The sequence below is a fragment of the Heterodontus francisci genome, chromosome 21 (assembly GCF_036365525.1).
Source record: "Heterodontus francisci isolate sHetFra1 chromosome 21, sHetFra1.hap1, whole genome shotgun sequence".
In the NCBI taxonomy this organism is placed as follows: domain Eukaryota; kingdom Metazoa; phylum Chordata; class Chondrichthyes; order Heterodontiformes; family Heterodontidae; genus Heterodontus; species Heterodontus francisci.
Genome location: NC_090391.1, coordinates 35,225,989 through 35,367,101, shown reverse-complemented (window position 1 = coordinate 35,367,101; position 141,113 = coordinate 35,225,989).

Here is a 141,113-nt window from a genome sequence, read left to right as displayed (position 1 = left end):
AAAGTGGATGGAGCTACCTCTCTATGTGTCATTTGGAGGGAGCTCCCTCTCTATGTACGAAGTGGACGGAGCACCCTCTCTATGTACAAAGTGGACGGAGCTCCCTTTCTATGTACAAAGTGGAGGGAGCTCCCTCTCTATGTGTAAGGTGGAGTGCGCTCCGTCTCTATTTCCAAAGTGGACGGAACTCCCTCTCTATGTATAAAGTGGAGTGAGCTACCTCTCTCTGTGGAAAGTGGAGGGAGCTCCCTCTCGAGATATAAAGTGGAGTGAGCTCCCCGTCTATGAATAAAGTGGAGGGAGCTTCCTCTCTATGTATAAAGTGGACGGAGCTCCCTCTCGATGTATAAAGTGGACGGAGCTCCCTCTCTATATATAAAGTGGAGGGAGCTCCCTCTCTATGTCAAAGCGGACGGAGCTCCCTCTCTATGTATAAAGTGGACGGAGCTACCTCCCTATGTATAAAGAGGACCTAGCTCACTCTCTATGTATAAAGTGGAGGGAGCTCCCTCTCTGTGTAAAAAGTGGAGGGAGCTCTCGCTCTATGTATAATTTGGAGGGAGCTCCCTCTCTATCTATAATTTGCAGGGAGCTCCCTCTCTATTTATAAAGTGGACGGAGCTCCCTCTCTATGGACAATGAGGACAGAGCTCCCTCTCTATGTATAAAGCGGAGGGAGCTCCCTCTCTATGTCCAAAGTGTTCGGAGCTCCCTCTCTATGTGTAAAGTGGAGGGAGCTCCCTCTCTATATATAAAGTGAGGGAGCTCCCTCTCTACTTACAAAGTGGACGGAGCTCCCTCTCTATGTATAAGGTGGAGTGAGCTCCCTGTCTATGAATAAAGTGGATGGAGCTCCCTCTCTATGTATAAAGTGGAGGGAGCTCCATCTCTATGCATAATTTGGAGGAAGCTCCCTCTCGATGCATAAAGTGGACGGAGCTCCCTCTCGATGTCCAAAGTGGAGGGAGCTCCCTCTCTATATAGAAAGTGGAGGGAGCTCGCTCTCAATGTCCAAAGAGGAGTGAGCTCCCTCTCTATGTATAAAGTGGAGTGAGCTCCCTCTCGATCTATAAAGTGGAGTGAGCTCCCTCTCTATTTACAAAGTGGACGGAGATCCCTCTCTATGTGCAAAGTGGAGGGAGCTCCCTCTCTATGTATAAAGCGGAGGGAGCTCCCTCTCTATGTATAAAGTGGATGGAGCTCCCTCTCTAAGTATAAAGTGGACTGAGCTCCCTCTCTATGTATAAAGTGGAGGGTGCTCCCTCTCTATGCATAAAGTGGACGGAGCTCACTCTCTATGTATAAAGTGGAGGGAGCTCCCTCTCAATGTATAAAGTGGAGGGAGCTCCCGCTCTATGTATAATTTGGAGGGAGCTCTATCTCTATCTATAATTTGCAGGGAGCTCCCTCTCTTTGTATAAAGTGGACGGAGCTCCCTCTCTGTGGACAAAGTGGACGGAGCTCCCTCTCTATGTATAAAGCGGTGCGAGCTCCCTCTCTATGTCCAAATTGGACGGAGCTCCCTCTCTATGTATAAAGTGGAGAGAGCTCCCACTCTATATATAAGGTGGAGGGAGCTCCCTCTCCATGGACAAAGTGGACGGAGCTCCCTCTCTATGTACAAAGTGGAGGGAGCTCCCTCTTGATGTATAAAGTGGAGTGAGCACCCTCTCTATGTACAAAGTGGATGGAGCTCCCTCTCTATGTATAAAGTGGACGGACCTCCCTCCCTATGTATAAAGTGGAGGCAGCTCCCTCTCCATGTACAAAGTGGAGGGAGCTCCCTCTCTATGTATAAAGTGGAGTGAGCTCCCTCTCTCTGTAGAAAGTGGAGGAAGCTCCCTCTCTGTGCAGAAAGTGGAGGGAGCTCCCTCTATATCTATAAAGTGGAGGGAACTGCCTATCTATGTATCAAGTGGAGGGAGCTCCCTCTCTATGAATAAAGTGGATGGAGCTCCCTCTCTATGTATAAAGTGGAGGGAGCACCCGCTCCATGTATAACGTGGACGGAGCTCCCTCTCTATGTATAAAGTGGAGGGAGCTCCCTCTCTATGTATAAACAGGAGGGACCTCCCTCTCTATGAATAATTTGGAGGGAACTCCCTTTCTATGTATAAAGTTGACGGAGCTCCCTCTCTATGTACAAAGTGGATGGAGCTCCCTCTCTATGTATAATGTGGACGGAGCTCCCTCTCTCTGTATAAAGTGGAGCGAGCTCCCTCTCTATAAAAAAGTGGAGCGAGCTCCCTCTCCATGTATAAAGTGGAGGGAGCTCGCTCTCCATGTACAAAGTGGAGGGAGCTCCCTCTTCATGTATAAAGTGGAGGGAGCTCCCTCTCGATGTATAAAGTGGAGTGAGCTCCCTCTCTATTTACAAAGTGGTCGGATCTCCCTCTCTATGTACAAAGTGGAGGGAGCTCCCTCTCTATGTATAAAGTGGAGGGATCTCCCTCTCTATGCATAAAGTGGATGGAGCACCCTCTCTATGTATAAAGTGGACTGAGCTCCCTCTCTATGTATAAAGTGGAGGGAGCTGACTCTCTACATATAAGTTGGAGGGAGCTCCCTCTCTGTGTCAAAGCCAACGGAGCTCCCTCTCTATGTACAAAGTGGAGGGAGCTCCCTCTCTATGTATAAAGTGGAGTGAGCTCTCTCTCTCTGTGGAAAGTGGAGGGAGCTCCCTCTCTATGTATACAGTGGAGGGAGCTCCTTCACTATGTTTAAATAGGAGAGAGCTCCCTCTCTATGTATAATTTGGAGGGAGCTCCCTCTCTTTGTATAAAGTGGACGGAGCTCCCTCTCTCTGTACAAAGTGGACGGAGCTCCCTCTCCATGTACAACGTGGAGGGAGCTCCCTCTCTATGTATAAAGTGGAGGAAGCTCCCTCTATATACATGAAGTGGAGGGAGCTCCCTCTCTATGTACAAAGTGGAGGGAGCTCCCTCTCTATGTACAAAGTGGATGGTGCTCCCTCTCGATGTCCAAAGTGGAGGGAGCTCCCCCTCTATGTATAAAGTGGAGGGAGCTCCCTCTCTATGTATCAAGTGGAGGGAGCTCCCTCTCTATGAACAAAGTGGATGGAGCTTCCTCTCTATGTATAAAGTGGACGGAACTCCCTCCCTATGTATAAAGTGGAGGGAGCTCCCTCTCTCTGTATGAAGTGGAGTGAGCTCCCTCTCAATGTATAAAGTGCAGGGAGCTCCCTCTCTATGTCAAAGCGGACGGAGCTCCCTCTCTATGTATAAAGTGGACGGAGCTACCTCCCTATGTATAAAGAGGACCTAGCTCACTCTCTATGTATAAAGTGGAGGGAGCTCCCTCTCTGTGTAAAAAGTGGAGGGAGCTCTCGCTCTATGTATAATTTGGAGGGAGCTCCCTCTCTATCTATAATTTGCAGGGAGCTCCCTCTCTATTTATAAAGTGGACGGAGCTCCCTCTCTATGGACAATGAGGACAGAGCTCCCTCTCTATGTATAAAGCGGAGGGAGCTCCCTCTCTATGTCCAAAGTGTTCGGAGCTCCCTCTCTATGTGTAAAGTGGAGGGAGTTCCCTCTCTATATATAAAGTGAGGGAGCTCCCTCTCTACTTACAAAGTGGACGGAGCTCCCTCTCTATGTATAAGGTGGAGTGAGCTCCCTGTCTATGAATAAAGTGGATGGAGCTCCCTCTCTATGTATAAAGTGGAGGGAGCTCCATCTCTATGCATAATTTGGAGGAAGCTCCCTCTCGATGCATAAAGTGGACGGAGCTCCCTCTCGATGTCCAAAGTGGAGGGAGCTCCCTCTCCATGTATAAAGTGGAGGGAGCTCCCTCTCTATATAGAAAGTGGAGGGAGCTCGCTCTCAATGTCCAAAGAGGAGTGAGCTCCCTCTCTATGTATAAAGTGGAGTGAGCTCCCTCTCGATCTATAAAGTGGAGTGAGCTCCCTCTCTATTTACAAAGTGGACGGAGATCCCTCTCTATGTGCAAAGTGGAGGGAGCTCCCTCTCTATGTATAAAGCGGAGGGAGCTCCCTCTCTATGTATAAAGTGGATGGAGCTCCCTCTCTAAGTATAAAGTGGACTGAGCTCCCTCTCTATGTATAAAGTGGAGGGTGCTCCCTCTCTATGCATAAAGTGGACGGAGCTCACTCTCTATGTATAAAGTGGAGGGAGCTCCCTCTCAATGTATAAAGTGGAGGGAGCTCCCGCTCTATGTATAATTTGGAGGGAGCTCTATCTCTATCTATAATTTGCAGGGAGCTCCCTCTCTTTGTATAAAGTGGACGGAGCTCCCTCTCTGTGGACAAAGTGGACGGAGCTCCCTCTCTATGTATAAAGCGGTGCGAGCTCCCTCTCTATGTCCAAATTGGACGGAGCTCCCTCTCTATGTATAAAGTGGAGAGAGCTCCCACTCTATATATAAGGTGGAGGGAGCTCCCTCTCCATGGACAAAGTGGACGGAGCTCCCTCTCTATGTACAAAGTGGAGGGAGCTCCCTCTTGATGTATAAAGTGGAGTGAGCTCCCTCTCTATGTACAAAGTGGATGGAGCTCCCTCTCTATGTATAAAGTGGACGGACCTCCCTCCCTATGTATAAAGTGGAGGCAGCTCACTCTCCATGTACAAAGTGGAGGGAGCTCCCTCTCTATGTATAAAGTGGAGTGAGCTCCCTCTCTCTGTAGAAAGTGGAGGAAGCTCCCTCTCTGTGCAGAAAGTGGAGGGAGCTCCCTCTATATCTATAAAGTGGAGGGAACTGCCTATCTATGTATCAAGTGGAGGGAGCTCCCTCTCTATGAATAAAGTGGATGGAGCTCCCTCTCTATGTATAAAGTGGAGGGAGCACCCGCTCCATGTATAACGTGGACGGAGCTCCCTCTCTATGTATAAAGTGGAGGGAGCTCCCTCTCTATGTATAAACAGGAGGGACCTCCCTCTCTATGAATAATTTGGAGGGAACTCCCTTTCTATGTATAAAGTTGACGGAGCTCCCTCTCTATGTACAAAGTGGATGGAGCTCCCTCTCTATGTATAAAGTGGAGGGTGCTCCCTCTCTATGCATAAAGTGGACGGAGCTCACTCTCTATGTATAAAGTGGAGGGAGCTCCCTCTCAATGTATAAAGTGGAGGGAGCTCCCTCTCTATGTATAAAGTGGATGGAGCTACCTCTCTATGTGTCATTTGGAGGGAGCTCCCTCTCTATGTACGAAGTGGACGGAGCACCCTCTCTATGTACAAAGTGGACGGAGCTCCCTTTCTATGTACAAAGTGGAGGGAGCTCCCTCTCTATGTGTAAGGTGGAGTGCGCTCCGTCTCTATTTCCAAAGTGGACGGAACTCCCTCTCTATGTATAAAGTGGAGTGAGCTACCTCTCTCTGTGGAAAGTGGAGGGAGCTCCCTCTCGAGATATAAAGTGGAGTGAGCTCCCCGTCTATGAATAAAGTGGAGGGAGCTTCCTCTCTATGTATAAAGTGGACGGAGCTCCCTCTCGATGTATAAAGTGGACGGAGCTCCCTCTCTATATATAAAGTGGAGGGAGCTCCCTCTCTATGTCAAAGCGGACGGAGCTCCCTCTCTATGTATAAAGTGGACGGAGCTACCTCCCTATGTATAAAGAGGACCTAGCTCACTCTCTATGTATAAAGTGGAGGGAGCTCCCTCTCTGTGTAAAAAGTGGAGGGAGCTCTCGCTCTATGTATAATTTGGAGGGAGCTCCCTCTCTATCTATAATTTGCAGGGAGCTCCCTCTCTATTTATAAAGTGGACGGAGCTCCCTCTCTATGGACAATGAGGACAGAGCTCCCTCTCTATGTATAAAGCGGAGGGAGCTCCCTCTCTATGTCCAAAGTGTTCGGAGCTCCCTCTCTATGTGTAAAGTGGAGGGAGCTCCCTCTCTATATATAAAGTGAGGGAGCTCCCTCTCTACTTACAAAGTGGACGGAGCTCCCTCTCTATGTATAAGGTGGAGTGAGCTCCCTGTCTATGAATAAAGTGGATGGAGCTCCCTCTCTATGTATAAAGTGGAGGGAGCTCCATCTCTATGCATAATTTGGAGGAAGCTCCCTCTCGATGCATAAAGTGGACGGAGCTCCCTCTCGATGTCCAAAGTGGAGGGAGCTCCCTCTCCATGTATAAAGTGGAGGGAGCTCCCTCTCTATATAGAAAGTGGAGGGAGCTCGCTCTCAATGTCCAAAGAGGAGTGAGCTCCCTCTCTATGTATAAAGTGGAGTGAGCTCCCTCTCGATCTATAAAGTGGAGTGAGCTCCCTCTCTATTTACAAAGTGGACGGAGATCCCTCTCTATGTGCAAAGTGGAGGGAGCTCCCTCTCTATGTATAAAGCGGAGGGAGCTCCCTCTCTATGTATAAAGTGGATGGAGCTCCCTCTCTAAGTATAAAGTGGACTGAGCTCCCTCTCTATGTATAAAGTGGAGGGTGCTCCCTCTCTATGCATAAAGTGGACGGAGCTCACTCTCTATGTATAAAGTGGAGGGAGCTCCCTCTCAATGTATAAAGTGGAGGGAGCTCCCGCTCTATGTATAATTTGGAGGGAGCTCTATCTCTATCTATAATTTGCAGGGAGCTCCCTCTCTTTGTATAAAGTGGACGGAGCTCCCTCTCTGTGGACAAAGTGGACGGAGCTCCCTCTCTATGTATAAAGCGGTGCGAGCTCCCTCTCTATGTCCAAATTGGACGGAGCTCCCTCTCTATGTATAAAGTGGAGAGAGCTCCCACTCTATATATAAGGTGGAGGGAGCTCCCTCTCCATGGACAAAGTGGACGGAGCTCCCTCTCTATGTACAAAGTGGAGGGAGCTCCCTCTTGATGTATAAAGTGGAGTGAGCTCCCTCTCTATGTACAAAGTGGATGGAGCTCCCTCTCTATGTATAAAGTGGACGGACCTCCCTCCCTATGTATAAAGTGGAGGCAGCTCCCTCTCCATGTACAAAGTGGAGGGAGCTCCCTCTCTATGTATAAAGTGGAGTGAGCTCCCTCTCTCTGTAGAAAGTGGAGGAAGCTCCCTCTCTGTGCAGAAAGTGGAGGGAGCTCCCTCTATATCTATAAAGTGGAGGGAACTGCCTATCTATGTATCAAGTGGAGGGAGCTCCCTCTCTATGAATAAAGTGGATGGAGCTCCCTCTCTATGTATAAAGTGGAGGGAGCACCCGCTCCATGTATAACGTGGACGGAGCTCCCTCTCTATGTATAAAGTGGAGGGAGCTCCCTCTCTATGTATAAACAGGAGGGACCTCCCTCTCTATGAATAATTTGGAGGGAACTCCCTTTCTATGTATAAAGTTGACGGAGCTCCCTCTCTATGTACAAAGTGGATGGAGCTCCCTCTCTATGTATAATGTGGACGGAGCTCCCTCTCTCTGTATAAAGTGGAGCGAGCTCCCTCTCTATAAAAAAGTGGAGCGAGCTCCCTCTCCATGTATAAAGTGGAGGGAGCTCGCTCTCCATGTACAAAGTGGAGGGAGCTCCCTCTTCATGTATAAAGTGGAGGGAGCTCCCTCTCGATGTATAAAGTGGAGTGAGCTCCCTCTCTATTTACAAAGTGGTCGGATCTCCCTCTCTATGTACAAAGTGGAGGGAGCTCCCTCTCTATGTATAAAGTGGAGGGATCTCCCTCTCTATGCATAAAGTGGATGGAGCACCCTCTCTATGTATAAAGTGGACTGAGCTCCCTCTCTATGTATAAAGTGGAGGGAGCTGACTCTCTACATATAAGGTGGAGGGAGCTCCCTCTCTGTGTCAAAGCCAACGGAGCTCCCTCTCTATGTACAAAGTGGAGGGAGCTCCCTCTCTATGTATAAAGTGGAGTGAGCTCTCTCTCTCTGTGGAAAGTGGAGGGAGCTCCCTCTCTATGTATACAGTGGAGGGAGCTCCTTCACTATGTTTAAATAGGAGAGAGCTCCCTCTCTATGTATAATTTGGAGGGAGCTCCCTCTCTTTGTATAAAGTGGACGGAGCTCCCTCTCTCTGTACAAAGTGGACGGAGCTCCCTCTCCATGTACAACGTGGAGGGAGCTCCCTCTCTATGTATAAAGTGGAGGAAGCTCCCTCTATATACATGAAGTGGAGGGAGCTCCCTCTCTATGTACAAAGTGGAGGGAGCTCCCTCTCTATGTACAAAGTGGATGGTGCTCCCTCTCGATGTCCAAAGTGGAGGGAGCTCCCCCTCTATGTATAAAGTGGAGGGAGCTCCCTCTCTATGTATCAAGTGGAGGGAGCTCCCTCTCTATGAACAAAGTGGATGGAGCTTCCTCTCTATGTATAAAGTGGACGGAACTCCCTCCCTATGTATAAAGTGGAGGGAGCTCCCTCTCTCTGTATGAAGTGGAGTGAGCTCCCTCTCAATGTATAAAGTGCAGGGAGCTCCCTCTCTATGTCAAAGCGGACGGAGCTCCCTCTCTATGTATAAAGTGGACGGAGCTACCTCCCTATGTATAAAGAGGACCTAGCTCACTCTCTATGTATAAAGTGGAGGGAGCTCCCTCTCTGTGTAAAAAGTGGAGGGAGCTCTCGCTCTATGTATAATTTGGAGGGAGCTCCCTCTCTATCTATAATTTGCAGGGAGCTCCCTCTCTATTTATAAAGTGGACGGAGCTCCCTCTCTATGGACAATGAGGACAGAGCTCCCTCTCTATGTATAAAGCGGAGGGAGCTCCCTCTCTATGTCCAAAGTGTTCGGAGCTCCCTCTCTATGTGTAAAGTGGAGGGAGCTCCCTCTCTATATATAAAGTGAGGGAGCTCCCTCTCTACTTACAAAGTGGACGGAGCTCCCTCTCTATGTATAAGGTGGAGTGAGCTCCCTGTCTATGAATAAAGTGGATGGAGCTCCCTCTCTATGTATAAAGTGGAGGGAGCTCCATCTCTATGCATAATTTGGAGGAAGCTCCCTCTCGATGCATAAAGTGGACGGAGCTCCCTCTCGATGTCCAAAGTGGAGGGAGCTCCCTCTCCATGTATAAAGTGGAGGGAGCTCCCTCTCTATATAGAAAGTGGAGGGAGCTCGCTCTCAATGTCCAAAGAGGAGTGAGCTCCCTCTCTATGTATAAAGTGGAGTGAGCTCCCTCTCGATCTATAAAGTGGAGTGAGCTCCCTCTCTATTTACAAAGTGGACGGAGATCCCTCTCTATGTGCAAAGTGGAGGGAGCTCCCTCTCTATGTATAAAGCGGAGGGAGCTCCCTCTCTATGTATAAAGTGGATGGAGCTCCCTCTCTAAGTATAAAGTGGACTGAGCTCCCTCTCTATGTATAAAGTGGAGGGTGCTCCCTCTCTATGCATAAAGTGGACGGAGCTCACTCTCTATGTATAAAGTGGAGGGAGCTCCCTCTCAATGTATAAAGTGGAGGGAGCTCCCGCTCTATGTATAATTTGGAGGGAGCTCTATCTCTATCTATAATTTGCAGGGAGCTCCCTCTCTTTGTATAAAGTGGACGGAGCTCCCTCTCTGTGGACAAAGTGGACGGAGCTCCCTCTCTATGTATAAAGCGGTGCGAGCTCCCTCTCTATGTCCAAATTGGACGGAGCTCCCTCTCTATGTATAAAGTGGAGAGAGCTCCCACTCTATATATAAGGTGGAGGGAGCTCCCTCTCCATGGACAAAGTGGACGGAGCTCCCTCTCTATGTACAAAGTGGAGGGAGCTCCCTCTTGATGTATAAAGTGGAGTGAGCTCCCTCTCTATGTACAAAGTGGATGGAGCTCCCTCTCTATGTATAAAGTGGACGGACCTCCCTCCCTATGTATAAAGTGGAGGCAGCTCACTCTCCATGTACAAAGTGGAGGGAGCTCCCTCTCTATGTATAAAGTGGAGTGAGCTCCCTCTCTCTGTAGAAAGTGGAGGAAGCTCCCTCTCTGTGCAGAAAGTGGAGGGAGCTCCCTCTATATCTATAAAGTGGAGGGAACTGCCTATCTATGTATCAAGTGGAGGGAGCTCCCTCTCTATGAATAAAGTGGATGGAGCTCCCTCTCTATGTATAAAGTGGAGGGAGCACCCGCTCCATGTATAACGTGGACGGAGCTCCCTCTCTATGTATAAAGTGGAGGGAGCTCCCTCTCTATGTATAAACAGGAGGGACCTCCCTCTCTATGAATAATTTGGAGGGAACTCCCTTTCTATGTATAAAGTTGACGGAGCTCCCTCTCTATGTACAAAGTGGATGGAGCTCCCTCTCTATGTATAATGTGGACGGAGCTCCCTCTCTCTGTATAAAGTGGAGCGAGCTCCCTCTCTATAAAAAAGTGGAGCGAGCTCCCTCTCCATGTATAAAGTGGAGGGAGCTCGCTCTCCATGTACAAAGTGGAGGGAGCTCCCTCTTCATGTATAAAGTGGAGGGAGCTCCCTCTCGATGTATAAAGTGGAGTGAGCTCCCTCTCTATTTACAAAGTGGTCGGATCTCCCTCTCTATGTACAAAGTGGAGGGAGCTCCCTCTCTATGTATAAAGTGGAGGGATCTCCCTCTCTATGCATAAAGTGGATGGAGCACCCTCTCTATGTATAAAGTGGACTGAGCTCCCTCTCTATGTATAAAGTGGAGGGAGCTGACTCTCTACATATAAGGTGGAGGGAGCTCCCTCTCTGTGTCAAAGCCAACGGAGCTCCCTCTCTATGTACAAAGTGGAGGGAGCTCCCTCTCTATGTATAAAGTGGAGTGAGCTCTCTCTCTCTGTGGAAAGTGGAGGGAGCTCCCTCTCTATGTATACAGTGGAGGGAGCTCCTTCACTATGTCTAAATAGGAGAGAGCTCCCTCTCTATGTATAATTTGGAGGGAGCTCCCTCTCTTTGTATAAAGTGGACGGAGCTCCCTCTCTCTGTACAAAGTGGACGGAGCTCCCTCTCCATGTACAACGTGGAGGGAGCTCCCTCTCTATGTATAAAGTGGAGGAAGCTCCCTCTCTATACATGAAGTGGAGGGAGCTCCCTCTCTATGTACAAAGTGGAGGGAGCTCCCTCTCTATGTACAAAGTGGATGGTGCTCCCTCTCGATGTCCAAAGTGGAGGGAGCTCCCTCTCTATGTATAAAGTGGAGGGAGCTCCCTCTCTATGTATCAAGTGGAGGGAGCTCCCTCTCTATGAACAAAGTGGATGGAGCTTCCTCTCTATGTATAAAGTGGACGGAACTCCCTCCCTATGTATAAAGTGGAGGGAGCTCCCTCTCTCTGTATGAAGTGGAGTGAGCTCCCTCTCAATGTATAAAGTGCAGGGAGCTCCATCTCTATGTACAAAGTGGAGGGAGCTCCCTCTCTATGTATAATGTGGAGTGATCTCCCTCTCTCTGCAGAAAGTGGAGGGAGCTCCCTCTCCATGTATAAAGTGGAGGGAGCTCCCTCTCTATGTATAAAGTGGAGGATGCTCCCTCTCTGTGCAGAAAGTGGAGGGATCTCCCTCTCCATGTATGAAGTGGAGGGAGCTCCCTCTCTATGTATGAAGTGGAGGGGGCTCCCACTCTATGTATAAAGTGGATGGAGCTCCCTCTCTGTGTATAAAGTGGAGGGAGCTCCCGCTCTATGCATAAAGAGGACGGAACTCCCTCTCTATGTATAAAGTGGAGGGAGCTCCCTCTCTATGAACAAACAGGAGGGAGCAAACTCTCCATGTAAAATTTGGAGGGAGCTCGGTCTCTATGTTTCAAGTGGACGGAGCTCCCTCTGCATGTATAAAGTGGACGGAGCTCCATCTCCATGTTCAAAGTGGACGGAGCTCCCCCTCCATCTATAAAGTGAAGGGAGCTACCTCTCTATATATAAAGTGGAAGGAGCTCTCTCTCTGTACAAAGTGGACGGAGCTCCCTCTCTATTTATAAAGTGGAGGGAGCTCCCTCTCTATGAATAAAGTGGAGGGAGCTCCCTCTCTATGTATAAAGTGGAGGAAGCTCCCTCTCTGTGTAGAAAGTGGAGGGAGCACCATCTCCATGTATAAAGTGGACGGAGCTCCATCTCTATGTCCAAAGTGGACGGAGCTCCCTCTCCATCTATAAAGCGAACGGAGCTCCCTCTCTATGTACAAAGTGGATGGAGCTCCCTCTCCATGAACAAAGTGGAGTGAGCTCCCTCTCTACGTACAAAGTGGACGGAGCTCCCTCTGTATTTATAAAGTGGTGGGAGCTCCCTCTCTATGTGCAAAGTGGATGGAGCTCCCTCTCTGTGTATAAAGTGGAGGGAGCTCCCACTCTCTGTATAAAGTGGACGGAGCTCCCTCTCTATGTATAAAGTGGAGGGAGCTCCCTCTCTATGCATAAAGTGGACGGAGCTCCCTCTCTATGTATAAAGTGGAGTGAGCTCCCTCTCTCTGCAGAAAGTGGAGGGAGCTCCCTCTCCATGTCTAAAGTGGAGGGAGCTCCCTCTCTATGTATAAAGTGGAGGATGCTCCCTCTCTGTGTAGAAAGTGGAGGGATCTCCCTCTCCATGTATGAAGTGGAGGGAGCTCCCTCTCTATGTATGAAGTGGAGGGGGCTCCCTCTCTATGTATAAAGTGGATGGAGCTCCCTCTCTGTGTATAAAGTGGAGGGAGCTCCCGCCCGATGTAGAAAGAGGACGGAACTCCCTCTCTATGTTTAAAGTGGAGGGAGCTCCCTCTCCATGAACAAACAGGAGGGAGCTAACTCTCTATGTAAAATTTGGAGGGAGCTCGGTCTCTATGTATAAAGTGGACGGAGCTCCCTCTCTCAGTACAAAGTGGACGGAGCTCCCTCTGCATGTATAAAGTGGACGGAGCTCCATCTCCATGTCCAAAGTGGACGGAGCTCCCCCTCCATCTATAAAGTGAAGGGAGCTCCCTCTCTATATATAAAGTGGAAGGAGCTCTCTCTCTGTACAAAGTGAACGGAGCTCCCTCTCTATGTACAAAGTGGATGGAGCTCCCTCTCTATGGATAAAGTGGAGTGAGCTCCCTCTCTACGTACAAAGTGGACGGAGCTCCCTCTCTATTTATAAAGTGGAGGGAGCTCCCTCTCTATGAATAAAGTGGAGGGAGCTCCCTCTCTATGTATAAAGTGGAGGGAGCTCCCTCTCTATATATAAAGTGGAGGAAGCTCCCTCTCTGTGTAGAAAGTGGAGGGAGCACCATCTCCATGTATAAAGTGGACGGAGCTCCATCTCTTTGTCCAAAGTGGACGGAGCTCCCTCTCCATCTATAAAGTGAACGGAGCTCCCTCTCTATGTACAAAGTGGATGGAGCTCCCTCTCCATGAACAAAGTGGAGTGAGCTCCCTCTCTACGTACAAAGTGGACGGAGCTCCCTCTGTATTTATAAAGTGGTGGGAGCTCCCTCTCTATGTGCAAAGTGGATGGAGCTCCCTCTCTGTGTATAAAGTGGAGGGAGCTCCCACTCTCTGTATAAAGTGGACGGAGCTCCCTCTCTATGTATAAAGTGGAGGGAGCTCCCCCTCTATGCATAAAGTGGACGGAGCTCCCTCTCTATGTATGAAGTGGAGGGAGCTCCCTCTCTATGTACAAAGTGGACGGAGCTCCCTCTCGATGTATAAAGTGGAGGGAGCTCCCTCTCTATGTCCAAAGTGGACGGAGCTCCCTCTCGATGTATAAAGTGGAGGGAGCTCCCTCTCTATGTACAAAGTGGACGGAGCTCATTCTCCATGTATAAAGTGAAGTGAGCTCCCTCTCTTTGTGCAAAGTGGACGGAGCTCCCTCTCTATGTACAAAGTGGATGGAGCTCCCTCTCTCTGGATAAAGTGGAGGGAGCTTCCTCTCTATGTATAAAGTAGACGCAGCTCCCTCTCGATGTATAAAATGGAGGGAGCTCCCTATATATGTATAAAGTGGAGTGAGCTCCCTCTCTATGAACAAAGTGGATGGAGCTTCCTCTCTATGTATAAAGTGGACGGAACTCCCTCTCTATGTACAAAGTGGAGGGAGCTCCCTCTCTATGTATAAAGTGGAGTGAGCTCCTTCTCTATGTATAAAGTGGAGGGAGCTCCTTCTCTATGCACAAAGTGGAGGGAGCTCCCTCTCTATGTATAAAGTGGGGTGAGCCCCCTCTCTATATATAAAGTGGAGGGAGCTCCCTCTCCAAATATAAAGTGGAGGGAGCTCGCACTCTATGTACAAAGTGGAGGGAGCTCCCTCTCCATGTATAAAGTGGAGGGAGCTCCCTCTCTATTTACAAAGTGGAAGGAGATCCCTCTCTATGCACAAAGGGGAGGTAGCTCCCTCTCTATGTGTAAACTGGATGGAGCTCCCTCTCTATGTATAAAGTGGACGGAGCTCCCTCTCTATGTATAAAGTGGAGGGAGCTGCCTCTCTAAATATAAAGTGGAGGGAGCTCCCTCTCTATGTATAAAGTGGAGGGAGCTCCCTCTCTATGTATAAAGTGGAGTGAGCTCCCTCTCTCTGTAGAAAGTGGAGGGAGCTCACTCTCTATGGATAAAGTGGAGGGAACTCCCTCTCTATGTATCAAGTGGCGGGAGCTCCCTCTCTATGTATAAAGTGGAGGGAGCTCCCGCTCGATGTATAAAGTGGAGTCAGCTCCCTCTCCATGTACAAAGTGGACGGAGCACCCTCTCTATGTACAAAGTGCAGGGAGCTCCCCCTCTATGTACAAAGTGGACGGAGCACCCTCTCTATGTACAAAGTGCAGGGAGCTCCCCCTCTATGTATAAAGTGGACGGAGCTCCCTCTCTATGCATTAAGTGGAGGGAGCCCCCTCTCTAAGTACAAAGTTGAGCGAGCTCCCTCTCTATGAACAAAGTCGTGGGAGCTCCCTCTCCATGTATAAAGTGGAGGGACCTCCCTCTCGATATATAAAGTGGAGTGAGCTCCCTCTCTATTTACAAAGTGGACGGAGCTCTGTCTCCATGTACAAAGGGGAGGGAGCTCCCTCTCTATGTCTAAAGTGGAGGGAGCTCCCTCTCTATGTATAAAGTGGATGGAGCTCCCTCTCTATGTATAAAGTGGACGGAGCTCCCTCTCTATGTATAAAGTGGAGGGAGCTGCCTCTCTACATATAAAGTGGAGGGAGCTGCCTCCCTATGTCAATGCGAACGGAGCTCCCTCTCTGTGTCTAAAGTGGTGGGAGCTCCCTCTCTATGTATAAAGTTGGCGGAGCTCACTCTCTATGTATAAAGTGGAGGGAGCTGCCTCTCAATGAAGAAAGTGGAGGGAGCTCCCGCTCTATGTATAATTTGGAGGGAGCTCCCTTTCTATCAATAATTTGCAGGGAGCTTCCTCTCTATGTATAAAGTGGACGGAGCTCCCTCTCTATGTCGAAAGTGGACGGAGCTCCCTCTCTATGGACAAAGTGGACGGAGCTCCCTCTCTATGTATAAAGCGGAGGGAGCTCCCTCTCTATGTCCAAAGTGGACGGAGCTCCCTCTCTATGTATTAAGTGGAGGGAGCTCCCTCTCCATATATAAAGTGGAGGCAGCTCCCTCTCCGCATATAAAGTGGAGGGAACTCGCTCTCTATGGACAAAGTGGTGGGAGCTCCCTCTCCATGTATAAAGTGGAGGGACCTCCCTCTCGATGAATAAAGTGGAGTGAGCTCCCTCTCTATGTACAAAGTGGATGGAGCTCCCTCTCTATGGATAAAGTGGACGGAGCTCCCTCTCTATGTATAAAGTGGACGGAGCTCACTCTCTATGTATAAAGTGGAGGGAGCTCCCTCTCAATGTATAAAGTGGAGGGAGCTCCCGCTCTATGTATAATTTGGAGGGAGCTCCCTTTCTATCAAAAATTTGCAGGGAGCTTCCTCTCTATGTATAAAGTGGACGGAGCTCCCTCTCTATGGACAAAGTGGACGGAGCTCCCTCACGATGTATAAAGTGGAGGGAGCTACCTCTCCATGTCCAAAGTGGACGGAGCTCCCTCTCTATGAAAAAAGTGGAGGGAGCTCCCTCTCTATATATAAAGTGGAGGGAGCTCCCTCTCTATGTACAAAGTGGATGGAGCTCCCTCTCTATGTATAAAGTGGAGGGAGCTCCCTCTCTATGTATAAAGTGGACAGAGCTCCCTCTCTATGTATAAAGTGGAGGGAGCTGCCTCTCTACATATAAAGTGGAGGGAGCTCCCACTCTATGTCAAAGCGGACGGAGCTCCCTCTCTATGAATAAAGTGGAGGGAGCTCCCTCTCTATGTATCAAGTGGACGGAGCTCCCTCTCTATCTATAATTTGCAGGGAGCTCCCTCTCTATGTATAAAGTGGACGGAGCTCCCTCTCTATGGACAAAGTGAACGGATCTCCCTCTCTATGTATAAAGCGGAGGGAGCTCCCTCTCTATGTACAAAGTGGACGGAGCTCCGTCTCTATGTATTAAGTGGAGGGAGCTCCCTCTGTATATATAAAGTGGAGGGAGCTCCCTCTCCATATATAAAGTGGAGGGAGCTCCCTCTCCATATATAAAGTGGAGGGAGCTCGCTCTCTATGTACAAAGTGGAGGGAGCTCCCTCTCCATGTATAAAGTGGAGGGAGCTCCGTCTCGATGTGTAAAGTGGAGTGAGCTCCCTCTCTATTTGCAAAGTGGACGGAGCTCCCTCTCTATGTACAAAGTGGAGGGAGCTCCCTCCCTATGTATAAAGTGGAGGGAGCTCCCTCTCTATGTATAAAGTGGATGGAGATCCCTCTCTCTGTATAAAGTGGACGGAGCTCCCTCTCTATCTATAAAGTGGAGGGAGCTGCCTCTCTACATCTAAAGTGGAGGGAGCTCCCTCTCTATGTCAAAGCGAACGGAGCTCCCTCTCTATGTCTAAAGTGGAGGGAGTTCCCTCTCTATGAATAAAGTGGACGGAGCTCACTCTCTTTGTATAAAGTGGAGGGAGCTCCCTCTCAATGTATAAATTGGAGGGAGCGCCCGCTCTACATCTAAAGTGGAGGGAGCTCCCTCTCTGTGAATAAAGTGGACGGAGCTCACTCTCTATGTATAATTTGGAGGGAGCTCCCTCTCTATCTGTAATTTGCAGGGAGCTCCCTCTCTATGTACAAAGTGCACGCAGCTCCCTCTCTATGGACAACGTGGACGGAGCTCCCTCTCTATGTATAAAGCGGAGGGAGCTCCCTCTCTATGTCCAAAGTGGACGGAGCTCCCTCTCTATGTATAAAGTGGAGGGAGCTCCCTCTCTAAATATAAAGTGGATGGAGCTCCCTCTCTATGTATATTGTGGACGGAGCTCCCTCCCTACGGATAAAGTGGAGGGAGCTCCCTCTCTATGTATAAAGTGGAGTGAGCTCCCTCTCTCTGCAGAAAGTGCAGGGAGCTCCCACTCTATGTATAAAGTGGAGGGAACAGCCTCTCCATTTATCAAGTGGAGGGAGCTCCCTCTCTATGAATAAAGTGGATGGAGCTGCATCTCCATGTATAAAGTGGAGGGAGCTCCCGCTCGATGTATAAAGTGGATGGAGCTCCCTCTCTATGTATAAAGTGGAGGGAGTTCCCTCTCTATGAATAAACAGGAGGGAGCTCCCTCTCTATGTATAATTTGGAGGGAGCTCCCTCTCTATGTATAAAGTGGACGGAGCTCCCTCTCTGAGTATAAAGTGGAGGAAGCTCCCTCTCTATGTACAAAGTGGAGGGAGTTCCCTCGCTATGTATAAAGTGGAGGGAGCTCCCTCTCGATGTATTAAGTGGAGTGAGCTCCCTCTCCATGTACAAAGTGGACGGAGCTCCCTCTCTATGTATGAAGTGGAGGGAGCTCCCTCTCTATGTATAAAGTGGATGGAGCTCCCTCTCTATGAATAAAGTGGAGGGAGCTCCCTCTCTATGTATAAAGTGGAGGGAGCTCCCTCTCTATGTATAATTTGGAGGGAGCTCCCTCTCCATCTTTAATTTGCAGTGAGCTCCCTCTCTATGTATAAAGTGGACGGAGCTCCCTCTCTGTGAATAAAGTGGAGGGAGCTCCCTCTCTATGTATAAAGTGGCCGGAGCTCCCTCTCTATGTATAAATTGGAGTGAGCTCCCTCTCTCTGTCGAAAGTGGAGGGAGCTCCCTCTCTATGTACAAAGTGGACGGAGCTCCCTCTCTATGGGGAGCTCCCTCTCTATGTACAAAGTGGAGGGAGTTTCGTGAGCACTTTGGCGATAGTGATCACAATTCGGTTAGGTTTACCTTAGCGATGGGCAGGGACAGGTATATACCGCAGGGCAAGAATTATAGCTGGGGGAAAGGAAATTATGACGCGATTAGGCAACATTTAGGATGTGTAGGATGGGGAAGGAAACTGCAGGGGATGGGCACAAACGAAATGTGGAGCTTATTCAAGGAGCAGCTAATGCGTGTCCTTGATAAGTATGTACCTGTCAGGCAGGGAGGACGTTGTCGAGCGAGGGAGCCGTGGTTTACTCAAGAAGTTGAAGCGCTTGTCAAGAGGAAGAGGGCGGCTTATGTTAGGATGAGACGTGAAGGCTCAGTTAGGGCTCTTGAGAGTTACAAGCTAGCCAGGAAGAATCTAAAGGGAGTGCTAAGAAGAGCAAGGAGAGGACACGAGAAGTCATTGGCGGACTGGATCAAAGAAAACCCTAAGGCTTTCTATAGGTATATGAGGAATAAAAGAATGATAAGAGTTAGAACAGGGCCAATCAAGGATAGTGGTGGGAAGTTGTGTGCAGAATCAGAGGAGATAGGGGAAGCGTTAAATGAATATTTTTCGTCAGTATTTACAGTAGAAAAAGAAAATGTTGCCGAGGAGATTACTGAGTAACAGCCGACTAGGCTCGATGGGATTGAGATTCACAAGGAGGAGGTGTTAGCAATTTTGGAAAGAGTGAAAATAGATAAGTCCCCTGGGCCAGATGGGATTTATCCTAGGATTCTCTGGGAAGCCAGGGAGGAGATTGCAGAGCCGTTGTTGTTGATCTTTATGTCGTCAGTGTCGACAGGAGTAGTGCCGGAGGACTGGAGGATAGCAAATGTTGTCCCCTTGTTCAAGAAGGGGAGCAGAGACAGCCCTGGTAATTATAGACCTGTGAGCCTGACTTCGGTTGTGGGTAAAATGTTGGAAAAGGTTATAAGAAACAGGATTTATAATCATCTTGAAAAGAATAAGATCATTTGCGATAGTCAGCACGGTTTTGTGAAAGGTAGGTCGTGCCTCACAAACCTTATTGAGTTTTTCGAGAAGGTGACCAAACAGGTGGATGAGGGTAAAGCCGTGGATGTGGTGTACATGGATTTCAGTAAGGCGTTTGATAAGGTTCCCCATGGTAGGCTATTGCAGAAAATACGGAAGTATGGGGTTGAAGGTGATTTAGAGCTTTGGATCAGAAATTGGCTAGCTGAAAGAAGACAGAGGGTGGTGGTTGATGGCAAATGTTCATCCTGGAGTTTAGTTACTAGTGGTGTACCGCAAGGTTCTGTTTTGGGGCCACTGCTGTTTGACATTTTTATAAACGACCTGGATGAGGGTGCAGAAGGGTGGGTTAGTAAATTTGCGGATGACACGAAGGTCGGTGGAGTTGTGGATAGTGTCGAAGGGCGTTGTAGGGTACAGAGGGACATAGATAGGCTGCAGAGCTGGGCTGAGAGATGGCAAATGGAGTTTAATGCGGAGAAGTGTGAGGTGATTCACTTTGGAAGGAGTAACAGCAATGCAGAGTACTGGGCTAATGGGAAGATTCTTGGTAGTGTAGATGAGCAGCGAGATCTTGGTGTCCAGGTACATAAATCCCTGAAAGTTGCTACCCAGGTTAATTGGGCTGTTAAGAAGGCATGTGGTGTGTTAGCTTTTATTAGTAGGGGGATCGAGTTTCAGAGCCACGAGGTCATGATGCAGCTGTACAAAACTCTGGTGAGGCCGCACCTTGAGTATTGCGTGCAGTTCTGGTCACCGCATTATAGGAAGGATGTGGAAGCTTTGGAAAGGGTGCAGAGGAGATTTACTAGGATGTTGCCTGGTATGGAAGGAAGGTCTTACGAGGAAAGGCTGAGGGACTTGGGGTTGTTTTCGTTAGAGAGAAGGAGGAGGAGAGGTGACTTAATAGAGACATACAAGATAATCAGAGGGTTAGATAGGGTGGATAGTGAGAGTCTTTTTCCTCGGATGATGATGGCAAACACGAGGGGACATAGCTTTAAGTTGAGGGGTGAAAGATATAGGACAGATGTCAGAAGTAGTTTCTTTACGCAGAGAGTAGTAGGGGCGTGGAACGCCCCGCCTGCAACAGTAGTAGACTCGCCAACATTAAGGGCATTTAAGTGGTCATTGGATAGACATATGGATGAAAGTGGAATAGTGTAGGTCAGATGATCGGCGCAACATCGAGGGCCGACGGGCCTGTACTGCGCTGCAAAGTTCTAAAAAAAAAAGTGGAGGGAGCTCCCTCTCCTTGTATAAAGTGGACGGAGATCCCTCTCTCTGGACAAAGTGGACGGAGCACCCTCTCTATGTATTAAGTGGAGGGAGCTCCCTCTTTATATATAAAGTGGAGGGAGCTCCCTCTCAATATATAAAGTGGAGGGAGCTCGCTCTCTATGTACAAAGTGGTGGGAGCTCCCTCTCCAAGTATAAAGTGGAGGGAGCTCCCTCTTGATGTATAAAGTGGAGTGAGCTCCCTCTCTATTTACAAAGTGGACGGAGCTCCCTCTCTATGTACAAAGGGGAGGGAGCACCCTCTCTATGTATAAAGTGGAGGGAGCTCCCTCTCTATGTATAAAGTGGATAGAGCTCCCTCTCTATGTATCAAGTGGAGGGAGCTGCCTCTCTACATATAAAGTGGAGGGAGCTCCCTCTCTATGTGAAAGCGAACGGAGCTCCCTCTCTGTGTCTAAAGTGGAGGGAGCTCCCTCTCTATGTATAAAGTGGACGGAGCTCACTCTCTATGTATAATGTGGAGGGAGCTCCCTCTCAATGTATAAAGTGGAGGGAGCTCCCGCTCTGTGTATAATTTGGAGGGAGCTCCCTCTCTATCTATAATTTGCAGGGAGCTCCCTCTCTCTGTATAAAGTGGAGTGAGCTCCCTCTCTATGTATAAAGTGGAGTGAGCTCCCTCTCGATGTATAAAGTGGAGGGAGCTCCCTCTCTATGTGCAAAGTCGAGGGAGCTCCCTCTCGATGTACAAAGTGGACGGAACTCCCTCTCCATGTATAAAGTGGAGGGAGCTCCCTCTCTATGTACAAAGTGGAGTGAGCTCCCTCTCTATGTACAAAGTGGAGGGAACTCCCTCTCTATGTATCAAGTTGAGGGAGCTCCCTCTCTATGAATAATGTGGATGGAGCTCCCTCTTTTTGTATAAAGTGGACGGAGCTCCATCTCTATGTATAAAGTGGAGGGAGCTCCCTCTCTATGTAAAAACAGGATGGAGCTCCCTCTCTATGTATAATTTGGAGGGAGCTCCCTCTCTATGTATAAAGTGGAGGGAGCTCCCTCTCGATGTATAAAGTGGAGTGAGCTCCCACTCCATGTACAAAGTGGACGGAGCTCCCTCTCCATGTACAAATTGGACGGAGCTCCCTCTCTCTGTACAAAGTGGACGGAGCTCCCTCTCTATGTACAAAGTGCAGGGAGCTCCCCCTCTATGTCTAAAGTGGACGGAGCTCCCTCTCTATATCTAAAGTGGAGGGAGCTCCCTCTCTACGTACAAAGTGGAGGGAGCTCCCTCTCTATGTATAAAGTGGAGGGAGCTCCCTCTCGATGCATAAAGTGGAGTGAGCTCCCTCTCTATGTACAAAGTGGCCGGTGCTCCCTCTCTATGTACAAAGTGGACGGAGCTCCCTCTCCATGTATAAAGTGGAAGGAGCTCCCTCTCTATGTATAATGTGGAGTGAGGTCCCTCTCTCTGTAGAAAGTGGAGGGAGCTCCCTCTCCATGTATAAAGTGGAGGGAGCTCCCTCTCGATGTATAAAGTGGAGTGAGCTCCCTCTCGATTTAGAAAGTGGACGGAGCTCCCTCTCAATGTACAAAGGGGAGGGAGCTCCCTCTCGATGTATAAAGTGGAGGGAGCTCCCTCTCTATGTATAAAGTGGATGGAGCTCCCTCTCTATGTATCAAGTGGATGGATCTTCCTCTCAATGTATAAAGTGGAGGGAGCTCCCTCTCTACATATAAAGTGGAGGGAGCTCCCTCTCTATTTATAAAGTGGACGGAGCTCACTATCTATGTATAATGTCAAGGGAGCTCCCTCTCAATGTATAAAGTGGAGGGAGCTCCCTCTCTACGTACAAAGTGGAGGGAGCTCCCTCTCTATGTATAAAGTGGAGGGAGCTCCCTCTCGATGCATAAAGTGGAGTGAGCTCCCTCTCTATGTACAAAGTGGACGGAGCTCCCTCTCCATGTATAAAGTGGAGGGAGCTCCCTCTCTATGTATAATGTGGAGTGAGGTCCCTCTCTCTGTCGAAAGTGGAGGGAGCTCCCTCTCTATGTATAAAGTGGAGGGAGCTCCCTCTCTATGTATAAAGTGGACGGAGCTCCCTCTCTGTTGACAAAGTGGGCGGAGCTCCCTCTCTATGTATAAAGCGGAGGGAGCTCCCTCTCTTTGTCCAAAGTGGACGGTGCACCCTCTCTATGTATTGAGTGGAGGGAGCTCCCTCTCTATATATAAAGTGGAGGGAGCTCCCTCTCCATATATAAAGTGGAGGGAGCTCGTTCTCTATGCACAAAGTGGTGGGAGCTCCCTCTCCAAGTATAAAGTGGAGGGAGCTCCCTCTCGATGTATAAAGTGGAGGGAGCTCCCTCTCTCTTTACAAAGTGGACGGAGCTCCCTCTCAATGTACAAAGGGGAGGGAGCTCCCTCTCTATGGATAAAGTGGAGGGAGCTCCCTCTCTATGTATAAAGTGGATGGAGCTCCATCTCTTTGGATAAAGTGGATGGAGCTTCCTCTCAATGTATAAAGTGGAGGGAGCTCCCTCTCTACATATAAAGTGGAGGGAGCTCACTATCTATGTATAATGTCAAGGGAGCTCCCTCTCAATGTATAAAGTGGAGGGAGCTCCTGCTCTATGTATAATTTGGAGGGAGCTCCCTCTCTCTCAAGAATTTGCAGGGAGCTCCCTCTCTATGTATAAAGTGGAAGGAGCTCCCTCTCTATGGACAAAGTGGACGGAGCTCCCTCTCTATGTATAAAGTGGAGGGAGTTCCCTCTCTATGTCCAAAGAGGACGGAGCTCCCTCTCTATGTATAAAGTGGAGTGAGCTCGCTCTCTACATATGAATTGGAGGGAGCTCCCTCTCTATGTACAAAGTGGACGGAGCTCCCTCTCTATGTACAAAGTGGAGTGAGCTCCATCTCCATGTACAAAGTGGAGGGAGCTCCCTCTTTATGTATAAAGTGGTGTGAGCTCCCTCTCTATGTACAAAATGAATGGAGCTCCCTCTCTATGTATAAAGAGGACGGAGCTCCCTCCCTATGTCTAAAGTGGAGGGAGCTCCCTCTCCATGTACAAAGTCGAGGGAGCTCCCTCTCGATGTATCAAGCGGAGAGAGATATCCATCTCTCTGTTGAAAGTGGAGGGAGCTCCCTCTCTATGTGTCAAGTGGAGGGAGCTCCCTCTCTATGAATAAAGTGGATGGAGCTCCCTCTCTATGTATAAAGTGGAGGGAGCTCCCGCTCGATGTATAAACTGGACGGAGCTCCCTCTCCATGTATAAAGTGGAGGGAGTTCCCTCTCTATGTATAAACAGGAGGGAGCTCCCACTCCATGTATAATTTGGAGGGAGCTCCCTCTCTATGTATAAAGTGGAGGGAGATCCCTCTCGATGTATAAAGTGGAGTGAGCTCCCTCTCCATGTACAATGAGGACGGACCTCCCTCTCCATGTACAAAGTGCAGGGAGCTCCCCCTCCATGTATAAAGTGGAGGGAGCTCCCTCTCTATTTACAAAGTGGACGGAGCTCCCTCTCTATGCTCAAATGGGAGGGAGCTCCCTCTCTATGTATAAAGTGGAGGGAGCTCCCACTCTATGTACAAAGTGGATGGAGCTACTTCTCTATGTATAAAGTGGAGTGAGCTCCCTATCTCAGTAGAAAGTGGAGGGAGCTCCCTCTCTATGTATAAAGTGGAGTGAGCTCCCTATCTCAGTAGAAAGTGGAGGGAGCTCCCTCTCTATGTATAAAGTGGAGGGAACTCCCTCTCTATGTATCATGTGGAGGGAGCTCCCTCTCTATGAATAAAGTGGATGGCGCTCCCTCTCTATGTATCAAGTGGAGGGAGCTCCCTCTCGATGTATAAAGTGGAGTGAGCTCCCTCTCCATGTACAAAGTGGACGGAGCTCCCCCTCTATGTACAAAGTGGACGGAGCTCCCTCTCTATGTATAAATTGGAGGGAGCTCCCTCTCTATGTATAATTTGGAGGGAGCTCCCTCTCTATGTATAAAGTGGACGGAGCTCCCTCTCTCTGTACAAAGTGGACGGAGCTCCCTTTCTATGTACAAAGTGCAGGGAGCTCCCCCTCTATGTATAAAGCGGAGGGAGCTCCCTCTCGATGTATAAAGTGGAGTGAGCTCCGCCTCTATGTGCAAAGTGGACGGTGCTCCCTCTCTATGTACAAAGTGGAGGGAGCTCCCTCTCGATGTATAAAGTGGAGTGAGCTCCCTCTCTATTTAGAAAGTGGACGGAGCTCCCTCTCAATGTACAAAGGGGAGGGAGCACCCTCTCGATGCATAAAGTGGAGGGAGCTCCCTCTCTATGTATAAAGTGGATGGAGCTCCCTCTCTATGTATCAAGTGGATGGATCTTCCTCTCAATGTATAAAGTGGAGGGAGCTCCCTCTCTACATATAAAGTGGAGGGAGCTCCCTCTCTATTTATAAAGTGGACGGAGCTCACTATCTATGTATAATGTCAAGGGAGCTCCCTCTCAATGTATAAAGTGGAGGGAGCTCCCTCTCTACGTACCAAGTGGAGGGAGCTCCCTCTCTATGTATAAAGTGTAGGGAGCTCCCTCTCGATGCATAAAGTGGAGTGAGCTCCCTCTCTATGTACAAAGTGGACGGTGCTCCCTCTCGATGTACAAAGTGGACGGAGCTCCCTCTCCATGTATAAAGTGGAGGGAGCTCCCTCTCTATGTATAATGTGGAGTGAGGTCCCTCTCTCTGTCGAAAGTGGAGGGAGCTCCCTCTCTATGTATAAAGTGGAGGGAGCTCCCTCTCTATGTATAAAGTGGACGGAGCTCCCTCTCTATTGACAAAGTGGGCGGAGCTCCCTCTCTATGTATAAAGCGGAGGGAGCTCCCTCTCTTTGTCCAAAGTGGACGGTGCACCCTCTCTATGTATTGAGTGGAGGGAGCTCCCCCTCTATATATAAAGTGGAGGGAGCTCCCTCTCCATATATAAAGTGGAGGGAGCTCGTTCTCTATGCACAAAGTGGTGGGAGCTCCCTCTCCATGTATAAAGTGGAGGGAGCTCCCTCTCGATGTATAAAGTGGAGTGAGCTCCCTCTCTATTTACAAAGTGGACGGAGCTCCCTCTCAATGTACAAAGGGGAGGGAGCTCCCTCTCTATGGATAAAGTGGAGGGAGCTCCCTCTCTATGTATAAAGTGGATGGAGCTCCATCTCTTTGGATAAAGTGGATGGAGCTTCCTCTCAATGTATAAAGTGGAGGGAGCTCCCTCTCTACATATAAAGTGGAGGGAGCTCACTATCTATGTATAATGTCAAGGGAGCTCCCTCTCAATGCATAAAGTGGAGGGAGCTCCTGCTCCATGTATAATTTGGAGGGAGCTCCCTCTCTCTCAAGAATTTGCAGGGAGCTCCCTCTCTATGTATAAAGTGGAAGGAGCTCCCTCTCTATGGACAAAGTGGACGGAGCTCCCTCTCTATGTATAAAGTGGAGGGAGTTCCCTCTCTATGTCCAAAGAGGACGGAGCTCCCTCTCTATGTATAAAGTGGAGTGAGCTCGCTCTCTACATATGAATTGGAGGGAGCTCCCTCTCTATGTACAAAGTGGACGGAGCTCCCTCTCTATGTACAAAGTGGAGTGAGCTCCATCTCCATGTACAAAGTGGAGGGAGCTCCCTCTTTATGTATAAAGTGGTGTGAGCTCCCTCTCTATGTACAAAATGAATGGAGCTCCCTCTCTATGTATAAAGAGGACGGAGCTCCCTCCCTATGTCTAAAGTGGAGGGAGCTCCCTCTCCATGTACAAAGTCGAGGGAGCTCCCTCTCGATGTATCAAGCGGAGAGAGATATCCATCTCTCTGTTGAAAGTGGAGGGAGCTCCCTCTCTATGTGTCAAGTGGAGGGAGCTCCCTCTCTATGAATAAAGTGGATGGAGCTCCCTCTCTATGTATAAAGTGGAGGGAGCTCCCGCTCGATGTATAAACTGGACGGAGCTCCCTCTCCATGTATAAAGTGGAGGGAGTTCCCTCTCTATGTATAAACAGGAGGGAGCTCCCACTCCATGTATAATTTGGAGGGAGCTCCCTCTCTATGTATAAAGTGGAGGGAGATCCCTCTCGATGTATAAAGTGGAGTGAGCTCCCTCTCCATGTACAAAGAGGACGGAGCTCCCTCTCCATGTACAAAGTGCAGGGAGCTCCCCCTCCATGTATAAAGTGGAGGGAGCTCCCTCTCTATTTACAAAGTGGACGGAGCTCCCTCTCTATGCTCAAATGGGAGGGAGCTCCCTCTCTATGTATAAAGTGGAGGGAGCTCCCACTCTATGTACAAAGTGGATGGAGCTACTTCTCTATGTATAAAGTGGAGTGAGCTCCCTATCTCAGTAGAAAGTGGAGGGAGCTCCCTCTCTATGTATAAAGTGGAGGGAACTCCCTCTCTATGTATCATGTGGAGGGAGCTCCCTCTCTATGAATAAAGTGGATGGCGCTCCCTCTCTATGTATCAAGTGGAGGGAGCTCCCTCTCGATGTATAAAGTGGAGTGAGCTCCCTCTCCATGTACAAAGTGGACGGAGCTCCCCCTCTATGTACAAAGTGGACGGAGCTCCCTCTCTATGTATAAATTGGAGGGAGCTCCCTCTCTATGTATAATTTGGAGGGAGCTCCCTCTCTATGTATAAAGTGGACGGAGCTCCCTCTCTCTGTACAAAGTGGACGGAGCTCCCTTTCTATGTACAAAGTGCAGGGAGCTCCCCCTCTATGTATAAAGCGGAGGGAGCTCCCTCTCGATGTATAAAGTGGAGTGAGCTCCGCCTCTATGTACAAAGTGGACGGTGCTCCCTCTCTATGTACAAAGTGGACGGAGCTCCCTCTCCATGTATAAAGTGGAAGGAGCTCCCTCTCTATGTATAATGTGGAGTGTGGTCCCTCTCTCTGTAGAAAGTTGAGGGAGCTCCCTCTCCATGAATAAAGTGGAGGGAGCTCCCTCTCGATGTGTAAAGTGGAGTGAGCTCCCTCTCTATTTAGAAAGTGAACGGAGCTCCCTTTCAATGTACAAAAGGGAGGGAGCTCCCTCTCTATGTATAAAGTGGAGGGAGCTCCCTCTCTATGTATAAAGTGGATGGAGCTCCCTCTCTATGTATCAAGTGGATGGAGCTTCCTCTCAATGTATAAAGTGGAGGGAGTTCCCTCTCTACATATAAAGTGGAGGGAGCTCCCTCTCTATTTATAAAGTGGACGGAGCTCACTATCTATGTATAATGTCAAGGGAGCTCCCTCTCTATGTATAAAGTGGAGGGAGCTCCCTCTCGATGCATAAAGTGGAGTGAGCTCCCTCTCTCTGTACAAAGTGGACGGTGCTCCCTCTCGATGTACAAAGTGGACGGAGCTCCCTCTCCATGTATAAAGTGGAGGGAGCTCCCTCTCTATGTATAATGTGGAGTGAGGTCCCTCTCTCTGTAGAAAGTGGAGGGAGCTCCCTCTCTATGTATAAAGTGGAGGGAGCTCCCTCTCGATGTATAAAGTGGACGGAGCTCCCTCTCAATTGACAAAGTGGGCGGAGCTCCCTCTCTATGTATAAAGCGGAGGGAGCTCCCTCTCTTTGTCCAAAGTGGACGGAGCACCCTCTCTATGTATTGAGTGGAGGGAGCTCCCTCTCTATATATAAAGTGGAGGGAGCTCCCTCTCCATATATAAAGTGGAGGGAGCTCGTTCTCTATGTACAAAGTGGTGGTAGCTCCCTCTCCATGTATAAAGTGGAGGGAGCTCCCTCTCGATGTATAAAGTGGAGTGAGCTCCCTCTCTATTTACAAAGTGGACGGAGCTCCCTCTCTATGTACAAAGTGGAGTGAGCTCCATCTCTATGTACAAAGTGGAGGGAGCTCCCTCTCGATGTATAAAGTGGAGTGAGCTCCCTCTCTATTTACAAAGTGGACGGAGCTCCCTCTCAATGTACAAAGGGGAGGGAGCTCCCTCTCTATGGATAAAGTGGAGGGGGCTCCCTCTCTATGTATAAAGTGGATGGAGCTCCATCTCTATGGATAAAGTGGATGGAGCTTCCTCTCAATGTATAAAGACGAGGGAGCTCCCTCTCAACATATAAAGTGGAGGGAGCTCCCTATCTATTTATAAAGTGGACGGAGCTCACTATCTATGTATAATGTCAAGGGAGCTCCCTCTCAATGTATAAAGTGGAGGGAGCTCCCGCTCTATGTATAATTTGGAGGGAGCTCCCTCTCTCTCAAGAATTTGCAGGGAGCTCCCTCTCTATGTATAAAGTGGAAGGAGCTCCCTCTCTATGGACAAAGTGGACGGAGCTCCCTCTCTGTGTATAAAGTGGAGGGAGTTCCCTCTCTATGTCCAAAGAGGACGGAGCTCCCTCTCTATGTATAAAGTGGAGTGAGCTCGCTCTCTACATGTGAATTGGAGGGAGCTCCCTCTCTATGTACAAAGTGGACGGAGCTCCCTCTCTATGTACAAAGTGGAGTGAGCTCCATCTCTATGTACAAAGTGGAGGGAGCTCCCTCTTTATGTCTGAAGTGGTGTGAGCTCCCTCTCTATGTACAAAATGGATGGAGCTCCCTCTCTATGTATAAAGAGGACGGAGCTCCCTCCCTATGTCTAAAGTGGAGGGAGCTCCCTCTCCATGTACAAAGTCGAGGGAGCTCCCTCTCTATGTATCAAGTGGAGAGAGATATCCATCTCTCTGTTGAAAGTGGAGGGAGCTCCCTCTCTATGTGTCAAGTGGAGGGAGCTCCCTCTCTATGAATAAAGTGGATGGAGCTCCCTCTCTATGTATAAAGTGGAGGGAGCTCCCGCTCGATGTATAAACTGGACGGAGCTCCCTCTCCATGTATAAAGTGGAGGGAGTTCCCTCTCTATGTATAAACAGGAGGGAGCTCCCTCTCCATGTATAATTTGGAGGGAGCTCGCTCTCTATGTATAAAGTGGAGGGAGATCCCTCTCGATGTATAAAGTGGAGTGAGCTCCCTCTCCATGTACAAAGTGGACGCAGCTCCCTCTCCCTGTACAAAGTGCAGGGAGCTCCCTCTCCATGCACAAATGGGAGGGAAGTCCCTCTCTATTTACAAATTGGACGGAGCTCCCTCTCCATGTACAACGTGGAGGGAGCTCTCTCTCTATGTATAAAGTGGAGGGAGCTGCCTCTCCACATATAAAGTGGAGGGAGCTCCCTCTCTATGTCAAAGCGAACGGAGCTCCCTCTCTGTGTCTAAAGTGAAGGGAGCTTCCTCTCTATGTATAAAGTGGACGGAGCTCCCTCACTATCTATAATTTGCAGGAAGCTCCCTCTCGATGTATAAAGTGGACGGAGCTCCCTCTCCATGGACAAAGTGGACGGAGCTCCCTCTCTATGTATAAAGTGGAGAGAGCTCCCTCTCTGTGTCCAAATTGGACGGAGTTCCCTCTCTATGTATAAAGTGGAGGGAGCTCCCTCTCTATGTACAAAGTGGAGTGAGCTCCATCTCTATGTACAAAGTGGAGGGAGCCCCCTCTTTATGTATAAAGTGGAGTGAGCTCCCTGCCTATGTACAAAATGGATGGAGCTCCCTCTCTATGTATGAAGTGGACGGAGCTCCCTCCCTATGTATAAAGTGGAGGGAGCTCCCTCTCTATGTATCAAGTGGACGGAGCTCCCTCCCTATGTATAAAGTGGAGGGAGCTCCCTCTCTATGTATACAGTGGAGTGAGCTCCCTCTCTATGTATAAAGTGGAGGGAGCTCCCTCTCTATGTACAAAGTGGATGGAGCTACTTCTCTATGTATAAAGTGGAGTGAGCTCCCTATCTCAGTAGAAAGTGGAGGGAGCTCCCTCTCCATGTATAAAGTGGAGGCAACTCCCTCTCTATGTATCATGTGGAGGGAGCTCCCTCTCTTTGAATAAAGTGGATGGCGCTCCCTCTCCATGTATCAAGTGGAGGGAGCTCCCTCTCGATGGATAAAGTGGAGTGAGCTCCCTCTCCATGTACAAAGTGGACGGAGCTCCCCCTCTATGTACAAAGTGGACGGAGCTCCCTCTCTATGTATGAAGTGGAGGGAGCTCCCTCTCTATGTATAATTTGGAGGGAGCTCCCTCTCTATGTATAAAGTGGACGGAGCTCCCTCTCTCTGTACAAAGTGGACGGAGCTGCCTTTCTATGTACAAAGTGCAGGGAGCTCCCCCTCTATGTATAAAGCGGAGGGAGCTCCCTCTCGATGTATAAAGTGGAGTGAGCTCCCTCTCTATGTAGAAAGTGGAGGGAGCTCCCTCTCTATGTATAAAGTGGACGGAGCTCCCTCTCTATGGACAAAGTGGACGGAGCTCCCTCTCTATGTATAAAGTGGAGGGAGCTCCCGCTCGATGTATAAATTGGACGGAGCTCCCTCTTTATGTATAAAGTGGAGGGAGTTTCCTCTCTATGTATAAACAGGAGGGAGCTCCCTCTCTATGTATAATTTGGAGGGAGCTCCCTCTCTATGTATAAAGTGGAGGGAGCTCCCTCTCGATGTATAAAGTGGAGTGAGCTCCCTCTCCATGTACAAAGTGGACGGAGCTCCCTCTCTATGTACAAATTGCAGGGAGCTCCCCCTCCATGTATAAAGTGGAGGGAGCTCCCACTCTATTTACAAAGTGGACGGAGCTCCCTCTCTATGCACAAAGGGGAGGGAGCTCCCTCTCTATTGACAAAGTGGAGGGAGCTCCCTCTCCATGTACAACGTGGAGGGAGCTCTCTCTCTATGTATAAAGTGGAGGGAGCTGCCTCTCTGCATATAAAGTGGAGGGAGCTCCCTCTCTATGTCAAAGCGAAAAGAGCTCCCTCTCTGTGTCTAAAGTGAAGGGAGCTCCCTCTCTATGTATCAAGTGGACGGAGTTCCCTCTCTATCCATAATTTGCAGGGAGCTCCCTCTCGAAGTATAAAGTGGACGGAGCTCCCTCTCTATGGACAAAGTGGACGGAGCTTTCTCTCTATGTATAAAGTGGAGGGAGCTCCCTCTCTATGTCCAAAGTGGACGGAGCTCCCTCTCCATGTATAAAGTGGAGGGGGCTCCCTCTCTATGTCCAAAGTGGACGGAGCACCCTCTCTATGTATTGAGTGGAGGGAGCTCCCTCTCCATATATAAAGTGGAGTGCGCTCCCTCTCTATATATGAAGTGGAGGGAGCTCCCTCTCTATGTACAAAGTGGAGTGAGCTCCATCTCTATGTACAAAGTGGAGGGAGCTCCCTCTTTATGTATAATGTGGAGTTAGCTCCCTCTCTATGTACAAAATGGATGGAGCTCCCTCTCTATGTTTAAAGTGGAGGGAGTTCCCTCTCTATGTATAAAGTGGAGTGAGCTCCCTCTTTATGTATAAAGTTGAGGGAGCTCCCTCTCTGTGTACAAAGTGGAAAGAGCTCCCTCTCTCTGAAGAAAGTGGAGTGAGCTCCCTCTCTATGTATAAAGTGGAGGGAACTCCCTCTCTATGTATCAAGTGGAGGGAGCTCACTCTCTATGAATAAAGTGGATGGAGCTCCCTCTCTATGTATAAAGTGGAGGGTGCTCCCGCTCGATGTATAAAGTGGACGGAGCTCCCTCACTATTTATGTCGTGGAGGGAGCTCCATCTCTATGTACAAACAGGAGGGAACTCCCTCTCTCTGTATAATTTGGAGGGAGCTCCCTCTCTATGTATAAAGTGGAGGGAGCTCCCTCTCGATGTAGAAAGTGGAGTGAGCTCCCTCTCCATGTACAAAGTGGACGGAGCTCTCTCTCTATGTACAAAGTGCAGGGAGCTCCCCCTCTATGTATAAAGTGGAGGCAGCTCCCTCTCTATTTACAAAGTGGACGGAGCTCCCTCTCTATGTATAAAGTGGAGGGAGCTGCCTCTCTACATATAAAGTGGAGGGAGCACCCTCTCTATGTCAAAGAGAACGGAGCTCCCTTTCTGTGTCCAAAGTGGAGGGAGCTCCCTCTCTATGAATAAAGTGGACGGAGCTCCCTCTCTATGCATAAAGTGGAGGGAGCTCCCTCACTATGTACAAAGTGGAGTGAGCTCCCTCTCTATGTACAAAGTGTAGGGAGCTCCCTCTTTATGTCTAAAGTAGAGTGAGCTCCCTCTCTATGTACAAAGTGGATGGAGCTCCCTCTCTATGTATAAAGTGGAGGGAGCTCCCTCTCTATGTATAATTTGGAGGGAGCTCCCGCTCTCTGTACAAAGTGGTGGGAGCTCCCTCTCCATGTATAAAGTGGTGTGAGCTCCCTCTCTATGTGTAAAGTGGACGGAGCTCCCTCTCCATGCATAAAGTGGAGGGAGCTGCCTCTCTACATATGAAGTGGAGGGAGCTCCCTCTCTATGTCAAAGCGGACGGAGCTCCCTCTCTATGAATAAAGTGGAGGGAGCTCCCTCTCTATGTAGCAAGTGGACGGAGCTCCCTCTCTATCTATAATTTGCAGGGAGCTCCCTCATTATGTATAAAGTGGACGGAGCTCCCTCTCTATGGACAAACTGGACGGAGCTCCCTCTCTATGTATGAAGCGGAGGAAGCTCCCTCTCTCTGTCCAAAGTGGACGGAGCTCCCTCTCTATGTATTAAGTGGAGGGAGCTCCCTCTCCATATATAAAGTGGAGGAAGCTCGCTCTCTATGTACAAAGTGGTGGGAGCTCCCTCTCCATGTATAAAGTGAAGGGAGCTCCCTCTCGATGTATAAAGTGGAGTAAGCTCCCTCTCTATTTACAAAGTGGACGGAGCTCCCTCTCTATGTACAAAGGGGAGTGAGCTCCCTCTCTATGTATAAAGTGGAGGGAGCTCCCTCTCCATATATAAAGTGGAGGGATCTCGCTCTCTATGTACAAAGTGGTGGGAGCTCCCTCTCCATGTATAAAGTGGAGGGAGCTCCCTCTCGATGTATAAAGTGGAGTGAGCTCCCTCTTTATTTACAAAGTGGACGGAGCTCCCTCTCTATGTGCAAAGGGGAGGGAGCTCCCTCTCTATGTATAAAGTGGAGGGAGCTCCCTCTCTATGGATAAAGTGGATGGAGCTCCCTATCTATGTCCAAAGTGGAAGGAGTTCCCTCTCTCTGTATAAAGTGGAGGGAGGTCATGCTCGATGTCTAAAGTGAACGGAGCTCCCTCACTATGCATATAGTGGAGGGAGCTCCCTCTCTCCGTACAAAGTGGGGGGAGCTCCCTCTCTATGTATAAAGTGGAGGGAGCTCCCTCTCGATGTATAAAGTGGAGTGAGCTCCCTCTCCATGTACAAAGTGGACGGAGCTCCCTCTCTATGTACAAAGTGCAGGGAGCTCCCCCTCTATGGATAAAGTGGAGGCAGCTCCCTCTCTATTTACAAAGTGGACGGAGCTCCCTCTCCATGTACAAAGGGGAGGGAGCTCCCTCTCTATTTACAAAGTGGACGGAGCTCCCTCTCCATGTACAACGTGGAGGGAGCTCCCACTCTTTGTATAAAGTGGAGGGAGCTGCCTCTCTACAGATAAAGTGGAGGGAGCTCCCTCTCTATGTCAAAGCGAACGGAGCTCCCTCTCTGTGTCCAAAGTGGAGGGAGCTCCTCTCTATGTATAAAGTGGACGGAGCTCCCTCTCTATGCATAAAGTGGAGGGAGCTCCCTCACTATGTACAAGGTGGAGTGAGCTCCCTCTCTATGTACAAAGTGTAGGGAGCTCCCTCTTTATGTATAAAGTGGAGTGAGCTCCCTCTCTATGTACAAAGTCGATGGAGCTCCCTCTCTATGTATAAAGTGGAAGGAGCTCCCTCTCTATGTATAATTTGGAGGGAGCTCCCGCTCCATGTATAAAGTGGACGGAGCTCCCTCTCTCTGGACAAAGTGGACGGAGCTCCCTCTCTGTGTACAAAGTGCAGGGAGCTCCCTCTCTATGTGTAAAGTGGACGGAGCTCCCTCTCTATGCATAAAGTGGGTGGAGCTCCCTCTCTATGTATAAAGTGGAGGGAGCTCCCGCTCGATGTATAAAGTGGACGGAGCTCCCTCTCTATGTATAAAGTGGAGGGAGCTCCCTCTCTATGTATAATTAAGAGGGAGCTCCCTCTCTATGTATAAAGTGACGGAGCTCCCTCTCTCTGTACAAATTGGCGGAGTTCGCTCTCTATGTACAAAATGGATGGAGCTCCCTCTCTATGTATAAAGTGAACGGAGCTCCCTCCCTATGAAAAAGTGGAGGGAGCTCCCTCTCCATGTATAAAGTGGAGTGAGCTCCCTCTCTATGTATAAAGTGGAGGGAGCTCCCTCTCCATATATAAAGTGGAGGGAGCTCGCACTCTATGTACAAAGTGGTGGGAGCTCCCTCTCCATGTATAAAGTGGAGGGAGCTCCCTCTCGATGTCTAAAGTGGAGGGAGCTCCCTCTTTATTTACAAAGTGGACGGAGCTCCCTCTCTATGTACAAAGGGGAAGGAGCTCCCTCTCTATGTATAAAGTGGAGGGAGCTCCCTCTCTATTGATAAAGTGGATGGAGCTCCCTATCTATGTCCAAAGTGGACGGAGCTCCCTCTCTATGTAGAAAGTGGAGGGAGCTCCCGCTCGATGTATAAAGTGGACGGAGCTCCCTCTCTATGTATAAAGTGGAGGGAGATCCCTCTCGATGTATAAAGTGGAGTGAGTTACCTCTCCATGTACAAAGTGGACGGAGCTCCCTCTCTATGCACAAACTGCAGGGAGCTCCCCCTCTATGTATAAAGTGGAGGCAGCTCCCTCTCTATTTACAAAGTGGACGGAGCTCCCTCTCTATGGACAAAGGGGAGGGAGCTCCCTCTCTATTTACAAAGTGGACGGAGCTCCCTCTCCATGTACAACGTGGAGGGAGCTCCCTCTCTATGTATAAAGTGGAGGGAGCTCCCTCTCGATGTCAAAGCGAACGGAGCTCCCTCTCTGTGTCCAAAGTGGAGGGAGCTCCCTCTCTGTGTATCAAGTGGACGGAGCTCCCTCTCTATGCATAAAGTGGAGGGAGCTCCCTCACTATGTACAAAGTGGAGTGAGCTCCCTCTCCATGTACAAAGTGTCGGGAGCTCCCTCTTTATGTATAAAGTGGAGTGAGCTTCCTCTCTATGTACAAAGTGGATGGAGCTCCCTCTCTATGTATAAAGTGGACGGAGCTCCCTCTCTCTGTACAAAGTGGACGGAGCTCCCTCTCTGTGCACAAAGTGCAGGGAGCTCCCTCTCTACATATAAAGTGGAGGGAGCTCCCTCTCTATGTCAAAGCGGACGGATCTCCCTCTCTATGAATAAAGTGGAGGGAGCTCCCTCTCTATGTAGCAAGTGGACGGAGCTCCCTCTCTATCTATAATTTGCAGGGAGCTCACTCATTATGTATAAAGTGGACGGAGCTCCCTCTCTATGGACAAACTGGACGGAGCTCCCTCTCTATGTTTGAAGCGGAGGAAGCTCCCTCTCTATGTCCAAAGTGGACGGAGCTCCCTCTCTATGTATTAAGTGGAGGGAGCTCCCTCTCTATATATAAAGTGGAGGGAGCTCCCTCTCCATATAGAAAGTGGAGGGAGCTCGCTCTCTATGTATAAAGTGGAGTGAGCTCCCTCTCTATTTACAAAGTGCACGGAGCTCCCTCTCTATGTATAAACTGGAGGGAGCTCCCTCTCGATGGATAAAGTGGTTGGAGCTCCCTCTCTATGTATAAAGTGGACGGAGCTACCTCACTATGTATATAGTGGAGTGAGCTCCCTCTCTATGTATAAACAGGAGGGAGCTCCCTCTCTCTGTATAATTTGGAGGGAGCTCCCTCTCTATGTATAAAGTGGAGGGAGCTCCCTCTCGATGTATAAAGTGGAGTGAGCTCCCTCTCCATGTACAAAGTGGACGGAGCTCCCTCTCTGTGTGCAAAGTGAAGGGAGCTCCCCCTCTATGTATAAAGTGGAGGCAGCTCCCTCTTTATTTTCAAAGTGGACGGAGCTCCCTCTCTATGTACAAAGGGGAGGGAGCTCCCTCTCTATTTACAAAGTGGACGGAGCTCCCTCTCCATGTACAACGTGAAGGGAGCTCCCTCTCTATGTATAAAGTGGAGGGAGCTGCCTCTCTACAGATAAAGTGGAGGGAGCTCCCTCTCTATGTCAAAGCGAACGGAGCTCCCTCTCTGTGTCCAAAGTGGAGGGAGCTCCCTCTCGATGTATAAAGTGGACGGAGCTCCCTCTCGATGCATAAAGTGGAGGGAGCTCCCTCACTATGTACAAAGTGGAGTGAGCTCCCTCTCAATGTACAAAGTGTAGGGAGCTCCCTCTTTATGTATAAAGTGGAGTGAGCTCCCTCTCTATGTACAAAGTGGATGGAGCTCCCTCTCTATGTATAAAGTGGAGGGAGCTCCCTCTCTATGTATAATTTGGAGGGAGCTCCCGCTCTATGTATAAAGTGGACGGAGCTCCCTCTCGATGCATAAAGTGGAGGGAGCTCCCTCACTATGTACAAAGTGGACGGAGCTCCCTCTCTGAGCCCAAAGTGCAGGGAGCTCCCTCTCTATGTGTAAAGTGGAAGGAGCTCCCTCTCTATGCATAAAGTAGAGGGAGCTGCCTATCTACATAGAAAGTGGAGGCAGCTCACTCTCTATGTCAAAGCGGACGGAGCTCCCTCTCTATGAATAAAGTGGAGGGAGCTCCCTCTCTTTGTAGCAAGTGGACGGAGCTCCCTCTCTAACTATAATTTGCAGGGAGCTCCCTCATTATGTATAAAGTGGACGGAGCTCCCTCTCTATGGACAAACTGGACGGAGCTCCCTCTCTATGTATGAAGCGGAGGAAGCTCCCTCTCTATGTCCAAAGTGGACGGAGCTCCCTCTCTATGTATTAAGTGGAGGGAGCTCCCTCTCTATGTATTAAGTGGAGGGAGCTCCCTCTCTATATATAAAGGGGAGGGAGCTCCCTCTCCATATATAAAGTGGAGGGAGCTCGCTCTCTATGTACAAAGTGGACGGAGCTCCCGCTCTATGTACAAAGGGGAGGGAGCTGCCTCTCTATGTATAAAGTGGAGGGAGCTCCCTCTCTATGGATAAAGTGGATGGAGCTCCCTCTCTATGTATAAAGTGGACGGAGCTCCCTCTCTATGTATAAAGTGGAGGGAGCTGCCTCTCTACATTTAAAGTGGAGGGAGCTCCCTGTCTATGTCAAAGCGAACGGAGCTCCCTCTCTATGAATAAAGTGGAGGGAGCTCCCTCTCTATGTATAAAGTGGAGTGAGCTCCCTCTCTATGTATAAAGTGGAGGGAGCTCCCTCTCTATGTACAAAGTGGAGGGAGCTCCTTCTCTCTGTATAAAGTGGAGTGAGCTCCCTCTCTCTGTAGAAAGGGGAGGGAGCTCCCTCTCTATGTATAAAGTGGAGGGAACTCCCTCTCTATGTATCAAGTGGAGGGAGCTCCCTCTCCATGAATCAGGTGGATGGAGCTCCCTCTCGATGTACAAAGTGGAGGGAGCTCCCGCTCGATGTATAAAGTGGACGGAGCTCCCTCTCTATGCATAACGTGGAGGGAGCTCCCTCTCGATGTGTAAAGTGGAGTGAGCTCCCTCTCCATGTACAAAGTGGACGGAGCTCCCTCTCCATGTTCAAAGTGGACGGAGCTCCCTCTCTCTGTATAAATTGGAGGGAGCTCCCTCTCGATGTATAAAGTGGAGTGATCACCCTCTCTATGTACAAAGTGGACGGTGCTCCCTCTCTATGCACAAAGTGGACGGAGCTCCCTCTCTATGTCTAAAGAGGAGGGAGCTCCCTCTCTATGTATAAAGTGAATGGAACTCCCTCTCTATGGATAAGGTGGACGGAGCTCCCTCTCTATGTATAAAGTGGAGGGAGCTCCCTCTCTATATATAAAGTGGAGGGAGCTCTCTCTCTATGTCAAAGCAGACTGAGCTCCCTCTCTATGAATAAAGTGGAGGGAGCTCCCTCTCTATGTATAAAGTGGACGGAGTTCACTCTCTATGGATAAAGTGGAGGGAGCTCCTTCTCTATGTATAATTTGGAGGGAGCTCCCTCTCTATCTATAATTTGCAGGGAGCTCCCTCTCTATGTATAAAGTGGAGGGAGCTCCCTCTCTATGGACAAAGGGGACGGAGCTCCCTCTCTATGGATAAAGCGGAGGGAGCTCCCTATCTATGTCCAAAGTGGACGGAGCTCCCTCTCGATGTATAAAGTGGAGGGAGCTCCCACTCTGTATATAAAGTGGATGGAGCTCCCTCTCCACATATCAAGTGGAGGGAGCTCGCTCTCTATGTATAAAGTGAAGGGAGGTCCCTCTCTATGTATAAAGTGGAGTGAGCTCCCTCTCTCATTGCAAAGTGGACGGAGCTCCCTCTCTATGTACAAAGTGGACGGAGCTCCCTCTCTTTGTATAAAGTGGAGGGAGCTCCATCTCTATGTACAAAGTGGAGTGAGCTCCATCTCTATGTACAAAGTGGAGGGAGCTCCCTCTTTATGTATAAAGTGGAGTGAGCTCCCTCTCTATGTACAAAATGGATGGAGCTCCCTCTCTATGTATAAAGTAGACGGAGCTCCCTCCCTATGCATAAAGTGGTGGGAGCTCCCTCTCTATGTATAAAGTGGAGTGAGCTCCCTCTCTATGGATAAAGTGGAGGGAGCTGCCTCTCTATGTACAAAGTGGAGGGAGCCCCCTCTCTATGTATAAAGTGGAGGTAGCTCCCTCTCTCTGTATAAAGTGGAGGGAACTCCCTTTCTATGTATCAAGTGCAGGGAGCTCCCGCTCGACGGAGAAAGTGGACGGAGCTCCCTCTCTATGCACAAAGTTCAGGGAGCTCCCCCTCTATTTATAAAATGGAGGGAGCTCCCTCTCTATATCTAAAGTGGAGGGAGCTCCCTATCTACGTACAAAGTGGGGGGAGCTCCCTCTCTATGCATAAAGTGGAGGGAGCTCCCTCTCGATGTATAAAGTGGAGTGAGCTCCCACTCTATGTACAAAGTGGTCGGTGCTCCCTCTCTATGTACAAAGTGGACGGAGCTCCCTCTCTATGTATAAAGTGGAGGGAGCTCCCTCTCTATGTGTAAAGTGAATGGAGCTCCCTCTCTGTGTACAAAGTGGACGGAGCTCCGTCTCGATGTATAAAGTGGAGGGAGCACCCACTCTATATATAAAGTGCATGGAGCTCCCTCTCCACATATAAAGTGAAGGGAGGTCCCTCTCGATGTATAAAGTGGAGTGAGCTCCCTCTCTATTTGCAAAGTGGACGGAGCTCCCTCTCTATGTACAAAGTGGACGGAGCTCCCTCTCTTTGTATAAAGTGGAGGGAGCTCCATCTCGATGTACAAAGTGGAGTGAGCTCCATCTCTATGTACAAAGTGGAGGGAGCTCCCTCTTTATGTATGAAGTGGAGTGAGCTCCCTCTCTATGTACAAAGTGGACGGAGCTCCCTCCCTATGCATAAAGTGGTCGGAGCTCCCTCTCCATGTATAAAGTGGAGTGAGTTCCCTCTCTATGCATAATGTGGACGGAGCTCCCTCCCGATGCAAAAAGTGGTGGGAGCTCCCTCTCTATGTATAAAGTGGAGTGAGCTCCCTCTCTATGTACAAAGTGGAGGGAGCCCCCTCTCTATGTGTAAAGTGGAGTGAGCTCCCTCTCTCTGTAGAATGTGGAGGTAGCTCCCTCTCTATGTATAAAGTGGAGGGAACTCCCTCGCTATGTATCAAGTGCAGGGAGCTCCCTCTCTATGAATAAAGTGGAAGGAGCTCCCTCTCTATGTGCAAAGTGGAGGGAGCTCCCGCTCGATGTATAAAGTGGACGGAGCTCCCTCTCTATGTATAAACAGGAGGGAGCTCCCACTCTATGTATAATTTGGAGGGAGCTCCCTCTCTATGTATAAAGTGGAGGGAGCTCCCGCTCGATGTATAAAGTGGACGGAGCTCCCTCTCTATGTATAAAGTGGAGGGAGCTCCCTCACTATGTATGTCTAAACAGGAGGGAGCACCCTCTCTATGTATAATTTGGAGGGAGCTCCCTCTCTATGCATAAAGTGGAGTGAGCTCCCTCTCTATGTATAAAGTGGAGGGAGCTCCCTCTCTATGTACAAAGTGGAGGGAGCTCCCTCTCTGTATCAAGTGGACGGAGCTCCCTCTCTCTGTACAAAGTGGACGGAGCTCCCTCTCTATGTATAAAGTGGAGGGAGCTCCCTCTCTATGTATAAAGTGAATGGAGCTCCCTCTCTGTATCTAAAGTGGAGGGAGCTCCCTCTCTACGTACAAAGTGGGGGGAGCTCCCTCTCTATGTATAAAGTGGAGGGAGCTCCCTCTCGATGTATAAAGTGGAGTGAGCTCCCTCTCTATGTACAAAGTGGTCGGTGCTCCCTCTCTATGTACAAAGTGGACGGAGCTCCCTCTCTATGTATAAAGTGGAGGGAGCTCCCTCTCTATGTATAAAGTGAATGGAGCTCCCTCTCTATGTATAAAGTGGAGGGAGCACCCACTCTATATATAAAGTGGATGGAGCTCCCTCTCCACATATAAAGTGAAAGGAGGTCCCTCTCGATGTATAAAGTGGAGTGAGCTCCCTCTCTATTTGCAAAGTGGACGGAGCTCCCTCTCTATGTACAAAGTGGACGGAGCTCCCTCTCTATGTATAAAGTGGAGGGAGCTCCATCTCTATCTACAAAGTGGAGTGAGCTCCATCTCTCTGTACAAAGTGGAGGGAGCTCCCTCTTTATGTATAAAGTGGAGTGAGCTCCCTCTCCATGTACAAAGTGGAGGGAGCTCCCTCTCTATGTGTAAAGTGGAGGGAGCTCCCGCTCGATGTATATAGTGGAAGGAGCTCCCTCTCTATGTATAAAGTGGAGGGAGCTCCCTCTCTATGTATAAACAGGAGGGAGCTCACTCTCTATGTATAATTTGGAGGGAGCTCCCTCTCTATGTATAAAGTGGAGGGAGCTCCCTCTCTATGTACAAACAGGAGGGAGCTCCCTCTCTATGTATAATTTGGAGGGAGCTCCCTCTCTATGTATAAAGTGGAGGGAAATCCCTCTCTATGTATCAAGTGCAGGCATCTCCCTCTCTATGAATAAGGTGGATGGAGCTCCCTCTCTATGGATTAAATGGAGGGAGCTCCCGCTCGATGTATAAAGTGGACGGAGCTACCTCTCTATGTATAAAGTGGAGGGAGCTCCCTCTCTATGTATAAACAGGAGGGAGCTCCCTCTCTATGTATAAACAGGAGGGAGCTCCCTCTCTATGTATAATTTGGAGGGAGCTCCCTCTATATGTATAAAGTGGAGGGAGCTCCCTCTTTATGTATGAAGTGGAGTGAGCTCCCTCTCTATATACAAAGTGGACGGAGCTCCCTCCCTATGCATAAAGTGATCGGAGCTCCCTCTCTATGTATAAAGTGGAGTGAGCTCCCTCTCTATGCATAATGTGGACGGAGCTCCCTCCCTATGCATAAAGTGGTGGGAGCTCCCTCTCTATGTATAAAGTGGAGTGAGCTCCCTCTCTATGGACAAAGTGGAGGGAGCCCCCTCTCTATGTATAAAGTGGAGTGAGCTCCCTCTCTCTGTAGAATGTGGAGGTAGCTCCCTCTCTATGTATAAAGTGGAGGGAACTCCCTCTCTATGTATCAAGTGCAGGGAGCTCCCTCTCTATGAATAAAGTGGATGGAGCTCCCTCTCTATGTGTCAAGTGGAGGGAGCTCCCGCTCGATGTATAAAGTGGACGGAGCTCCCTCTCTATGTATAAAGTGGAGGGAGCTCCCTCTCTATGTATAAACAGGAGGGAGCTCCCTCTCTATGTATAATTTGGAGGGAGCACCCTCTCGATGTATAAAGTGGAGGGAGCTCCCGCTCGATGTATAAAGTGGACGGAGCTCCCTCTCTATGTATAAAGTGGAGGGAGCTCCCTCTCTATGTGTAAACAGGAGGGAGCTCCCTCTCTTTGTATAATTTGGAGGGAGCTCCCTCTCTATGTATAAAGTGGAGTGAGCTCCCTCTCTATGTATAAAGTGGAGGGAGCTCCCTCTCTATGTACAAAGTGGAGGGAGCTCCCTCTATATGTATCAAGTGGACGGAGCTCCCTCTCTCTGTGCAAAGTGGACGGAGCTCCCTCTCTGTGCACAAAGTGCAGGGAGCTCCCCGTCTATTTATAAAGTGGAGGGAGCTCCCTCTCTGTATCTAAAGTGGAGGGAGCTCCCTCTCAACGTACAAAGTGGGGGGAGCTCCCTCTCTATGTATAAAGTGGAGGGAGCTCCCTCTCGATGTATAAAGTGGAGTGAGCTCCCTCTCTGTGTACAAAGTGGTCGGTGCTCCCTCTCTATGTACAAAGTGGACGGAGCTCCCTCTCTATGTATAAAGTGGAGGGAGCTCCCTCTCTATGTATAAAGTGAATGGAGCTCCCTCTCTATGGATAAAGTGGAGGGAGCACCCACTCAATATATAAAGTGGATGGAGCTCCCTCTCCACATATAAAGTGAAGGGAGGTCCCTCTCGATGTATAAAGTGGAGTGAGCTCCCTCTCTATTTGCTAAGTGGACGGAGCTCCCTCTCTATGAACAAAGTGGACGGAGCTCCCTCTCTATGTATAAAGTGGAGGTAGCTCCATCTCTATGTACAAAGTGGAGTGAGCTCCATCTCTCTGTACAAAGTGGAGGGAGCTCCCTCTTTATGTATAAAGTGGAGTGAGCTCCCTCTCTATGTACAAAGTGGAGGGAGCTCCCTCTCTATGTGTAAAGTGGAGGGAGCTCCCGCTCGATGTATAAAGTGGACGGAGCTCCCTCTCTATGTATAAAGTGGAGGGAGCTCCCTCTCTATGTATAAACAGGAGGGAGCTCCCTCTCTATGTATAATTTGGAGGGAGCTCCCTCTCTATGTATAAAGTGGAGGGAGCTCGCTCTCCATGTACAAAATGGATGGAGCTCCCTCTCTATGTATAAAGTGGAGGGAGATCCCTCTCTATGAATAAAGTGGACGGAGATCCCTCCCTATGAAAAAGTGGAGGGATCTCCCTCTCTATGTATAAAGTGGAGGGAGCTCCCTCTCTATGTATAAAGTGGAGGGAGCTCCCTCTCGATGTACAAAGTGGAGGGAGCTCCCTCTTTATGTATAAAGTGGAGTGAGCTCCCTCTCTCTGTAGAAAGTGGAGGGAGCTCCCTCTCTATGTATAAAGTGGAGGGAAATCCCTCTCTATGTATCAAGTGCAGGCATCTCCCTCTCTATGAATAAAGTGGATGGAGCTCCCTCTCTATCTATAAAATGGAGGGAGATCCCGCTCGATGGATAAAGTGGACGGAGCTACCTCTCTATGTATAAAGTGGAGGGAGCACCCTCTCTCTGTATAAACAGGAGGGAGCACCCTCTCTATGTATAAACAGGAGGGAGCTCCCTCTCTATGTATAATTTGGAGGGAGCTCCCTCTATATGTATAAAGTGGACGGAGCTCCCTCTCTCTGTACAAAGTGGACGGAGCTCCCTCTCTATGTATAAAGTGGAGGGAGCTCCCTCTCTATGTATAAACAGGATGGAGCTCCCTCTCTATGTATAATTTGGAGGGATCTCCCTCTCTATGTATAAACTGGAGTGAGCTCCCTCTCTATGTATAAAGTGGAGGGAGCTCCCTCTCTATGTACAAAGTGGAGGGAGCTCCCTCTATAGGTATCAAGTGGACGGAGCTCCCTCTCTCTGTGCAAAGTGGACGGAGGTCCCTCTCTATGCACAAAGTGCAGGGAGCTCCCCCTCTATTTATAAAGTGGAGGGATCTCCCTCTCTGTATCTAAAGTGGAGGGAGCTCCCTCTCTACGTACAAAGTGGGGGGAGCTCCCTCTCTATGTATAAAGTGGAGGGAGCTCCCTCTCGATGTATAAAGTGGAGTGAGCTCCCTCTCTATGTACAAAGTGGTCGGTGCTCCCTCTCTATGTCCAAAGTGGACGGAGCTCCCTCTCTATGTATAAAGTGGAGGGAGCTCCCTCTCTATGTATAAAGTGAATGGAGCTCCCTCTCTATGGATAAAGTGGAGGGAGCACCCACTCTATATATAAAGTGGATGGAGCTCCCTCTCCACATATAAAGTGAAGGGAGGTCCCTCTCGATGTATAAAGTGGAGTGAGCTCCCTCTCTATTTGCAAAGTGGACGGAGCTCCCTCTCCATGTACAAAGTGGACGGAGCTCCCTCTCTATGTATAAAGTGCAGGGAGCTCCATCTCTATGTACAAAGTGGAGTGAGCTCCATCTCTCTGTACAAAGTGGAGGGAGCTCCCTCTTTATGTATAAAGTGGAGTGAGCTCCCTCTCTATGTACAAAGTGGAGGGAGCTCCCTCTCTATGTGTAAAGTGGAGGGAGCTCCCGCTCGATGTATAAAGTGGACGGAGCTCCCTCTCTATGTATAATTTGGAGGGAGCTCCATCCCTATGAAAAAGTGGAGGGAGCTCCCTCTCTATGTATAAAGTGGAGGGAGCTCCCTCTCTATGTACAAAGTGATGGGAGCTCCCTCTTTATGTATAAAGTGGAGTGAGCTCCCTCTCTCTGTAGAAAGTGGAGGGAGCTCCCTCTCTATGTATAAAGTGGAGGGAAATCCCTCTCTATGTATCTAGTGCAGGCATCTCCCTCTCTATGAATAAAGTGGATGGAGCTCCCTCTCTATGTATAAAATGGAGGGAGCTCCCGCTCGATGGATAAAGTGGACGGAGCTACCTCTCTATGTATAAAGTGGAGGGAGCTCCCTCTCTATGTATAAACAGGAGGGAGCTCCCTCTCTATGTATAAACAGGAGGGAGCTCCCTCTCTATGTATAATTTGGAGGGAGCTCCCTCTATATGTATAAAGTGGACGGAGCTCCCTCTCTCTGTACAAAGTGGACGGAGCTCCCTCTCTATGCACAAAGTGCAGGGAGCTCCCCCTCTTTTTATAAAGTGGAGGGAGCTCCCTCTCTATATCTAAAGTGGAGGGAGCTCCCTCTCTACGTACAAAGTTGGGGGAGCTCCCTCTCTATGTATAAAGTGGAGGGAGCTCCCTCTCGATGTATAAAGTGGAGTGAGCTCCCTCTCTATGTACAAAGTGGTCGGTGCTCCCTCTCTATGTGCAAAGTGGACGGAGCTCCCTCTCTATGTATAAAGTGGAGGGAGCTCCCTCTCTATGTATAAAGTGAATGGAGCTCCCTCTCCATGTATAAAGTGGACGGAGATCGGTCTCTCTGTATAAAGTGGAGGTAGCACCCACTCTATATTTAATGTGGAGTGAGCTCCCTCTCTATTTGCAAAGTGGACGGAGCTCCCTCTCTATGTACAAAGTGGACGGAGCTCCCCCTCTATGCATAAAGTGGAGGGAGCTCCATCTCTGTGTTCAAAGTGGAGTGAGCTCCATCTCTATGTACAAAGTGGAGTGAACTCCCTCTCTATGTATCAAGTGGAGGGAGCTCCCTCTCTATGAATAAGGTGGATGGAGCTCCCGCTCTATGTATAAAGTGGAGGGAGCTCCCGCTCGATGTACAAAGTGGACGGAGCTCCCTCTCTACGTATAAAGTGGAGGGAGCTCCCTCTCGATGAATAAAGTGGAGTGGGCTCCCTCTCTATGTTCAAAGTGGACAGAGCTCCCTCTCTATGTATAAAGTGGAGGGAGCTGCCTCTCTCTGTATAATTTGGAGGGAGCTACCTCTCTATATCTAAAGTGGAGGGAGCTCCCTCTCTACGTACAAAGTGGAGGGAGCTCCCTCTCTATGTATAAAGTGGAGGGAGCTCCCTCTCGATGTATAAAGTGGAGTGAGCTCCCTCTCTATGTACAAAGTGGACGGTGCTCCCTCTCTATGCACAAAGTGGACGGAGCTCCCTCTCTATGTATAAAGTGGAGGGAGCTCCCTCTCTATGTATAAAGTGAATGGCGCTCCCTCTCAATGTATAAGGTGGACGGAGCTCCCTCTCTATGTATAAAGTGGAGGGAGCTCCCTCTCGGTATATAAAGTGGACGGAGCTCTCTCTCTATGTCAAAGCAGACGGAGCTCCCTCTCGATGAATAAAGTGGAGGGAGCTCACTCTCCATGGATAAAGTGGAGGGAGCTCCGTCTCTATGTATAATTCGGAGAGAGCTCCCTCTCTATCTATAATTTGCAGGGAGCTCCCTCTCTATGTTTCAAGTGGAGGGAGCTCCCTCTCGATGGACAAAGGGGACGGAGCTCCCTCTCTATGGATAAAGCGGACGGAGCTCCCTATCTATGTCCAAAGTGGACGGAGCTCCCTCTCTATGTATGAAGTGGATGGAGCTCCCTCTCCACATATAAAGTGGAGGGAGCTCGCTCTCTATGTATAAAGTGAAGGGAGGTCCCTCTCGATGTATAAAGTGGAGTGAGCTCCCTCTCTATTTGCAAAGTGGACGGAGCTCCCTCTCTTTGTATAAAGTGGAGGGAGCTCCATCTCTATGTACAAAGTGGAGGGAGCTCCCTCTTTATGTGTAAAGTGGAGTGAGCTCCCTCTCTATGTACAAAATGGATGGAGCTCCTTCTCTATGTTTAAAGTGGACGGAGCTCCCTCCCTATGCATAATGTGGTGGGAGCTCCCTCTCTATGTATAAAGTGGACGGAGCTCCCTCTCTCTGCACAAAGTGGACGGAGCTCCCTCTCTGTGCACAAAGTGCAGGGAGCTCCCTCTCTATATCTAAAGTGGAGGGAGCTCCCTCTCGATGTATAAAGTGGAGTGAGCTCCCTCTCTAGGGACAAAGTGGACGGTGCCCCCTCTCGATGTACAAAGTGGACGGAGCTCCCTCTCTATGTATAAAGTGGAGGTAGCTCCCTCTCTATGTATAAAGTGAATGGAGCTCCCTCTCTATGTATAAAGTGGACGGAGCTCCCTCTCTATGTATAAAGTGGAGGGAGCTCCCACTCTATATATAAAGTGGATGGAGCTCCCTCTCCACATAGAAAGTGGAGGGAGATCGCTCTCTGTGTATTAAGTGAAGGGAGGTCCCTCTCGATGAATAAAGTGGAGTGAGCTCCCTCTCTATTTGCAAAGTGGACGGAGCTCCCTCTCTATGTACAAAGTGGACGGAGCTCCGTCTCTATGTATAAAGTGGAGGGAGCACCCACTCTATATATAAAGTGGATGGAGCGCCCTCTCCACATATAAAGTGAATGGAGGTCCCTCTCGATGTATAAAGTGGAGTGAGGTCCCTCTCTATTTGCAAAGTGGACGGAGCTCCCTCTCTATGTACAAAGTGGACGGAGCTCCCTCTCTTTGTATAAAGTGGAGGGAGCTCCATCTCTATGTACAAAGTGGAGTGAGCTCCATCTCTATGTACAAAGTGGAGGGAGCTCCCTCTTTATGTATGAAGTGGAGTGAGCTCCCTCTCTATGTACAAAGTGGACGGAGCTCCCTCCCTATGCATAAAGTGGTGGGAGCTCCCTCTCTATGTATAAAGTGGAGTGAGCTCCCTCTCTATGCATCATGTGGACGGAGCTCCCTCCCTATGCATAAAGTGGTGGGAGCTCCCTCTCTATGTATAAAGTGGAGTGAGCTCCCTCTCAATGCACAAAGTGGAGGGAGCCCCCTCTCTATGTATAAAGTGGAGTGAGCTCCCTCTCTCTGTCGAATGTGGAGGTAGCTCCCTCTCTATGTATAAAGTGGAGTGAACTCCCTCTCTATGTTTCAAGTGCAGGGAGCTCCCTCTCTATGAATAAAGTGGATGGAGCTCCCTCTCTCTGTGTAAAGTGGAGGGAGCTCCCGCTCGATGTATAAAGTGGACGGAGCTCCCTCTCTATGTATAAAGTGGAGGGAGCTCCCTCTCTATGTATAAACAGGAGGGAGCTCCCTCTCTATGTATAATTTGGAGGGAGCTCCCTCTCTATGTATAAAGTGGAGGGAGCTCCCGCTCGATGTATAAAGTGGACGGAGCTCCCTCTCTATGTATAAAGTGGAGTGAGCTCCCTCTCTATGTATAAAGTGGAGGGAGCTCCCTCTCCATGTACAAAGTGGAGGGAGCTCCCTCTATATGTATCAAGTGGACGGAGCTCCCTCTCTCTGTGCAAAGTGGACGGAGCTCCCTCTCTATGCACAAAGTGCAGGGAGCTCCCCCTCTATTTATAAAGTGGAGGGAGCTCCCTCTCTATATCTAAAGTGGAGGGAGCTCCCTCTCTACGTACAAAGTGGGGGGAGCTCCCTCTCTATGTATAAAGTGGAGGGAGCTCCCTCTCGATGTATAAAGTGGAGTGAGCTCCCTCTCTATGTACAAAGTGGTCGGTGCTCCCTCTCTATGTACAAAGTGTACGGAGCTCCCTCTCTATGTATAAAGTGGAGGGAGCTCCCTCTCTATGTATAAAGTGAATGGAGCTCCCTCTCTATGTAAAAAGTGGAGGGAGCACCCACTCTATATATAAAGTGGATGGAGCTCCCTCTCCTCATATAAAGTGAAGGGAGGTCCCTCTCGATGTATAAACCGGAGTGAGCTCCCTCTCTATTTGCAAAGTGGACGGACCTCCCTCTCTATGTACAAAGTGGACGGAGCTCCCTTTCTATGTATAAAATGGAGGGAGCTCCATCTCTATGTACAAAGTGGAGTGAGCTCCATCTCTCTGTACAAAGTGGAGGGAGCTCCCTCTTTATGTATAAAGTGGAGGGAGCTCCCTCTCTATGTACAAAGTGGAGGGAGCTCCCTCTCTATGTGTAAAGTGGTCGGAGCTCCCGCTCGATGTATAAAGTGGACGGAGCTCCCTCTCTGTGTATAAAGTGGAGGGAGCTCCCTCTCTATGTATAAAGTGGAGGGAGCTCGCTCTCTATGTACAAAATGGATGGAGCTACCTCTCTATGTACAAAGTGGAGGGAGCTCCCTCTCTATGTGTAAACAGGAGGGAGCTCCCTCTCTATGTATAATTTGGAGGGAGCTCCCTCTTTATGTATAAAGTGGAGGGAGCTCGCTCTCTATGTATAAAGTGGAGGGAGCTCCCGCTCGATGTATAAAGTGGACGGAGCTCCCTCTCTATGTATAAAGTGGAGGGAGCTCCCTCTCTATGTATAATTTGGAGGGAGCTCCCTCTCTGTGTATAAAGTGGAGTGAGCTCCCTCTCTAGGTACAAAGTGGACGGTGCTCCCTCTCTATGTGCAAAGTGGACGGAGCTTCCTCTCTATGTATAAAGTGGAGGTAGCTCCCTCTCTATGTATAAAGTGAATGGAGCTCCCTCTCTATGTATAAAGTGGACGGAGCTCCCTCTCTATGTATAAAGTGGAGGGAGCTCCCTCTCTATGTATAAACAGGAGGGAGCTCCCTCTCTATGTATAATTTGGAGGGAGCTCCCTCTCTATGTATAAAGTGGAGGGAGCTCCCGCTCGATGCATAAAGTGGACGGAGCTCCCTCTCCATGTATAAAGTGGAGGGAGCTCCCTCTCTATGTATAAACAGGAGGGATCTCCCTCTCTATGTATAATTTGGAGGGAGCTCCCTCTCTATGTATAAAGTGGAGTGAGCTCCCTCTCTAGGTACAAAGTGGACGGTGCTCCCTCTCTATGTGCAAAGTGGACGGAGCTCCCTCTCTATGTATAAAGTGGAGGTAGCTCCCTCTCTATGTATAAAGTGAATGGAGCTCCCTCTCTCTGTATAAAGTGGACGGAGCTCCCTCTCTTTGTATAAAGTGGATGGAGCTCCCTCTCCACATAGAAAGTGGAGGGAGCTCGCTCTCTATGTATAAAGTGAAGGAAGGTCCCTCTCGATGAATAAAGTGGAGTGAGCTCCCTCTCTATTTGCAAAGTGGACGGAGCTCCCTCTCTATGTACAAAGTGGACGGAGCTCCGTCTCTATGTATAAAGTGGAGGGAGCACCCACTCTATATATAAAGTGGATGGAGCTCCCTCTCCACATATAAAGTGAAGGGCGGTCCCTCTCGATGTATAAAGTGGAGTGAGCTCCCTCTCTATTTGCAAAGTGGACGGAGCTCCCTCTCTATGTACAAAGTGGACGGAGCTCCCTCTCTTTGTATAAAGTGGAGGGAGCTCCATCTCTGTGTACAAAGTGGAGTGAGCTCCATCTGTATGTACAAAGTGGAGGGAGTTCCCTCTTTATGTATGACGTGGAGTGAGCACCCTCTCTATGTACAAAGTGGACGGAGCTCCCTCCCTATGCATAAAGTGGTGGGAGCTCCCTCTCTATGTATAAAGTGGCGTGAGCTCCCTCTCTATGCATAATGTGGACGGAGCTCCCTCCCTATGCATAAAGTGGTGGGAGCTCCCTCTCTATGTATAAAGTGGAGTGAGCTCCCTCTCTATGTACAAAGTGGAGGGAGCTCCCTCTCTATGTATAAAGTAGAGTGAGCTCCCTCTCTCTGTAGAATGTGGAGGTAGCTCCCTCTCTATGTATAAAGTGGAGGGAACTCCCTCTCTATGTTTCAAGTGCAGGGAGCTCCCTCTCTATGAATAAAGTGGATGGAGCTCCCTCTCTATGTGTAAAGTGGAGGGAGCTCCCGCTCGATGTATAAAGTGGACGGAGCTCCCTCTCTATGTATCAAGTGGAGGGAGCTCCCTCTCTATGTATAAACAGGAGGGAGCTCCCTCTCTATGTATAAAGTGGAGTGAGCTCCCTCTCTATGTATAAAGTGGAGGGAGCTCCCTCTCCATGTACAAAGTGGAGGGAGCTCCCTCTATATGTATCAAGTGGACGGAGCTCCCTCTCTCTGTGCAAAGTGGACGGAGCTCCCTCTCTATGCACAAAGTGCAGGGAGCTCCCCCTCTATTTATAAAGTGGAGGGAGCTCCCTCTCTATATCTAAAGTGGAGGGAGCTCCCTCTCTACGTACAAAGTGGGGGGAGTTCCCTCTCTATGTATAAAGTGGAGGGAGCTCCCTCTCGATGTATAAAGTGGAGTGAGCTCCCTCTCTATGTACAAAGTGGTCGGTGCTCCCTCTCTATGTACAAAGTGGACGGAGCTCCCTCTCTATGTATAAAGTGGAGGGAGCTCCCTCTCTATGTATAAAGTGAATGGAGCTCCCTCTCTATGTAAAAAGTGGAGGGAGCACCCACTCTATATATAAAGTGGATGGAGCTCCCTCTCCTCATATAAAGTGAAGGGAGGTCCCTCTCGATGTATAAACCGGAGTGAGCTCCCTCTCTATTTGCAAAGTGGACGGACCTCCCTCTCTATGTACAAAGTGGACGGAGCTCCCTTTCTATGTATAAAATGGAGGGAGCTCCATCTCTATGTACAAAGTGGAGTGAGCTCCATCTCTCTGTACAAAGTGGAGGGAGCTCCCTCTTTATGTATAAAGTGGAGTGAGCTCCCTCTCTATGTACAAAGTGGAGGGAGCTCCCTCTCTATGTGTAAAGTGGAGGGAGCTCCCGCTCGATGTATAAAGTGGACGGAGCTCCCTCTCTGTGTATAAAGTGGAGGGAGCTCCCTCTCTATGTATAAAGTGGAGGGAGCTCGCTCTCTATGTACAAAATGGATGGAGCTACCTCTCTATGTACAAAGTGGAGGGAGCTCCCTCTCTATGTATAAACAGGAGGGAGCTCCCTCTCTATGTATAATTTGGAGGGAGCTCCCTCTCTATGTATAAAGTGGAGGGAGCTCGCTCTCTATGTATAAAGTGGAGGGAGCTCCCGCTCGATGTATAAAGTGGACGGAGCTCCCTCTCTATGTATAAAGTGGAGGGAGCTCCCTCTCTATGTATAATTTGGAGGGAGCTCCCTCTCTGTGTATAAAGTGGAGTGAGCTCCCTCTCTAGGTACAAAGTGGACGGTGCTCCCTCTCTATGTGCAAAGTGGACGGAGCTTCCTCTCTATGTATAAAGTGGAGGTAGCTCCCACTCTATGTATAAAGTGAATGGAGCTCCCTCTCTATGTATAAAGTGGATGGAGCTCCCTCTCCACATAGAAAGTGGAGGGAGCTCGCTCTCTATGTATAAAGTGAAGGGAGGTCCCTCTCGATGAATAAAGTGGAGTGAGCTCCCTCTCTATTTGCAAAGTGGACGGAGCTCAATCTCTATGTACAAAGTGGACGGAGCTCCGTCTCTATTTATAAAGTGGAGGGAGCACCCACTCTTATATAAAGTGGATGGAGCTCCCTCTCCACATATAAAGTGAAGGAAGGTCCCTCTCGATGTATAAAGTGGAGTGAGCTCCCTCTCGATTTGCAAAGTGGACGGAGCTCCCTCTCTCTGTACAAAGTGGACGGAGCTCCCTCTCTTTGTATAAAGTGGAGGGAGCTCCATCTCTCTGTACAAAGTGGAGTGAGCTCCATCTCTATGTACAAAGTGGAGGGAGCTCCCTCTTTATGTATGACGAGGAGTGAGCTCCCTCTCTATGTACAAAGTGGACGGAGCTCCCTCCCTTTGCATAAAGAGGTGGGAGCTCCCTCTCTATGTATAAATTGGAGGGAGCTCCCTCTCGATGTATAAAGTGGAGTGAGCTCCCTCTCTAGGTACAAAGTGGACGGTGCCCCCTCTCGATGTACAAAGTGGACGGAGCTCCCTCTCTATGTATAAAGTGGAGGTAGCTCCCTCTCTATGTATAAAGTGAATGGAGCTCCCTCTCTATGTATAAAGTGGACGGAGCTCCCTCTCTATGTATAAAGTGGAGGGAGCTCCCACTCTATATATAAAGTGGATGGAGCTCCCGCTCCACATAGAAAGTGGAGGGAGATCGCTCTCTGTGTATTAAGTGAAGGGAGGTCCCTCTCGATGAATAAAGTGGAGTGAGCTCCCTCTCTATTTGCAAGGTGGACGGAGCTCCCTCTCTATGTACAAAGTGGACGGAGCTCCGTCTCTATGTATAAAGTGGAGGGAGCACCCACTCTATATATAAAGTGGATGGAGCGCCCTCTCCACATATAAAGTGAATGGAGGTCCCTCTCGATGTATAAAGTGGAGTGAGCTCCATCTCTATTTGCAAAGTGGACGGAGCTCCCTCTCTATGTACAAAGTGGACGGAGTTCCCTCTCTTTGTATAAAGTGGAGGGAGCTCCATCTCTATGTACAAAGTGGAGTGAGCTCCATCTCTATGTACAAAGTGGAGGGAGCTCCCTGTTTATGTATGAAGTAGAGTGAGCTCCCTCTCTATGTACAAAGTGGACGGAGCTCCCTCCCTATGCATAAAGTGGTGGGAGCTCCCTCTCTATGTATAAAGTGGAGTGAGCTCCCTCTCTATGCATCATGTGGACGGAGCTCCCTCCCTATGCATAAAGTGGTGGGAGCTCCCTCTCTCTGTAGAATGTGGAGGTAGCTCCCTCTCTATGGATAAAGTGGAGTGAACTCCCTCTCTATGTTTCAAGTGCAGGGAGCTCCCTCTCTTTGAATAAAGTGGATGGAGCTCCCTCTCTCTGTGTAAAGTGGAGGGAGCTCCCGCTCGATGTATAAAGTGGACGGAGCTCCCTCTCTATGTATAAAGTGGAGGGAGCTCCCTCTCTATGTATAAACAGGAGGGAGCTCCCTCTCTATGTATAATTTGGAGGGAGCTCCCTCTCTATGTATAAAGTGGAGGGAGCTCCCGCTCGATGCATAAAGTGGACGGAGCTCCCTCTCCATGTATAAAGTGGAGGGAGCTCCCTCTCTATGTATAAACAGGAGGGCTCTCCCTCTCTATGTATAATTTGGAGGGAGCTCCCTCTCTATGTATAAAGTGGAGTGAGCTCCCTCTCTAGGTACAAAGTGGACGGTGCTCCCTCTCTATGTGCAAAGTGGACGGAGCTCCCTCTCTATGTATAAAGTGGAGGTAGCTCCCTCTCTATGTATAAAGTGAATGGAGCTCCCTCTCTATGTATAAAGTGGACGGAGCTCCCTCTCTATGTATAAAGTGGATGGAGCTCCCTCTCCACATAGAAAGTGGAGGGAGCTCCCTCTCTATGTATAAAGTGAAGGGAGGTCCCTCTCGATGAATAAAGTGGAGTGGGCTCCCTCTCTATTTGCAAAGTGGACGGAAGTCCCTCTCTGTGTACAAAGTGGACGGAGCTCCGTCTCTATGTATAAAGTGGAGGGAGCACCCACTCTATATATAAAGTGGATGGAGCTCCCTCTCCACATATAAAGTGAAGGGAGGTCCCTCTCGATGTATAAAGTGGAGTGAGCTCCCTCTCTATTTGCAAAGTGGACGGAGCTCCCTCTCTATGTACAAAGTGGACGGAGCTCCCTCTCTTTGTATAAAGTGGAGGGAGCTCCATCTCTATGTACAAAGTGGAGTGAGCTCCATCTGTATGTACAAAGTGGAGGGAGCTCCCTCTTTATGTATGACGTGGAGTGAGCTCCCTCTCTATGTACAAAGTGGACGGAGCTCCCTCCCTATGCATAAAGTGGTGGGAGCTCCCTCTCTATGTATAAAGTGGAGTGAGCTCCCTCTCTATGCATAATGTGGACGGAGCTCCCTCCCTATGCATAAAGTGGTGGGAGCTCCCTCTCTATGTATAAAGTGGAGTGAGCTCCCTCTCTATGTACAAAGTGGAGGGAGCTCCCTCTCTATGTATAAACTGGAGCGAGCTCCCTCTCTCTGTAGAATGTGGAGGTAGCTCCCTCTCTATGTATAAAGTGGAGGGAACTCCCTCTCTATGTTTCAAGTGCAGGGAGCTCCCTCTCTATGAATAAAGTGGATGGAGCTCCCTCTCTATGTGTAAAGTGGAGGGAGCTCCCGCTCGATGTATAAAGTGGACGGAGCTCCCTCTCTATGTATCAAGTGGAGGGAGCTCCCTCTCTATGTATAAACAGGAGGGAGCTCCCTCTCTATGTATAATTTGGAGGGAGCTCCCTCTCTATGTATAAAGTGGAGGGAGCTCCCGCTCGATGTATAAAGTGGACGGAGCTCCCTCTCTATGTATAAAGTGGAGTGAGCTCCCTCTCTATGTATAAAGTGGAGGGAGCTCCCTCTCCATGTACAAAGTGGAGGGAGCTCCCTCTATATGTATCAAGTGGACGGAGCTCCCTCTCTCTGTGCAAAGTGGACGGAGCTCCCTCTCTATGCACAAAGTGCAGGGAGCTCCCCCTCTATTTATAAAGTGGAGGGAGCACCCTCTCTATATCTAAAGTGGAGGGAGCTCCCTCTCTACGTACAAAGTCGGGGGAGCTCCCTCTCTATGTATAAAGTGGAGGGAGCTCCCTCTCGATGTATGAAGTGGAGTGAGCTCCCTCTCTATGTACAAAGTGGTCGGTGCTCCCTCTCTATGTACAAAGTGGACGGAGCTCCCTCTCTATGTATAAAGTGGAGGGAGCTCCCTCTCTATGTATAAAGTGAATGGAGCTCCCTCTCTATGTAAAAAGTGGAGGGAGCACCCACTCTATATATAAAGTGGATGGAGCTCCCTCTCCTCATATAAAGTGAAGGGAGGTCCCTCTCGATGTATAAACCGGAGTGAGCTCCCTCTCTATTTGCAAAGTGGACGGACCTCCCTCTCTATGTACAAAGTGGACGGAGCTCCCTCTCTATGTATAAAATGGAGGGAGCTCCATCTCTATGTACAAAGTGGAGTGAGCTCCATCTCTCTGTACAAAGTGGAGGGAGCTCCCTCTTTATGTATAAAGTGGAGTGAGCTCCCTCTCTATGTACAAAGTGGAGGGAGCTCCCTCTCTATGTGTAAAGTGGAGGGAGCTCCCGCTCGATGTATAAAGTGGACGGAGCTCCCTCTCTGTGTAGAATGTGGAGGTAGCTCCCTCTCTCTGTATAAAGTGGAGGGAACTCCCTCTCTATGTTTCAAGTGCAGGGAGCTCCCTCTCTATGAATAAAGTGGATGGAGCTCCCTCTCTATGTGTAAAGTGGAGGGAGCTCGCGCTCGATGTATAAAGTGGACGGAGCTCCCTCTCTATGTATAAAGTGGAGGGAGCTCCCTCTCTACGTATAAACAGGAGGGAGCTCCCTCTCTATGTATAATTTGGAGGGAGTTCCCTCTCTATGTATAAAGTGGAGGGAGCTCCCGCTCGATGTATAAAGTGGACGGAGCTCCCTCTCTATGTATAAAGTGGAGTGAGCTCCCTCTCTATGTATAAAGTGGAGGGAGCTCCCTCTCCATGTACAAAGTGGAGGGAGCTCCCTCTCTATATCTAAAGTGGAGGGAGCTCCCTCTCTACGTACAAAGTGGGGGGAGCTCCCTCTCTATGTATAAAGTGGAGGGAGCTCCCTCTCGATTTATAAAGTGGAGTGAGCTCCCTCTCTATGTACAAAGTGGTCGGTGCTCCCTCTCTATGTACAAAGAGGACGGAGCTCCCTCTCTATGTATAAAGTGGAGGGAGCTCCATCTCTATGTACAAAGTGGAGTGAGCTCCATCTCTCTGTACAAAGTGGAGGGAGCTCCCTCTTTATGTATAAAGTGGAGTGAGCTCCCTCTCTATGTACAAAGTGGAGGGAGCTCCCTCTCTATGTGTAAAGTGGAGGGAGCTCCCGCTCGATGTATAAAGTGGACGGAGCTCCCTCTCTATGTATAAAGTGGAGGGAGCTCCCTCTCTATGTACAAACAGGAGGGAGCTCCCTCTCTATGTATAATTTGGAGGGAGCTCCCTCTCTATGTATAAAGTGGAGAGGAGCTCGCTCTCTATGTACAAAATGGATGGAGCTCCCTCTCTATGTATAAAGTGGAGGGAGCTCCCTCTCTATGTATAAACAGGAGGGAGCTCCCTCTCTATGTATAAAGTGGAGGGAGCTCCCTCTCTCTGTATAAACAGGAGGGAGCTCCCTCTCTATGTATAATTTGGAGGGAGCTCCCTCTCTATGTGTAAAGTGGAGGGAGCTCCCGCTCGATGTATAAAGTGGACGGAGCTCCCTCTCTATGTATAAAGTGGAGGGAGCTCCCTCTCTATGTACAAACAGGAGGGAGCTCCCTCTCTATGTATAATTTGGAGGGAGCTCCCTCTCTATGTATAAAGTGGAGAGGAGCTCGCTCTCTATGTACAAAATGGATGGAGCTCCCTCTCTATGTATAAAGTGGAGGGAGCTCCCGCTCGATGTATAAAGTGGACGGAGCTCCCTCTCTATGTATAAAGTGGAGGGAGCTCCCTCTCTCTGTATAAACAGGAGGGAGCTCCCTCTCTATGTATAATTTGGAGGGAGCTCCCTCTCTATGTATAAAGTGGAGTGAGCTCCCTCTCTAGGTACAAAGTGGACGGTGCTCCCTCTCTATGTACAAAGTGGACGGAGCTCCCTCTCTATGTGTAAAGTGGAGGTAGCTCCCTCTCTATGTATAAAGTGAATGGAGCTCCCTCTCTAAGTATAAAGTGGACGGAGCTCCCTCTCTATGTATAAAGTGGAGGGAGCTCCCACTCTATATATCAAGTGGATGCAGCTCCCTCTCCACACAGAAAGTGGAGGGAGCTCGCTCTCTATGTATAAAGTGAAGGGAGGTCCCTCTCGATGAATAAAGTGGAGTGAGCTCCCTCTCTATTTGCAAAGTGGACGGAGCTCCCTCTCTATGTACAAAGTGGACGGAGCTCCCTCTCTTTGTATAAAGTGGAGGGAGCTCCATCTCTATGTACAAAGTGGAGTGAGCTCCATCTCTATGTACAAAGTGGAGGGAGCTCTCTCTTTATGTATGACGTGGAGTGAGCTCCCTCTCTATGTACAAAGTGGACGGAGCTCCCTCCCTATGCATAAAGTGGTGGGAGCTCCCTCTCTATGTATAAAGTTGAGTGAGCTTCCTCTCTATGCATAATGTGGACGGAGCTCCCTCCCTCTGCATAAAGTGGTGGGAGCTCCCTCTCTATGTATAAAGTGGAGTGAGCTCCCTCTCTATGTACAAAGTGGAGGGAGCCCCCTCTCTATGTATAAAGTGGAGTGAGCTCCCTCTCTCTGTCGAATGTGGAGGTAGCTCCCTCTCTATGTATAAAGTGGAGGGAACTCCCTCTCTATGTTTCAAGTGCAGGGAGCTCCCTCTCTATGAATAAAGTGGATGGAGCTCCCTCTCTATGTGTAAAGTGGAGGGAGCTCCCGCTCGATGTATAAAGTGGACGGAGCTCCCTCTCTATGTATAAAGTGGAGGGAGCTCCCTCTCTATGTATAAACAGGAGGGAGCTCCCTCTCTATGTATAATTTGGAGGGAGCTCCCTCTCTATGTATAAAGTGGAGGGAGCTCCCGCTCGATGTAGAAAGTGGACGGAGCTCCCTCTCTATGTATAAAGTGGAGTGAGCTCCCTCTCTATGTATAAAGTGGAGGGAGCTCCCTCTCCATGTACAAAGTGGAGGGAGCTCCCTCTATATGTATCAAGTGGACGGAGCTCCCTCTCTCTGTACAAAGTGGACGGAGCTCCCTCTCTATGCACAAAGTGCAGGGAGCTCCCCCTCTATTTATAAAGTGGAGGGAGCTCCCTCTCGATATCTAAAGTGGAGGGAGCTCCCTCTCTACGTACAAAGTGGGGGGAGCTCCCTCTCTATGTATAAATTGGAGGGAGCTCCCTCTCGATGTATAAAGTGGAGTGAGCTCCCTCTCTATGTACAAAGTGGTCGGTGCTCCCTCTCTATGTACAAAGTGTACGGAGCTCCCTCTCGATGTATAAAGTGGAAGGAGCTCCCTCTCTATGTATAATTTGGAGGGAGCTCCCTCTCTGTGTATAAAGTGGAGTGAGCTCCCTCTCTAGGTACAAAGTGGACGGTGCTCCCTCTCTATGTGCAAAGTGGACGGAGCTCCCTCTCTATGTATAAAGTGGAGGTAGCTCCCTCTCTATGTATAAAGTGAATGGAGCTCCCTCTCTATGTATAAAGTGGAGGGAGCACCCACTCTATATATAAAGTGGATGGAGCTCCCTCTCCACATATAAAGTGAAGGAAGGTCCCTCTCGATGTATAAAGTGGAGTGAGCTCCCTCTCTATTTGCAAAGTGGACGGAGCTCCCTCTCTCTGTACAAAGTGGACGGAGCTCCCTCTCTTTGTATAAAGTGGAGGGAGCTCCATCTCTATGTACAAAGTGGAGTGAGCTCCATCTCTATGTACAAAGTGGAGGGAGCTCCCTCTTTATGTATGACGTGGAGTGAGCTCCCTCTCTATGTACAAAGTGGACGGAGCTCCCTCCCTATGCATAAAGTGGTGGGAGCTCCCTCTCTATGTATAATGTGGAGTGAGCTCCCTCTCTATGCATAATGTGGACGGAGCTCCCTTCCTATGCATAAAGTGGTGGGAGCTCCCTCTCTATGTATAAAGTGGAGTGAGCTCCCTCTCTATGTACAAAGTGGAGGGAGCTCCCTCTCTATGTACAAAGTGGAGTGAGCTCCCTCTCTCTGTAGAATGTGGAGGTAGCTCCCTCTCTATGTATAAAGTGGAGGGAACTCCCTCTCTATGTTTCAAGTGCAGGGAGCTCCCTCTCTATGAATAAAGTGGATGGAGCTCCCTCTCTATGTGTAAAGTGGAGGGAGCTCGCGCTCGATGTATAAAGTGGACGGAGCTCCCTCTCTATGTATAAAGTGGAGGGAGCTCCCTCTCTACGTATAAACAGGAGGGAGCTCCCTCTCTATGTATAATTTGGAGGGAGTTCCCTCTCTATGTATAAAGTGGAGGGAGCTCCCGCTCGATGTATAAAGTGGACGGAGCTCCCTCTCTATGTATAAAGTGGAGTGAGCTCCCTCTCTATGTATAAAGTGGAGGGAGCTCCCTCTCCATGTACAAAGTGGAGGGAGCTCCCTCTCTATATCTAAAGTGGAGGGAGCTCCCTCTCTACGTACAAAGTGGGGGGAGCTCCCTCTCTATGTATAAAGTGGAGGGAGCTCCCTCTCGATTTATAAAGTGGAGTGAGCTCCCTCTCTATGTACAAAGTGGTCGGTGCTCCCTCTCTATGTACAAAGAGGACGGAGCTCCCTCTCTATGTATAAAGTGGAGGGAGCTCCATCTCTATGTACAAAGTGGAGTGAGCTCCATCTCTCTGTACAAAGTGGAGGGAGCTCCCTCTTTATGTATAAAGTGGAGTGAGCTCCCTCTCTATGTACAAAGTGGAGGGAGCTCCCTCTCTATGTGTAAAGTGGAGGGAGCTCCCGCTCGATGTATAAAGTGGACGGAGCTCCCTCTCTATGTATAAAGTGGAGGGAGCTCCCTCTCTATGTACAAACAGGAGGGAGCTCCCTCTCTATGTATAATTTGGAGGGAGCTCCCTCTCTATGTATAAAGTGGAGAGGAGCTCGCTCTCTATGTACAAAATGGATGGAGCTCCCTCTCTATGTATAAAGTGGAGGGAGCTCCCTCTCTATGTATAAACAGGAGGGAGCTCCCTCTCTATGTATAATTTGGAGGGAGCTCCCCCTCTATGTATAAAGTGGAGGGAGCTCCCGCTCGATGTATAAAGTGGACGGAGCTCCCTCTCTATGTATAAAGTGGAGGGAGCTCCCTCTCTCTGTATAAACAGGAGGGAGCTCCCTCTCTATGTATAATTTGGAGGGAGCTCCCTCTCTATGTATAAAGTGGAGTGAGCTCCCTCTCTAGGTACAAAGTGGACGGTGCTCCCTCTCTATGTACAAAGTGGACGGAGCTCCCTCTCTATGTGTAAAGTGGAGGTAGCTCCCTCTCTATGTATAAAGTGAATGGAGCTCCCTCTCTAAGTATAAAGTGGACGGAGCTCCCTCTCTATGTATAAAGTGGAGGGAGCTCCCACTCTATATATCAAGTGGATGGAGCTCCCTCTCCACACAGAAGGTGGAGGGAGCTCGCTCTCTATGTATAAAGTGAAGGGAGGTCCCTCTCGATGAATAAAGTGGAGTGAGCTCCCTCTCTATTTGCAAAGTGGACGGAGCTCCCTCTCTATGTACAAAGTGGACGGAGCTCCCTCTCTTTGTATAAAGTGGAGGGAGCTCCATCTCTATGTACAAAGTGGAGTGAGCTCCATCTCTATGTACAAAGTGGAGGGAGCTCCCTCTTTATGTATGACGTGGAGTGAGCTCCCTCTCTATGTACAAAGTGGACGGAGCTCCCTCCCTATGCATAAAGTGGTGGGAGCTCCCTCTCTATGTATAAAGTTGAGTGAGCTCCCTCTCTATGCATAATGTGGACGGAGCTCCCTCCCTCTGCATAAAGTGGTGGGAGCTCCCTCTCTATGTATAAAGTGGAGTGAGCTCCCTCTCTATGTACAAAGTGGAGGGAGCCCCCTCTCTATGTATAAAGTGGAGTGAGCTCCCTCTCTCTGTCGAATGTGGAGGTAGCTCCCTCTCTATGTATAAAGTGGAGGGAACTCCCTCTCTATGTTTCAAGTGCAGGGAGCTCCCTCTCTATGAATAAAGTGGATGGAGCTCCCTCTCTATGTGTAAAGTGGAGGGAGCTCCCGCTCGATGTATAAAGTGGACGGAGCTCCCTCTCTATGTATAAAGTGGAGGGAGCTCCCTCTCTATGTATAAACAGGAGGGAGCTCCCTCTCTATGTATAATTTGGAGGGAGCTCCCTCTCTATGTATAAAGTGGAGGGAGCTCCCGCTCGATGTAGAAAGTGGGCGGAGCTCCCTCTCTATGTATAAAGTGGAGTGAGCTCCCTCTCTATGTATAAAGTGGAGGGAGCTCCCTCTCCATGTACAAAGTGGAGGGAGCTCCCTCTATATGTATCAAGTGGACGGAGCTCCCTCTCTCTGTACAAAGTGGACGGAGCTCCCTCTCTATGCACAAAGTGCAGGGAGCTCCCCCTCTATTTATAAAGTGGAGGGAGCTCCCTCTCGATATCTAAAGTGGAGGGAGCTCCCTCTCTACGTACAAAGTGGGGGGAGCTCCCTCTCTATGTATAAATTGGAGGGAGCTCCCTCTCGATGTATAAAGTGGAGTGAGCTCCCTCTCTATGTACAAAGTGGTCGGTGCTCCCTCTCTATGTACAAAGTGTACGGAGCTCCCTCTCGATGTATAAAGTGGAAGGAGCTCCCTCTCTATGTATAAAGTGAATGGAGCTCCTTCTCTATGTATAAAGTGGAGGGAGCACCCACTCTATATATAAAGTGGATGGAGCTCCCTCTCCACATATAAAGTGAAGGGAGGTCCCTCTCGATGTATAAAGTGGAGTGAGCGCCCTCTCTATTTGCAAAGTGGACGGAGCTCCCTCTCTATGTACAAAGTGGACGGAGTGCCCTCTCTATGCATAAAGTGGAGGGAGCTCCATCTCTATGTACAAAGTGGAGTGAGCTCCATCTCTCTGTGCAAAGTGGAGGGAGCTCCCACTTTATGTATAAAGTGGAGTGAGCTCCCTCTCTATGTACAAAGTGGAGGGAGCTCCCGCTCGATGTATAAAGTGGATGGAGCTCCCTCTCAATGTATAAAGTGGAGGGAGCTCCCTCTCTATGTATAAACAGGAGGGTTCTCCCTCTCTATGTATAATTTGGAGGGAGCTCCCTCTCTATGTATAAAGTGGAGGGAGCTCGCTCTCTATGTACAAAATGGATGGAGCTCCCTCTCTATGTATAAAGTGGAGGGAGCTCCCTCTCCATGTATAAACAGGAGGGAGCTCCCTCTCTATGTATAATTTGGAGGGAGCTCCCTCTCTATGAATAAAGTGGACGGAGCTCCCTCCCTATGAAAAAGTGGAGGGAGCTCCCTCTCTATGTATAAAGTGGAGGGAGCTCCCTCTCTATGTATAAAGTGGAGGGAGCTCCCTCTCTATGTACAAAGTGGAGGGAGCTCCCTCTTTATGTATAAAGTGGAGTGAGCTCCCTCTCTCTGTAGAAAGTGGAGGGAGCTCCCTCTCTATGTATAAAGTGGAGGGAAATCCCTCTCTATGTATCAAGTGCAGGCATCTCCCTCTCTATGAATAAAGTGGATGGAGCTCCCTCTCTATGAATAAAATGGAGGGAGCTCCCGCTCGATGTATAAAGTGGATGGAGCTACCTCTCTATGTATAAAGTGGAGGGAGCTCCCTCTCTATGTATAAACAGGAGGGAGCTCCCTCTCTATGTATAAACAGGAGGGAGCTCCCTCTCTATGTATAATTTGGAGGGAGCTCCCTCTATATGTATAAAGTGGTCGGTGCTCCCTCTCTATGTACAAAGTGGACGGAGCTCCCTCTCTATGGATAAAGTGGAGGGAGCTCCCTCTCTATGTATAAATTGAATGGAGCTCCCTCTCTATGTATAAAGTGGACGGAGCTCCGTCTCTATGTATAAAGTGGAGGGAGTACCCACTCTATATATAATGTGGAGTGAGCTCCCTCTCTATGTATAAATTGAATGGAGCTCCCTCTCTATGTATAAAGTGGACGGAGCTCCCTCTCTATGTACAAAGTGGACGGAGCTCCCTCTCTATGTATAAAGTGGAGGGAGCTCCATCTCTGTGTACAAAGTGGAGTGAGCTCCATCTCTATGTACAAATTGGAGTGAGCTCCCTCTCTATGTATCAAGTGGAGGGAGCTCCCTCTCTATGTATAAAGTGGAGGGAGCTCCCGCTCGATGTACAAAGTGGACGGAGCTCCATCTCTACGTATAAAGTGGAGGGAGCTCCCTCTCGATGTATAAAGTGCAGTGAGCTCCCTCTCCATGTACAAAGTGGACGAGCTCCCTCTCTATGTTCAAAGTGGACGGAGCTCCCTCTCTATGTATAAAGTGGAGGGAGCTCCCCTCTATGTATAATTTGGAGGGAGCTCCCTCTCTATGGATAAAGTTGGAGGGAGCTCCCTCTCGATGTATAAAGTGGAGTGAGCTCCCTCTCTATGTACAAAGTGGACGGTGCTCCCTCTCTCTGTATAAAGTGAATGGAGCTCGCTCTCAATGTCTAAGGTGGACGGAGCTCCCTCTCTATGTATAAAGTGGAGGGAGCTCACTCTCTATGGATAAAGTGGAGGGAGCTCCTTCTCTAAGTATAATTCGGAGGGAGCTCCCTCTCTATCTATAATTTGCAGGGAGCTCCCTCTCTATGTATAAAGTGGAGGGAGCTCCCTCTCTATGGACAAAGGGGACGGAGCTCCCTCACTATGGATAAAGTGGAGGGAGCTCCCTATCTATGTCCAAAGTGGACGGAGCTCCATCTCTATGTATGAAGTGGATGGAGCTCCCTCTCCACATATAAAGTGGAGGGAGCTCGCTCTCTATGTACAAAGTGAAGGGAGGTCCCTCTCGATGTATAAAGTGGAGTGAGCTCCCTCTCTATTTGCAAAGTGGACGGAGCTCCCTCTCTCTGTACAAAGTGGACGGAGCTCCCTCTCTTTGTATAAAGTGGAGGGAGCTGCATCTCGATGTACAAAGTGGAGGGAGCTCCCTCTTTATGTATAAAGTGGAGTGAGCTCCCTCTCTATGTACAAAGAGGTGGGAGCTCCCTCCCTATGCATAATGTGGTGGGAGCTCCCTCTCTATGTATAAAGTGGACGGAGCTCCCTCTCTCTGCACAAAGTGGACGGAGCTCCCTCTCTGTGCACAAAGTGCAGGGAGCTCCCTCTCTATATCTAAAGTGGAGGGAGCTCCCTCTCTACGTACAAAGAGGTGGGAGCTCCCTCTCTATGTATAAATTGGAGGGAGCTCCCTCTCGATGTATAAAGTGGAGTGAGCTCCCTCTCTAGGTACAAAGTGGACGGTGCTCCCTCTCTATGTACAAAGTGGACGGAGCTCCCTCTCCATGTGTAAAGTGGAGGTAGCTCCCTCTCTATGTATAAAGTGAATGGAGCTCCCTCTCTATGTATAAAGTGGACGGAGCTCCCTCTCTATGGATAAAGTGGAGGGAGCTTCCACTCTATATATAAAGTGGATGGAGCTCCATCTCCACATAGAAAGTGGAGGGAGCTCGCTCTCTATGTATAAAGTGAAGGGAGGTCCCTCTCGATGAATAAAGTGGAGTGAGCTCCCTCTCTATTTGCAAAGTGGACGGAGCTCCCTCTCTATGTACAAAGTGGACGGAGCTCCCTCTCCATGTATAAAGTGGAGGAAGCTCCATCTCTATGTACAAAGTGGAGGGAGCTCCATCTCTATGTACAAAGTGGAGGGAACTCCCTCTCTATGTATCAAGTGCAGGGAGCTCCCTCTCTATGAATAAAGTGGAGGGAGCTCCCTCTCTATGTATAAACAGGAGTGAGCTCCCTCTCTATGTACAAAATGGATGGAGCTCCCTCTCCATGTATAAAGTGGACGGAGCTCCCTCCCTTTGAAAAAGTGGAGGGAGCTCCCTCTCCATGTATAAAGTGGAGTGTGCTCCCTCTCTATGTATAAAGTGGAGGGAGCTCCCTCTCTATGTACAAAGTGGAGGGAGCTCCCTCTCTATGTATAAAGTCGAGTGAACTCCCTCTCTCTGTAGAAAGTGGAGGGAGCTCCCTCTCTATGTATAAAGTGGAGGGAAATCCCTCTCTATGTATCAAGTGCAGGGATCTCCCTCTCCATGAATAAAGTGGATGGAGCTCCATCTCTATGTACAAAGTGGAGTGAGCTCCATCTCTATATACAAAGTGGAGGGAGCTCCCACTTTATGTAGAAAGTGGAATGAGCTCCCTCTCTATGTACAAAATGGATGGAGCTCCCCCTCTCTGTATAAAGTGGAGGGAGCTCCCTCACTATGTACAAAGTGGAGGGAGCTCCCTCTCTATGTATAAAGTGGAGTGAGCTCCCTCTCTCTGTAGAAAGTGGAGGTAGCTCCCTCTCTATGTATAAAGTGGAGGGAACTCCCTCTCTATGTATCAAGTGCAGGGAGCTCCCTCTCTATGAATAAAGTGGATGGAGCTCCCTCTCTATGCATAAAGTGGAGGGAGCTCCCGCTCGATGTATAAAGTGGACGGAGCTCCCTCTCTATGTATAAAGTGGAGGGAGCTCCCTCCCTATGTATAAACAGGAGGGAGCTCCCTCTCTATGTATAATTTGGAGGGATCTCCCTCTCTATGTATAAAGTGGAGTTCGCTCCCTCCCTATGAAAAAGTGGAGGGAGCTCCCTCTCTATGTATAAAGTGGAGTGAGCTCCGTCTCTATGTATAAAGTGGAGGGAGCTCCCTCTCTATGTACAAAGTGGAGGGAGCTCCCTCTCTATGTATAAAGTGGAGTGATCTCCCTCTCTCTGTAGAAAGTGGAGGAGCTCCCTCTCTAGGTATAAAGTGGAGGGAAATCCCTCTCTATGTATCAAGTGCAGGGATCTCCCTCTCTATGAATAAAGTGGATGGAGCTCCCTCTCTATGTATAAAGTGGAGGGAGCTCCCTCTCTATGTACAAACAGGAGGGAGCTCCCTCTCTATGTATAATTTGGAGGGAGCTCCCTCTCTATGTATAAAGTGGAGAGGAGCTCGCTCTCTATGTACAAAATGGATGGAGCTCCCTCTCTATGTATAAAGTGGAGGGAGCTCCCTCTCTATGTATAAACAGGAGGGAGCTCCCTCTCTATGTATAATTTGGAGGGAGCTCCCTCTCTATGTATAAAGTGGAGGGAGCTCCCGCTCGATGTATAAAGTGGACGGAGCTCCCTCTCTATGTATAAAGTGGAGGGAGCTCCCTCTCTCTGTATAAACAGGAGGGAGCTCCCTCTCTATGTATAATTTGGAGGGAGCTCCCTCTCTATGTATAAAGTGGAGTGAGCTCCCTCTCTAGGTACAAAGTGGACGGTGCTCCCTCTCTATGTACAAAGTGGACGGAGCTCCCTCTCTATGTGTAAAGTGGAGGTAGCTCCCTCTCTATGTATAAAGTGGAGGGAGCTCCCTCTCTATATATCAAGTGGATGGAGCTCCCTCTCCACACAGAAAGTGGAGGGAGCTCGCTCTCTATGTATAAAGTGAAGGGAGGTCCCTCTCGATGAATAAAGTGGAGTGAGCTCCCTCTCTATTTGCAAAGTGGACGGAGCTCCCTCTCTATGTACAAAGTGGACGGAGCTCCCTCTCTTTGTATAAAGTGGAGGGAGCTCCATCTCTATGTACAAAGTGGAGTGAGCTCCATCTCTATGTACAAAGTGGAGGGAGCTCCCTCTTTATGTATGACGTGGAGTGAGCTCCCTCTCTATGTACAAAGTGGACGGAGCTCCCTCCCTATGCATAAAGTGGTGGGAGCTCCCTCTCTATGTATAAAGTTGAGTGAGCTCCCTCTCTATGCATAATGTGGACGGAGCTCCCTCCCTCTGCATAAAGTGGCGGGAGCTCCCTCTCTATGTATAAAGTGGAGTGAGCTCCCTCTCTATGTACAAAGTGGAGGGAGCCCCCTCTCTATGTATAAAGTGGAGTGAGCTCCCTCTCTCTGTCGAATGTGGAGGTAGCTCCCTCTCTATGTATAAAGTGGAGGGAACTCCCTCTCTATGTTTCAAGTGCAGGGAGCTCCCTCTCTATGAATAAAGTGGATGGAGCTCCCTCTCTATGTGTAAAGTGGAGGGAGCTCCCGCTCGATGCATAAAGTGGACGGAGCTCCCTCTCTATGTATAAAGTGGAGGGAGCTCCCTCTCTATGTATAAACAGGAGGGAGCTCCCTCTCTATGTATAATTTGGAGGGAGCTCCCTCTCTATGTATAAAGTGGAGGGAGCTCCCGCTCGATGTAGAAAGTGGACGGAGCTCCCTCTCTATGTATAAAGTGGAGTGAGCTCCCTCTCTATGTATAAAGTGGAGGGAGCTCCCTCTCCATGTACAAAGTGGAGGGAGCTCCCTCTATATGTATCAAGTGGACGGAGCTCCCTCTCTCTGTACAAAGTGGACGGAGCTCCCTCTCTATGCACAAAGTGCAGGGTGCTCCCCCTCTATTTATAAAGTGGAGGGAGCTCCCTCTCGATATCTAAAGTGGAGGGAGCTCCCTCTCTACGTACAAAGTGGGGGGAGCTCCCTCTCTATGTATAAATTGGAGGGAGCTCCCTCTCGATGTATAAAGTGGAGTGAGCTCCCTCTCTATGTACAAAGTGGTCGGTGCTCCCTCTCTATGTACAAAGTGTACGGAGCTCCCTCTCGATGTATAAAGTGGAAGGAGCTCCCTCTCTATGTATAAAGTGAATGGAGCTCCTTCTCTATGTATAAAGTGGAGGGAGCACCCACTCTATATATAAAGTGGATGGAGCTCCCTCTCCACATATAAAGTGAAGGGAGGTCCCTCTCGATGTATAAAGTGGAGTGAGCGCCCTCTCTATTTGCAAAGTGGACGGAGCTCCCTCTCTATGTACAAAGTGGACGGAGTGTTTTCTCTATGCATAAAGTGGAGGGAGCTCCATCTCTATGTACAAAGTGGAGTGAGCTCCATCTCTCTGTGCAAAGTGGAGGGAGCTCCCACTTTATGTATAAAGTGGAGTGAGCTCCCTCTCTATGTACAAAGTGGAGGGAGCTCCCGCTCGATGTATAAAGTGGATGGAGCTCCCTCTCAATGTATAAAGTGGAGGGAGCTCCCTCTCTATGTATAAACAGGAGGGTTCTCCCTCTCTATGTATAATTTGGAGGGAGCCCCCTCTCTATGTATAAAGTGGAGGGAGCTCGCTCTCTATGTACAAAATGGATGGAGCTCCCTCTCTATGTATAAAGTGGAGGGAGCTCCCTCTCCATGTATAAACAGGAGGGAGCTCCCTCTCTATGTATAATTTGGAGGGAGCTCCCTCTCTATGAATAAAGTGGACGGAGCTCCCTCCCTATGAAAAAGTGGAGGGAGCTCCCTCTCTATGTATAAAGTGGAGGGAGCTCCCTCTCTATGTATAAAGTGGAGGGAGCTCCCTCTCTATGTACAAAGTGGAGGGAGCTCCCTCTTTATGTATAAAGTGGAGTGAGCTCCCTCTCTCTGTAGAAAGTGGAGGGAGCTCCCTCTCTATGTATAAAGTGGAGGGAAATCCCTCTCTATGTATCAAGTGCTGGCATCTCCCTCTCTATGAATAAAGTGGATGGAGCTCCCTCTCTATGTATAAAATGGAGGGAGCTCCCGCTCGATGTATAAAGTGGATGGAGCTACCTCTCTATGTATAAAGTGGAGGGAGCTCCCTCTCTATGTATAAACAGGAGGGAGCTCCCTCTCTATGTATAAACAGGAGGGAGCTCCCTCTCTATGTATAATTTGGAGGGAGCTCCCTCTATATGTATAAAGTGGTCGGTGCTCCCTCTCTATGTACAAAGTGGACGGAGCTCCCTCTCTATGGATAAAGTGGAGGGAGCTCCCTCTCTAAGTATAAATTGAATGGAGCTCCCTCTCTATGTATAAAGTGGACGGAGCTCCGTCTCTATGTATAAAGTGGAGGGAGTACCCACTCTATATATAATGTGGAGTGAGCTCCCTCTCTATGTATAAATTGAATGGAGCTCCCTCTCTCTGTATAAAGTGGACGGAGCTCCCTCTCTATGTACAAAGTGGACGTAGCTCCCTCTCTATGTATAAAGTGGAGGGAGCTCCATCTCTGTGTACAAAGTGGAGTGAGCTCCATCTCTATGTACAAATTGGAGTGAGCTCCCTCTCTATGTATCAAGTGGAGGGAGCTCCCTCTCTATGTATAAAGTGGAGGGAGCTCCCGCTCGATGTACAAAGTGGACGGAGCTCCCTCTCTACGTATAAAGTGGAGGGAGCTCCCTCTCGATGTATAAAGTGCAGTGAGCTCCCTCTCCATGTACAAAGTGGACGAGCTCCCTCTCTATGTTCAAAGTGGACGGAGCTCCCTCTCTATGTATAAAGTGGAGGGAGCTCCCCTCTATGTATAATTTGGAGGGAGCTCCCTCTCTATGGATAAAGTTGGAGGGAGCTCCCTCTCGATGTATAAAGTGGAGTGAGCTCCCTCTCTATGTACAAAGTGGACGGTGCTCCCTCTCTCTGTATAAAGTGAATGGAGCTCCCTCTCAATGTCTAAGGTGGACGGAGCTCCCTCTCTATGGATAAAGTGGAGGGAGCTCACTCTCTATGGATAAAGTGGAGGGAGCTCCTTCTCTAAGTATAATTCGGAGGGAGCTCCCTCTCTATCTATAATTTGCAGGGAGCTCCCTCTCTATGTATAAAGTGGAGGGAGCTCCCTCTCTATGGACAACGGGGACGGAGCTCCCTCACTATGGATAAAGCGGAGGGAGCTCCCTATCTATGTCCAAAGTGGACGGAGCTCCCTCTCTATGTATGAAGTGGATGGAGCTCCCTCTCCACATATAAAGTGGAGGGAGCTCGCTCTCTATGCACAAAGTGGAGGGAGCTCCCTCTCTATATACAAAGTGGAGGGAGCTCCCTCTTTATGTAGAAAGTGGAATGAGCTCCCTCTCTATGTACAAAATGGATGGAGCTCCCCCTCTCTGTATAAAGTGGACGGAGCTCCCTCCCTATGCATAAAGTGGTGGGATCTCCCTCTCTATGTATAAAGTGGAGTGAGCTCCCTCTCTATGTATAAAGTGGAGGGAGCTCCCTCACTATGTACAAAGTGGGGGGAGCTCCCTCTCTATGTATAAAGTGGAGTGAGCTCCCTCTCTCTGTAGAAAGTGGAGGTAGCTCCCTCTCTATGTATAAAGTGGAGGGAACTCCCTCTCTATGTATCAAGTGCAGGGAGCTCCCTCTCTATGAATAAAGTGGATGGAGCTCCCTCTCTATGCATAAAGTGGAGGGAGCTCCCGCTCGATGTATAAAGCGGACGGAGCTCCGTCTCTATGTATAAAGTGGAGGGAGCTCCCTCCATATGTATAAACAGGAGGGAGCTCCCTCTCTATGTATAATTCGGAGGGATCTCCCTCTCTATGTATAAAGTGGAGTTCGCTAACTCCCTATGAAAAAGTGGAGGGAGCTCCCTCTCTATGTATAAAGTGGAGTGAGCTCCGTCTCTATGTATAAAGTGGAGGGAGCTCCCTCTCTATGTACAAAGTGGAGGGAGCTCCCTCTCTATGTATAAAGTGGAGTGATCTCCCTCTCTCTGTAGAAAGTGGCGGAGCTCCCTCTCTAGGTATAAAGTGGAGGGAAATCCCTCTCTATGTATCAAGTGCAGGGATCTCCCTCTCTATGAATAAAGTGGATGGAGCTCCCTCTCTGTGTATAAAGTGGAGGGGGCTCCCGCTCGATGTATAAAGTGGACGGAGCTCCCTCTCGATGTATAAAGTGGAGGGAGCTCCCTCTCTATGTATAAACAGGAGGGAGCTCCCTCTCTATGTATAAACAGGAGGGAGCTCCCTCTCTATGTATAATTTGGAGGGTGCTCCCTCTCTATGTATAAAGTGGACGGAGCTCCCTCTCTCTGTACAAAATGGACGGAGCTCCCTCTCTATGCACAAAGTGCAGGGAGCTCCCCCTCTATTTATAAAGTGGAGGGAGCTCCCTCTCTATATCTAAAGTGGAGGGAACTCCCTCTCTACGTACAAATTGGAGGGAGCTCCCTCTCTATGTATAAAGTGGAGGGAGCTCCCTCTCGATGTATAAAGTGGAGTGAGCTCCCTCTCGATGTACAAAGTGGACGGTGCTCCCTCACTATGGACAAAGTGGACGGAGCTCCCTCTCTTTGTATAAAGTGGAGGGAGCTCCCTCTCTATGTATAAAGTGGAGGGAGCTCCCACTCTATATATCAAGTGGATGGAGCTCCCTCTCCACATATAAAGTGGAGGGATCTCTCTCTCTATGTATAAAGTGAAGGGAGGTCCCTCTCGATGCATAAAGTGGAGTGAGCTCCCTCTCTATTTGCAAAGTGGACGGTGCTCCCTCTCCATGTACAAAGTGGACGGAGCTCCCTCTCTATGTATAAAGTGGAGGGAGCTCCATCTCTATGTACAAAGTGGAGTGAGCTCCATCTCTATGTACAAAGTGGAGAGAGCTCCCTCTTTATGTATAAAGTGGAGGGAGCTCCCTCCCTATGTATAAACAGGAGGGAGCTCCCTCTCTATGTATAATTTGGAGGGAGCTCCCTCTCTATGTATGAAGTGGAGGGAACTCCCTCTCTATGTATCAAGTGCAGGGAGCTCCCTCTCTATGAATAAAGTGGACGGAGCTCCTTCTCTATGCATAAAGTGGAGTGAGCTCCCTCTCTATGTATAAAGTGGAGGGAGCTCCCTCACTATGTACAAAGTGGGGGGAGCTCCCTCTCTATGTATAAAGTGGAGTGAGCTCCCTCTCTCTGTAGAAAGTGGAGGTAGCTCCCTCTCTATGTATAAAGTGGAGGGAACTCCCTCTCTATGTATCAAGTGCAGGGAGCTCCCTCTCTATGAATAAAGTGGATGGAGCTCCCTCTCTATGCATAAAGTGGAGGGAGCTCCCGCTCGATGTATAAAGCGGACGGAGCTCCGTCTCTATGTATAAAGTGGAGGGAGCTCCCTCCATATGTATAAACAGGAGGGAGCTCCCTCTCTATGTATAATTCGGAGGGATCTCCCTCTCTATGTATAAAGTGGAGTTCGCTAACTCCCTATGAAAAAGTGGAGGGAGCTCCCTCTCTATGTATAAAGTGGAGTGAGCTCCGTCTCTATGTATAAAGTGGAGGGAGCTCCCTCTCTATGTACAAAGTGGAGGGAGCTCCCTCTCTATGTATAAAGTGGAGTGATCTCCCTCTCTCTGTAGAAAGTGGCGGAGCTCCCTCTCTAGGTATAAAGTGGAGGGAAATCCCTCTCTATGTATCAAGTGCAGGGATCTCCCTCTCTATGAATAAAGTGGATGGAGCTCCCTCTCTGTGTATAAAGTGGAGGGGGCTCCCGCTCGATGTATAAAGTGGACGGAGCTCCCTCTCGATGTATAAAGTGGAGGGAGCTCCCTCTCTATGTATAAACAGGAGGGAGCTCCCTCTCTATGTATAAACAGGAGGGAGCTCCCTCTCTATGTATAATTTGGAGGGTGCTCCCTCTCTATGTATAAAGTGGACGGAGCTCCCTCTCTCTGTACAAAATGGACGGAGCTCCCTCTCTATGCACAAAGTGCAGGGAGCTCCCCCTCTATTTATAAAGTGGAGGGAGCTCCCTCTCTATATCTAAAGTGGAGGGAACTCCCTCTCTACGTACAAATTGGAGGGAGCTCCCTCTCTATGTATAAAGTGGAGGGAGCTCCCTCTCGATGTATAAAGTGGAGTGAGCTCCCTCTCGATGTACAAAGTGGACGGTGCTCCCTCACTATGGACAAAGTGGACGGAGCTCCCTCTCTTTGTATAAAGTGGAGGGAGCTCCCTCTCTATGTATAAAGTGGAGGGAGCTCCCACTCTATATATCAAGTGGATGGAGCACCCTCTCCACATATAAAGTGGAGGGATCTCTCTCTCTATGTATAAAGTGAAGGGAGGTCCCTCTCGATGCATAAAGTGGAGTGAGCTCCCTCTCTATTTGCAAAGTGGACGGTGCTCCCTCTCCATGTACAAAGTGGACGGAGCTCCCTCTCTATGTATAAAGTGGAGGGAGCTCCATCTCTATGTACAAAGTGGAGTGAGCTCCATCTCTATGTACAAAGTGGAGAGAGCTCCCTCTTTATGTATAAAGTGGAGGGAGCTCCCTCCCTATGTATAAACAGGAGGGAGCTCCCTCTCTATGTATAATTTGGAGGGAGCTCCCTCTCTATGTATGAAGTGGAGGGAACTCCCTCTCTATGTATCAAGTGCAGGGAGCTCCCTCTCTATGAATAAAGTGGACGGAGCTCCCTCTCTATGTATAAAGTGGACGGAGCTCCCTCTCTATGTAAAAAGTGGAGGGAGCTCCCTCTCTATGTATAAACAGGAGGGAGCTCCCTCTCTATGTATAATTTGGAGGGTGCTCCCTCTCTATATATAAAGTGGAAGGAGCTCCCTCTCTCTGTACAAAATGGACGGAGCTCCCTCTCTATGCACAAAGTGCAGGGAGCTCCCCCTCTATTTATAAAGTGGAGGGAGCTCCCTCTCTATATCTAAAGTGGAGGGAACTCCCTCTCTACGTACAAAGTGGAGGGAGCTCCCTCTCTATGTATAAAGTGGAGGGAGCTCCCTCTCGATGTATAAAGTGGAGTGAGCTCCCTCTCGATGTACAAAGTGGACGGTGCTCCCTCTCTATGGACAAAGTGGACGGAGCTCCCTCTCTTTGTATCAAGTGGAGGGAGCTCACTCTCTATGTATAAAGTGGAGGGAGCTCCCACTCTATATATAAAGTGGATGGAGCTCCCTCTCCACATATAAAGTGGAGGGATCTCTCTCTCTATGTATAAAGTGAAGGGAGGTCCCTCTCGATGTATAAAGTGGAGTGAGCTCCCTCTCTATTTGCAAAGTGGACGGTGCTCCCTCTCCATGTACAAAGTGGACGGAGCTCCCTCTCTATGTATAAAGTGGAGGGAGCTCCATCTCTATGCACAAAGTGGAGTGAGCTCCATCTCTATGTACAAAGTGGAGAGAGCTCCCTCTTTATGTATAAAGTGGAGGGAGCTCCCTCTCTATATACAAAGTGGAGGGAGCTCCCTCCTTATGTAGAAAGTGGAATGAGCTCCCTCTCTATGTACAAAATGGATGGAGCTCCCCCTCTCTGTATAAAGTGGACGGAGCTCCCTCCCTATGCATAAAGTGGTGGGATCTCCCTCTCTATGTATAAAGTGGAGTGAGCTCCCTCTCTATGTATAAAGTGGAGGGAGCTCCCTCACTATGTACAAAGTGGGGGGAGCTCCCTCTCTATGTATAAAGTGGAGTGAGCTCCCTCTCTCTGTAGAAAGTGGAGGTAGCTCCCTCTCTATGTATAAAGTGCAGGGAACTCCCTCTCTATGTATCAAGTGCAGGGAGCTCCCTCTCTATGAATAAAGTGGATGGAGCTCCCTTTCTATGCATAAAGTGGAGGGAGCTCCCGCTCGATGTATAAAGTGGACGGAGCTCCCTCTCTATGTATAAAGTGGAGGGAGCTCCCTCCATATGTATAAACAGGAGGGAGCTCCCTCTCTATGTATAATTCGGAGGGATCTCCCTCTCTATGTATAAAGTGGAGTTCGCTCCCTCCCTATGAAAAAGTGGAGGGAGCTCCCTCTCTATGTATAAAGTGGAGTGAGCTCCGTCTCTATGTATAAAGTGGAGGAAGCTCCCTCTCTATGTACAAAGTGGAGGGAGCTCCCTCTCTATGTATAAAGTGGAGTGATCTCCCTCTCTCTGTAGAAAGTGGCGGAGCTCCCTCTCTAGGTATAAAGTGGAGGGAAATCCCTCTCTATGTATCAAGTGCAGGGATCTCCCTCTCTATGAATAAAGTGGATGGAGCTCCCTCTCTGTGTATAAAGTGGAGGGGGCTCCCGCTCGATGTATAAAGTGGACGGAGCTCCCTCTCGATGTATAAAGTGGAGGGAGCTCCCTCTCTATGTGTAAACCGGAGGGAGCTCCCTCTCTATGTATAAACAGGAGGGAGCTCCCTCTCTATGTATAATTTGGAGGGTGCTCCCTCTCTATGTATAAAGTGGACGGAGCTCCCTCTCTCTGTACAAAATGGACGGAGCTCCCTCTCTATGTACAAAGTGGAGTGAGCTCCATCTCTATGTACAAAGTGGAGAGAGCTCCCTCTTTATGTATAAAGTGGAGGGAGCTCCCTCTCGATGTATAAAGTGGAGTGAGCTCCCTCTCTATTTGCAAAGTGGACGGTGCTCCCTCTCCATGTACAAAGTGGACGGAGCTCCCTCTCTATGTATAAAGTGGAGGGAGCTCCATCTCTATGTACAAAGTGGAGTGAGCTCCATCTCTATGTACAAAGTGGAGAGAGCTCCCTCTTTATGTATAAAGTGGAGGGAGCTCCCTCCCCATGTATAAACAGGAGGGAGCTCCCTCTCTATGTATAATTTGGAGGGAGCTCCCTCTCTATGTATGAAGTGGAGGGAACTCCCTCTCTATGTATCAAGTGCAGGGAGCTCCCTCTCTATGAATAAAGTGGACGGAGCTCCTTCTCTATGCATAAAGTGGAGGGTGCTCCCTCTCTATGTATAAAGTGGAGGGAGCTCCCTCTCTATGTATAAACAGGAGGGAGCTCCCTCTCTATGTATAAAGTGGAGGGAGCTCGCTCTCTATGTACAAAATGGATGGAGCTCCCTCTCTATTTATAAAGTGGAGGGAGCTCCCTCTCCATATCTAAAGTGGAGGGAACTCCCTCTCTACGTACAAAGTGGAGGGAGCTCCCTCTCTATGTATAAAGTGGACGGAGCTCCCTCTCTCTGTACAAAGTGGACAGAGCTCCCTCTCTATTTATAAAGTGGAGGGAGCTCCCTCTCCATATCTAAAGTGGAGGGAACTCCCTCTCTACGTACAAAGTGGAGGGAGCTCCCTCTCTATGTATAAAGTGGAGCGAGCTCCCGCTCTCTGTAGAAAGTGGAGGGAGCTCCCTCTCTATGTATAAAGTTGAGGGAAATCCCTCTCCATGTATCAAGTGCAGGTATCTCCCTCTCTATGAATAAAGTGGATGGAGCTCCCTCTCTATGTATAAAGTGGAGGGAGCTCCCGCTCGATGTATATAGTGGACGGAGCTCCCTCTCTATGTATAAACAGGAGGGAGCTCCCTCTCTATGTAAACAGGAGGGAGCTCCCTCTCTATGTATAATTTGGAGGGAGCTCCCTCTCTTTGTATAAAGTGGACGGAGCTCCCTCTCTCTGCACAAAGTGGACGGAGCTCCCTCTCTATGCACAAAGTGCAGGGAGCTCCCCCTCTATTTATAAAGTGGAGGGAGCTCCCTCTCTATATCTAAAGTGGAGGGAACTCCCTCTCTCCGTTCAAAGTGGAGGGAGCTCCCTCTCTATGTATAAAGTGGAGGGAGCTCCATCTCGATGTATAAAGTGGAGTGAGCTCCCTCTCGATGTACAAAGTGGACGGTGCTACCTCTCCATGTGCAAAGTGGACGGAGCTCCCTCTCTTTGTATAAAGTGAATGGAGCTCCCTCTCTATGTATAAAGTGGACGGAGCTCCCTCTCTATGTATAAAGTGGAGGGAGCTCCCTCTCTATATATAAAGTGGAGGGAGCTCTCTCTCCATGTCAAAGCAGACTGAGCTCCCTCTCGATGAATAAAGTGGAGGGAACTCCCTCTCTATGTGTAAAGTGGACGGAGCTCTCTCTCTATGTATAAAGTGGAGGGAGCTCCTTCTCAATGTATAACTTGGAGGGAGCTCCCTCTCTATCTATAATTTGCAGGGGGCTCCCTCTCTATGTATAAAGTGGACGGAGCTCCATCTCGATATATAAAGTGGATGGAGCACCCTATCCATATATAAAGTGGAGGGAGCTCGCTCTCTAAGTACAAAGTGGAGGGAGCTCCGTCTCCATGTATAAAGTGGAGGGAGCTCCCTCTCGATGTATAAAGTGGAGGGAGCTCCCTCCATATGTATAAACAGGAGGGAGCTCCCTCTCTATGTATAATTCGGAGGGATCTCCCTCTCTATGTATAAAGTGGAGTTCGCTCCCTCCCTATGAAAAAGTGGAGGGAGGTCCCTCTCGATGTATAAAGTGGAGTGAGCTCCCTCTCTATTTGCAAAGTGGACGGTGCTCCCTCTCCATGTACAAAGTGGACGGAGCTCCCTCTCTATGTATAAAGTGGAGGGAGCTCCATCTCTATGTACAAAGTGGAGTGAGCTCCATCTCTATGTACAAAGTGGAGAGAGCTCCCTCTTTATGTATAAAGTGGAGGGAGCTCCCTCCCTATGTATAAACAGGAGGGAGCTCCCTCTCTATGTATAATTTGGAGGGAGCTCCCTCTCTATGTATGAAGTGGAGGGAACTCCCTCTCTATGTATCAAGTGCAGGGAGCTCCCTCTCTATGAATAAAGTGGACGGAGCTCCTTCTCTATGCATAAAGTGGAGGGTGCTCCCTCTCTATATATAAAGTGGAGGGAGCTCCCTCTCTATGTATAAACAGGAGGGAGCTCCCTCTCTATGTATAAAGTGGAGGGAGCTCGCTCTCTATGTACAAAATGGATGGAGCTCCCTCTCTATGTATAAAGTGGACGGAGCTCCCTCTCTCTGTACAAAGTGGACGGAGCTCCCTATCTATTTATAAAGTGGAGGGAGCTCCCTCTCCATATCTAAAGTGGAGGGAACACCCTCTCTACGTACAAAGTGGAGGGAGCTCCCTCTCTATGTATAAAGTGGAGCGAGCTCCCGCTCTCTGTAGAAAGTGGAGGGAGCTCCCTCTCTATGTATAAAGTTGAGGGAAATCCCTCTCCATGTATCAAGTGCAGGTATCTCCCTCTCTATGAATAAAGTGGATGGAGCTCCCTCTCTATGTATAAAGTGGAGGGAGCTCCCGCTCGATGTATAAAGTGGACGGAGCTCCCTCTCTATGTATAAACAGGAGGGAGCTCCCTCTCTATGTAAACAGGAGGGAGCTCCCTCTCTATGTATAATTTGGAGGGAGCTCCCTCTCTATGTATAAAGTGGACGGAGCTCCCTCTCTCTGCACAAAGTGGACGGAGCTCCCTCTCTATGCACAAAGTGCAGGGAGCTCCCCCTCTATTTATAAAGTGGAGGGAGCTCCCTCTCTATATCTAAAGTGGAGGGAACTCCCTCTCTCCGTTCAAAGTGGAGGGAGCTCCCTCTCTATGTATAAAGTGGAGGGAGCTCCATCTCGATGTATAAAGTGGAGTGAGCTCCCTCTCGATGTACAAAGTGGACGGTGCTACCTCTCCATGTGCAAAGTGGACGGAGCTCCCTCTCTTTGTATAAAGTGAATGGAGCTCCCTCTCTATGTATAAAGTGGACGGAGCTCCCTCTCTATGTATAAAGTGGAGGGAGCTCCCTCTCTATATATAAAGTGGAGGGAGCTCTCTCTCCATGTCAAAGCAGACGGAGCTCCCTCTCGATGAATAAAGTGGAGGGAACTCCCTCTCTATGTGTAAAGTGGACGGAGCTCTCTCTCTATGTATAAAGTGGAGGGAGCTCCTTCTCAATGTATAACTTGGAGGGAGCTCCCTCTCTATCTATAATTTGCAGGGGGCTCCCTCTCTATGTATAAAGTGGACGGAGCTCCCTCTCGATATATAAAGTGGATGGAGCACCCTCTCCATATATAAAGTGGAGGGAGCTCGCTCTCTAAGTACAAAGTGGAGGGAGCTCCGTCTCCATGTATAAAGTGGAGGGAGCTCCCTCTCTATGTATAAAGTGGAGGGAGCTCCCTCCATATGTATAAACAGGAGGGAGCTCCCTCTCTATGTATAATTCGGAGGGATCTCCCTCTCTATGTATAAAGTGGAGTTCGCTCCCTCCCTATGAAAAAGTGGAGGGAGCTCCCTCTCTAAGTATAAAGTGGAGTGAGCTCCGTCTCTATGTATAAAGTGGAGGGAGCTCCCTCTCTATGTACAAAGTGGAGGGAGCTCCCTCTCTATGTATAAAGTGGAGGGATCTCCCTCTCTCTGTAGAAAGTGGCGGAGCTCCCTCTCTCGGTATAAAGTGGAGGGAAATCCCTCTCTATGTATCAAGTGCAGGGATCTCCCTCTCTATGAATAAAGTGGATGGAGCTCCCTCTCTGTGTATAAAGTGGAGGGGGCTCCCGCTCGATGTATAAAGTGGACGGAGCTCCCTCTCGATGTATAAAGTGGAGGGAGCTCCCTCTCTATGTATAAACAGGAGGGAGCTCCCTCTCTATGTATAAACAGGAGGGAGCTCCCTCTCTATGTATAATTTGGAGGGTGCTCCCTCTCTATGTATAAAGTGGACGGAGCTCCCTCTCTCTGTACAAAATGGACGGAGCTCCCTCTCTATGCACAAAGTGCAGGGAGCTCCCCCTCTATTTATAAAGTGGAGGGAGCTCCCTCTCTGTATCTAAAGTGGAGGGAACTCCCTCTCTACGTACAAAGTGGAGGGAGCTCCCTCTCTATGTATAAAGTGGAGGGAGCTCCCTCTCGATGTATAAAGTGGAGTGAGCTCCCTCTCGATGTACAAAGTGGACGGTGCTCCCTCACTATGGACAAAGTGGACGGAGCTCCCTCTCTTTGTATAAAGTTGAGGGAGCTCCCTCTCTATGTATAAAGTGGAGGGAGCTCCCACTCTATATATCAAGTGGATGGAGCTCCCTCTCCACATATAAAGTGGAGGGATCTCTCTCTCTATGTATAAAGTGAAGGGAGGTCCCTCTCGATGTATAAAGTGGAGTGAGCTCCCTCTCTATTTGCAAAGTGGACGGTGCTCCCTCTCCATGTACAAAGTGGACGGAGCTCCCTCTCTATGTATAAAGTGGAGGGAGCTCCATCTCTATGTACAAAGTGGAGTGAGCTCCATCTCTATGTACAAAGTGGAGAGAGCTCCCTCTTTATGTATAAAGTGGAGGGAGCTCCCTCCCTATGTATAAACAGGAGGGAGCTCCCTCTCTATGTATAATTTGGAGGGAGCTCCCTCTCTATGTATGAAGTGGAGGGAACTCCCTCTCTATGTATCAAGTGCAGGGAGCTCCCTCTCTATGAATAAAGTGGACGGAGCTCCTTCTCTATGCATAAAGTGGAGGGTGCTCCCTCTCTATGTATAAAGTGGAGGGAGCTCCCTCTCTATGTATAAACAGGAGGGAGCTCCCTCTCTATGTATAAAGTGGAGGGAGCTCGCTCTCTATGTACAAAATGGATGGAGCTCCCTCTCTATGTATAAAGTGGACGGAGCTCCCTCTCTCTGTACAAAGTGGACGGAGCTCCCTCTCTATTTATAAAGTGGAGGGAGCTCCCTCTCCATATCTAAAGTGGAGGGAACTCCCTCTCTACGTACAAAGTGGAGGGAGCTCCCTCTCTATGTATAAAGTGGAGCGAGCTCACGCTCTCTGTAGAAAGTGGAGGGAGCTCCCTCTCTATGTATAAAGTTGAGGGAAATCCCTCTCCATGTATCAAGTGCAGGTATCTCCCTCTCTATGAATAAAGTGGATGGAGCTCCCTCTCTATGTATAAAGTGGAGGGAGCTCCCGCTCGATGTATAAAGTGGACGGAGCTCCCTCTCTATGTATAAACAGGAGGGAGCTCCCTCTCTATGTAAACAGGAGGGAGCTCCCTCTCTATGTATAATTTGGAGGGAGCTCCCTCTCTATGTATAAAGTGGACGGAGCTCCCTCTCTCTGCACAAAGTGGACGGAGCTCCCTCTCTATGCACAAAGTGCAGGGAGCTCCCCCTCTATTTATAAAGTGGAGGGAGCTCCCTCTCTATATCTAAAGTGGAGGGAACTCCCTCTCTCCGTTCAAAGTGGAGGGAGCTCCCTCTCTATGTATAAAGTGGAGGGAGCTCCATCTCGATGTATAAAGTGGAGTGAGCTCCCTCTCGATGTACAAAGTGGACGGTGCTACCTCTCCATGTGCAAAGTGGACGGAGCTCCCTCTCTTTGTATAAAGTGAATGGAGCTCCCTCTCTATGTATAAAGTGGACGGAGCTCCCTCTCTATGTATAAAGTGGAGGGAGCTCCCTCTCTATATATAAAGTGGAGGGAGCTCTCTCTCCATGTCAAAGCAGACGGAGCTCCCTCTCGATGAATAAAGTAGAGGGAACTCCCTCTCTATGTGTAAAGTGGACGGAGCTCTCTCTCTATGTATAAAGTGGAGGGAGCTCCTTCTCAATGTATAACTTGGAGGGAGCTCCCTCTCTATCTATAATTTGCAAGGGGCTCCCTCTCTATGTATAAAGTGGACGGAGCTCCCTCTCGATATATAAAGTGGATGGAGCACCCTCTCCATATATAAAGTGGAGGGAGCTCGCTCTCTATGTACAAAGTGGAGGGAGCTCCGTCTCCATGTATAAAGTGGAGGGAGCTCCCTCTCGATGTATAAAGTGGAGTGAGCTCCCTCTCTATTTGCAAAGTGGACGGAGCTCCCTCTCCATGTACAAAGTGGAGGGAGCTCCCTCTCTATGTATAAAGTGGAGGGAGCTCCCTCTCTATCTATAAAGTGGAGGGAGCTGCCTCTCTACATCTAAAGTGGAGGGAGCTCCCTCTCTATGTCAAAGCGAACGGAGCTCCCTCTCCATGAATAAAGTTGGCGGAGCTCACTCTCTATGTATAAAGTGGAGGGAGCTCCCTCTCAATGTATAAAGTGGAGGGAGCTCCCGCTCAGCATCAAAAGTGGAGGGAGCTCCCTCTCTATGAATAAAGTGGACGGAGCTCACTCTCTATGTATAAAGTGGAGGGAGCTCCCTCTCAATGTATAAAGTGGAGGGAGCTCCCGCTCTATGTATAATTTGGAGGGAGCTCCCTCTCTCTCTGCAATTTGCAGGGAGCTCCCTCTCCATGTATAAAGTGGACGGAGCTCCCTCTCTATGGACAATGTGGACGGAGCTCCCTCTCTATGTATAAAGCGGAGGGAGCTCCCTCTCTATGTCCACAGTGGACGGAGCTCCCTCTCTATGTACAAAGTGGACGGAGCTCCCTCTCGATGCATAAAGTGGAGGGAGCTCCCTCTCTATGTAAAAAGTGGAGTGAGCTCCCTCTCTATGTACAAAGTGGAGTGAGCTCCCTCTGTATGTATAAAGTGGAGGGAGCTCCCTCTTTATATATAAAGTGGAGTGAGCTCCCTCTCTCTGTACAAAGTGGATGGAGCTCCCTCTCTATGTATAAAGTGGAGTGAGCTCCCTCTCTCTGTAGAAAGTGGAGGGATCTCCCTCTCTATGTATAAAGTGGAGGGAAATCCCTCTCTATGTATAAAGTGGAGGAAGCTCCCTCTCTGTGTAGAAAGTGGATGGAGCTCCCTCTATATTTTTAAAGTGGAGGGAACTCCCTCTCTATGTATCAAGTGGAGGGAGCTCCCTCTCTATGAATAAAGTGCATGGAGCTCCCTCTCTATGTATAAGGTGGAGGGAGCTCTCGCTCGATGAATAAACAGGAGGGAGATCCCTCTCTATGTACAAAGTGGATGGAGTTCCCTCTCTTTGTATAAAGTGGACGGATCTCCCTCTATATCTATAAAGTGGAGGGAGCTGCCTCTCTACATCTAAAGTGGAGGGAGCGCCCTCTCTATGTCAAAGCGAACGGAGCTCCCTCTCTCTGTATAAAGTGGAGGGAGCTCCCTCACAATGTATAAAGTGGAGGGAGCTCCCGCTCTACATCTAAAGTGGAGTGTGCTCCGTCTCTATGATTAAAGTGGACGGAGCTCACTCTCTATGTATAAAGTGAAGGGAGCTCCCTCTCAATGTATTAAGTTGAGCGAGCTCCCGCTCTTTGTATAATTTGGAGGGAGCTCCCTCTCTATCTGTAATTTGAAGGGAGCTCCCTCTCTATATATAAAGTGGATGGAGCTCCCTCTCCATGGACAAAGTGGACGGAGCTCCCTCTCTATGTATAAAGCCAAGGGAGCACCCTCTCTATGTCCAAAGTGGAAGGAGCTCCCTCCCTATGTAAAAAGTGGAGTGAGCTCCCTCTCTATGTCCAAAGTGGAGGGAGCTCCCTCTTTATGTATAAAGTGGAGTGAGCTCCCTCTCCATGTACAAAGTGGATGGAGCTCCCTCTCTATGTATAAAGTGGACGGAGCTCCCGCCCTACGTATAAAGTGGAGGGAGCTCCCTCTCTATGTATAAAGTGGAGTGAGCTCCCTCTCTATGTATAAAGTGGTGGGAGCTCCCTCTCTATGTACAAAGTGGAGGGAGCTCCCTCTCTATGTACAAAGTGGAGTGAGCTCCCTCTCTCTGTCGCAAGTGGAGGGAGCTCCCTCTCTATGTATTAAGTGGAGGGAGCTCCCTCTCTATGTGTAAAGTGGAGGAAGCTCCCTCTCTGTGTAGAAAGTGGAGGGAGCTCCCTCTATATGTATAAAGTGGAGGGAACCCCCGCTCTATGTATCAAGTGGAGGGAGCTCCCTCCCTATGAATAAAGTGGATGGAGCTCCCTCTCCATGTATAAAGTGGAGGGAGCTCCTACTCGATGGATAAAGTGGATGGAGCTCCCTCTCTATGTATAAAGTGCAGGGAGTTCCCTCTCTTTGAATAAACAGGAGGTAGCTGCCTCTCTATGTATAATTTGGAGGGAGCTCCCTCTCTATGTTTAAAGTGGAAGGAGCTCCCTCTCACTGTACAAAGTGGACGGAGCTCCCTATCCATGTACAACGTGCAGGGAGCTCCCTCTCTATGTATAAAGTGGAGGGAGCTCCCTCTCTATGTACAAAGTGGAGGGAGGTCCCTCTCTATGTTTAAAGTGGAGGGAGCTCCCTCTCCATGTACACAGTGGATGGAGCTCCCTCACTATGGACAAAGTGGACGGAGCTCCCTCTCTTTGTATAAAGTTGAGGGAGCTCCCTCTCTATGTATAAAGTGGAGGGAGCTCCCACTCTATATATCAAGTGGATGGAGCTCCCTCTCCACATATAAAGTGGAGGGATCTCTCTCTCTATGTATAAAGTGAAGGGAGGTCCCTCTCGATGTATAAAGTGGAGTGAGCTCCCTCTCTATTTGCAAAGTGGACGGTGCTCCCTCTCCATGTACAAAGTGGACGGAGCTCCCTCTCTATGTATAAAGTGGAGGGAGCTCCATCTCTATGTACAAAGTGGAGTGAGCTCCATCTCTATGTACAAAGTGGAGAGAGCTCCCTCTTTATGTATAAAGTGGAGGGAGCTCCCTCCCTATGTATAAACAGGAGGGAGCTCCCTCTCTATGTATAATTTGGAGGGAGCTCCCTCTCTATGTATGAAGTGGAGGGAACTCCCTCTCTATGTATCAAGTGCAGGGAGCTCCCTCTCTATGAATAAAGTGGACGGAGCTCCTTCTCTATGCATAAAGTGGAGGGTGCTCCCTCTCTATGTATAAAGTGGAGGGAGCTCCATCTCTATGTATAAACAGGAGGGAGCTCCCTCTCTATGTATAAAGTGGAGGGAGCTCGCTCTCTATGTACAAAATGGATGGAGCTCCCTCTCTATGTATAAAGTGGACGGAGCTCCCTCTCTCTGTACAAAGTGGACGGAGCTCCCTCTCTATTTATAAAGTGGAGGGAGCTCCCTCTCCATATCTAAAGTGGAGGGAACTCCCTCTCTACGTACAAAGTGGAGGGAGCTCCCTCTCTATGTATAAAGTGGAGCGAGCTCACGCTCTCTGTAGAAAGTGGAGGGAGCTCCCTCTCTATGTATAAAGTTGAGGGAAATCCCTCTCCATGTATCAAGTGCAGGTATCTCCCTCTCTATGAATAAAGTGGATGGAGCTCCCTCTCTATGTATAAAGTGGAGGGAGCTCCCGCTCGATGTATAAAGTGGACGGAGCTCCCTCTCTATGTATAAACAGGAGGGAGCTCCCTCTCTATGTAAACAGGAGGGAGCTCCCTCTCTATGTATAATTTGGAGGGAGCTCCCTCTCTATGTATAAAGTGGACGGAGCTCCCTCTCTCTGCACAAAGTGGACGGAGCTCCCTCTCTATGCACAAAGTGCAGGGAGCTCCCCCTCTATTTATAAAGTGGAGGGAGCTCCCTCTCTATATCTAAAGTGGAGGTAACTCCCTCTCTCCGTTCAAAGTGGAGGGAGCTCCCTCTCTATGTATAAAGTGGAGGGAGCTCCATCTCGATGTATAAAGTGGAGTGAGCTCCCTCTCGATGTACAAAGTGGACGGTGCTACCTCTCCATGTGCAAAGTGGACGGAGCTCCCTCTCTTTGTATAAAGTGAATGGAGCTCCCTCTCTATGTATAAAGTGGACGGAGCTCCCTCTCTATGTATAAAGTGGAGGGAGCTCCCTCTCTATATATAAAGTGGAGGGAGCTCTCTCTCCATGTCAAAGCAGACGGAGCTCCCTCTCGATGAATAAAGTAGAGGGAACTCCCTCTCTATGTGTAAAGTGGACGGAGCTCTCTCTCTATGTATAAAGTGGAGGGAGCTCCTTCTCAATGTATAACTTGGAGGGAGCTCCCTCTCTATCTATAATTTGCAAGGGGCTCCCTCTCTATGTATAAAGTGGACGGAGCTCCCTCTCGATATATAAAGTGGATGGAGCACCCTCTCCATATATAAAGTGGAGGGAGCTCGCTCTCTATGTACAAAGTGGAGGGAGCTCCGTCTCCATGTATAAAGTGGAGGGAGCTCCCTCTCGATGTATAAAGTGGAGTGAGCTCCCTCTCTATTTGCAAAGTGGACGGAGCTCCCTCTCCATGTACAAAGTGGAGGGAGCTCCCTCTCTATGTATAAAGTGGAGGGAGCTCCCTCTCTATCTATAAAGTGGAGGGAGCTGCCTCTCTACATCTAAAGTGGAGGGAGCTCCCTCTCTATGTCAAAGCGAACGGAGCTCCCTCTCCATGAATAAAGTTGGCGGAGCTCACTCTCTATGTATAAAGTGGAGGGAGCTCCCTCTCAATGTATAAAGTGGAGGGAGCTCCCGCTCAGCATCAAAAGTGGAGGGAGCTCCCTCTCTATGAATAAAGTGGACGGAGCTCACTCTCTATGTATAAAGTGGAGGGAGCTCCCTCTCAATGTATAAAGTGGAGGGAGCTCCCGCTCTATGTATAATTTGGAGGGAGCTCCCTCTCTCTCTGCAATTTGCAGGGAGCTCCCTCTCCATGTATAAAGTGGACGGAGCTCCCTCTCTATGGACAATGTGGACGGAGCTCCCTCTCTATGTATAAAGCGGAGGGAGCTCCCTCTCTATGTCCACAGTGGACGGAGCTCCCTCTCTATGTACAAAGTGGACGGAGCTCCCTCTCGATGCATAAAGTGGAGGGAGCTCCCTCTCTATGTAAAAAGTGGAGTGAGCTCCCTCTCTATGTACAAAGTGGAGTGAGCTCCCTCTGTATGTATAAAGTGGAGGGAGCTCCCTCTTTATATATAAAGTGGAGTGAGCTCCCTCTCTCTGTACAAAGTGGATGGAGCTCCCTCTCTATGTATAAAGTGGAGTGAGCTCCCTCTCTCTGTAGAAAGTGGAGGGATCTCCCTCTCTATGTATAAAGTGGAGGGAAATCCCTCTCTATGTATAAAGTGGAGGAAGCTCCCTCTCTGTGTAGAAAGTGGATGGAGCTCCCTCTATATTTTTAAAGTGGAGGGAACTCCCTCTCTATGTATCAAGTGGAGGGAGCTCCCTCTCTATGAATAAAGTGCATGGAGCTCCCTCTCTATGTATAAGGTGGAGGGAGCTCTCGCTCGATGAATAAACAGGAGGGAGATCCCTCTCTATGTACAAAGTGGATGGAGCTCCCTCTCTTTGTATAAAGTGGACGGATCTCCCTCTCTATCTATAAAGTGGAGGGAGCTGCCTCTCTACATCTAAAGTGGAGGGAGCGCCCTCTCTATGTCAAAGCGAACGGAGCTCCCTCTCTCTGTATAAAGTGGAGGGAGCTCCCTCTCTATCTGTAATTTGAAGGGAGCTCCCTCTCTATATATAAAGTGGATGGAGCTCCCTCTCCATGGACAAAGTGGACGGAGCTCCCTCTCTATGTATAAAGCCAAGGGAGCACCCTCTCTATGTCCAAAGTGGAAGGAGCTCCCTCCCTATGTAAAAAGTGGAGTGAGCTCCCTCTCTATGTCCAAAGTGGAGGGAGCTCCCTCTTTATGTATAAAGTGGAGTGAGCTCCCTCTCCATGTACAAAGTGGATGGAGCTCCCTCTCTATGTATAAAGTGGACGGAGCTCCCGCCCTACGTATAAAGTGGAGGGAGCTCCCTCTCTATGTATAAAGTGGAGTGAGCTCCCTCTCTATGTATAAAGTGGTGGGAGCTCCCTCTCTATGTACAAAGTGGAGGGAGCTCCCTCTCTATGTACAAAGTGGAGTGAGCTCCCTCTCTCTGTCGCAAGTGGAGGGAGCTCCCTCTCTATGTATTAAGTGGAGGGAGCTCCCTCTCTATGTGTAAAGTGGAGGAAGCTCCCTCTCTGTGTAGAAAGTGGAGGGAGCTCCCTCTATATGTATAAAGTGGAGGGAACCCCCGCTCTATGTATCAAGTGGAGGGAGCTCCCTCCCTATGAATAAAGTGGATGGAGCTCCCTCTCCATGTATAAAGTGGAGGGAGCTCCTACTCGATGGATAAAGTGGATGGAGCTCCCTCTCTATGTATAAAGTGCAGGGAGTTCCCTCTCTTTGAATAAACAGGAGGTAGCTGCCTCTCTATGTATAATTTGGAGGGAGCTCCCTCTCTATGTTTAAAGTGGAAGGAGCTCCCTCTCACTGTACAAAGTGGACGGAGCTCCCTATCCATGTACAACGTGGAGGGAGCTCCCTCTCTATGTATAAAGTGGAGGGAGCTCCCTCTCTATGTACAAAGTGGAGGGAGGTCCCTCTCTATGTTTAAAGTGGAGGGAGCTCCCTCTCCATGTACACAGTGGATGGAGCTCCCTCTCTATGTCTAAAGTGGACGGAGCTCCCTCTCTATGCATAAAGTGGAGGGAGCTCCCTCCCTATATATAAAGTGGAGGGAGCTCCCTCTCTATGGACAAAGTGGATGGAGCTCCCTCTCTATGTATAAAGTGTAGTGAGCTCCCTCTCTCTGTAGAAAGTGGAGGGATCTCCCTCTCTATGTATAAAGTGGAGGGAAATCCCTCTCTCTGTATAAAGTGGAGGAAGCTACCTCTCTGTGTAGAAAGTGGATGGAGCTCCCTCTATATTTTTAAAGTGGAGGGAACTCCCTCTCTATGTATCAAGTGGAGGGAGCTCCCTCTCTATGAATAAAGTGCATGGAGCTCCCTCTCTATGTATAAAGTGGAGGGAGCTCTCGCTCCATGAATAAACAGGAGGGAGCTCCCTCTCTATGTACAAAGTGGATGGAGTTCCCTCTCTTTGTATAAAGTGGACGGATCTCCCTCTCTATCTATAAAGTGGAGGGAGCTGCCTCTCTACATCTAAAGTGGAGGGAGCGCCCTCTCTATGTCAAAGTGAACGGCGCTCCCTCTCTATGTATAAAGTGGAGGGAGCTCCCTCACAATGTATAAAGTGGAGGGAGCTCCCGCTCTACATCTAAAGTGGAGTGTGCTCCGTCTCTATGATTAAAGTGGACGGAGCTCACTCTCTATGTATAAAGTGGAGGGAGCTCCCTCTCAACGTATTAAGTTGAGGGAGCTCCCGCTCTATGTATAATTTGGAGGGAGCTCCCTCTCTATCTGTAATTTGAAGGGAGCTCCCTCTCTATGTATAAAGTGGATGGAGCTCCCTCTCCATGGACAAAGTGGACGGAGCTCCCTCTCTATGTCTCAAGCCAAGGGAGCACCCTCTCTATGTCCAAAGTGGAAGGAGCTCCCTCCCTATGTATAAAGTGGAGGGAGATCCCTCTCTATATATAAAGTGGAGGGAGCTCCCTCTCTATGTACAAAGTGGACGGAGCTCCCTCAATATGCATAAAGTGGAGGGAGCTCCCACTCTATGTAAAAAGTGGAGTGAGCTCCCTCTCTATGTACAATGTGGAGGGAGCTCCCTCTTTATGTATAAAGTGGAGGGAGCTCCCTCTCCATGTACAAAGTGGATGGAGCTCCCTCTCTATGTATAACGTGGACGGAGCTCCCGCCCTACGTATAAAGTGGAGGGAGCTCCCTCTCTATGTATAAAGTGGAGTGAGCTCCCTCTCTATGTATAAAGTGGTGGGAGCTCCCTCTCGATGGACAAAGTGGAGTGAGCTCCCCCTCTCTGTCGAAAGTGGAGGGAGCTCCCTCTCTATGTATAAAGTGGAGGGAGCTCCCTCTCTATGTGTAAAGTGGAGGAAGCTCCCTCTCTGTGTAGAAAGTGGAGGGAGCTCCCTCTATATGTATAAACTGGAGGGAACCCCCGCTCTATGTATCAAGTGGAGGGAGCTCCCTCTCTATGAATAAAGTGGATGGAGCTCCCTCTCCATGTATAAAGTGGAGGCAGCTCCTACTCGATGTATAAAGTGGATGGAGCTCCCTCTCTATGTATAAAGTGCAGGGAGTTCCATCTCTTTGAATAAACAGGAGGTAGCTCCCTCTCTATGTATAATTTGGAGGGAGCTCCCTCTCTATGTTTAAAGTGGAAGGAGCTCCCTCTCTCAGTACAAAGTGGACGGAGCTCCCTATCCATGTACAACGTGGAGGGAGCACCCCCTCCATGTATAAAGTGGAGGGAGCTCCCTCTCTATGTACAAAGTGGAGGGAGGTCCCTCTCTATGTTTAAAGTGGAGGGAGCTCCCTCTCGATGTATAAAGTGGAGTGAGCTCCCTCTCCATGTACAAAGTGGATGGAGCTCCCTCTCTATGTATAAAGTGGACGGAGCTCCCTCTCTATGTATAAAGTGGAGGGAGCTCCCTCTCTATATATAAAGTGGAGGGAGCTCCCTCTCTCTGCCAAAGGGGACGGAGCTCCCTCTCTATGAATAAAGTGGAGGGAGCTCCCTCTCTCTGTATAAAGTGGAGGGAGCTCCCTCTCTATGTACAAAGTGGAGGGAGGTCCCTCTCTATGTACAAAGTGGACGGAGCTCCCTCTCGATGCATAAAGTGGAGGGAGCTCCCTCTCTATGTATAAAGTGGATGGAGCTCCATCTCTATGTATAAAGTGGACGGAGCTCCCTCTCTATGGATAAAGTGGAGGGAGCTCCCTCTCTATATTTCAAGTGGAGGGAGCTCCCTCTCTCTGTCAAAGCGGACGGAGCTCCCTCTCTATGAATAAAGTGGAGGGAGCTCCCTCTCTCTGGATTAAGTGGAGGGAGCTCCCTCTCTATGTATAATTTGGAGGGAGCCCCCTCTCCATCTTTAATTTGCAGGGAGCTCCCTCTCTATGTATAAAGTGGACGGAGCTCCCTCTCAAGAGACAAAGTGGACGGAGCTCCCTCTCTATGAATAAGGTGGAGGCAGCTCCCACTCTATGTATAAAGTGGCCGGAATTCCCTCTCTATGTATAAAGTGGAGTGAGCTCCCTCTCTATGAATAAAGTGCATGGAGCTCCCTCTCTATGTATAAGGTGGAGGGAGCTCTCGCTCGATGAATAAACAGGTGGGAGCTCCCTCTCTATGTACAAAGTGGATGGAGTTTCCTCTCTTTGTATAAAGTGGACGGATCTCCCTCTCTATCTATAAAGTGGAGGGAGCTGCCTCTCTACATCTAAAGTGGAGGGAGCGCCCTCTCTATGTCAAAGCGAACGGAGCTCCCTCTCTATGTATAAAGTGGAGGGAGCTCCCTCACAATGTATAAAGTGGAGGGAGCTCCCGCTCTACATCTAAAGTGGAGTGTGCTCCGTCTCTATGATTAAAGTGGACGGAGCTCACTCTCTATGTATAAAGTGGAGGGAGCTCCCTCTCAATGTATTAAGTTGAGGGAGCTCCCGCTCTATGTATAATTTGGAGGGAGCTCCCTCTCTATCTGTAATTTGAAGGGAGCTCCCTCTCTATGTATAAAGTGGATGGAGCTCCCTCTCCATGGACAAAGTGGACGGAGCTCCCTCTCTATGTATAAAGCCAAGGGAGCACCCTCTCTATGTCCAAAGTGGAAGGAGCTCCCTCCCTATGTATTAAGTGGAGGGAGATCCCTCTCTATATATAAAGTGGAGGGAGCTCCCTCTCTATGTACAAAGTGGACGGAGCTCCCTCAATATGCATAAAGTGGAGGGAGCTCCCACTCTATGTAAAAAGTGGAGTGAGCTCCCTATCTATGTACAAAGTGGAGGGAGCTCCCTCTTTATGCATAAAGTGGAGTGAGCTCCCTCTCCATGTACAAAGTGGATGGAGCTCCCTCTCTATGTATAAAGTGGACGGAGCTCCCTCTCTACAGACAAAGTGGACGGAGCTCCCTCTCTATGAATAAAGTGGAGGCAGCTCCCACTCTATGTATAAAGTGGCCGGAGTTCCCTCTCTATGTATAAAGTGGAGTGAGCTCCCTCTCTCTGCAGAAAGTGGAGGGTTTTCCCTCTCTCTGTATAAATTGGAGGGAGCTCCCTCTCTATGTATAAAGTGGAGGAAGATCCCTCTCTGTGTAGAAAGTGGAGGGAGCTCCCTCTATATGTATAAAGTGGAGGGAACTCCCTCTCTATGTATCAAGTGGAGGGAGCTCCTTCTCTATGTATAAACAGGAGGGAGCTCCCTCTCTCTGTATAATTTGGAGTGAGCTCCCTCTCCATGTACAAAGTGGACGGAGCTCCCTCTCTATGTACAAAGTGGATGGAGCTCCCTCTCTATGCATAAAGTGGAGGGAGCTCCCTCTCTATGTAAAAGGTGGAGTGAGCTCCCTCTCTATGTACAAAGTGGAGGGAGCTCCCTCTTTATATATAAAGTGGAGTGAGCTCCCTCTATCTGCAGAAAGTGGAGGGTTTTCCCTCTCCATGTATAAAGTGGAGGGAGCTCCCTCTCTATGTATAAAGTGGAGGAAGATCCCTCTCTGTGTAGAAAGTGGAGGGAGCTCCCTCTATATGTATAAAGAGGAGGGAACTCCCTCTCTGTGTACAAAGTGGACGGAGCTCCCTCTCTATGCATAAAGTGGAGGGAACTCCCTCTCCAGTAAAAGGTGGAGTGAGCTCCCTCTCTATGTACAAAGTGGAGGGAGCTCCCTCTTTATATATAAAGTGGAGTGAGCTCCCTCTCTATGTACAAAGTGGATGGAGCTCCCTCTCCATGTATAAAGTGGAGTGAGCTCCCTCTCTCTGTAGAAAGTGGAGGGATCTCCCTCTCTATGTATAAAGTGGAGGGAAATCCCTCTCTATGTATAAAGTGGAGGAAGCTCCCTCTCTGTGTAGAAGGTGGATGGAGCTCCCTCTCTATGTATAAAGTGGCCGGAGTTCCCTCTCTATGTATAAAGTGGAGGGAGCTTCCTCTCTATGTATAAAGTGGAGGGAGCTCCCTCTCTGTGTAGAAAGTGGAGGGAGCTCCCTCTATATGTAGAAAGTGGAGGGAACTCCCTCTCTATGTACCAAGTGGAGGGAGCTCCTTCTCTATGTATAAACAGGAGGGAGCTCCCTCTCTATGTATAATTTGGAGTGAGCTCCCTCTCCATGTACAAAGTGGATGGAGCTCCCTCTCTATGCATAAAGTGGAGGGAGCTCCCTCTCTATGCATAAAGTGGAGGGATTTCCCTCTCTATGTAAAAGGTGGAGTGAGCTCCCTCTCTATGTACAAAGTGGAGGGAGCTCCCTCTTTATATATAAAGTGGAGTGAGCTCCCTCTATCTGCAGAAAGTGGAGGGTTTTCCCTCTCTATGTACAAAGTGGAGGGAGCTCCATCTCTATGTATAAAGTGGAGGAAGATCCCTCTCTGTGTAGAAAGTGGAGTGAGCTCCCTCCATATGTATAAAGTGGAGGGAACTCCCTCTCTATGTACAAAGTGGACGGATCTCCCTCTCTATGCATAAAGTGGAGGGAGCTCCCTCTCTATGTAAAAGGTGGAGTGAGCTCCCTCTCTATGTACAAAGTGGAGGGAGCTCCCTCTTTAAATATAAAGTGGAGTGAGCTCCCTCTCTATGTACAAAGTTGATGGAGCTCCCTCTCCATGTATAAAGTGGAGGGAAATCCCTCTCTATGTATAAAGTGGAGGAAGCTCCCTCTCTGTGTAGAAAGTGGATGGAGCTCCCTCTCTATGTACAAAGTGGATGGAGTTCCCTCTCTATGTATAAAGTGGACGGATCTCCCTCTCTATCTAGAAAGTGGAGGGAGCTGCCTCTCTACATCGAAAGTGGAGGGAGCTCCCTCTCTATGTCAAAGCGAACGGAGCTCTCTCTCTATGTATAAAGTGGAGGGAGCTCCCTCACAATGTATTAAGTTGAGGGAGCTCCCGCTCCATGTCTAATTTGGAGGGAGCTCCCTCTCTATCTGTAATTTGAAGGGAGCTCCCTCTCTATGTATAAAGTGGATGGAGCTCCCTCTCTATGGACAAAGTGGACGGAGCTCCCTCTCTATGTATAAAGCCGAGGGAGCACCCTCTCTATGTCCAAAGTGGAGGGAGATCCCTCTCTATATATAAAGTGGAGGGAGCTCCCTCTCTATGTACAAAGTGGACGGAGCTCCCTCAATATGCATAAAGTGGAGGGAGCTCCCACTCTATGTAAAAAGTGGAGTGAGCTCCCTCTCTATGTACAAAGTGGAGGGAGATCCCTCTTTATGTATAAAGTGGAGTGAGCTCCCTCTCTGTGTACAAAGTGGATGGAGCTCCCTCTCTATGTATAAAGTGGACGGAGCTCCCTCCCTACGTATAAAGTGGAGGGAGCTCCCTCTCTATGTATAAAGTGGAGTGAGCTCCCTCTCTATGTATAAAGTGGTGGGAGCTCCCTCTCTATGTACAAAGTGGTGGGAGCTCCCTCTCTATGTACAAAGTGGAGTGAGCTCCCTCTCTCTGTTGAAAGTGGAGGGAGCTCCCTCTCTATGTATAAATTGGAGGGATCTCCCTCTCTATGTGTAAAGTGGAGGAAGCTCCCTCTCTGTGTAGAAAGTGGAGGGAGCTCCCTCAATATGTACAAAGTGGAGGGAACCCCCTCTCTATGTATCAAGTGGAGGGAGCTCCCTCTCTATGAATAAAGTGGATGGAGCTCCCTCTCCATGTATAAAGTGGAGGGAGCTCCTACTCGATGTCTAAAGTGGATGGAGCTCCCTCTCTATGTATAAAGTGCAGGGAGTTCCCTCTCTATGAATAAACAGGAGGTAGCTCCCTCTCTATGTATAATTAGGACGGAGCTCCCTCTCTATGTTTGAAGTGGACGGAGCTCCCTCTCTCTGTACAAATTGGACGGAGCTCCCTATCCATGTACAACGTGGAGGGTGCTCCCTCTCTATGTATAAAGTGGGGGGAGCTCCCTCTCTATGTACAAAGTGGAGGGAGGTCCCTCTCTATGTTTAAAGTGGAGGGAGCTCCCTCTCGATGTATAAAGTGGACGGAGCTCCCTCTCTATGGACAAAGTGGACGGAGCTCCCTCTCTATGTATAAAGTGGAGGGAGCTGCCTCTCTATGAACAAAGTGGACGGAACTCCCTCTCTATGCATAATGTGGAGGGAGCTCCCTCTCTATGTACAAAGTGGAGTGAGCTCCCTCTCTATGTACAAAGTGCACGGAGCTCCCTCTTTATGTATAAAGTGGAGTGAGCTCCCTCTCTATGTACAAAGTGGATGGAGCTCCCTCTCTATGTATAAAGTGGACGGAGATCCCTCCCTATGTATAAAGTGGTCGGAGCTCCCTCTCTATGTATAAAGTGGAGTGAGCTCCTTCTCTATTAATAAAGTGGAGGGAGCTCCCTCTCTATGTACAAAGTGGAGGGAGCTCCCTCTCTATGCATAAAGTGGAGTGAGCTCCCTCTGTCAGTAGAAAGTGGAGGGAGCTCTCTCTCTATGTATAATGTGGAGGGAGCTCTCTCTCTATGTATAAAGTGGAGGAAGCTCCCTCTCTGTGTATCAAGTGGAGTGAGCTCCTTCTCTATGTATAAACAGGAGGCAGCTCCCTCTCTATGTATAATTTGGAGGGAGCTCCCTCTCTATGTATAAAGTGGACGGAGCTCCCTCTCTATGTACAAAGTGGAGGCAGCTCCCTCTCTATGTATAAAGTAGAGGGAGCTCCCTCTCGATTTATAAAGTGGAGTGAGCTCCCTCTCCATGTCCAAAGTGGACGGAGCTCCCTCTCTGTGTCCAAAGTGGACGGAGCTCCCGCTCCATGTAGAAAGTGGAGGGAGCTCCCTCTCGATGTATAAAGTGGATGGGGCTCCCTCTCTATGTATAAAGTGGACGGAGCTCCCTCTCTATCTATAAAGTGGAGGGAGCTGCCTCTCTACATCTAAAGTGGAGGGAGCTCCCTCTCTATGTCAAAGCGAAAGGAGCTCCCTCTCTATGTCCAAATTATAAGGAGCTCCCTCTCTATGAATAAAGTGGACGGAGCTCACTCTCTATGTATAAAGTGGAGGGCGCTCCCTCTCAATGTATAAAGTGGAGGGAGCTCCCCCTCTATTTATAATTTGGAGGGAGCTCCCTGTCCATCTGAAATTTGCAGGGAGCTCCCTCTCTATGTACAAAGTGGACGGAGCTCCCTCTCGATGGACAAAGTGGACGGAGCTCCCTCTCTATGTATAAAGTGGAGGGAGCTCCCTCTCTATATATAAAGTGGAGGGAGCTCCCTCTCTATGTACAAAGTGGACGGATCTCCCTCTCCATGCATAAAGTGGAGGGAGCTCCCTCTCTATGTACAAAGTGGAGTGAGCTCCCTCTCTATGTTCAAAGTGGATGGAGCTCCCTCTCTTTGTATAAAGTGGACGGAGCTCCCTCCCTATGTATAAAGTGGAGGGAGCTCCCTCTCTATGTATAAAGTGGAGTGAGCTCCCTCTCTGTTAATAAAGTGGAGGGAGCTCCCTCTCTATGTACAAAGTGGAGGGGGCACCCTCTCTATGCATAAAGTGGAGTGAGCTCCCTCTCTCTGTGGAAAGTGGAGGGAGTTCCCTCTCTCGGTATAAAGTGGAGGGAGCTCCCTCTCTATGTATAAAGTGGAGGAAGCTCCCTCTCTGTGTAGAAAGTGGAGGGAGCTCCCTCTATAAGTATAAGGTGGAGGGAACTCCCTCTCTATGTATCAAGTGGAGGGAGCTGCCTCTCTATGAATAAAGTGGATGGAGCTCCCTCTCTATGTATAAAGTGGAGGGAGCTCCCGCTCGATGTATAAAGTGGATGGAGCTCCCTCTCTATGTATAAAGTGGAGGGAGTTCGCTCTCTATGAATAAAGTGGAGGGAGCTCCCTCTCTATGTATAATTTGGAGGGAGCTCCCACTCCATCTTTAATTTGCAGGGAGCTACCTCTCTATGCAGATAGTGGACGGAGCTCCCTCTCTATAGACAAAGTGGACGGAGCTCCCTCTCTCTGAATAAAGTGGAGGGAGCTCCCTCTCTATGTATAAAGTGGCCGGAGCTCCCTCTCTATGTATAAAGTGGAGTGAGCTCCCTCTCTCTGTAGAAAGTAGAGGGAGCTCCTTCTCTCTGTATAAACAGGAGGGAGCTCCATCTCGATGTATAATTTGGTGGAGCTCCCTCTCTATGTATAAAGTGGACGGAGCTCCCTATCTATGTACAAAGTGGAGGGAGCTCCTTCTCTATGTATAAAGTGGAGGGAGCTCCCTCTCGATGTATAAAGTGGAGTGAGCTTTTCTCCATGTACAAAGTGGACGGAGCTCCCTCTCTATGTACAAAGTGGACGGAGCTCCCTCTCTGCATAAATTGGAGGGAGCTCCCTCTCGATGTATAAAGTGGGTGGAGCTCCCTCTCCATGTATAAAGTGGAGAGAGCTCCGCCTCTATGTATAATTTGGAGGGAGCTCCGTCTCTATCTATAAAGTGGAGGGAGCTGCCTCTCTCCATCTAAAGTGGAGGGAGCTCCCTCTCCATGTCAAAGCGAACGGAGCTCCCTCTCCATGTCTAAAGTGGAAGGAGCTCCCTCCAGATGAATAAAGTGGACGGAGCTCACTCTCCATGTATAAAGTGGAGGGAGCTCCCTCTCAATGTATAAAGTGGAGAGAGCTCCGCCTCTATGTATAATTTGGAGGGAGCTCCGTCTCTATCTGTAATTTGCAGGGAGCTCCCTCTCTATGTATTAAGTGGACGGAGCTCCCTCTCTATGTATAAAGTGGAGGGAGCTCCCTCTCAATGTATAAAGTGGAGAGAGCTCCGCCTCTATGTATAATTTGGAGGGAGCTCCGTCTCTATCTGTAATTTGCAGGGAGCTCCCTCTCTATGTATTAAGTGGACGGAGCTCCCTCTCTATGCATAATGTGGAGGGAGTTCCCTCTCTATGTACAAAGTGGAGTGAGCTCCCTCTCTATGTACAAAGTGCACGGAGCTCCCTCTTTATGTATAAAGTGGAGTGAGCTCCCTCTCTATGTACAAAGTGGATGGAGCACCCTCTCGATGTATAAAGTGGACGGATCTCCCTCCCTATGTATAAAGTGGTCGGAGCTCCCTCTCTATGTATAAAGTGGAGTGAGCTCCCTCTCTATTAATAAAGTGGAGGGAGCTCCCTCTCTATGTACAAAGTGGACGGAGCTCCCTCTCTATGCATAAAGTGGAGGGAGCTCCCTCTCTATGTATAAAGTGGGTGGAGCTCCCTCTCTATGTATAAAGTGGACGGAGCTCCCTCTCTATCTATAAAGTGGAGGGAGCTGCCTCTCTACATCTAAAGTGGAGGGAGCTCCCTCTCCATGTCAAAGCGAACGGAGCTCCCTCTCCATGTCTAAAGTGGAAGGAGCTCCCTCTCGATGAATAAAGTGGACGGAGCTTACTCTCTATGTATAAAGTGGAGGGAGCTCCCTCTCAATGTATAAAGTGGAGGGAGCTCCGCCTCTATGTATAATTTGGAGGGAGCTCCGTGTCTATCTGTAATTTGCAGGGAGCTCCCTCTCTCTGTATAAAGTGGACGGAGCTCCCTCTCTATGTATAAAGTGGAGGGAGCTGCCTCTCTATGAACAAAGTGGACGGAGCTCCCTCTCTATGCATAATATGGAGGGAGCTCCCTCTCTATGTATAAAGTGGAGTGAGCTCCCTCTCTGTGTACAAAGTGGATGGAGCTTCCTCTCTATGTATAAAGTGGACGGAGCTCCCTCCCTACGTATAAAGTGGAGGGAGCTCCCTCTCTATGTATAAAGTGGAGTGAGCTCCCTCTCTATGTATAAAGTGGTGGGAGCTCCCTCTCTATGTACAAAGTGGTGGGAGCTCCCTCTCTATGTACAAAGTGGAGTGAGCTCCCTCTCTCTGTTGAATGTGGAGGGAGCTCCCTCTCTATGTATAAATTGGAGGGATCTCCCTCTCTATGTGTAAAGTGGAGGAAGCTCCCTCTCTGTGTAGAAAGTGGAGGGAGCTCCCTCAATATGTACAAAGTGGAGGGAACCCCCGCTCTATGTATCAAGTGGAGGGAGCTCCCTCTCTATGAATAAAGTGGATGGAGCTCCCTCTCCATGTATAAAGTGGAGGGAGCTCCTACTCGATGTCTAAAGTGGATGGAGCTCCCTCTCTATGTATAAAGTGCAGGGAGTTCCCTCTCTATGAATAAACAGGAGGTAGCTCCCTCTCTATGTATAATTAGGACGGAGCTCCCTCTCTATGTTTGAAGTGGACGGAGCTCCCTCTCTCTGTACAAATTGGACGGAGCTCCCTATCCATGTACAACGTGGAGGGTGCTCCCTCTCTATGTATAAAGTGGGGGGAGCTCCCTCTCTATGTACAAAGTGGAGGGAGGTCCCTCTCTATGTTTAAAGTGGAGGGAGCTCCCTCTCGATGTATAAAGTGGACGGAGCTCCCTCTCTATGGACAAAGTGGACGGAGCTCCCTCTCTATGTATAAAGTGGAGGGAGCTGCCTCTCTATGAACAAAGTGGACGGAACTCCCTCTCTATGCATAATGTGGAGGGAGCTCCCTCTCTATGTACAAAGTGGAGTGAGCTCCCTCTCTATGTACAAAGTGCACGGAGCTCCCTCTTTATGTATAAAGTGGAGTGAGCTCCCTCTCTATGTACAAAGTGGATGGAGCTCCCTCTCTATGTATAAAGTGGACGGAGCTCCCTCCCTATGTATAAAGTGGTCGGAGCTCCCTCTCTATGTATAAAGTGGAGTGAGCTCCTTCTCTATTAATAAAGTGGAGGGAGCTCCCTCTCTATGTACAAAGTGGAGGGAGCTCCCTCTCTATGCATAAAGTGGAGTGAGCTCCCTCTGTCAGTAGAAAGTGGAGGGAGCTCTCTCTCTATGTATAATGTGGAGGGAGCTCTCTCTCTATGTATAAAGTGGAGGAAGCTCCCTCTCTGTGTATCAAGTGGAGTGAGCTCCTTCTCTATGTATAAACAGGAGGCAGCTCCCTCTCTATGTATAATTTGGAGGGAGCTCCCTCTCTATGTATAAAGTGGACGGAGCTCCCTCTCTATGTACAAAGTGGAGGCAGCTCCCTCTCTATGTATAAAGTAGAGGGAGCTCCCTCTCGATTTATAAAGTGGAGTGAGCTCCCTCTCCATGTCCAAAGTGGACGGAGCTCCCTCTCTGTGTCCAAAGTGGACGGAGCTCCCGCTCCATGTAGAAAGTGGAGGGAGCTCCCTCTCGATGTATAAAGTGGATGGGGCTCCCTCTCTATGTATAAAGTGGACGGAGCTCCCTCTCTATCTATAAAGTGGAGGGAGCTGCCTCTCTACATCTAAAGTGGAGGGAGCTCCCTCTCTATGTCAAAGCGAAAGGAGCTCCCTCTCTATGTCCAAATTATAAGGAGCTCCCTCTCTATGAATAAAGTGGACGGAGCTCACTCTCTATGTATAAAGTGGAGGGCGCTCCCTCTCAATGTATAAAGTGGAGGGAGCTCCCCCTCTATTTATAATTTGGAGGGAGCTCCCTGTCCATCTGAAATTTGCAGGGAGCTCCCTCTCTATGTACAAAGTGGACGGAGCTCCCTCTCGATGGACAAAGTGGACGGAGCTCCCTCTCTATGTATAAAGTGGAGGGAGCTCCCTCTCTATATATAAAGTGGAGGGAGCTCCCTCTCTATGTACAAAGTGGACGGATCTCCCTCTCCATGCATAAAGTGGAGGGAGCTCCCTCTCTATGTACAAAGTGGAGTGAGCTCCCTCTCTATGTTCAAAGTGGATGGAGCTCCCTCTCTTTGTATAAAGTGGACGGAGCTCCCTCCCTATGTATAAAGTGGAGGGAGCTCCCTCTCTATGTATAAAGTGGAGTGAGCTCCCTCTCTGTTAATAAAGTGGAGGGAGCTCCCTCTCTATGTACAAAGTGGAGGGGGCACCCTCTCTATGCATAAAGTGGAGTGAGCTCCCTCTCTCTGTGGAAAGTGGAGGGAGTTCCCTCTCTCGGTATAAAGTGGAGGGAGCTCCCTCTCTATGTATAAAGTGGAGGAAGCTCCCTCTCTGTGTAGAAAGTGGAGGGAGCTCCCTCTATAAGTATAAGGTGGAGGGAACTCCCTCTCTATGTATCAAGTGGAGGGAGCTCCCTCTCTATGAATAAAGTGGATGGAGCTCCCTCTCTATGTATAAAGTGGATGGAGCTCCCTCTCTATGTATAAAGTGGAGGGAGTTCGCTCTCTATGAATAAAGTGGAGGGAGCTCCCTCTCTATGTATAATTTGGAGGGAGCTCCCACTCCATCTTTAATTTGCAGGGAGCTACCTCTCTATGCAGAAAGTGGACGGAGCTCCCTCTCTATAGACAAAGTGGACGGAGCTCCCTCTCTCTGAATAAAGTGGAGGGAGCTCCCTCTCTATGTATAAAGTGGCCGGAGCTCCCTCTCTATGTATAAAGTGGAGTGAGCTCCCTCTCTCTGTAGAAAGTAGAGGGAGCTCCTTCTCTCTGTATAAACAGGAGGGAGCTCCATCTCGATGTATAATTTGGTGGAGCTCCCTCTCTATGTATAAAGTGGACGGAGCTCCCTATCTATGTACAAAGTGGAGGGAGCTCCTTCTCTATGTATAAAGTGGAGGGAGCTCCCTCTCGATGTATAAAGTGGAGTGAGCTTTTCTCCATGTACAAAGTGGACGGAGCTCCCTCTCTATGTACAAAGTGGACGGAGCTCCCTCTCTGCATAAATTGGAGGGAGCTCCCTCTCGATGTATAAAGTGGGTGGAGCTCCCTCTCCATGTATAAAGTGGAGAGAGCTCCGCCTCTATGTATAATTTGGAGGGAGCTCCGTCTCTATCTATAAAGTGGAGGGAGCTGCCTCTCTCCATCTAAAGTGGAGGGAGCTCCCTCTCCATGTCAAAGCGAACGGAGCTCCCTCTCCATGTCTAAAGTGGAAGGAGCTCCCTCCAGATGAATAAAGTGGACGGAGCTCACTCTCCATGTATAAAGTGGAGGGAGCTCCCTCTCAATGTATAAAGTGGAGAGAGCTCCGCCTCTATGTATAATTTGGAGGGAGCTCCGTCTCTATCTGTAATTTGCAGGGAGCTCCCTCTCTATGTATTAAGTGGACGGAGCTCCCTCTCTATGTATAAAGTGCAGGGAGCTCCCTCTCAATGTATAAAGTGGAGAGAGCTCCGCCTCTATGTATAATTTGGAGGGAGCTCCGTCTCTATCTGTAATTTGCAGGGAGCTCCCTCTCTATGTATTAAGTGGACGGAGCTCCCTCTCTATGCATAATGTGGAGGGAGTTCCCTCTCTATGTACAAAGTGGAGTGAGCTCCCTCTCTATGTACAAAGTGCACGGAGCTCCCTCTTTATGTATAAAGTGGAGTGAGCTCCCTCTCTATGTACAAAGTGGATGGAGCTCCCTCTCGATGTATAAAGTGGACGGATCTCCCTCCCTATGTATAAAGTGGTCGGAGCTCCCTCTCTATGTATAAAGTGGAGTGAGCTCCCTCTCTATTAATAAAGTGGAGGGAGCTCCCTCTCTATGTACAAAGTGGACGGAGCTCCCTCTCTATGCATAAAGTGGAGGGAGCTCCCTCTCTATGTATAAAGTGGGTGGAGCTCCCTCTCTATGTATAAAGTGGACGGAGCTCCCTCTCTATCTATAAAGTGGAGGGAGCTGCCTCTCTACATCTAAAGTGGAGGGAGCTCCCTCTCCATGTCAAAGCGAACGGAGCTCCCTCTCCATGTCTAAAGTGGAAGGAGCTCCCTCTCGATGAATAAAGTGGACGGAGCTTACTCTCTATGTATAAAGTGGAGGGAGCTCCCTCTCAATGTATAAAGTGGAGGGAGCTCCGCCTCTATGTATAATTTGGAGGGAGCTCCGTGTCTATCTGTAATTTGCAGGGAGCTCCCTCTCTCTGTATAAAGTGGACGGAGCTCCCTCTCTATGTATAAAGTGGAGGGAGCTGCCTCTCTATGAACAAAGTGGACGGAGCTCCCTCTCTATGCATAATATGGAGGGAGCTCCCTCTCTATGTATAAAGTGGAGTGAGCTCCCTCTCTGTGTACAAAGTGGATGGAGCTTCCTCTCTATGTATAAAGTGGACGGAGCTCCCTCCCTACGTATAAAGTGGAGGGAGCTCCCTCTCTATGTATAAAGTGGAGTGAGCTCCCTCTCTATGTATAAAGTGGTGGGAGCTCCCTCTCTATGTACAAAGTGGTGGGAGCTCCCTCTCTATGTACAAAGTGGAGTGAGCTCCCTCTCTCTGTTGAATGTGGAGGGAGCTCCCTCTCTATGTATAAATTGGAGGGATCTCCCTCTCTATGTGTAAAGTGGAGGAAGCTCCCTCTCTGTGTAGAAAGTGGAGGGAGCTCCCTCAATATGTACAAAGTGGAGGGAACCCCCGCTCTATGTATCAAGTGGAGGGAGCTCCCTCTCTATGAATAAAGTGGATGGAGCTCCCTCTCCATGTATAAAGTGGAGGGAGCTCCTACTCGATGTCTAAAGTGGATGGAGCTCCCTCTCTATGTATAAAGTGCAGGGAGTTCCCTCTCTATGAATAAACAGGAGGTAGCTCCCTCTCTATGTATAATTAGGACGGAGCTCCCTCTCTATGTTTGAAGTGGACGGAGCTCCCTCTCTCTGTACAAATTGGACGGAGCTCCCTATCCATGTACAACGTGGAGGGTGCTCCCTCTCTATGTATAAAGTGGGGGGAGCTCCCTCTCTATGTACAAAGTGGAGGGAGGTCCCTCTCTATGTTTAAAGTGGAGGGAGCTCCCTCTCGATGTATAAAGTGGACGGAGCTCCCTCTCTATGGACAAAGTGGACGGAGCTCCCTCTCTATGTATAAAGTGGAGGGAGCTGCCTCTCTATGAACAAAGTGGACGGAACTCCCTCTCTATGCATAATGTGGAGGGAGCTCCCTCTCTATGTACAAAGTGGAGTGAGCTCCCTCTCTATGTACAAAGTGCACGGAGCTCCCTCTTTATGTATAAAGTGGAGTGAGCTCCCTCTCTATGTACAAAGTGGATGGAGCTCCCTCTCTATGTATAAAGTGGACGGAGCTCCCTCCCTATGTATAAAGTGGTCGGAGCTCCCTCTCTATGTATAAAGTGGAGTGAGCTCCTTCTCTATTAATAAAGTGGAGGGAGCTCCCTCTCTATGTACAAAGTGGAGGGAGCTCCCTCTCTATGCATAAAGTGGAGTGAGCTCCCTCTGTCAGTAGAAAGTGGAGGGAGCTCTCTCTCTATGTATAATGTGGAGGGAGCTCTCTCTCTATGTATAAAGTGGAGGAAGCTCCCTCTCTGTGTATCAAGTGGAGTGAGCTCCTTCTCTATGTATAAACAGGAGGCAGCTCCCTCTCTATGTATAATTTGGAGGGAGCTCCCTCTCTATGTATAAAGTGGACGGAGCTCCCTCTCTATGTACAAAGTGGAGGCAGCTCCCTCTCTATGTATAAAGTAGAGGGAGCTCCCTCTCGATTTATAAAGTGGAGTGAGCTCCCTCTCCATGTCCAAAGTGGACGGAGCTCCCTCTCTGTGTCCAAAGTGGACGGAGCTCCCGCTCCATGTAGAAAGTGGAGGGAGCTCCCTCTCGATGTATAAAGTGGATGGGGCTCCCTCTCTATGTATAAAGTGGACGGAGCTCCCTCTCTATCTATAAAGTGGAGGGAGCTGCCTCTCTACATCTAAAGTGGAGGGAGCTCCCTCTCTATGTCAAAGCGAAAGGAGCTCCCTCTCTATGTCCAAATTATAAGGAGCTCCCTCTCTATGAATAAAGTGGACGGAGCTCACTCTCTATGTATAAAGTGGAGGGCGCTCCCTCTCAATGTATAAAGTGGAGGGAGCTCCCCCTCTATTTATAATTTGGAGGGAGCTCCCTGTCCATCTGAAATTTGCAGGGAGCTCCCTCTCTATGTACAAAGTGGACGGAGCTCCCTCTCGATGGACAAAGTGGACGGAGCTCCCTCTCTATGTATAAAGTGGAGGGAGCTCCCTCTCTATATATAAAGTGGAGGGAGCTCCCTCTCTATGTACAAAGTGGACGGATCTCCCTCTCCATGCATAAAGTGGAGGGAGCTCCCTCTCTATGTACAAAGTGGAGTGAGCTCCCTCTCTATGTTCAAAGTGGATGGAGCTCCCTCTCTTTGTATAAAGTGGACGGAGCTCCCTCCCTATGTATAAAGTGGAGGGAGCTCCCTCTCTATGTATAAAGTGGAGTGAGCTCCCTCTCTGTTAATAAAGTGGAGGGAGCTCCCTCTCTATGTACAAAGTGGAGGGGGCACCCTCTCTATGCATAAAGTGGAGTGAGCTCCCTCTCTCTGTGGAAAGTGGAGGGAGTTCCCTCTCTCGGTATAAAGTGGAGGGAGCTCCCTCTCTATGTATAAAGTGGAGGAAGCTCCCTCTCTGTGTAGAAAGTGGAGGGAGCTCCCTCTATAAGTATAAGGTGGAGGGAACTCCCTCTCTATGTATCAAGTGGAGGGAGCTCCCTCTCTATGAATAAAGTGGATGGAGCTCCCTCTCTATGTATAAAGTGGAGGGAGCTCCCGCTCGATGTATAAAGTGGATGGAGCTCCCTCTCTATGTATAAAGTGGAGGGAGTTCGCTCTCTATGAATAAAGTGGAGGGAGCTCCCTCTCTATGTATAATTTGGAGGGAGCTCCCACTCCATCTTTAATTTGCAGGGAGCTACCTCTCTATGCAGAAAGTGGACGGAGCTCCCTCTCTATAGACAAAGTGGACGGAGCTCCCTCTCTCTGAATAAAGTGGAGGGAGCTCCCTCTCTATGTATAAAGTGGCCGGAGCTCCCTCTCTATGTATAAAGTGGAGTGAGCTCCCTCTCTCTGTAGAAAGTAGAGGGAGCTCCTTCTCTCTGTATAAACAGGAGGGAGCTCCATCTCGATGTATAATTTGGTGGAGCTCCCTCTCTATGTATAAAGTGGACGGAGCTCCCTATCTATGTACAAAGTGGAGGGAGCTCCTTCTCTATGTATAAAGTGGAGGGAGCTCCCTCTCGATGTATAAAGTGGAGTGAGCTTTTCTCCATGTACAAAGTGGACGGAGCTCCCTCTCTATGTACAAAGTGGACGGAGCTCCCTCTCTGCATAAATTGGAGGGAGCTCCCTCTCGATGTATAAAGTGGGTGGAGCTCCCTCTCCATGTATAAAGTGGAGAGAGCTCCGCCTCTATGTATAATTTGGAGGGAGCTCCGTCTCTATCTATAAAGTGGAGGGAGCTGCCTCTCTCCATCTAAAGTGGAGGGAGCTCCCTCTCCATGTCAAAGCGAACGGAGCTCCCTCTCCATGTCTAAAGTGGAAGGAGCTCCCTCCAGATGAATAAAGTGGACGGAGCTCACTCTCCATGTATAAAGTGGAGGGAGCTCCCTCTCAATGTATAAAGTGGAGAGAGCTCCGCCTCTATGTATAATTTGGAGGGAGCTCCGTCTCTATCTGTAATTTGCAGGGAGCTCCCTCTCTATGTATTAAGTGGACGGAGCTCCCTCTCTATGTATAAAGTGGAGGGAGCTCCCTCTCAATGCATAAAGTGGAGAGAGCTCCGCCTCTATGTATAATTTGGAGGGAGCTCCGTCTCTATCTGTAATTTGCAGGGAGCTCCCTCTCTATGTATTAAGTGGACGGAGCTCCCTCTCTATGCATAATGTGGAGGGAGTTCCCTCTCTATGTACAAAGTGGAGTGAGCTCCCTCTCTATGTACAAAGTGCACGGAGCTCCCTCTTTATGTATAAAGTGGAGTGAGCTCCCTCTCTATGTACAAAGTGGATGGAGCTCCCTCTCGATGTATAAAGTGGACGGATCTCCCTCCCTATGTATAAAGTGGTCGGAGCTCCCTCTCTATGTATAAAGTGGAGTGAGCTCCCTCTCTATTAATAAAGTGGAGGGAGCTCCCTCTCTATGTACAAAGTGGACGGAGCTCCCTTTCTATGCATAAAGTGGAGGGAGCTCCCTCTCTATGTATAAAGTGGGTGGAGCTCCCTCTCTATGTATAAAGTGGACGGAGCTCCCTCTCTATCTATAAAGTGGAGGGAGCTGCCTCTCTACATCTAAAGTGGAGGGAGCTCCCTCTCCATGTCAAAGCGAACGGAGCTCCCTCTCCAGGTCTAAAATGGAAGGAGCTCCCTCTCGATGAATAAAGTGGACGGAGCTTACTCTCTATGTATAAAGTGGAGGGAGCTCCCTCTCAATGTATAAAGTGGAGGGAGCTCCGCCTCTATGTATAATTTGGAGGGAGCTCCGTGTCTATCTGTAATTTGCAGGGAGCTCCCTCTCTCTGTATAAAGTGGACGGAGCTCCCTCTCTATGTATAAAGTGGAGGGAGCTGCCTCTCTATGAACAAAGTGGACGGAGCTCCCTCTCTATGCATAATGTGGAGGGAGCTCCCTCTCTATGTATAAAGTGGAGTGAGCTCCCTCTCCATGTACAAAGTGGATGGAGCTTCCTCTCTATGTATAAAGTGGACGGAGCTCCCTCCCTTTGTATAAAGTGTTCGGAGCTCCCTCTCTTTGTCGAAAGTGGAGTGAGCTCCATATCTATTAATAAAGTGGAGGGAGCGCCCTCTCTATGTACAAAGTGGAGGGAGCTCCCTCTCTATGTATAAAGTGGAGTGAGCTCCCTCTCTCAGTAGAAAGTGGAGGGAGCTCCCTCTCTATGTATAAAGTGGAGGGAGCTCTCTCTCTATGTATAAAGTGGAGGAAGCTCCCTCTCTGTGTATCAAGTGGAGGGAGCTCCTTCTCTATGTATAAACAGGAGGGAGCTCCCTCTCTATGTATAATTTGGACGGAGCTCCCTCTCTATGTATAAAGTGGACGGAGCTCCCTCTCTATGTACAAAGTGGAGGGAGCTCCCTCTCTATGTATAAAGTGGAGGGAGCTCCCTCTCGATGTATAAAGTGGAGTGAGCTCCCTCTCCATGTCCAAAGTGGACGGAGCTCCCTCTCGATGGACAAAGTGGACGGAGCTCCCTCTCTAAGTATAAAGCGGAGGGAGCTCCCTCTCTATGTCCAAAGTGGACGGAGCTCCCTCCCTATGTATAAAGTGGAGGGAGCTCCCTCTCTATATATAAAGTGGAGGGAGCTCCCTCTCTATGTACAAAGTGGACGGAGCTCCCTCTCTATGTACAAAGTGGTGGGAGCTTCCTCTTTATGTATAAAGTGGAGTGAGCTCCCTCTCTATGTGCAAAGTGGATGGAGCTCCCTCTCTATGTATAAAGTGGACGGATCTCCCTCCCTATGTATAAAGTGGTCGGAGCTCCCTCTCTATGTATAAAGTGGAGTGAGCTCCCTCTCTATTAATAAAGTGGAGGGAGCTCCCTCTCTATGTACAAAGTGGACGGAGCTCCCTCTCTATGCATAAAGTGGAGGGAGCTCGCTCTCTATGTATAAAGTGGGTGGAGCTCCCTCTCGATGTATAAAGTGGACGGAGCTCCCTCTCTATCTATAAAGTGGAGGGAGCTGCCTCTCTACATCTAAAGTGGAGGGAGCTCCCTCTCCATGTCAAAGCGAACGGAGCTCCCTCTCCATGTCTAAAGTGGAAGGAGCTCCCTCTCGATGAATAAAGTGGACGGAGCTTACTCTCTATGTATAAAGTGGAGGGAGCTCCCTCTCAATGTATAAAGTGGAGGGAGCTCCGCCTCTATGTATAATTTGGAGGGAGCTCCGTGTCTATCTGTAATTTGCAGGGAGCTCCCTCTCTCTGTATAAAGTGGACGGAGCTCCCTCTCTATGTATAAAGTGGAGGGAGCTGCCTCTCTATGAACAAAGTGGACGGAGCTCCCTCTCTATGCATAATGTGGAGGGAGCTCCCTCTCTATGTATAAAGTGGAGTGAGCTCCCTCTCTATGTACAAAGTGGATGGAGCTTCCTCTCTATGTATAAAGTGGACGGAGCTCCCTCCCTTTGTATAAAGTGTTCGGAGCTCCCTCTCTTTGTCGAAAGTGGAGTGAGCTCCATATCTATTAATAAAGTGGAGGGAGCGCCCTCTCTATGTCCAAAGTGGAGGGAGCTCCCTCTCTATGTATAAAGTGGAGTGAGCTCCCTCTCTCAGTAGAAAGTGGAGGGAGCTCCCTCTCTATGTATAAAGTGGAGGGAGCTCTCTCTCTATGTATAAAGTGGAGGAAGCTCCCTCTCTGTGTATCAAGTGGAGGTAGCTCCTTCTCTATGTATAAACAGGAGGGAGCTCCCTCTCTATGTATAATTTGGATGGAGCTCCCTCTCTATGTATAAAGTGGACGGAGCTCCCTCTCTATGTACAAAGTGGAGGGAGCTCCCTCTCTATGTATAAAGTGGAGGGAGCTCCCTCTCGATGTATAAAGTGGAGTGAGCTCCCTCTCCATGTCCAAAGTGGACGGTGCTCCCTCTCGATGGACAAAGTGGACGGAGCTCCCTCTCTAAGTATAAAGCGGAGGGAGCTCCCTCTCTATGTCCAAAGTGGACGGAGCTCCCTCCCTATGTATAAAGTGGAGGGAGCTCCCTCTCTATATATAAAGTGGAGGGAGCTCCCTCTCTATGTACAAAGTGGACGGAGCTCCCTCTCTATGTACAAAGTGGTGGGAGCTTCCTCTTTATGTATAAAGTGGAGTGAGCTCCCTCTCTACGTACAAAGTGAATGGAGCTCCCTCTCTTTGTATAAAGTGGAGGGAGCTCCCTCCCTATGTATAAAGTGGAGGGAGCTCCCTCTCTATGTATAAAGTGGAGTGAGCTCCCTCTCTGTTAATAAAGTGGAGGGAGATCCCTCTCTATGTACAAAGTGGAGGGAGCACCCTCTCTATGTATCAAGTGGAGTGAGCTCCCTCTCTCTGCAGAAAGTGGAGGGAGCTCCCTCTCTATGTATAAAGTGGAGGGAGCTCCCTCTCTATGTATAAATTGGAGGAAGCTCCCTCTCTGTGTAGAAAGTGGAGGGAGCTCCCTCTATAAGTATAAAGTGGAGTGAACTCCCTCTCTATGTATCAAGTGGAGGGAGCTCCCTCTCTATGAATAAAGTGGATGGAGCTCCCTCTCTGTGTAGAAAGTGGAGGGAGCTCCCTCCATAAGTATAAAGTGGAGTGAACTCCCTCTCTGTGTAGAAAGTGGAGGGAGCTCCCTCTCCATGTATAAAGTGGAGTGAACTCCCTCTCTATGTACCAAGTGGACGGAGCTCCCTCTCTATGTACAAAGTGGTGGGAGCTCCCTCTTTATGTATAAAGTGGAGTGAGCTCCCTCTCTACGTACAAAGTGAATGGAGCTCCCTCTCTTTGTATAAAGTGGAGGGAGCTCCCTCCCTATGTATAAAGTGGAGGGAGCTCCCTCTCTATGTATAAAGTGGAGTGAGCTCCCTCTCTGTTAATAAAGTGGAGGGAGCTCCCTCTCTATGTACAAAGTGGAGGGAGCACCCTCTCTATGTATCAAGTGGAGTGAGCTCCCTCTCTCTGTAGAAAGTGGAGGGAGCTCCCTCTCTATGTATAAAGTGGAGGGAGCTCCCTCTCTATGTATAAAGTGGAGGAAGCTCCCTCTCTGTGTAGAAAGTGGAGGGAACTCCCTCTATAAGTATAAAGTGGAGTGAACTCCCTCTCTATGTATCAAGTGGAGGGAGCTCCCTCTCTATGAATAAAGTGGATGGAGCTCCCTCTCTGTGTAGAAAGTGGAGGGAGCTCCCTCCATAAGTATAAAGTGGAGTGAACTCCCTCTCTGTGTAGAAAGTGGAGGGAGCTCCCTCTCCATGTATAAAGTGGAGTGAACTCCCTCTCTATGTACCAAGTGGAGTGAGCTCCCTCTCTATGCATAAACTGGAAGGAGCTCCCTCTCTATGTATAAAGTGGTGGGAGCTCTCGCTCGATGGATGAAGTGGACGGAGCTCCCTCTCTATTTATAAGGTTGAGGGAGCTCCCTCTCTGTGTATAAAGAGGAAGGAGCTCCCTCTCTATGTATAATTTGGACGGAGCTCCATCTCTATGTATAAAGTGGACGGAGCTCCCTCTCTCTGTACAAAGTGGAGGGAGCTCCCTCTCTCTGTATAAAGTAGACGGAGCTCCCTCTCTCTGGACAAATTGGACGGAGATCCCTCTCTATATATAAAGAAGAGGGAGCTCCCTCTCCATGTCAATGCGGACGGAGCTCCCTCTTTAAGAATAAAGTGGATTGAGATCCCTCTCTCTGTATAAATTGGACGGAGCTCCCTCTCTATGTATAAAGTGGAGTGAGCTCCCTCTCCATGTCCAAAGTGGACGGAGCTCCCTCTCGATGGACAAAGTGGACGGAGCTCCCTCTCTAAGTATAAAGCGGAGGGAGCTCCCTCTCTATGTCCAAAGTGGACGGAGCTCCCTCTCTATGTATAAAGTGGAGGGAGCTCCCTCTCTATATATAAAGTGGAGGGAGCTCCCTCTCTATGTACAAAGTGGACGGAGCTCCCTCTCTATGTACAAAGTGGTGGGAGCTTCCTCTTTATGTATAAAGTGGAGTGAGCTCCCTCTCTACGTACAAAGTGAATGGAGCTCCCTCTCTTTGTATAAAGTGGAGGGAGCTCCCTCCCTATGTATAAAGTGGAGGGAGCTCCCTCTCTATGTATAAAGTGGAGTGAGCTCCCTCTCTGTTAATAAAGTGGAGGGAGCTCCCTCTCTATGTACAAAGTGGAGGGAGCACCCTCTCTATGTATCAAGTGGAGTGAGCTCCCTCTCTCTGTAGAAAGTGGAGGGAGCTCCCTCTCTATGTATAAAGTGGAGGGAGCTCCCTCTCTATGTATAAAGTGGAGGAAGCTCCCTCTCTGTGTAGAAAGTGGAGGGAGCTCCCTCTATAAGTATAAAGTGGAGTGAACTCCCTCTCTATGTATCAAGTGGAGGGAGCTCCCTCTCTATGAATAAAGTGGATGGAGCTCCCTCTCTGTGTGGAAGGTGGAGGGAGCTCCCTCCATAAGTATAAAGTGGAGTGAACTCCCTCTCTGTGTAGAAAGTGGAGGGAGCTCCCTCTCCATGTATAAAGTGGAGTGAACTCCCTCTCTATGTACCAAGTGGACGGAGCTCCCTCTCTATGTACAAAGTGGTGGGAGCTCCCTCTTTATGTATAAAGTGGAGTGAGCTCCCTCTCTACGTACAAAGTGAATGGAGCTCCCTCTCTTTGTATAAAGTGGAGGGAGCTCCCTCCCTATGTATAAAGTGGAGGGAGCTCCCTCTCTATGTATAAAGTGGAGTGAGCTCCCTCTCTGTTAATAAAGTGGAGGGAGCTCCCTCTCTATGTACAAAGTGGAGGGAGCACCCTCTCTATGCATCAAGTGGAGTGAGCTCCCTCTCTCTGTAGAAAGTGAAGGGAGCTCCCTCTCTATGTATAAAGTGGAGGGAGCTCCCTCTCTATGTATAAAGTGGAGGAAGCTCCCTCTCTGTGTAGAAAGTGGAGGGAACTCCCTCTATAAGTATAAAGTGGAGTGAACTCCCTCTCTATGTATCAAGTGGAGGGAGCTCCCTCTCTGTGAATAAAGTGGATGGAGCTCCCTCTCTGTGTAGAAAGTGGAGGGAGCTCCCTCCATAAGTATAAAGTGGAGTGAACTCCCTCTCTGTGTAGAAAGTGGAGGGAGCTCCCTCTCCATGTATAAATTGGAGTGAACTCCCTCTCTATGTACCAAGTGGAGTGAGCTCCCTCTCTATGTCTCAATTGGACGGAGCTCCCTCTCTATGTATAAAGTGGACGGAGCTCCCTCTCTATTTATAAGGTTGAGGGAGCTCCCTCTCTGTGTATAAACAGGAAGGAGCTCCCTCTCTATGTATAATTTGGACGGAGCTCCATCTCTATGTATAAAGTGGACGGAGCTCCCTCTCTCTGTACAAAGTGGAGGGAGCTCCCTCTCTCTGTATAAAGTGGACGGAGCTCCCTCTCTATGGACAAATTGGACGGAGATCCCTCTCTATATATAAAGAAGAGGGAGCTCCCTCTCCATGTCAAAGCGGACGGAGCTCGCTCTTTAAGAATAAAGTGGATTGAGATCCCTCTCTATGTCTCAATTGGACGGAGCTCCCTCTCTATGTATAAAGTGGAGGGAGCTCCCTCACTATGTATAAAGTGGAGGGAGCTCCCTCTCGATGTATAATTTGGAGGGAGCTCCCTCTCTATACATAATTTGCAGGGAGATCCCATTCTATATATAAAGTGGAGGGTGCTCCCTCTCTATGTATAAAGTGGACGGAGCAACCTCTCTATGTATAAAGTGGAGGGAGCTCCCTCTCTCTGTACAAAGTGGACGGAGCTCCCTCTCTATGCACAAAGTGCAGGGAGCTCCCCCTCTATTTATAAAGTGGAGGGAGCTCCCTCTCTATATCTAAAGTGGAGGGAGCTCCATCTTTACGTACAAAGTGGAGGGAGCTCCCTCTCTATGTATCAAGTGGAGGGAGCTCCCTCTCGATGTATAAAGTGGAGTGAGCTCCCTCTCTATGTACAAAGTGGACGGTGCTCCCTCTCTATGTGCAAAGTGGACGGAGCTCCCTCTCTACGTATAAAGTGGAGGGAGCTCCCTCTCTATGTATAAAGTGAATGGAGCTCCCTCTCTATTGATAAAGTGGACGGAGCTCCCTCTCCATGTATAAAGTGGAGGGAGCTCCCTCTCTATATATAAATTGGAGGGAGCTCTCTCTCTTTGTCAAAGCAGTCGGAGCTCCCTCTCTATGAATAAAGTGGAGGGAGCTCCCTCTCTATGTATAAAGTGGACGGATCTCACTCTCTATGTATAAAGTGGAGGGAGCTCCTTCTCAATGTATAATTTGGAGGGAGCTCCCTCTCTATCTATAATTTGCAGGGGGCTCCCTCTCTATGTATAAAGTGGACGGAGCTCCCTCTCTATGGACAAAGGGGACGGAGCTCCCTCTCCATGGATCAAGCGGAGGGAGCTCCCTCTCTATGTCCAAAGTGGACGGGGCTCCCTCTCTATGTATAAAGTGGAGGGAGCTCCCTCTCTATATATAAAGTGGATGGAGCACCCTCTCCATACATAAAGTGGAGTGAGCTCGCTCTCTATGTACAAAGTGGAGGGAGCTCCCTCTCCATGTATAAAGTGGAGGGAGCTCCCTCTCGATGTATAAAGTGGAGTGAGCTCCCTCTCTATTTGCAAAGTGGACGGAGCTCCCTCTCCATGTACAAAGTGGAGGGAGCTCCCTCTCTATGTATAAAGTGGAGGGAGCTCCCTCTCTATCTCTAAAGTGGAGGGAGCTGCCTCTCTACATCTAAAGTGGAGGGAGCTTCTTCTCTATGTCAAAGCGAACGGAGCTCCCTCTCTATGTCTAAAGTGGAGGGAGCTCCCTCTCTATGATTAAAGTGGACGGAGCTCACTCTCTATGTATAAAGTGGAGGGAGCTCCCTCTCAATGTATAAAGTGCAGGGAGCTCCCGCTCTGCATCTAAAGTGGAGGGAGCTCCCTCTCTATGAATAAAGTGGACGGAGCTCACTCTCTATGTATAAAGTGGAGGGAGCTCCCTCTCAATGTATGAAGTGGAGGGAGCTCCCGCTCTATGTATAATTTGGAGGGAGCTCCCTCTCTCTCTGTAATTTGCTGGGAGCTCCCTCTCTATGTATAAAGTGGACGGAGCTCCCTCTCTAAGGACAATGTGGACGCAGCTCCCTCTCTATGTATAAAGTGGAGGGAGCTCCCGCTCTATATATAAAGTGGAGGGAGCTCCCTCTCTGTGTACAAAGTGGACGGAGCTCCCTCTCTATGCATAAAGTGGAGGGAGCTCCCTCTCTTTGTAAAAAGTGGAGGGAAATCCCTCTCTATGTATAAAGTGGAGGAAGCTCCCTCTCTGCGTAGAATGTGGAGGGAGCTCCCTCTATATTTATAAAGTGGAGGGAACTCCCTCTCTATGTATCAAGTGGAGGAAGCTCCCTCTCTATGAATAAAGTGGATGGAGCTCCCTCTCTATGTATAAAGTGGAGGGAGCTCCCGCTCGATGAATAAACAGGAGGGAGCTCCCTCTCTATGTACAAAGTGGATGGAGTTCCCTCTCTATGTATAAAGTGGTGGGAGCTCCCTCTCTATCTATAAAGTGGAGGGAGCTGCCTCTCTACATCTAAAGTGGAGGGAGCTCCCTTCTCTATGTCAAAGCGAACGGAGCTCCCTCTCTAGATCTAAAGTGGAGGGAGCTCCCTCTCTATGATTAAAGTGGACGGAGGTCACTTTCGATGTATAAAGTGGAGGGAGCTCCTTCTCAATGTATTAAGTTGAGGGAGCTCCCGCTCTATGTATAATTTGGAGGGAGCTCCCTCTCTATTTGTAATTTGCAGGGAGCTCCCTCTCTATGTAAAAAGTGGATTGAGCTCCCTCTCTATGGACAAAGTGGACGGAGCTCCCTCTCCATGTATAAAGTGGAGGGAGATCCCTCTCTATATATAAAGTGGAGGGAGCTCCCTCTATATGTATAAAGTGGAGTGAGATCCCTCTCTATGTACAAAGTGGATGTAGCTCCCTCTCTATGTATAAAGTGGACGGAGCTCCCTCCCTACGTATAAAGTGGAGGGAGCTCCCTCTCTATGTATAAAGTGGAGGGAGCACCCTCTCTATGTATAAAGTGGAGGGAGCTCCCTCTCTCTGTACAAAGTGGAGGGAGCTCCCTCTCTATGTATAAAGTGGAGTGAGCTCCCTCTCTCTGTAGAAAGTGGAAGGATCTCCCTCTCTATGTATAAAGTGGAGGGAGATCCCTCTCTATGTGTAAAGTGGAGTAAGCTCCCTCTCTGTGTAGAAAGTGGAGGGAGCTCCCTCTATATGTATAAAGTGGAGGGAACCCCCTCTCTATGTATCAAGTGGAGGGAGCTCCCTCTCTATGAATAAAGTGGATGGAGCTCCCTCTCCATGTACAAAGTGGAGGGAGCTCCCGCTCGATGCATAAAGTGGATGGAGCTCCCTCTATATGTATAAAGTGGAGGGAACCCCCTCTCTATGTATCAAGTGGAGGGAGCTCCCTCTCTATGAATAAAGTGGATGGAGCTCCCTCTCAATGTTTAAAGTGGACGGAGCTCCCTCTCTCTGTGCAAAGTGGACGGAGCTCCCTATCCATGTACAACGTGGGGGAAGCTTCCTCTCTATGTATAAAGTGGAGGGAGCTCCCTCTCGATGTGCAAAGTGGAGGGAGGTCCCTCTCTCTGTTTAAAGTGGAGGGAGCTCCCGCTCGATGTATAAAGTGGAGTGAGCTCCCTCTCCATTTACAAAGTGGACGGAGCTCCCTCTCTATGTACAAAGTGGACGGAGCTCCCTCTCGATGTATAAAGTGGAGGGAGCTCCCTCTCTATGTATAAAGTGGATGGAGCTCCATCTCTATGTATAAAGTGGAAAGAGCTCCCTCTCTATGTAGAAAGTGGAGGGAGCTCCCGCTCGATGTATAAAGTGGATGGAGCTCCCTCTCTATGTATAAAGTGGAGGGAGTTCCCTCTCTATGAATAAAGTGGAGGGAGCTCCCTCTCTATGTATAATTTGGAGGGAGCTCCCTCTCTATCTTTAATTTGCAGGGAGCTCCCTCTCTATGCATAAAGTGGACGGAGCTCCCTCTCTATAAACAAAGTGGACGGAGCTCCCTCTCTATGAATAAAGTGGAGGGAGCTCCCTCTCTATGTATAAAGTGGCCGGAGCTCCCTCTCTATGTATAAAGTGGAGTGAGCTCCCTCTCTCTGTAGAAAGTAGAGGGAGCTCCTTCTCTATGTATAAAGTGGAGGGAGCTCCCTCTCTATGTATAATTTGGAGGGAGCTCCCTCTCTATGTACAAAGTGCAGGGAGCTCCCTCTCTATGTACAAAGTGGAGGGAGCTCCCTCTCTGTGTATAAAGTGGAGGGAGCTCCCTCTCTATGTATAAAGTGGAGTGAGCTTTTCTCCATGTACAAAGTGGACGGAGCTCCCTCTCTATGTACAAAGTGGACGGAGCTCCCTCTCCATGCATAAAGTGGAGGGAGCTCCCTCCCTATGTATAAAGTGGGTGGAGCTCCCTCTCTATGTATAAAGTGGACGGAGCTCCCTCTCTATCTATAAAGTGGAGGGAGCTGCCTCTCTACATCTAAAGTGGAGGGAGCTCCCTCTCCATGTCAAAGCGAACGGAGCTCCCTCTCTATGTCTAAAGTGGAAGGAGCTCCCTCTCGATGAATAAAGTGGACGGAGCTCACTCTCTATGTATAAAGTGGACGGAGCTTCCTCCCTACGTATAAAGTGGAGGGAGCTCCCTCTCTATGTATAAAGTGGAGTGAGCTCCCTCTCTATGTATAAAGTGGAGGGAGCTCCCTCTCTCTGTACAAAGTGGAGGGAGCTCCCTCTCTATGTATTAAGTGGAGTGAGCTCCCTCTCTCTGTAGAAAGTGGAGGGAGCTCCCTCTCTCTGTATAAAGTGGAGGGAGCTCCCTCTCTATGTGTAAAGTGGAGGAAGCTCCCTCTCTGTGTCGAAAGTGGAGGGAGCTCCCTCTATATGTATAAAGTGGAGGGAACCCCCTCTCTATGTATCAAGTGGAGGGAGCTCCCTCTCTATGAATAAAGTGGATGGAGCTCCCTCTCTATGTTTAAAGTGGACGGAGCTCCCTGTCTCTGTGCAAAGTGGACGGAGCTCCCTATCCATGTACAACGTCGGGGGAGCTTCCTCTCTATGTATAAAGTGGAGGGAGCTCCCTCTCTATGTACAAAGTGGAGGGACGTCCCTCTCTATGTTTAAAGTGGAGGGAGCTCCCTCTCGATGTTTAAAGTGGAGTGAGCTCCCTCTCCATGTACAAAGTGGACGGAGCTCCCTCTCTATGTACAAAGTGGACGGAGCTCCCTCTCGATGTATAAAGTGGAGGGAGCTCCCTCTCTATGTATAAAGTGGATGGAGCTCCATCTCTATGTATAAAGTGGAGGGAGTTCGCTCTCTATGAATAAAGTGGAGGGAGCTCCCTCTCTATGGATAATTTGGAGGGAGCTCCCTCTCCATCTTTAATTTGCAGGGAGCTCCCTCTCTATGTATAAAGTGGACGGAGCTCCCTCTCTATAGACAAAGTGGACGGAGCTCCCTCTCTATGAATAAAGTGGAGGGAGCTCCCTCTCTATGTATAAAGTGGCCGGAGCTCCCTCTCTATGTATAAAGTGGAGTGAGCTCCCTCTCTCTGTAGAAAGTAGAGGGAGCTTCTTCTCTATGTATAAAGAGGAGGGAGCTCCCTCTCTATGTACAATTTAGAGGGAGCTCCCTCTCTATGTATAAAGTGGACGGAGCTCCCTCTCTATGCACAAAGTGGAGGGAGCTCCCTCTCTATGTATAAAGTGGAGGGAGCTCCCTCTCGATGTATAAAGTGGAGTGAGCTTTTCTCCATGTACAAAGTGGACGGAGCTCCCTCTCTATGGACAAAGTGGACGGAGCTCCCTCTCTATGCATAAAGTGGAGGGAGCTCCCTCTCTATGTATAAAGTGGGTGGAGCTCCCTCTCTATCTGTAAAGTGGAGGGAGCTGCCTCTCTGCATCTAAAGTGGAGGGAGCTCCCTCTCCATGTCAAAGCGAACGGAGCTCCCTCTCTATGTCTAAAGTGGAAGGAGCTCCCTCTCGATGAATAAAGTGGACGGAGCTCACTCTCTATGTATAAAGTGGACGGAGCTCCCTCCATACGTATAAAGTGGAGGGAGCTCCCTCTCTATGTATAAAGTGGAGTGAGCTCCCTCTCTATGTATAAAGTGGAGGGAGCTCCCTCTCTCTGTACAAAGTGGAGGGAGCTCCCTCTCTATGTATAAAGTGGAGTGAGCTCCCTCTCTCCGTAGAAAGTGGAGGGAGCTCCCTCTCTATGTATAAAGTGGAGGTTGCTCCCTCTCTATGTGTAAAGTGGAGGAAGCTCCCTCTCTGTGTAGAAAGTGGAGGGAGCTCCCTCTATATGTATAAAGTGGAGGGAACCCCCTCTCTATGTATCAAGTGGAGGGAGCTCCCTCTCTATGAATAACGTGGATGGAGCTCCCTCTCCATGTATAAAGTGGAGGGAGCTCCCGCTCGATGTATAAAGTGGATGGAGCTCCCTCTATAGGTATAAAGTGGAGGGAACCCCCTCTCTATGTATCAAGTGGAGGGAGCTCCCTCTCTATGAATAAAGTGGATGGAGCTCCCTCTAAATGTTTAAAGTGGACGGAGCTCCCTCTCTCTGTACAAAGTGGACGGAGCTCCCGATCCATGTACAACGTGGGGGGAGCTCCGTCTCTATGTATAAAGTGGAGGGAGCTCCCTCTCTATGTACAAAGTGGAGGGAGGTCCCTCTCTATGTTTAAAGTGGAGGGAGCTCCCTCTCGATGTATAAAGTGGAGTGAGCTCCCTCTCCATGGACAAAGTGGACGGAGCTCCCTCTCTATGTACAAAGTGGACGGAGCTCCCTCTCGATGTATAAAGTGGAGGGAGCTCCCTCTCTTTGTATAAACTGGAGGGAGCTCCCGCTCGATGTATAAAGTGGATGGAGCTCCCTCTCTATGTATAAAGTGGAGGGAGTTCCCTCTCTATGAATAAAGTGGAGGGAGCTCCATCTCTATGTATAATTTGGAGGGAGCTCCCTCTCCATCTTTAATTTGCAGGGAGCTCCCTCTCTATGTATAAAGTGGACGGAGCTCCCTCTCTATAGACAAAGTGGACGGAGCTCCCTCTCTATGAATAAAGTGGAGGGAGCTCCCTCTCTATGTATAAAGTGGCCGGAGCTCCCTCTCTTTGTATAAAGTGGAGTGAGCTCCCTCTCTCTGTAGAAAGTAGAGGGAGCTCCTTCTCTATGTATAAACAGGAGGGAGCTCCCTCTCTATGTATAATTTGGAGGGAGCTCCCTCTCTATGTATGAAGTGGACGGAGCTCCCTCTCTATGTACAAAGTGGAGGGAGCTCCCTCTCTATGTAGAAAGTGGAGGGAGCTCCCTCTCGATGTATAAAGTGGAGTGAGCTTTTCTCCATGTACAAAGTGGACGGAGCTCCCTCTCTATGGACAAAGTGGACGGAGCTCCCTCTCTATGCATAAAGTGGAGGGAGCTCCCTCTCTATGTATAAAGTGGGTGGATTTCCCTCTCTATGTATAAAGTGGACGGAGCTCCCACTCCATGTATAAAGTGGGTGGAGCTCCCTCTCTATGTATAAAGTGGACGGAGCTCCCTCTCTATCTATAAAGGGGAGGGAGCTGCCTCTCTACATCTAAAGTGGAGGGAGCTCCCTCTCCATCTCAAAGCGAACGGAGCTCCCTCTCTATGTCTAAAGTGGAAGGAGCTCCGCCACTATGTATAATTTGGAGGGAGCTCCGTGTCCATCTGTAATTTGCAGGGAGCTCCCTCTCTATGTTTAAAGTGGACGGAGCTCCCTCTCTATGTATAAAGTGGAGGGAGCTGCCTCTCTATGAACAAAGTGGACGGAGCTCCCTCTCTATGCATAATGTGGAGCGAGCTCCCTCTCTATGTACAAAGTGGAGTGAGCTCCCTCTCTATGTACAAAGTGCACGGAGCTCCCTCTTTATGTATAAAGTGGAGTGAGCTCCCTCTCTATGTACAAAGTGGATGGAGCTCCCTCTCTATGTATAAAGTGGACGGAGCTCCCTCCCTATGTTTAAAGTGATCGGAGCTCCCTCTCTATGTATAAAGTGGAGTGAGCTCCCTCTCTATTAATAAAGTGGAGGTAGCTCCCTCTCCATGTACAAAGTGGACGGAGCTCCCTCTCCATGCATAAAGTGGAGGGAGCTCCCTCTCTATGTATAAAGTGGGTGGAGCTCCCTCTCTATGTATAAAGTGGACGGAGCTCCCTCTCTATCTATCAAGTGGAGGGAGCTGCCTCTCCTCATCTAAAGTGGAGGGAGCTCCCTCTCCATGTCAAAGCGAACGGAGCTCCCTCTCTATGTCTAAAGTGGAAGGAGCTCCCTCTCGATGAATAAAGTGGACGGAGCTTACTCTCCATGTATAAAGTGGAGGGAGCTCCCTCTCAATGTATAAAGTGGAGGGAGCTCCGCTTCTATGTATAATTTGGAGGGAGCACCGTGTCTATCTGTAATTTGCAGGGAGCTCCCTCTCTATGTATAAAGTGGACGGAGCTCCCTCTCTATGTATAAAGTGGAGGGAGCTGCCTCTCTATGAACAAAGTGGACGGAGCTCCCTCTCGATGCATAATGTGTAGGGAGCTCCCTCTCTATGGACAAAGTGCATGGAGCTCCCTCTTTATGTATAAAGTGGAGTGAGCTCCCTCTCTCTGTACAAAGTGGATGGAGCTCCCTCTCTATGTATAAAGTGGACGGAGCTCCCTCCCTATGTATAAAGTGGTCGGAGCTCCCTCTCTATGTATAAAGTGGAGTGAGCTCCCTCTCTATTAATAAAGTGGAGGGAGCTCCCTCTCTATGTACAAAGTGGAGGGAGGTCCCTCTCTATGTTTAAATTATAAGGAGCTCGCTCTCTATGTATAAAGTGGATGGAGCTCCCTCTCCATGTCTAATGTGGAGTGAGCTCCCTCTCTCAGTAGAAAGTGGAGGGAGCTCCCTCTCTATGTATAAAGTGGAGGGAGCTCTCTCTCTATGTATAAAGTGGAGGAAGCTCCCTCTCTGTTTATCAAGTGGAGGGAGCTCCTTCTCTATGTATAAACAGGAGGGAGCTCCCTCTCTATGTATAATTTGGAGGGAGCTCCCTCTCTATGTATAAAGAGGACGGAGCTCCCTCTCTATGTACAAAGTGGAGTGAGCTCCCTCTCCATGTCCAACGTGGACGGAGCTCCCTCTCTATGTACAAAGTGGACGGAGCTCCCGCTCTATGTATAAAGTGGAGGGAGCTCCCTCTCTATGTATAAAGTGGATGGAGCTCCCTCTCTATGTATAAAGTGGACGGAGCTCCCTCTCTATCTATAAAGTGGAGGGAGCTGCCTCTCTACATCTAAAATGGAGGTATCTCCCTCTCTATGTCAAACCGAAAGGAGCTCCCTCTCTATGTCTAAATTATAAGGAGCTCGCTCTCTATGAATAAAGTGGACGGAGCTCACTCTCTCTGTATAAAGTGGAGGGAGCTCCCTCTCTATATATAAAGTGCAGGGAGCTCCCTCTCTATCTGCAAAGTGGACGGAACTCCCTCTCTATGCATAAAGTGGAGGGAGCTCCCTCTCTATGTACAAAGTGGAGTGAGCTCCCTCTCTATGTACAAAGTGAAGGGAGCTCCCTCTTTTTGTATAAAGTGGAGTGAGCTCCCTCTCTATGTACAAAGTGAATGGAGCTCCCTCTCTTTGTGTAAAGTGGACGGAGCTCCCTCCCTATGTATAAAGTGGAGTGAGCTCCCTCTCGATGTATAAAATTGAGTGAGCTCCCTCTCTGTTAATAAAGTGGAGGGAGCTCCCTCTCTCTGCAGAAAGTGGAGCCAGCTCCCTCTCTATGTATAAAGTGGAGGGAGCTCCCTCTCTATGTAGAAAGTGGAGGAAGCTCCCTCTCTGTGTAGAAAGTGGAGGGAGCTCCCTCTATAAGTATAAAGTGGAGTGAACTCCCTCTCTATGTATCAAGTGGAGGGAGCTCCCTCTCTGTGAATAAAGTGGATGGAGCTCCCTCTCTATGTATAAATTGGAGGGAGCTCCCGCTCGATGTATAAAGTGGATGGAGCTCCCTCTCTATGTATAAAGTGGACGGAGCTCCCTCTCCATGTACAACGTGGAGGGAGCTCCCTCTCTATGTATAAAGTGGAGGGAGCTCCCTCTCTATGTACAAAGTGGAGGGAACTCCCTCTCTAAGTATAAAGTGGAGGGAGCTCCCTCTCGATGTAGAAAGTGGAGTGAGCTCCCTCTCCATGTACAAAGTGGACGGAGCTCCATCTCTATGTATAAAGTGGACGGAGCTCCCTCTCTATGTATAAAGTGGAGGGAGCTCCCTCTCTATATATAAAGTTTTTTAGAATTAAAATATTACAGCGCAGTACAGGCCCTTCGGCCCTCGATGTTGCGCCGATCATCTGACCTACACTATTCCATTTACATCCATATGTCTATCCAATGACCACTTAAATGCCCTTAAAGTTGGCGAGTCTACTACTGTTGCAGGCAGGGCGTTCCACGCCCCTACTACTCTCTGCGTAAAGAAACTACCTCTGACATCTGTCCTATATCTTTCACCCCTCAACTTAAAGCTATGTCCCCTCGTGTTTGCCATCCTCATCCGAGGAAAAAGACTCTCACTATCCACCCTATCTAACCCTCTGATTATCTTGTATGTCTCTATTAAGTCACCTCTCCTCCTCCTTCTCTCTAACGAAAACAACCCCAAGTCCCTCAGCCTTTCCTCGTAAGACCTTCCTTCCATACCAGGCAACATCCTAGTAAATCTCCTCTGCACCCTTTCCAAAGCTTCGACATCCTTCCTATAATGCGGTGACCAGATCTGCACGCAATACTCCAGGTGCGGCCTCACCAGAGTTTTGTACAGCTGCATCATGACCCCGTGGCTCTGAAACTCGATCCCCCTACTAATAAAGGCTAACACACCATATGCCTTCTTAACAGCCCTATTAACCTGGGTAGCAACTTTCAGGGATTTATGTACCTGGATACCAAGATCTCTCTGCTCATCTACACTACCAAGAATCTTCCCATTAGCCCAGTACTCTGCATTGCTGTTACTCCTTCCAAAGTGAATCACCTCACACTTCTCCGCATTAAACTCCATTTGCCATCTCTCAGCCCAGCTCTGCAGCCTATCTATGTCCCTCTGTACCCTACAACACCCTTCGACACTATCCACAACTCCACCGACCTTCGTGTCATCCGCAAATTTACTAACCCACCCTTCTACACCCTCATCCAGGTCATTTATAAAAATGACAAACAGCAGTGGCCCCAAAACAGAACCTTGCGGTACACCACTAGTAACTAAACTCCAGGATGAACATTTGCCATCAACCACCACCCTCTGTCTTCTTTCAGCTAGCCAATTTCTGATCCAAAGCTCTAAATCACCTTCAACCCCATACTTGCGTATTTTCTGCAATAGCCTACCGTGGGGAACCTTATCAAACGCCTTACTGAAATCCATATACACCACATCCACGGCTTTACCCTCATCCACCTGTTTGGTCACCTTCTCGAAAAACTCAATAAGGTTTGTGAGGCACGACCTACCTTTCACAAAACCGTGCTGACTATCGCAAATGAACTTATTCTTTTCAAGATGATTATAAATCCTGTCTCTTATAACCTTTTCCAACATTTTACCCACAACCGAAGTAAGGCTCACAGGTCTATAATTACCAGGGCTGTCTCTACTCCCCTTCTTGAACAAGGGGACAACATTTGCTATCCTCCAGTCCTCCGGCACTACTCCAGTCGACAATGACGACTTAAAGATCAACAACAACGGCTCTGCAATCTCCTCCCTGGCTTCCCAGAGAATCCTAGGATAAATCCCATCTGGCCCAGGGGACTTATCTATTTTCACTCTTTCCAAAATTGCTAACACCTCCTCCTTGTGAATCTCAATCCCATCTAGCCTAGTAGGCTGTATCTCAGTAATCTCCTCGGCAACATTTTCTTTCTCTACTGTAAATACTGATGAAAAATATTCATTTAACGCTTCCCCTATCTCCTCTGATTCCGCACACAACTTCCCACTACTATCCTTGATTGGCCCTGTTCTAACTCTTATCATTCGTTTATTCCTGATATACCTATAGAAAGCCTTAGGGTTTTCTTTGATCCTATCCGCCAATGACTTCTCGTGTCCTCTCCTTGCTCTTCTTAGCCCTCCCTTTAGATCCTTCCTGGCTAGCTTGTAACTCTCAAGCGCCCTAACTGAGCCTTCACGTCTCATCCTAACATAAGCCGCCCTCTTCCTCTTGACAAGCGCTTCAACTTCTTGAGTAAACCACGGCTCCCTTGCTCGACAACTTCCTCCCTGCCTGACCGGTGCATACTTATCAAGGACACGCATTAGCTGCTCCTTGAAAAAGCTCCACATTTCGTTTGTGCCCATCCCCTGCAGTTTCCTTCCCCATCCTACACATCCTAAATCTTGCCTAATCGCGTCATAATTTCCTTTCCCCCAGCTATAATTCTTGCCCTGCGGTATATACCTGTCCCTGCCCATCGCTAAGGTAAACCTAACCGAATTGTGATCACTATCGCCAAAGTGCTCACCTACATCTAAATCGAACACCTGGCCGGGTTCATTACCCAGTACCAAATCCAATGTGGCATCGCCCCTGGTTGGCCTGTCCACATACTGTGTCAGAAAACCCTCCTGCACACACTGGACAAAAACAGACCCATCTAAAGTACTCGAACTATAGTATTTCCAGTCAATATTTGGAAAGTTAAAGTCCCCCATAACCACTACCCTGTTACTCTCGCTCCTGTCGAGAATCATCTTCGCTATCCTTTCCTCTACATCTGTGGAACTATTCGGAGGTCTACAGAAAACTCCCAACAGGGTGACCTCTCCTCTCCTGTTTCTAACCTCGGCCCATACTACCTCAGTAGACGAGTCCTCAAACGTCCTTTCTGCCGCTGTAATACTTTCCTTGATTAACAAAGTTGAGGGAGCTCCCTCTCTATGTCAAAGCGGACGGAGCTCCCTCTCTATGTATAAAGTGGAGGAAGCTCCCTCTCTGTGTAGAAAGTGGAGGGAGCTCCCTCTCCATGTATAAAGTGGAGTGAACTCCCTCTCTATGTACCAAGTGGAGTGAGCTCCCTCTATATGTATAAACTGGATGGAGTTCCCACTCTATGTATAAAGTGGTGGGAGCTCTCGCTCGATGGATGAAGTGGACGGAGCTCCCTCTCTATTTATAAGGTTGAGGGAGCTCCCTCTCTGTGTTGAAACAGGAAGGAGCTCCCTCTCTATGTATAATTTGGACGGAGCTCCCTCTCTATGTATAAAGTGGACGGAGCTCCCTCTCTCTGTGCAAAGTGGAAGGAGGTCCCTCTCTATGTATAAAGTGGACGGAGCTCCATCTCTATGTCCAAAGCGGACGGAGCTCCCTCTCCATCTATAAAGTGGAGGGAGCTCCCCCTCTATATATAAAGAGGTGGGAGCTCCCTCTCTATGTCAAAGCGGACTGAGCTCCCTCTCTATGAATAAAGTGGAGGGAGCTCCCTCTCTCTGTATAAAGTGGACGGAACTCCCTCTCTATGTATAAAGTGGAGGGAGCTCCCTCTCTATGTATAATGTGGAGGGAGCTCCCTCTCTATGTATAACTGGAGGGACCTCCCTCTCTATCTATAATTTGCAGGGAGCTCCCTCTCTATGTATAAAGTGGACGGAGCTCCCTCTCTATGGACAAATTGGACGGAGCTCCCTCTCTATATATAAAGAGGAGGGAGCTCCCTCTCCATGTCAAAGCGGACGGAGCTCCCTCTTTGTGAATAAAGTGGATTGAGCTCCCTCTCTATGTATAAATTGGACGGAGCTCCCTCTCTATGTATAAAGTGGAGGGAGCTCCCGCTCTATGTATAAAGTGGAGGGAGCTCCCTCTCCATGTATAATTTGGAGGGAGCTCCCTCTCTATACATAATTTGCAGGGAGCTCCCTCTCTATGTATAAAGTGGACGGAGCTCCCTCTCCATGGACAAAGTGGACGGAGCAGCCTCTCTCTGTATAAAGCGGAGGGAGCTCCCTCTCTATGTCCAAAGTGGACGGAGCTCCTTCTCTATGTATAAAGTGGAGGGAGATCCCATTCTATATATAAAGTGGAGGGTGCTCCCTCTGTATGTATAAAGTGGACGGAGCTCCCTCTCTATGTATAAAGTGGAGGGAGCTCCCTCTCTGTGTATAAACAGGAGGGAGCGCTCTCTCTATGTATAATTTGGAGGGAGCTCCCTCTCTATGTGTAAAGTGTGCGGAGCTCCCTCTTTACGTACAAAGTGGAGGGAGCTCCCTCACTATGTATCAAGTGGAGGGAGCTCCCTCTCGATGTACAAAGTGGAGTGATCTCCCTCTCGATGTACAAAGTGGACGGTGCTCCCTCTCTATGTACAAAGAGGACGGAGCTCCCTCTCTATGTATAAAGTGGAGGGAGCTCCCTCTCTATGTATAAAGTGAATGGAGCTCCCACTATATGTATAAGGTGGAGGGAGCTCTCTCTCTATGTCAAAGCAGTCGGAGCTCCCTCTCCATGAATAAAGTGGAGGGAGCTCCCTCTCTATGTATAAAGTGGACGGAGCTCACTCTCTATGTATAAAGTGGAGGGAGCTCCTTCTCAATGTATAATTTGGAGGGAGCTCCCTCTCTATCTATAATTTGCAGGGGGCTCCCTCTCTATGTATAAAGTGGACGGAGCTCCCTCTCTATGGACAAAGGGGACGGAGCTCCCTCTCTATGGATCAAGCGGAGGGAGCTCCCTCTCTTTGTCCAAAGTGTACGGAGCTCCCTCTCTATCTATAAAGTGGAGGGAGCTCCCTCTCTATATATAAAGTGGATGGAGCACCCTCTCCATATATAAAGTGGAGTGAGCTCGCTTTCTATGTACAAAGTGGAGGGAGCTCCCTCTCCATGTATAAAGTAGAGGGTGCTCCCTCTCGATGTATAAAGTGGAGTGAGCTCCCTCTCTATTTGCAAAGTGGACGGAGCTCCCTCTCTATGTACAAAGTGGAGGGAGCTCCCTCTCTATGTATAAAGTGGAGGGAGCTCCCTCTCTATGTATAAAGTTGGCAGAGCTCCTTCTCTCTGGACAATGTGGACGGAGCTCCCTCTCTATGTATAAAGTGGATGGAGCTCCCTCTCTATGTATAAAGTGGACGGAGCTCCCTCTCTATCTATAAAGTGGAGGGAGCTGCCTCTCTACATCTAAAATGGAGGTAGCTCCCTCTCTATGTCAAACCGAAAGGAGCTCCCTCTCTATGTCTAAATTATAAGGAGCTCGCTCTCTATGAATAAAGTGGACGGAGCTCACTCTCTCTGTATAAAGTGGAGGCAGCTCCCTCTCTATATATAAAGTGCAGGGAGCTCCCTCTCTATGTGCAAAGTGGACAGAACTCCCTCTCTATGCATAAAGTGGAGGGAGCTCCCTCTCTATGTACAAAGTGGAGTGAGCTCCCTCTCTATGTACAAAGTGGAGGGAGCTCCCTCTTTTTGTATAAAGTGGAGTGAGCTCCCTCTCTATGTACAAAGTGAATGGAGCTCCCTCTCTTTGTGTAAAGTGGACGGAGCTCCCTCCCTATGTATAAAGTGGAGTGAGCTCCCTCTCGATGTATAAAGTTGAGTGAGCTCCCTCTCTGTTAATAAAGTGGAGGGAGCTCCCTCTCTCTGCAGAAAGCGGAGGCAGTTCCCTCTCTATGTATAAAGTGGAGGGAGCTCCCTCTCTATGTAGAAAGTGGAGGAAGCTCCCTCTCTGTGTAGAAAGTGGAGGGAGCTCCCTCTATAAGTATAAAGTGGAGTGAACTCCCTCTCTATGTATCAAGTGGAGGGAGCTCCCTCTCTGTGAATAAAGTGGATGGAGCTCCCTCTCTATGTATCAAGTGGACGGAGCTCCCTCTCTCTGAACAAAGTGGACGGAGCTCCCTCTCCATGTACAACGTGGAGGGAGCTCCCTCTCTATGTATAAAGTGGAGGGAGCTCCCTCTCTATGTACAAAGTGGAGGGAACTCCCTCTCTAAGTATAAAGTGGAGGGAGCTCCCTCTCGATGTAGAAAGTGGAGTGAGCTCCCTCTCCATGTACAAAGTGGAGGGAGCTCCCTCTCTATATATAAAGTTGAGGGAGCTCCCTCTCTATGTCAAAGCAGACGGAGCTCCCTCTCTATGTATAAAGTGGAGGAAGCTCCCTCTCTGTGTAGAAAGTGGAGGGAGCTCCCTCTCCATGTATAAAGTGGAGTGAACTCCCTCTCTATGTACCAAGTGGAGTGAGCTCCCTCTCTATGCATAAACTGGATGGAGTTCCCTCTCTATGTATAAAGTGGTGGGAGCTCTCGCTCGATGGATGAAGTGGACGGAGCTCCCTCTCTATTTATAAGGTTGAGGGAGCTCCCTCTCTGTGTTTAAGCAGGAAGGAGCTCCCTCTCTATGTATAATTTGGACGGAGCTCCCTCTCTATGTATAAAGTGGACGGAGCTCCCTCTCTCTGTGCAAAGTGGAAGGAGGTCCCTCTCTATGTATAAAGTGGACGGAGCTCCATCTCTATGTCCAAAGCGGACGGAGCTCCCTCTCCATCTATAAAGTGGAGGGAGCTCCCCCTCTATATATAAAGAGGTGGGAGCTCCCTCTCTATGTCAAAGCGGACTGAGCTCCCTCTCTATGAATAAAGTGGAGGGAGCTCCCTCTCTCTGTATAAAGTGGACGGAACTCCCTCTCTATGTATAAAGTGGAGGGAGCTCCCTCTCTATGTATAATGTGGAGGGAGCTCCCTCTCTATGTATAACTGGAGGGACCTCCCTCTCTATCTATAATTTGCAGGGAGCTCCCTCTCTATGTATAAAGTGGACGGAGCTCCCTCTCTATGGACAAATTGGACGGAGCTCCCTCTCTATATATAAAGAGGAGGGAGCTCCCTCTCCATGTCAAAGCGGACGGAGCTCCCTCTCCATGTATAATTTGGAGGGAGCTCCCTCTCTATACATAATTTGCAGGGAGCTCCCTCTCTATGTATAAAGTGGACGGAGCTCCCTCTCTATGGACAAAGTGGACGGAGCAACCTCTCTATGTATAAAGGGAGGGAGCTCCCTCTCTATGTCCAAAGTGGACGGAGCTCCTTCTCTATGTATAAAGTGGAGGGAGATCCCATTCTATATATAAAGTGGAGGGTGCTCCCTCTGTATGTATAAAGTGGACGGAGCTCCCTCTCTATGTATAAAGTGGAGGGAGCTCCCTCTCTGTGTATAAACAGGAGGGAGCTCCCTCTCTATGTATAATTTGGAGGGAGCTCCCTCTCTATGTGTAAAGTGTGCGGAGCTCCCTCTTTACGTACAAAGTGGAGGGAGCTCCCTCACTATGTATCAAGTGGAGGGAGCTCCCTCTCGATGTACAAAGTGGAGTGATCTCCCTCTCTATGTACAAAGTGGACGGTGCTCCCTCTCTATGTATAAAGTGAATGGAGCTCCCTCTCTATGTATAAAGTGAATGGAGCTCCCACTCTATGTATAAGGTGGAGGGAGCTCTCTCTCTATGTCAAAGCAGTCGGAGCTCCCTCTCCATGAATAAAGTGGAGGGAGCTCCCTCTCTATGTATAAAGTGGACGGAGCTCACTCTCTATGTATAAAGTGGAGGGAGCTCCTTCTCAATGTATAATTTGGAGGGAGCTCCCTCTCTATCTATAATTTGCAGGGGGCTCCCTCTCTATGTATAAAGTGGACGGAGCTCCCTCTCTATGGACAAAGGGGACGGAGCTCCCTCTCTATGGATCAAGCGGAGGGAGCTCCCTCTCTTTGTCCAAAGTGTACGGAGCTCCCTCTCTATCTATAAAGTGGAGGGAGCTCCCTCTCTATATATAAAGTGGATGGAGCACCCTCTCCATATATAAAGTGGAGTGAGCTCGCTCTCTATGTACAAAGTGGAGGGAGCTCCCTCTCCATGTATAAAGTAGAGGGTGCTCCCTCTCGATGTATAAAGTGGAGTGAGCTCCCTCTCTATTTGCAAAGTGGACGGAGCTCCCTCTCTATGTACAAAGTGGAGGGAGCTCCCTCTCTATGTATAAAGTGGAGGGAGCTCCCTCTCTATGTCTAAAGTTGGCAGAGCTCCTTCTCTCTGGACAATGTGGACGGAGCTCCCTCTCTATGTATAAAGTGGAGGGAGCTCCCTCTCTATATATAAAGTGGAGGGAGCTCCCTCTCTATGTACAAAGTGGACGGAGCTCCCTCTCTAAGCATAAAGTGGAGGCAGCTCCCTCTCTATGTAAAAAGTGGAGGGAAATTCCTCTCTATGTATAAAGTGAAGGAAGCTCCCTCTCTGTGTACAAAGTGGAGGGAGCTCCCTCTATATTTATAAATTGGAGGGAACTCCCTCTCTATGTATCAAGTGGAGGAAGCTCCCTCTCTATGAATAAAGTGGATGGAGCTCCCTCTCTATGTATAAAGTGGAGGGAGCTCCCGCTCGATGAGTAAACAGGAGGGAGCTCCCTCTCTATGCACAAAGTGGATGGAGTTCCCTCTCTATGTATAAAGTGGACGGAGCTCCCTCTCTATCTATAAAGTGGAGGGAGCTGCCTCTCTACATCTAAAGTGGAGGGAGCTCCCTTCTCTATGTCAAAGCAAACGGAGCTCCCTCTCGATGTCGAAAGTGGAGGGAGCTCCCTCTCTATGAATAAAGTGGACGGAGCTCGCTCTCTATGTATAAAGTGGAGGGAGCTCCCTCTCAATGGATAAAGTGGAGGGAGCTCCCGCTCTACATCTAAAGTGGAGGGAGCTCCCTCTCTATGATTAAAGTGGACGGAGCTCACTCTCCATGTATAAAGTGGAGGGAGCACCCTCTCAATTTATTAAGTTGAGGGAGCTCCCGCTCTATGTATAATTTGGAGGGAGCTCCCTCTCTATCTGTAATTTGCAGGGAGTTCCCTCTCCATGTAGAAAGTGGATGGAGCTCCCTCTCTGTGGACAAAGTGGACGGAGCTCCCTCTCTATGGAGAAAGTGGAGGGAGATCCCTCTCTATATATAAAGTGGAGGGAGCTCCCTCTCTATGTACAAAGTGGACGGAGCTACCTCTCTATGTATAAAGTGGAGGGAGATCCCTCTCTATATATAAAGTGGAGGGAGCTCCCTCTCTATGTACAAAGTGGACGGAGCTACCTCTCTATGCATAAAGTGGAGGGAGCTCCCTCTCTATGTAAAAAGTGGAGTGAGCTCCCTCTCTATGTACAAAGTGGAGGGAGCTCCCTCTCTATGTATAATGTGGAGTGAGCTCCCTCTCTATGTATAAAGTGGAGGGAGCTCCCTCTCTCTGTACAAAGTGGAGGGAGCTCCCTCACTATGTATAAAGTGGAGTGAGCTCCCTCTCTCTGTAGAAAGAGGAGGGAGCTCCCTCTCTATGAATAAAGTGGAGGGAGCTCCCACTCTATGTGTAAAGTGGAGGAAGCTCCCTCTCTGTGTAGAAAGTGGAGGGAGCTCCCTCTATATGTATAAAGTGGAGGGAACCCCCTCTCTTTGTATCAAGTGGAGGGAGTTCCCTCTCTATGAATAAAGAGGATGGAGCTCCCTCTCCATGTATAAAGTGGAGGGAGCTCGCGCTCGATGTATAAAGTGGATGGAGCTCCCTCTCTATGTATAAAGTGGAGGGAGTTCCCTCTCTATGAATAAACAGGAGGGAGCTCCCTCTCTATGTATAATTTGGAGGGAGCTCCCTCTCTATGTTTAAAGTGGACGGAGCTCCCTCTCTCTGTACAAAGTGGACGGAGCTCCCTATCCATGTACAACGTGGAGGGAGCTCCCTCTCTATGTATAAAGTGGAGGGAGCTCCCTCTCTATGTACAAAGTGGAGGGAGGTCCCTCTCTATGTTTAAAGTGGAGGGAGCTCCCTCTCGATGTATAAAGTGGAGTGAGCTCCCTCTCCATGAACAAAGTGGACGGAGCTCCCTCTCTATGTACAAAGTGGTGGGAGCTCCCTCTCTATGTAGAAAGTGGATGGAGCTCCATCTCTATGTATAAAGTGGACGGAGCTCCCTCTCTATGTATAAAGTGGAGGGAGCTCCCTCTCTATATATAAAGTGGAGAGAGCTCCCTCTCTACGTCAAATCGGACTGAGCTCCCTCTCTATGAATAAAGTGGAGGGAGCTCCCTCTCTCTGTAAAAAGTGGAGGGAGCTCCCTCTCTCTATATAAAGTGGAGGGAGCTCCCTCTCTATGTATAATTTGGAGGGAGCTCCCTCTCCATCTTTAATTTGCAGGGAGCTCCCTCTCTATGTATAAAGTGGACGGAGCTCCCTCTCTAAAGACAAAGTGGACGGAGCTCCCTCTCTATGAATAAAGTGGAGGGAGCTCCCTCTCTATGTATAAAGTGGCTGGAACTCCCTCTCTATGTATAATGTGGAGTGAGCTCCCTCTCTCTGTAGAAAGTGGAGGGAGCTCCCTCTCTATGTAGAAAGTGGACGGAGCTCCCTCTCTTTGTACAAAGTGGTGGAAGATCCCTCTCTGTGTAGAAAGTGGAGGGAGCTCCCTCTATATGTATAAAGTGGAGGGAACTCCCTCTCTATGTATCAAGTGGATGGAGCTCCTTCTCTATGTATAAACAGGAGGGAGCACCCTCTCGATGTATAATTTGGAGGGAGCTCCCTCTCTATGTATAAAGTGGAGGGAGCTCCCTCTCGATGTATAAAGTGGAGTGAGCTCCCTCTCCATGTACAAAGTGGACGGAGCTCCCTCTCCATGCACAAAGTGGACGGAGCTCCCTCTCTCTGTACAAAGTGGATGGAGCTCCCTGTCTATGTATAAAGTGGACGGAGCTCCCTCTCTATCTATAAAGTGGAGGGAGCTGCCTCTCTACATCTAAAGTGGAGGGAGCTCCCTCTCGATGACAAAGCGAACGGAGCTCCCTCTCTATGTCTAAATTGGAAGGAGCTCCCTCTCTATGAATAAAGTGGACGGAGCTCACTCTCCATGAAGAAGTGGAGGGAGCTCCATCTCAATGCATAAAGTGGAGGGAGCTCCGCCTCTATGTCTAAAGTGGAAGGAGCTCCCTCTCTATGTCTAAAGTGGAAGGAGCTCCCTCTCTATGAATAAAGTGGACGGAGCTCCCTCTTTATGTATAATGTGGAGGGAGCTCCCTATCTATGTATATAGTCGAGTGAGCTCCCTCTCTTTGTATAAAGTGGAGGGAGCTCCCTCTCTATATATAAAGTGGAGGGAGCTCCCTCTCTATGCATAAAGTGGATGGAGCTCCCACTCTAGGTATGAAGTGGAGGGAGCTCCCTCTCCATGTACAAAACGGACGGAGCTCCCTCTCTATGTATAAAGTGGAGGGAGCTCCCTCTATGAGTATAAAGTGGCGGGAGCTCCCTCTCTATGCATAAAGTGGATGGTACTCCCTCTCCATGTATGAAGTGGAGGGAGCTCCCTCTCTATGTGTAAAGTGGATGGAGCTGCCTCTCTATAGGGAGCTCCCTCTCTATGAATAAAGTGGAGGGAGCTCCCTCTCTATGCATAAAGTGGATGGAGCTCCCTCTCTATGTATGAAGTGGAGGGAGCTCCCGCTCTATGTATAAAGTGGACGGAGCGCCCTCTCTCTGCATAAAGTGGAGGGAGATCCCTCTATGGATAAAGAAGAGGGAGCTCGCTCTCGATGTATAATTTGGAGGGAGCTCCCTCTCTATGTATAATGTGGACGGAGCTCCCTCTCTTTGTACAAAGTGGACGGAGCTCCCTCTCTATGTACAAAGTGGACGGAGCTCCCTCTCCATGTACTAAGTGGACGGAGCTCCCTCTCTATGTATAAAGTGGACGGCGCTCCCTCTCGATGTCCAAAGTGGACGGAGCTCCCTCTCCATGTATAAAGTGGACGGAGCTTCCTCTCTATATATAAAGTGGAGGGAGCTCCCTCTCTATGTACAAAGTGGACGGAGCTCCCTCTCGATTTATGAAGTGGAGGGAGCTCCATCTGTATGTGTAAAGTGGAGGGAGAACCCTCTCTATGTATAAAGTAGAGGGAGCTCCCTCTCTATGTAGAAAGTGGAGTGAGCTCCCTCTCTACGTCTCAAGTGGTGTGAGCTCCCTCTCTATGTACAAAGTGGATGGATCTCCCTCTCTATGTTTAAAGTTGACGGAGATACCTCTCCATGTATAAAGTGGAGTGAGCTCCCTCTCTATGTATAAAGTGCAGGGAGCTCCCTCTCTATGTCGAAAGTGGAGGGAGCTCCCTATCTATGTATAAAGTAGAGGGAGCTCCCTCTCCATGTAAAATATGGAGGGAGCTCCCTCTCTATGTATAAAGTGGAGGGAGTTCCCTCTCTATGCATGCAGTGGAGGGAGTTCCCTCTCTATGTATAAAGTGGGGTGAGCGCCGTCTCTACGTATAAAGTGGAGGGAGCTCCCTCTCTATGTGCAAAGTGGACGGAGCTCCCTCTCTATGTATAAAGTGGAGGGAGCTCTCGCTCGATGGATAAAGTGGACGGAGCTCCCTCTCTATTTATAAAGTGGAGTGAGCTCCCTCTCTATGAATAAAGTGGAGGGAGATACCTCTCTATGTATAAAGTGGAGGGAGCTCCCTCTCTATGTACAAAGTGGACGGAGAACCTTCTCTATGTACAAAGTGGAGGGAGCTCAATCTCCATGTATAAAGTGGAGTGAGCTTCCTCTCTTTGTACAAAGTGGACGGAGCTCCCTCTCTATTTATAAAGAGGAGGGAGCTCCATCTCTATGGAGAAAGTGGAGGGAGAACCCTCTCTATGTATAAAGTGGAGGGAGCTCCCTCTCTATGTCGAAAGTGGAGTGAGCTCCCTCTCTACGTATTAAGTGGCGTGAGCTCCCTCTCTATGTACAAAGTGGATGGAGCTCCCTCTCCATGTTTAAAGTTGACGGAGATACCCCTCCATGTATAAAGTGGAGGGAGCTCCCTCTCTATGTATAAAGTGGAGGGAGCTCCCTCTCTATGTATAAATTGGAGGGAGCTCCCTCTCTATGTAGAAAGTGTAGGGAGCTCCCTATCTATGTATAAAGTGGAGGGAGTTCTCTCTCTATGCATGCAGTGGAGGGAGCTCCCTCTCTGTGTATAAAGTGGAGTGGGCGCCCTCTCTACATATAAAGTGGAGGGAGCTCCCTCTCTATGTGCAAAGTGGACGGAGCTCCCTCTCTGTGTATAAAGTGGAGGGAGCTCCCTCTCTATGTATAATATGGACGGAGCTCCCTCTCTATCTATAAAGTGGACGGAGCTCCCACTCTCTGTACAAAGTGGACGGAGCTCCCTCTCTATGTATGAAGTGGACAGAGCTCCATCTCTATGTCCAAAGTGGAAGGAGCTCCCTCTCCATCTATAAAGTCGAGGGAGCTCACTCTCTATCTATAAAGAGGAGGGAGCTCCCTCTCTATGTCAAAGCGGACGGAGCTCCCTCTCGATGAATAAAGTGGAGGGAGCTCCCTCTCTCTGTATAAAGTGGACGGAGCTCCCTCTCCATGTATAAAGTGGAGGGAGCTCCCTCTCTATGTATAAAGTGGAGGGAGCTCCCTCTCTATGTATAATTTGGAGGGAGCTCCCTCTCTATCTATTATTTGCAGGGAGCACCCTCTCTATGTATAAAGTGGAGGGAGTTCTCTCTCTATGCATGCAGTGGAGGGAGCTCCCTCTCTGTGTACAAAGTGGAGTGGGCGCCCTCTCTACATATAAAGTGGAGGGAGCTCCCTCTCTATGTGCAAAGTGGACGGAGCTCCCTCTCTGTGTATAAAGTGGAGGGAGCTCCCTCTCTATGTATAATATGGACGGAGCTCCCTCTCTATCTATAAAGTGGACGGAGCTCCCACTCTCTGTACAAAGTGCACGGAGCTCCCTCTCTATGTATGAAGTGGACAGAGCTCCATCTCTATGTCCAAAGTGGAAGGAGCTCCCTCTCCATCTATAAAGTGGAGGGAGCTCACTCTCTATCTATAAAGAGGAGGGAGCTCCCTCTCTATGTCAAAGCGGACGGAGCTCCCTCTCGATGAATAAAGTGGAGGGAGCTCCCTCTCTCTGTATAAAGTGGACGGAGCTCCCTCTCCATGTATAAAGTGGAGGGAGCTCCCTCTCTATGTATAAAGTGGAGGGAGCTCCCTCTCTATGTATAATTTGGAGGGAGCTCCCTCTCTATCTATAATTTGCAGGGAGCACCCTCTCTATGTATAAAGTGGACGGAGCTCCCTCTCTATGGACTAAGTGGACGGAACTCCCTCTCTATGTATAAAGCGGAGGGAGCTCCCTCTCTCTGTCCAAAGTGGACGGAGCTCCTTCTCTATGTATAAAGTGGAGGGAGATCCCTCTCTATATATAAAGTGGAGGGAACTCCCTCTCTATGTACAAAGTGGAAGGAGCTCACTCTCTATGTATAAAGCGGAGGAAGCTCCCTCTCTGTGTATAAAGTGGAGTGAGCTCCCTCTCGATGGAGAAAGTGGAGGGAGCTCCCTCTCTCTGTACGAAGTGGAGGGAGCTCCCTCTCTATGTATAAAGTGTAGGGAGATAACTCTCTATGTATAAAGAGGAGGGAGCTCCCTCTCCATGTACAAAGTGGACGGAGCTCCCTCTCTATGTACAAAGTGGACGGACCTCCCTCTCTGTGTCGAAAGTGGAGGGAGCTCCCTCTCGATGTATAAAGTGGAGTGAGCTCCCTCTATATGTACAAAGTGGACGGAGCTCCCTCTATATGTACAAAGTGGACGGAGCTCCCTCTCTATGTTTTAAGTGGAGGGAGCTCCCTCTCGATGTCCAAAGTGGACGGAGCTCCCTCTCTATTTATAAAGTGGAGGGAGCTCGCTCTCTACGTAGAAAGTGGAGTGAGCTCCCTCTCTACGTATAAAGTGGCGTGAGCTCCCTCTCTATGTACAAAGTGGATGGAGCTCCCTATCTATGTATAACGTGGAGGGAGCTCCCTCTCTATGTATAATTTGGAGGGAGCTCCCTCTCTATGTAAAATATGGAGGGAGCTCCCTCTCTATGTATAAAGTGGAGGGAGTTCCCTCTCTATGTAGAAAGTGGAGGGAGCTTCCTCTCTATGTATAAAGTGCAGGGAGCTCCCTCTCTATGTAGAAAGTGGAGGGAGCTCCCTATCTATGTATAAAGTAGAGGGAGCTCCCTCTCCATGTAAAATATGGAGGGAGCTCCCTCTCTATGTATAAAGTGGAGGGAGTTCCCTCTCTATGCATGCAGTGGAGGGAGTTTCCTCTCTATGTATAAGGTGGGGTGAGCGCCGTCTCTACGTATAAAGTGGAGGGAGCTCCCTCTCTATGTGCAATGTGGACGGAGCTCCCTCTCCATGTATAAAGTGGAGGGAGCTCTCGCTCGATGGATAAAGTGGACGGAGCTCCCTCTCTATTTATAAAGTGGAGTGAGCTCCCTCTCTATGAATAAAGTGGAGGGAGATACCTCTCTATGTATAAAGTGGAGGGAGCTCCCTCTCTATGTACAAAGTGGACGGAGAACCTTCTCTATGTACAAAGTGGAGGGAGCTCAATCTCCATGTATAAAGTGGAGTGAGCTCCCTCTCTTTGTACAAAGTGGACGGAGCTCCCTCTCTATTTATAAAGAGGAGGGAGCTCCATCTCTATGTATAAAGTGGAGGGAGAACCCTCTCTATGTATAAAGTGGAGGGAGCTCCCTCTCTATGTCGAAAGTGGAGTGAGCTCCCTCTCTACGTATTAAGTGGCGTGAGCTCCCTCTCTATGTACAAAGTGGATGGAGCTCCCTCTCCATGTTTAAAGTTGACGGAGATACCCCTCCATGTATAAAGTGGAGGGAGCTCCCTCTCTATGTATAAAGTGGAGTGAGCTCCCTCTCTATGTATAAATTGGAGGGATCTCCCTCTCTATGTAGAAGGTGGAGGGAGCTCCCTATCTATGTATAAAGTGGAGGGAGTTCTCTCTCTATGCATGCAGTGGAGGGAGCTCCCTCTCTGTGTATAAAGTGGAGTGAGCGCCCTCTCAACATATAAAGTGGAGGGAGCTCCCTCTCTATGTGCAAAGTGGACGGAGCTCCCTCTCTATGTACAAAGTGGAGGGAGCTCCCTCTCTATGTATAATATGGACGGAGCTCCCTCTCTATCTATAAAGTGGACGGAGCTCCCACTCTCTGTACAAAGTGGACGGAGCTCCCTCTCTATGTATGAAGTGGACAGAGCTCCATCTCTATGTCCAAAGTGGAAGGAGCTCCCTCTCCATCTATAAAGTGGAGGGAGCTCACTCTCTATCTATAAAGAGGAGAGAGCTCCCTCTCTATGTCAAAGCGGACGGAGCTCCCTCTCGATGAATAAAGTGGAGGGAGCTCCCTCTCTCTGTATAAAGTGGACGGAGCTCCCTCTCCATGTATAAAGTGGAGGGAGCTCCCTCTCTATGTATAAAGTGGAGGGAGCTCCCTCTCTATGTATAATTTGGAGGGAGCTCCCTCTCTATCTATAATTTGCAGGGAGCACCCTCTCTATGCATAAAGTGGACGGAGCTCCCTCTCTATGGACAAAGTGGACGGAGCTCCCTCTCTACATATCAAGTGGAGGGAGCTCCCTCTCTATGTGCAAAGTGGACGGAGCTCCCTCTCTGTGTATAAAGTGGAGGGAGCTCCCTCTCTATGTATAATATGGACGGAGCTCCCTCTCTATCTATAAAGTGGACGGAGCTCCCACTCTCTGTACAAAGTGGACGGAGCTCCCTCTCCATGTATGAAGTGGACAGAGCTCCATCTCTATGTCCAAAGTGGAAGGAGCTCCCTCTCCATCTATAAAGTGGAGGGAGCTCACTCTCTATCTATAAAGAGGAGGGAGCTCCCTCTCTATGTCAAAGCGGACGGAGCTCCCTCTCGATGAATAAAGTGGAGGGAGCTCCCTCTCTCTGTATAAAGTGGACGGAGCTCCCTCTCCATGTATAAAGTGGAGGGAGCTCCCTCTCTATGTATAAAGTGGAGGGAGCTCCCTCTCTATGTATAATTTGGAGGGAGCTCCCTCTCTATCTATAATTTGCAGGGAGCACCCTCTCTATGTATAAAGTGGAGGGAGTTCTCTCTCTATGCATGCAGTGGAGGGAGCTCCCTCTCTGTGTACAAAGTGGAGTGGGCGCCCTCTCTACATATAAAGTGGAGCGAGCTCCCTCTCTATGTGCAAAGTGGACGGAGCTCCCTCTCTGTGTATAAAGTGGAGGGAGCTCCCTCTCTATGTATAATATGGACGGAGCTCCCTCTCTATCTATAAAGTGGACGGAGCTCCCACTCTCTGTACAAAGTGGACGGAGCTCCCTCTCTATGTATGAAGTGGACAGAGCTCCATCTCTATGTCCAAAGTGGAAGGAGCTTCCTCTCCATCTATAAAGTGGAGGGAGCTCACTCTCTATCTATAAAGAGGAGGGAGCTCCCTCTCTATGTCAAAGCGGACGGAGCTCCCTCTCGATGAATAAAGTGGAGGGAGCTCCCTCTCTCTGTATAAAGTGGACGGAGCTCCCTCTCCATGTATAAAGTGGAGGGAGCTCCCTCTCTATGTATAAAGTGGAGGGAGCTCCCTCTCTATGTATAATTTGGAGGGAGCTCCCTCTCTATCTATAATTTGCAGGGAGCACCCTCTCTATGTATAAAGTGGACGGAGCTCCCTCTCTATGGACTAAGTGGACGGAACTCCCTCTCTATGTATAAAGCGGAGGGAGCTCCCTCTCTCTGTCCAAAGTGGACGGAGCTCCTTCTCTATGTATAAAGTGGAGGGAGATCCCTCTCTATATATAAAGTGGAGGGAACTCCCTCTCTATGTACAAAGTGGAAGGAGCTCACTCTCTATGTATAAAGCGGAGGAAGCTCCCTCTCTGTGTATAAAGTGGAGTGAGCTCCCTCTCGATGGAGAAAGTGGAGGGAGCTCCCTCTCTCTGTACGAAGTGGAGGGAGCTCCCTCTCTATGTATAAAGTGTAGGGAGATAACTCTCTATGTATAAAGAGGAGGGAGCTCCCTCTCCATGTACAAAGTGGACGGAGCTCCCTCTCTATGTACAAAGTGGACGGACCTCCCTCTCTGTGTCGAAAGTGGAGGGAGCTCCCTCTCGATGTATAAAGTGGAGTGAGCTCCCTCTATATGTACAAAGTGGACGGAGCTCCCTCTATATGTACAAAGTGGACGGAGCTCCCTCTCTATGTTTTAAGTGGAGGGAGCTCCCTCTCGATGTCCAAAGTGGACGGAGCTCCCTCTCTATTTATAAAGTGGAGGGAGCTCGCTCTCTACGTAGAAAGTGGAGTGAGCTCCCTCTCTACGTATAAAGTGGCGTGAGCTCCCTCTCTATGTACAAAGTGGATGGAGCTCCCTATCTATGTATAACGTGGAGGGAGCTCCCTCTCTATGTATAATTTGGAGGGAGCTCCCTCTCTATGTAAAATATGGAGGGAGCTCCCTCTCTATGTATAAAGTGGAGGGAGTTCCCTCTCTATGTAGAAAGTGGAGGGAGCTCCCTCTCTATGTATAAAGTGCAGGGAGCTCCCTCTCTATGTAGAAAGTGGAGGGAGCTCCCTATCTATGTATAAAGTAGAGGGAGCTCCCTCTCCATGTAAAATATGGAGGGAGCTCCCTCTCTATGTATAAAGTGGAGGGAGTTCCCTCTCTATGTAGAAAGTGGAGGGAGCTCCCTCTCTATGTATAAAGTGCAGGGAGCTCCCTCTCTATGTAGAAAGTGGAGGGAGCTCCCTATCTATGTATAAAGTAGAGGGAGCTCCCTCTCCATGTAAAATATGGAGGGAGCTCCCTCTCTATGTATAAAGTGGAGGGAGTTCCCTCTCTATGCATGCAGTGGAGGGAGTTCCCTCTCTATGGATAAGGTGGGGTGAGCGCCGTCTCTACGTATAAAGTGGAGGGAGCTCCCTCTCTATGTGCAAAGTGGACGGAGCTCCCTCTCCATGTATAAAGTGGAGGGAGCTCTCGCTCGATGGATAAAGTGGACGGAGCTCCCTCTCTATTTATAAAGTGGAGTGAGCTCCCTCTCTATGAATAAAGTGGAGGGAGATACCTCTCTATGTATAAAGTGGAGGGAGCTCCCTCTCTATGTACAAAGTGGACGGAGAACCTTCTCTATGTACAAAGTGGAGGGAGCTCAATCTCCATGTATAAAGTGGAGTGAGCTCCCTCTCTTTGTACAAAGTGGACGGAGCTCCCTCTCTATTTATAAAGAGGAGGGAGCTCCATCTCTATGTATAAAGTGGAGGGAGAACCCTCTCTATGTATAAAGTGGAGGGAGCTCCCTCTCTATGTCGAAAGTGGAGTGAGCTCCCTCTCTACGTATTAAGTGGCGTGAGCTCCCTCTCTATGTACAAAGTGGATGGAGCTCCCTCTCCATGTTTAAAGTTGACGGAGATACCCCTCCATGTATAAAGTGGAGGGAGCTCCCTCTCTATGTATAAAGTGGAGT